The 133,866-nt window shown below is 44.2% G+C and overlaps 3 protein-coding genes across 4 annotated transcripts; 1 reads left to right on the forward strand and 2 right to left on the reverse strand.

Annotated features, from left to right (window-relative positions):
• Positions 1-20,635: 20,635 nt before the first annotated feature.
• rab3gap1 (RAB3 GTPase activating protein subunit 1) lies at positions 20,636-45,484 on the forward strand. Of its 2 annotated transcripts, none has more exons than XM_079260858.1 (24): positions 20,636-20,680; positions 20,771-20,826; positions 22,471-22,543; positions 22,632-22,764; positions 22,947-23,025; positions 23,107-23,226; positions 25,726-25,891; positions 27,226-27,325; positions 27,847-27,928; positions 29,703-29,771; positions 29,868-29,941; positions 31,930-32,022; positions 32,095-32,267; positions 32,439-32,528; positions 33,779-33,951; positions 34,021-34,075; positions 34,144-34,434; positions 37,308-37,445; positions 39,255-39,482; positions 39,547-39,643; positions 39,722-39,825; positions 41,325-41,440; positions 42,931-43,033; positions 45,053-45,484. In XM_079260858.1, the coding sequence occupies exons 1-24, from the start codon at positions 20,663-20,665 to the stop codon at positions 45,284-45,286; spliced, it is 2,865 nt and encodes a 954-aa protein (XP_079116984.1). In that variant the 5' UTR covers positions 20,636-20,662; the 3' UTR covers positions 45,287-45,484. The 2 variants fall into 2 exon arrangements, with proteins under 2 accessions (XP_079116984.1, XP_079116985.1); XM_079260859.1 differs by having other exon boundaries at positions 33,779-33,945.
• Positions 45,485-48,858: 3,374 nt separating this feature from the next.
• fasn (fatty acid synthase) lies at positions 48,859-85,173 on the reverse strand. Its single transcript, XM_079261305.1, has 42 exons — positions 85,052-85,173; positions 81,125-81,260; positions 74,121-74,273; positions 73,859-74,032; positions 72,111-72,311; positions 70,363-70,485; positions 69,996-70,111; positions 69,777-69,911; positions 68,471-68,930; positions 66,538-66,725; positions 66,272-66,461; positions 66,103-66,197; positions 65,831-65,965; positions 64,396-64,599; positions 63,205-63,320; positions 62,944-63,119; positions 62,674-62,865; positions 62,505-62,585; positions 61,739-61,921; positions 61,314-61,493; positions 60,940-61,143; positions 60,480-60,796; positions 59,996-60,397; positions 59,684-59,848; positions 58,937-59,052; positions 58,687-58,841; positions 58,148-58,351; positions 57,667-57,817; positions 57,384-57,562; positions 57,186-57,305; positions 56,989-57,111; positions 55,872-56,095; positions 55,590-55,791; positions 55,293-55,444; positions 55,114-55,205; positions 54,644-55,038; positions 53,803-53,994; positions 53,457-53,684; positions 53,150-53,361; positions 51,177-51,275; positions 50,722-50,973; positions 48,859-49,057 (listed from the first exon to the last, which is right to left on the reverse strand). The coding sequence occupies exons 2-42, from the start codon at positions 81,249-81,251 to the stop codon at positions 48,920-48,922; spliced, it is 7,551 nt and encodes a 2,516-aa protein (XP_079117431.1). The 5' UTR covers positions 81,252-81,260; positions 85,052-85,173; the 3' UTR covers positions 48,859-48,919.
• A 1,881-nt stretch (positions 85,174-87,054) lies between these two features.
• csnk1db (casein kinase 1, delta b) lies at positions 87,055-99,103 on the reverse strand. The gene is made up of 10 exons (XM_079260379.1): positions 98,693-99,103; positions 95,470-95,580; positions 94,880-95,028; positions 94,550-94,778; positions 93,435-93,605; positions 93,198-93,346; positions 92,925-93,093; positions 91,295-91,434; positions 91,136-91,206; positions 87,055-88,307 (listed from the first exon to the last, which is right to left on the reverse strand). Exons 1-9 carry the CDS (start codon positions 98,766-98,768, stop codon positions 91,174-91,176), a joined length of 1,227 nt encoding a protein of 408 aa, XP_079116505.1. The 5' UTR covers positions 98,769-99,103; the 3' UTR covers positions 87,055-88,307; positions 91,136-91,173.
• Positions 99,104-133,866: the final 34,763 nt, after the last annotated feature.

Genomic DNA, 133,866 nt, shown 5'->3' on the forward strand with positions numbered 1-133,866 from the left:
GGTGTAACTCGTGTACAGACTATTCTGGTGTAACTGGTGTAACTGGTGTACAGACTATTCTGGTGTAACTGGTGTAACTGGTGTACAGACTATTCTGGTGTAACTGGTGTGCAGACTGTTCTGGTGTAACTGGTGTAACTGGTGTACAGACTGTTCTGATGTAACTGGTGTAACTGGTGTACAGACTGTTCTGGTGTTACTGGTGTAACTGGTGTGCAGACTGTTCTGGTGTAACTGGTGTAACTGGTGTGCAGACTGTTCTGGTGTTACTGGTGTAACTGGTGTGCAGACTGTTCTGGTGTAACTGGTGTAACTGGTGTACAGACTGTTCTGGTGTTACTGGTGTAACTGGTGTGCAGACTGTTCTGGTGTAACTGGTGTAACTGGTGTGCAGACTGTTCTGGTGTTACTGGTGTAACTCGTGTACAGACTGTTCTGGTGTAACTCGTGTAACTGGTGTGCAGACTGTTCTGGTGTAACTGGTGTAACTGGTGTACAGACTGTTCTGGTGTTACTGGTGTAACTGGTGTGCAGACTGTTCTGGTGTAACTGGTGTAACTGGTGTACAGATTGTTCTGGTGTTACTGGTGTAACTGGTGTACAGACTATTCTGGTGTAACTGGTGTACAGACTATTCTGGTGTAACTGGTGTAACTGGTGTACAGACTATTCTGGTGTAACTGGTGTGCAGACTATTCTGGTGTAACTGGTGTAACTGGTGTACAGACTATTCTGGTGTTACTGGTGTAACTGGTGTGCAGACTGTTCTGGTGTTACTGGTGTAACTGGTGTAACTGGTGTACAGACTATTCTGGTGTAACTGGTGTGCAGACTGTTCTGGTGTAACTGGTGTACAGACTGTTCTGGTGTAACTGGTGTAACTGGTGTACAGACTATTCTGGTGTAACTGGTGTACAGACTGTTCTGGTGTAACTGGTGTACAGACTGTTCTGGTGTAACTGGTGTACAGACTATTCTGGTGTAACTGGTGTGCAGACTGTTCTGGTGTAACTGGTGTACAGACTGTTCTGGTGTAACTGGTGTAACTGGTGTACAGACTATTCTGGTGTAACTGGTGTACAGACTGTTCTGGTGTAACTGGTGTACAGACTGTTCTGGTGTAACTGGTGTGCAGACTGTTCTGGTGTAACTGGTGTAACTGGTGTACAGACTATTCTGGTGTAACTGGTGTACAGACTATTCTGGTGTAACTGGTGTACAGACTATTCTGGTGTAACTGGTGTACAGACTGTTCTGGTGTAACTGGTGTGCAGACTGTTCTGGTGTAACTGGTGTAACTGGTGTACAGACTATTCTGGTGTAACTGGTGTGCAGACTGTTCTGGTGTAACTGGTGTAACTCGTGTAACTGGTGTACAGACTGTTCTGGTGTAACTGGTGTACAGACTGTTCTGGTGTAACTCGTGTACAGACTGTTCTGGTGTAACTGGTGTGCAGACTGTTCTGGTGTAACTGGTGTACAGACTGTTCTGGTGTAACTGGTGTAACTGGTGTACAGACTATTCTGGTGTAATTGGTGTACAGACTGTCTGGTGTAACTGGTGTGCAGACTGTTCTGGTGTAACTGGTGTGCAGACTGTTCTGGTGTAACTGGTGTACAGACTGTTCTGGTGTAACTGGTGTACAGACTGTTCTGGTGTAACTGGTGTGCAGACTGTTCTGGTGTAACTGGTGTAACTGGTGTACAGACTATTCTGGTGTAACTGGTGTACAGACAGTCTGGTGTAACTGGTGTGCAGACTGTTCTGGTGTAACTGGTGTAACTGGTGTACAGACTGTTCTGGTGTAACTGGTGTAACCGGTGTACAGACTGTTCTGGTGTAACTGGTGTAACCGGTGTACAGACTATTCTGGTGTAACTGGTGTGCAGACTGTTCTGGTGTAACTGGTGTAACTGGTGTACAGACTGTTCTGGTGTAACTGGTGTAACCGGTGTACAGACTATTCTGGTGTAACTGGTGTGCAGACTGTCTGGTGTAACTGGTGTACAGACTGTTATGGTGTAACTGGTGTAACTGGTGTGCAGACTGTTCTGGTGTAACTGGTGTAACTGGTGTGCAGACTGTTCTGGTGTAACTGGTGTGCAGACTGTTCCGGTGTTACTGGTGTAACTGGTGTACAGACTGTTCTGGTGTAACTGGTGTGCAGACTGTTCTGGTGTAACTGGTGTGCAGACTGTTCCGGTGTTACTGGTGTAACTGGTGTACAGACTGTTCTGGTGTAACTGGTGTGCAGACTGTTCTGGTGTAACTGGTGTTCAGACTGTTCTGGTGTTACTGGTGTGCAGACTGTTCTGGTGTAACTGGTGTAACTGGTGTGCAGACTGTTCTGGTGTAACTGGTGTTCAGACTGTTCTGGTGTTACTGGTGTGCAGACTGTTCTGGTGTAACTGGTTTGTGTCTGCTAAGCTGGGCCACCTCCCAGGACTTCCTGGCATCAGACTTTAACATCTGATTGTACATGATGATGAAGTTCCTGCTGCTTGTGTGACGGTCATGAGATAATACACACACACAACTTATCATTTGCCATCAGAATAATAGAATAATAATAATAATAGAATAATAGAAGCAGGTTTAAAAGCTCTTCATGTTCCAATCAGTGTGACAGATTCTGATTCATGAGCTTTTGATGCAGGAAACAGAAGCTCACAGACTGATGCTCACATATAACGATGATCCAATAAACACTCATATTCAAACTCCACATCGGGGCAGGAAATGAATATAAACAGGCAGATTATTAACACACACACACACACACACACACACACATGCTTCAATGAGGGCTCATCAAGTTTCATCAAATCAATAAGGAGACAGTTTGAGTGTTCTTTATAAAGAGCTAATTACTCTTGTGTCACCAAGTGCTCCAAACGGAGTAAAAGCTGGAAAAGCTGATTTATTTCCCTGAGTTACAGACGTGTTCCTTCTCCTGACGCAGCTGCTGGCATGTTCGTTGCGTGTCCGTAACTTCTCACAACCTAACTGGCTGCATTTCTCCTCCTCATCTCTGCTAGTTAGAAGCTGGAGGATGAAACAGGAGACTGCTGTGTTTTCTGCTAAATCATTCAACGGTGTGCACCAGCACGTATAAAACTTTAAAATGTTCCAGTCTGCGAGTTGAGCCAGACTTCAGTAAGGTTATCACTGTATGCTGCTCGCTGTTGGCAGGTAAACATCACTGCACAAAATCATGAGGTTAAAAAATATTTACAGAAAAGATCATATCTGTAGGTTGTTTTCACTTTTTACACAGATGTGATTATTTGACTTCTGATAAAACTGGAGACCCTTTAAACTCTGATAGAAAGTTTTCTAACAGCATGAATAACAGGCCATGGCAGTAATAGAAGAAGAGGAGTAAAAGCAGAATAATGTGATGAATCAACAACAGCTTCTCCCTGAGCAGACTAACATGTTGCACAGAGGCGAAGTGGTTTCCACCCAGCTTCATCAGCATGGAGCCGCAGCGTCACCTGGTGGTGAAGAGTCAAACCTGAACTGGATCTAATCTGCCCAGTTAGATAAGGAACGATGGAGACCAGTTTGTTCTCTTGTCACTTGTTCACTTATACGTCCATATAAGCAAAGATGATGAATAGACATGATGTAAATATGGTGGCACTCAGGACAGACACTGTCTAAATATTAGATCTAAATATTAGATTCAAGTGAATATAGAACATATCAGAATACTTGAACAATAGATTATTTTTGGTAAACAACGCCTGCTTTTCTAACATTTAATACCATTTCCTCTATTAATGATATTTATTTATCATTATTTATTCAGTTCCTGTTATAATACAACCACAATTCCAAAACAAAGTCAGGACTCTGTGTGAAATAAAACTAAAATCAGATTTTATTTCCAGTAGAAGAAACACATCATGTCAGATAATGAAATGAGGCATTTTATATTCTGATGGAAAATAAAAACATGGCTGTACACAGATGAAACAGGAGCAACAAAAGACTGGAAAAGTAACAACTGGAATTAACTGGTTTAACTGGGAACAGGTCAGTAACATGACTGGTTTAACTGGGAACAGGTCAGTAGCATGACTGGTTTAACTGGGAACAGGTTGGTAGCATGACTGGTTTAACTGGGAACAGGTCAGTAACATGACTGGTTTAACTGGGAACAGGTCAGTAACATGACTGGTTTAACTGGGAACAGGTCAGTAACATGACCGGTTTAACTGGGAACAGGTCAGTAACATGACTGGTTTAACTGGGAACAGGTCAGTAACATGACTGGGTATAAAAGGAGCATTTCAGAGAGGTAGAGTCTCTCAGATGGAACGATGGACAGAGCTTCACCAGTCTGAGACAAACTGGGTCTAAAAGTTGTGGGATAATTTCAGGAAAATGTTCCTCAAACTTTTAAGATCCTCCGTCTACAGTGTAGAACATCATCAGAAGATTCAGAGAATCTGAAGGAATCTCTGTATTCTGGGACAAAGCTATATGCTGGTGATCTTCTGCAGTAAAAGCAGACATGATTCTCTACTGGAAACCAGTGCATGGACTCAGGAAGATTCCAGAAATCCCACAGTTCATCCTGAAACCCACACATGCAGGTTAAAGCTCCATCATATGTGAAGAGGATCCAGAAACACGCAGTCTTCTCTGGACCAAAGCTCATTTAAAATGTTCTGAGTGGAAACCTGGATGAAGATGTGGAATAGTTTGTGGACAGCATGGACGGCGTGTCCTGCAGACTAAAGAGGAGAGGGAGCATCCAGCTTGTTATCAGCCTGCATCTCTGATGGGATGGGGTTGCATTAGTGCCGATGGCGTGGGCAGCTTCCACATCTGGGAAGCTCCATCAATGCTGGAACATCTGCTCCCATCCAGACAACGTCTCTTTCAGGGAAGACCTTGCAGGTTCCACCATGCTGAACCACATCCTGCATCATCACAGCAGCTTGGTGGAACAGGAGACTGGTCAGACTTCTTTTCTCTAAACATAATCGTGGAGAATATGGACTGGAGACCCCTAAGTCCCAGTGGGAAACACCTCCCAAGGTGGTGGAGAATGAAAGGGCTAAGATCCTCTGGGACTTCCAGATCCAGACCGATAAAATGGTGGTGGCCAACCAAGCAGGCATAGTGATCATGGATAAGCAGCAGAGGAAAGCCGTAGTGATCAATGTATCCAACCCCAATGATGGAACTATCAGGAAAAAGGAGAAACAGGAGAAGTACCAAGGCCTCAAGGAAGACCTGGAGAAGGCCTGGAGGGTGAAAGCAACAGTAGTACCCATAGTGATCAGAGCACTGGGGGCCGTGTCCCCCACACTGGAGAAGTGGCTCCAACAGATACCTGGTGAAACATCAGACATCTCTGTCAGTCTTAGGAACAGCTAAGATACTGCGCTGGACCCTCAAGCTCCCAGGAGTCTGGTAGAGGACCCGAGCTGGAGTCAAAGTTTATTTAACTTACTTTGATATAATCAGTCAGGCGTCGCTGGAAAGCTGGACTGAACCTCCGTTCTACATAAGACCGGGATAAAGACGCTACATTCCAGTTTCTTCAGTCAAAATGAAACCTGGAGAAGCTTATAAACCAACCCACAGGAGCCTCCAGGTCCAGCAATGATGATGTGATGTTTGTTTCAGGGAGATGAAACTCAGCACACGCTGAGTCCGTCATTAGTTTGCCGTCTCCTTCCTTCACATGCACCACCAGACAGTGATTTCTCACAGAAGCATCTTTCTGCTGATGTTTCAGTTTCACAGTGACTTGGACTGCTTGTGCCATCAGATGTCACTATCCTAGTTATTTATTGTTGCACTAGGTCAGTAAATTTACAATGTTTTTGACAAAAAGTTGGGGAATATTGTCACATGAGCCGCTTGCAGAGGGTGCTGTTCAGATCCAGGCCTTCGTTTCTGCTGCAGGACCTGCAGCTTGGGTCTGGCAGCGAGGCGACTGAGCCCACGTCGGCTGCTGCTTCGCAGACCTGACACGGATCAACTGTGACACAACTGAGGTGAGGAGAGGATATAGGGAGGAGAGATGAAGCGGTACCTGCACTTAGGGGACAGCAAGCTGCCACAGGACCCAGCCATGCAGAACTGACATCTCCTCCTCCTCTTCCTCCTCTCACCTCCACTCTGTAACCTCCAGCATGTCAGCTTCCTTCGCATGGCAACCCAGGCTGACCTCGTCCATCAACAACAAGCGATACTGAACAGAAACATATTAACCCCAAATTTCCACTTCATGAGATATGGACTGAATGCTCTACTTATCAAACTCCGTCTGCAAAGCTGCTTCGTTTCGATAAAACAGCATCAAAAGGAAATCAAATCTCCATTAAACATCCTTTACAGCAATATCATGAAAAATAAAATGCTCAAGCGCATGTGTAGCCTACGCCAGTGGCTGACAAGCTGGGCTCCAGGACCCTCCCAAGCAGTCCCCAAAGCTTTGACCATATAAGTTTTTTATTTTAGTCATCTGGACACTTTGGGAGTCTGAAAACACAAAGGTTTCAAACCGAATACCAAACAGGGGTCATTAAAATCTTCTTTGTCACCACAAGGGTGAGTTCAGTGAGCAGGTGGCATTACTGTAGTGAGCATTTCGTGTCTAACCTGGCAAACTTGAGCATTTGGTTGGAGGGACCATCAAGGAAAGGATGTTAATCCAAATGAAGCCAATCACAACTGTGAGTTTGGAAACAGATGGATTTCAGCTCAGTTGGTGAATCCATACAAATCAGCTTTCCATTTATGTACTGCAGAACCAGGAGAAAGAACTTCATTGGATCAATAGGACTGTGTTGGACCCCCATTTTCCTCCAGAACGTCTTTATTTCTTGGTGTTAAAGATTCAACAAGGTGGAAAAATTCCTCAGAAGTTTGCATCAGTTGCTGCACATCACCATGAGAATCCCCCGTTCCACCTCATCACCATGAGAATCTCCCGTTCCACCTCATCATGATGAGAATCTCCCGTTCCACCTCATCTTGATGAGAATCTCCCGTTCCACCTCATCATGATGAGAATCTCCCGTTCCACCTCATCTTGATGAGAATCTCCCGTTCCACCTCATCATGATGAGAATCTCCCGTTCCACCTCATCATGACGAAAATCTCCTGTTCCACCTCATCTTGATGAGAACCTTCCGTTCCACCTCATCATGATGAGAATCTCCCGTTCCAGCTCATCATGATGAGAATCTCCCGTTCCACCTCATCATGACGAAAATCTCCCGTTCCACCTCATCTTGATGAGAACCTTCCGTTCCACCTCATCATGATGAGAATCTCCCGTTCCAGCTCATCACTATGAGAATCTCCCGTTCCACCTCATCACCATGAGAATCTCCCATTCCACCTCATCATGACGAAAATCTCCCGTTCCACCTCATCATGATGAGAATCTCCCGTTCCACCTCATCATGACGAAAATCTCCCATTCCACCTCATCTTGATGAGAACCTTCCGTTCCACCTCATCATGATGAGAATCTCCCGTTCCACCTCATCACCATGAGAATCTCCCGTTCCACCTCATCATGATGAGAATCTCCCGTTCCACCTCATCACCATGAGAATCTCCCATTTCACCTCATCACCATGAGAATCTCCCGTTCCACCTCATCACCATGAGAATCTCCCGTTCCACCTCATCATGATGAGAATCTCCCGTTCCACCTCATCACCATGAGAATCTCCCGTTCCACCTCATCGCCATGAGAATCTCCCGTTCCACCTCATCATGATGAAAATTTCCCGTTCCACCTCATCATGATGAAAATCTCCCGTTCCACCTCATCATGATGAGAATCTCCCGTTCCACCTCATCATGACGAAAATCTCCTGTTCCACCTCATCTTGATGAGAACCTTCCGTTCCACCTCATCATGATGAGAATCTCCCGTTCCAGCTCATCACTATGAGAGTCTCCCGTTCCACCTCATCCCCATGAGAATCTCCCGTTCCACCTCATCATGATGAGAATCTCCCGTTCCACCTCATCTTGATGAGAACCTTCCGTTCCACCTCATCATGATGAGAATCTCCCGTTCCACCTCATCATGACGAAAATCTCCCATTCCACCTCATCTTGATGAGAACCTTCCGTTCCACCTCATCATGATGAGAATCTCCCGTTCCAGCTCATCACTATGAGAATCTCCCGTTCCACCTCATCACCATGAGAATCTCCCGTTCCACCTCATCATGATGAGAATCTCTCGTTCCACCTCATCATGACGAAAATCTCCCGTTCCACCACATCATGATGAGAATCTCCCGTTCCACCACATCATGATGAGAATCTCCCGTTCCACCTCATCATGATGAGAATCTCCCGTTCCACCTCATCACCATGAGAATCTCCCGTTCCACCTCTTCACCATGAGAATCTCCCATTCCACCTCATCATGATTAGAATCTCCCGTTCCACCTCATCATGATGAGAATCTCCCGTTCCACCTCATCCTGATGAGAATCTCCCGTTCCACCTCATCCTGATGAGAATCTCCCGTTCCAGCTCATCACTATGAGAATCTCCCGTTCCACCTCATCTTGATGAGAACCTTCCGTTCCACCTCATCATGATGAGAATCTCCCGTTCCAGCTCATCACTATGAGAATCTCCCGTTCCACCTCATCACCATGAGAATCTCCCGTTCCACCTCTTCACCATGAGAATCTCCCGTTCCACCTCATCACCATGAGAATCTCCCGTTCCACCTCATCACCATGAGAATCTCCCGTTCCACCTCATCACAATGAGAATCTCCCGTTCCACCTCATCACCATGAGAATCTCCCGTTCCACCTCATAATGATGAGATTCTCCCGTTCCACCTCATCACCATGAGAATCTCCCGTTCCACCTCTTCACCATGAGAATCTCCCGTTCCACCTCATCATGATTAGAATCTCCCGTTCCACCTCATCATGATGAGAATCTCCCGTTCCACCTCATCCTGATGAGAATCTCCCGTTCCACCTCATCCTGATGAGAATCTCCCGTTCCAGCTCATCACTATGAGAATCTCCCGTTCCACCTCATCACCATGAGAATCTCCCGTTCCACCTCTTCACCATGAGAATCTCCCGTTCCACCACATCATGATGAGAATCTCCCGTTCCACCACATCATGATGAGAATCTCCCGTTCCACCTCATCATGACGAAAATCTCCCGTTCCACCTCATCTTGATGAGAACCTTCCGTTCCACCTCATCATGATGAGAATCTCCCGTTCCACCTCATCACCATGAGAATCTCCCGTTCCACCTCATCACCATGAGAATCTCCCGTTCCACCTCTTCACCATGAGAATCTCCCGTTCCACCACATCATGATGAGAATCTCCCGTTCCACCTCATCATGATGAGAATCTCCCTTTCCACCTCATCATAATGAGAATCTCCCGTTCCACCTCATCACCATGAGAATCTCCCGTTCCACCTCACTATGATGAGAATCTCCCGTTCCACCTCATCTTGATGAGAACCTTCCGTTCCACCTCATCATGATGAGAATCTCCCGTTCCAGCTCATCATGATGAGGATCTCCCGTTCCACCTCATAATGATGAGAATCTCCCGTTCCACCACATCACCATGAGAATCTCCCGTTCCACCTCATCATGATGAGAATCTCCCGTTCCACCTCATCATGATGAGAATCTCCCGTTCCACCTCATCATGATGAGAATCTCCCGTTCCACCTTATCCTGATGAGAATCTCCCGTTCCACCTCATCCTGATGAGAATCTCCCGTTCCACCTCATCACCATGAGAATCTCCCGTTCCACCTCACTATGAGAATCTCCCGTTCCACCTCATCTTGATGAGAACCTTCCGTTCCACCTCATCATGATGAGAATCTCCCGTTCCAGCTCATCACTATGAGAATCTCCCGATCCACCTCATCACCATAAGAATCTCCCGTTCCACCTCATCACGATGAGAATCTCCCGTTCCACCTCATCACGATGAGAATCTCCCGTTCCACCACATCATGATTAGAATCTCCCGTTCCACCACATCATGATGAGAATCTCCCGTTCCACCTCATCATGATGAGAATCTCCCTTTCCACCTCATCACCATGAGAATCTCCCGTTCCACCTCATCACCATGAGAATCTCCCATTCCACCTCATCACCATGAGAATCTCCCGTTCCACCTCATCACAATGAGAATCTCCCGTTCCACCTCATCACCATGAGAATCTCCCGTTCCACCTCATCATGATGAGGATCTCCCGTTCCACCTCATAATGATGAGGATCTCCCGTTCCACCTCATCACCATGAGAATCTCCCGTTCCACCTCATCATGATGAGAATCTCCCGTTCCACCTCATCCTGATGAGAATCTCCCGTTCCACCTCTTCACCATGAGAATCTCCCGTTCCACCTCTTCACCATGAGAATCTCCCGTTCCACCTCATCATGATGAGAATCTCCCGTTCCACCTCATCATGATGAGAATCTCCCGTTCCACCTCATCACCATGAGAATCTCCCGTTCCAGCTCATCACCATGAGAATCTCCCATTCCACCTCATCATAATGAGAATCTCCCGTTACACCTCATCACCATGAGAATCTCCCGTTCCACCTCATCACCATGAGAATCTCCCGTTCCACCTCATCACCATGAGAATCTCCCCTTCCACCTCATCATGATGAGAATCTCCCGTTCCACCTCATCACCATGAGAATCTCCCGTTCCACCTCATCACCATGAGAATCTCCCCTTCCACCTCATCACCATCAGAATGTCCCGTTTCATCTCATCATGATGATAATCTTCCGTTCCAACTCATCACCATGAGAATCTCCCGTTCCACCTCATCACCATGACGAAAATCTCCCGTTCCACCTCATCTTGATGAGAACCTTCCGTTCCACCTCACCATGATGAGAATCTCCCGTTCCAGCTCATCACTATGAGAATCTCCCGTTCCACCTCATCACCATGAGAATCTCCCGTTCCACCTCTTGACCATGAGAATCTCTCGTTCCACCACATCATGATGAGAATCTCCCGTTCCACCACATCATGATGAGAATCTCCCGTTCCACCTCATCATAATGAGAATCTCCCGTTCCACCTCATCACCATGAGAATCTCCCGTTCCACCTCACCATGATGAGAATCTCCCGTTCCACCTCATCTTGATGAGAACCTTCCGTTCCACCTCATCATGATGAGAATCTCCCGTTCCAGCTCATCACTATGAGAATCTCCCGTTCCACCTCATCACCATGAGAATCTCCCGTTCCACCTCTTCACCATGAGAATCTCCCGTTCCACCTCATCACCATGAGAATCTCCCGTTCCACCTCATCACCATGAGAATCTCCCGTTCCACCTCATCACAATGAGAATCTCCCGTTCCACCTCATCACCATGAGAATCTCCCGTTCCACCTCATAATGATGAGATTCTCCCGTTCCACCTCATCACCATGAGAATCTCCCGTTCCACCTCTTCACCATGAGAATCTCCCGTTCCACCTCATCATGATTAGAATCTCCCGTTCCACCTCATCATGATGAGAATCTCCCGTTCCACCTCATCCTGATGAGAATCTCCCGTTCCACCTCATCCTGATGAGAATCTCCCGTTCCAGCTCATCACTATGAGAATCTCCCGTTCCACCTCATCTTGATGAGAACCTTCCGTTCCACCTCATCATGATGAGAATCTCCCGTTCCAGCTCATCACTATGAGAATCTCCCGTTCCACCTCATCACCATGAGAATCTCCCGTTCCACCTCTTCACCATGAGAATCTCCCGTTCCACCTCATCACCATGAGAATCTCCCGTTCCACCTCATCACCATGAGAATCTCCCGTTCCACCTCATCACAATGAGAATCTCCCGTTCCACCTCATCACCATGAGAATCTCCCGTTCCACCTCATAATGATGAGATTCTCCCGTTCCACCTCATCACCATGAGAATCTCCCGTTCCACCTCTTCACCATGAGAATCTCCCGTTCCACCTCATCATGATTAGAATCTCCCGTTCCACCTCATCATGATGAGAATCTCCCGTTCCACCTCATCCTGATGAGAATCTCCCGTTCCACCTCATCCTGATGAGAATCTCCCGTTCCAGCTCATCACTATGAGAATCTCCCGTTCCACCTCATCACCATGAGAATCTCCCGTTCCACCTCTTCACCATGAGAATCTCCCGTTCCACCACATCATGATGAGAATCTCCCGTTCCACCACATCATGATGAGAATCTCCCGTTCCACCTCATCATGACGAAAATCTCCCGTTCCACCTCATCTTGATGAGAACCTTCCGTTCCACCTCATCATGATGAGAATCTCCCGTTCCACCTCATCACCATGAGAATCTCCCGTTCCACCTCATCACCATGAGAATCTCCCGTTCCACCTCTTCACCATGAGAATCTCCCGTTCCACCACATCATGATGAGAATCTCCCGTTCCACCTCATCATGATGAGAATCTCCCTTTCCACCTCATCATAATGAGAATCTCCCGTTCCACCTCATCACCATGAGAATCTCCCGTTCCACCTCACTATGATGAGAATCTCCCGTTCCACCTCATCTTGATGAGAACCTTCCGTTCCACCTCATCATGATGAGAATCTCCCGTTCCAGCTCATCACTATGAGAATCTCCCGTTCCACCTCATCACCATAAGAATCTCCCGTTCCACCTCATCACGATGAGAATCTCCCGTTCCACCTCATCACGATGAGAATCTCCCGTTCCACCTCATCACGATGAGAATCTCCTGTTCCACCACATCACGATGAGAATCTCCCGTTCCACCACATCATGATGAGAATCTCCCGTTCCACCTCATCATGATGAGAATCTCCCTTTCCACCTCATCACCATGAGAATCTCCCGTTCCACCTCATCACCATGAGAATCTCCCGTTCCACCTCATCACCATGAGAATCTCCCGTTCCACCTCATCATGATGAGAATCTCCCGTTCCACCACATCACCATGAGAATCTCCCGTTCCACCTCATCATGATGAGAATCTCCCGTTCCACCTCATCCTGATGAGAATCTCCCGTTCCACCTCATCACCATGAGAATCTCCCGTTCCACCTCATCATGATGAGAATCTCCCGTTCTACCTCATCATGATGAGAATCTCCCGTTCCACCTCATCACCATGAGAATCTCCCGTTCCAGCTCATCACCATGAGAATCTCCCATTCCACCTCATCATAATGAGAATCTCCCGTTCCACCTCATCACCATGAGAATCTCCCGTTCCACCTCATAATGATGAGAATCTCCCGTTCCACCTCATCATGATGAGAATCTCCCGTTCCACCTCATCATGATGAGAATCTCCCGTTCCACCTCATCACCATGAGAATCTCCCGTTCCACCTCATCACCATGAGAATCTCCCGTTCCACCTCATCACCATGAGAATCTCCCGTTCCACCTCATCACCATGAGAATCTCCCGTTCCACCTCATCATGATGAGAATCTTCCGTTCCACCTCATCATAATGAGAATCTCCCGTTCCACCTCATCACCATGAGAATCTCCCGTTCCACCTCATCATGATGAGAATCTCCCGTTCCACCTCATCATGATGAGAATCCCCCGTTCCACCTCATCATGACGAAAATCTCCCGTTCCACCTCATCTTGATGAGAACCTTCCGTTCCACCTCATCATGATGAGAATCTCCCGTTCCAGCTCATCACTATGAGAATCTCCCGTTCCACCTCATCACCATGAGAATCTCCCGTTCCACCTCACTATGATGAGAATCTCCCGTTCCACCTCATCTTGATGAGAACCTTCCGTTCCACCTCATCATGATGAGAATCTCCCGTTCCAGCTCATCACTATGAGAATCTCCCGTTCCACCTCATCACCATAAGAATCTCCCGTTCCACCTCATCACGATGAGAATCTCCCGTTCCACCTCATCACGATGAGAATCTCCCGTTCCACCACATCATGATGAGAATCTCCCGTTCCACCACATCATGATGAGAATCTCCCGTTCCACCTCATCATGATGAGAATCTCCCTTTCCACCTCATCACCATGAGAATCTCCCGTTCCACCTCATCACCATGAGAATCTCCCGTTCCACCTCATCATGATGAGAATCTCCCGTTCCACCACATCACCATGAGAATCTCCCGTTCCACCTCATCATGATGAGAATCTCCCGTTCCACCTCATCATGATGAGAATCTCCCGTTCCACCTCTTCACCATGAGAATCTCCCGTTCCACCTCATCATGATGAGAATCTCCCGTTCCACCTCATCATGATGAGAATCTCCCGTTCCACCTCATCACCATGAGAATCTCCCGTTCCACCTCATCACCATGAGAATCTCCCATTCCACCTCATCATAATGAGAATCTCCCGTTCCACCTCATCACCATGAGAATCTCCCGTTCCACCTCATAATGATGAGAATCTCCCGTTCCACCTCATCATGATGAGAATCTCCCGTTCCACCTCATCATGATGAGAATCTCCCGTTCCACCTCATCACCATGAGAATCTCCCGTTCCACCTCATCACCATGAGAATCTCCCGTTCCACCTCATCACCATGAGAATCTCCCGTTCCACCTCATCATGATGAGAATCTTCCGTTCCACCTCATCATAATGAGAATCTCCCGTTCCACCTCATCACCATGAGAATTTCCCGTTCCACCTCATCATGATGAGAATCTCCCGTTCCACCTCATCATGATGAGAATCCCCCGTTCCACCTCATCATGACGAAAATCTCCCGTTCCACCTCATCTTGATGAGAACCTTCCGTTCCACCTCATCATGATGAGAATCTCCCGTTCCAGCTCATCACTATGAGAATCTCCCGTTCCACCTCATCACCATGAGAATCTCCCGTTCCACCTCTTCACCATGAGAATCTCCCGTTCCACCACATCATGATGAGAATCTCCCGTTCCACATCATCATGATGAGAATCTCCCGTTCCACCTCATCATAATGAGAATCTCCCGTTCCACCTCATCACCATGAGAATCTCCCGTTCCACCTCACCATGATGAGAATCTCCCGTTCCACCTCATCTTGATGAGAATCTCCCGTTCCACCTCATCATGATGAGAATCTCCCGTTCCACCTCATCATGATGAGAATCTCCCGTTCCACCTCATCACCATGAGAATCTCCCGTTCCACCTCATCACCATGAGAATCTCCCGTTCCACCTCATCATGATGAGAATCTCCCGTTCCACCTCATCATGATGAAAATCTCCCGTTCCACCTCATCACCATGAGAATCTCCCGTTCCACCTCATAATGATGAGATTCTCCCGTTCCACCTCATCACCATGAGAATCTCCCGTTCCACCTCTTCACCATGAGAATCTCCCGTTCCACCTCTTCACCATGAGAATCTCCCGTTCCACCTCATCTTGATGAGAACCATCCGTTCCACCTCATCATGATGAGAATCTCCCGTTCCACCTCTTCACCATGAGAATCTCCCGTTCCACCTCATCACCATGAGAATCTCCCGTTCCACCTCATCACCATGAGAATCTCCCGTTCCACCTCATCACCATGAGAATCTCCCGTTCCACCTCATCACCATGAGAATCTCCCGTTCCACCTCATCATGATGAGAATCTCCCGTTCCACCTCATCATGATGAGAATCTCCCGGGGGGGTGAAAGATTGGCTGTCTTTCACATCAGCCAATCTCACTATTGTCGGTGAGACCAAGTTTTCAATGGGTAATCATATAGAAGTGGCCCCATCTTCAGAGCAGTTCTTTAAAACCAGTTCTTTAAAACCAGCCTCCCATCAACAGGCTGGTGCAGATTACAAGGTTCAGTCATCTCTAAAAAACAAGGGAAGCTTCACTGGGATGTTGTACATGTTTGGACATTAAGGTAAATATATCAGAATTAATGGTGATTTTTCACCTGCACTTCCTGAACAAAATAAAAAAAGAGTCATAATAAGCCATAAAATCCCCGACATATAGATGGTGGAAGCCTGTAGAGACGTATGGGGAGATATTTTTATGAAATATTTAATCCTCTCCATCAAAGCCCACAGTTAATAGAAAATTATGCATCTTTTCTGCTTCTCCAGTCAATCCTGCAGAGCCAATTTGATCTGTTTACTGCTTCTTGACGTGAGATGAAGACTGCAATCTGCTGAGGAGGCGATCACAGAGGGCTGTTGTCTGTTTTTAACAGACAAAATGCACAAATAACTAAATTCTTTCCAAATGACTAACATCTTCACTGTCTTAATGATTTTATGATCAGCGATTTTTTTCGCTGATTATTTGGTTATTTAGAGACTTCTTGTTTCCTTTCAAAGCAGATAAAAAGAAATTGCTTGTGTCGATCTGTATTTTTGTCCCCAGATAGAAACTGTCCTTATAATTGGGTTGATGTTTTTCTGTAATATTCCAGTTTCACAACTTTTATTCCATAATCTGAGCCAGAACCAGATCCAGGATATGAAGCAGAATGGCACAACGAACCTCCGCAACCTCTGCCTTCCTGCACAGGGACAACCTGCGATGCTATAGTCAGGGATGTGATTGAAGTCACCAGCAGTGGTGTAGTCCAGGGTATACGCACGTATACGGAGTATACCCACTTCTTCTTCAGTCAGCATTGAGTATACCCACTTCTAAACCCCCCTGTAATGCTGCTTTTACATTCCTACACATGTACCTACGTCGCCCAGCAGCTCAGACAAGGTTACTAGTATGCTACACTGGTGCAGTTTGTCATCAGCTTTGTTAACTTCAGCCTGAACATAGACATAATACATATACATATGTCTATGAGCCTGTCTCTCTCCAGTCTCCAATACCTGTTTAGTTATTCCATAACTCTGCCTCCCTGAAACTGAAGAGCAGAAATGATGTGACGATGAGCAGATAGACTGATGGATTTATGTAGAGTAGTCCTACATGTCACTGTTTCTGAAACTGCATTTTCTGGGTAACTTTTATTCAGTTTTGTTTTGTTTTTTTTTAAATAAAGGGCATATGTGGTATACACACTTCCTGAGGAACCAGTACACGACTGGTCACCAGGAAGCAACAATGCTAACATAGGGGAGAAAGTCAGCTAAAAGACTCTACAACGCATCGGTATCCAAACCAAACACAGTTCAAACAACAGGCAGATATATAAGAAAACCACGTAAACAGCAAAGTTCACTGCTCAGGTTCATTTTTACCTCCTACTGTTCCTCATCAGACATCACTTTAGTCCTTCTGAGGGTTGCTATAGATGAACTGAGCTGCTGGTATTCAGCTTAAGTAATGTGGTTTTCTTTAGAGGGAGATAAACGTCTAGGTGTGTCACTGTGTTCCAGGTGAATTCACTCTAAATACTCTGGAGTAATCTGACACGTCTACGTTTTCTGTGGAGATTATACTCACAGCCTCTGTAGTTGTGAAAAATACCTAATTTATTTTAGGTTTATGATTTTAGACACGAGGCAGACAAACGGGACTTAAAAGAAAGGGGTTCATCGATGCTTAGAGGGAGTGTTGACGTGTCCATAGCTTTTTTACAATTATGTACTGGTTCATACAGAACAGTGGGCTATAAGTAAACAGATCCAGTCGTCAAGAGAAAGAATAAGGTTCAGTTTTAGGCCAAATACTTTTTAATACGTGTATGTTACTTCTTGGGGATGTCATCAAAAGACCCGACATTGATTTTCATTGCTGATGATACACCGCTTTATATTGCCATGTCTCCTGATGGCCTACTTCCAGTCAACATCCTTCTGAAGTACATTTATTCCTCACATTAGAAATGTCACAAAAAGGATTTTATCATCCAAAAAATATCAACAGAGCCATTTCTTTCTCTTCCCTACAGAGTTGCTGAGGCTACTTCTAGTAGATTAGATTATTGTAATTCCCTTCTCTCCGGTCTTCCTAAAAGAGTATTTTTAATCTATGATAACTCCATGAGTTCTGATGAGAACCAGAGGGCAGGAAGTAAAATCGCTGCATTGTGTCCTGAGCATTTCAGGATTGATTTTTATGGCTCTTTTAGTTGTTTCTAAATGTCTTAATGGTCTTGAGCCTTCCTACTTATCAGACAAGGTTTTAAATGATGAGTCCTCGCGGACCCTGATTTCCTCTTAACTGTTAAGATTGTCGTTGACCAAAACTTATAATGAGGCCTTGTTCCACCTCGACTGTGCAACATCCAACCAGAGAACCTCAGCGCCGCAGACTAATGATATTTTTAGAAAGTGGCTCAAGACCTACCTATTTAGCTCTGCACCTGTCATTTATTTTCTTAATTTTTGTTTTAGTTTCTGATTTTACTTTATCTTTATCTTTATATATATATATATATATATATATATATATATAAAATATATATATATATATATATATATATATATATATATATATATATATGTGTGTGTGTGTGTGTGTGTGTGTGTGTGTGTGTGTCTGTGTGTGTGTGCGTGTGTGCGTGTGTATAAAACAAGGTTCTGTCCAGGGCCAAGCTGTTCCTGGTCTTGTTCATGTTCAAGTCCCACCACTGAAAAGACGTATCAGCGCTGGAGGGCAGCATCAGGACCAGCTTTGCAATTGTTGCAAGTTTCTGGAACAGTCTTGCTTCAAATACCTGTGAGAAATTAACAAAGAATACAGTAGAAATAAGCTCTCAAGTGTCACAGTTTTCTGGGTTTTTTTTTTTTTCTCATTTTCATTTTGGAGAGAGAAGTATAAGTTAATGCATAGTTTTTTTTAGTCTATCAAGATAAATTAAAGCATCTCCATGCTTCTTTAAAAATGTATATAGACATTAAAAGCAGCATACAGATGTATGATGATGATGTCTTAATAGACTAAATAAACTTTTAAATCAAATTTTCCACCAGTACCACAAAGGTGTGGTTTGTTAGCAGAGTCCAGCTCCCACAAAATGGATTGCAGTACCACAAAGGTGTGGTACTTTGTGGTTGTTAGCACCACAAAGGTGTGGTACTGCAATCCATTTTGTGGGAGCTGGACTCTGCTAACAACCAGCTTTTTTTGGGAAACATTTGTCATGTATGTATCCCTATATGGCCGGAGTTGAAAAGAGGTCTCACAATAGGTTGAATTACTAACTAACGAACAACTAAAAGCCTGTACCAGAGGGTCCATGCAGGCTCATTATTTAACAGGTCAGATAAAAAATAAGAACCAAGACCATAAAGACATTTACGAACAGAATAACTAAAATATACAACTAAAAAAAAACCTTAAAAATAATCCTGACTGAAGTTTATTTGAGTCCCTAAAAGAATACAGTGTGGCAGGTAACCATGAAGATGTCATTTAAAGTTATATACATCCATTAATCATATAAAATAAATGTGTTAATAAATAGCATAAATCGTCCTTGTCTTGTATTTGTCATATGAGAGGACTGACTCTGCCCTGGCACAGAATATACAGTCTGTTCTGTCCTGAAATGAGCTTCAACTGCAGCTTCTGGTTCTGCAGACTGGGAGAACAAAGTTAAGTTAACATCTGCAGCAATTTACTAATTAAACATTTAATTGTCAAAATAAATTTTACAAAATGTTCTAAATGCATTTAAAATGTTTAAAATGCATTTAAAAAGCAAAAGTTATTGAAATAGGGCACACATACCTGAAAAGTGGGAAACCGCTGACAGAGACGTCTCGTGCTGCTCAGTCTGGGACGCACGTCAGGTCGCGTGCTGCGCGCATCCGCCATGTGTTTGTAGCCTGTACCTCTCTCAGTATCTGCAGGTATTATTTATCGATCATGAGTCTTTTTCAGGCTCAATAGATAGATCAAAGATAACTCAGCTGTCAAATAACTCAATCTGTTGGTTTCCTTATATAGGCTATTATTAATTGGCTTTCTTTAGGTTTTTTTTTTGTTTGTTTTGTTTTTTCCTGTCTGTAAAGCGTCTTGAGATGGCATTGCCGTGATTTGACGCTATATAAATAAAGTAGAATTGAACCGAATTGAATTCAAAACCGTTTTAACATAAGCAAAATGAAAAAAAAAAATCTTGGTGCGTTTTTCAGCGTGATTTTTTTTTTTTTTTTTTTTTTTCCAGCGTGAGATATTGGTGTGTGGCGTGAGAGCGTGTGAAGTCACGCAAATGCGCGAGTATCACGACCAATGCGTGATAGTTGGCGGCTCTGTAACCGTTACGGTATTAGTGCATATTACATCTACCTAGCTTATTTTATATAAATGGTTTATCGGTTTTTATTGCTGCTGTATTTTATTACAACCTTTAAAATTTTTTTTTACTATTTTTAAATGAAGGTTTAAGGATTTTCTTATTTAGTTTTTACATATTTTTAGGCTGCGTTGGACCGGGACTTCCTAACTTTCCCCCCCTAATGGCGCCTCTCTCCGGAATGTCAAATCAAACCTCTTTCCAGTCAAAATGGCCAACAAGTATGCAAAATGAAACATCAGTGACAGATGTTCATTATTATTCTTCATAAAATCATTTTATGTGTTCATATGTGTTTAAATCATACAGTAAAAGTTTTATTGAGTAACACCATATCCAGTTGGCGGCAGTGTCCGCCATTTTGAAACACGGAAAACCGTAGAAGAAGAAACAGCGGAAGAATAACAACGGGACCTCAACATGGCGGCGGATAATGATGTGTGTAACTCAGCTAAACATCACAAGTATGCACATTTACCAATAGATAAATAAAGCTGTGTCACATGTCAGGATGTTTCTCTCTTACAGCTCGAATCAGAAGTTTTTGAGATCACAGATTTCACCACCGCATCGGAATGGGAAAGGTAAGAAAAGCTGCTGAGATGGTTTTATTCACTTCTAATTAATCTTAATCTGTTTTATATCTGCAGAAAGAAAAGCAGAGATGGTTTTAATTCACTTCTAATTCACCCAAAATCTGTTTCATTTCTGCAGAAATGTTCTATCTCTCCGTTTCTTCAGATATACCCTGACTTTCATTTCTGTATGTTTTCCTTTGATATTTATAACAAGATAACTGAAACAACAGTTCAGCTGATAACAAGCTGGATGCTCCAGCTCCTCTTTAGTCTGCAGGACACGCCGTCCATGCTGTCCACAAACTATTCCACATCTTCATCCAGGTTTCCACTCAGAACATTTTAAATGAGCTTTGGTCCAGAGAAGACGGCGCGTGTTTCTGGATCCTCTTCACATATGATGGAGCTTTAACCTGCATGTGTGGATTTCAGGATGAACTGGGTTCACACTGGTTTCTGGAAGCTTCCTGAGTCCATGCACAGGTTTCCAGTAGAGAATCATGACTGCTTTTACTGCAGAAGATCACCAGCAACCAGTCTTGTCCCGCGCATACAGAGATTCCTTCAGATTCTCTGAATCTTGATGATGTTCTACACTGTAGACGGAGGATCTTCAGAGTCTGAGGAACAATTTACTGAAATTATCCCACAACTTTTAGACCCAGTTTGTCTCAGACTGGTGAAGCTCTGTCCATCGTTCCATCTGAGAGACTCTGCCTCTCTGAAATGCTCCTTTTATACCCAGTCATGTTACTGACCTGTTGCCAGTTAAACCAGTCATGTTACTGACCTGTTCCCAGTTAAACCAGTCATGTTACTGACCTGTTCCCAGTTAAACCAGTCATGTTACTGACCTGTTCCCAGTTAAACCAGTCATGTTACTGACCTGTTCCCAGTTAAACCAGTCATGCTACTGACCTGTTCCCAGTTCGGTTGTTATTGCAAAGCTAAGACCGATAGTGTCTCAGAAAGAGCTGGAAATGTGTGTCCTCACGATGAGACGACTGCAGCAGCTTATTTACCTGCCTTAACATGAAAGCAACCCTGGCTCGTCTTCAGACGGGGCAAAACTCAGCAGCGAGACTTCTGACTGGAACCAGCAGAAGAACACACATCACCCCTGTGTTAAAGTCTCTTCACTGGCTTCATGTTGAATATCGTATTGGTTTTAAAATCCTGGTCCTTACTTTCTGAGCCCTACATGGACAAGCCCTACAGTCTGGCTCGAAGTCTAAGGTCGACCGGGAAACACCTGTTGATGGTCCCACAAACCCGTTTTAAAACCCGGGGAGACCGTTCTAATCAAGCTGTCGCTCCCCGTCTCTGGAACGAGCTTCCCCAGGATCTGCGCTCTCTGGATTCAGAAATGCTTTTAAAAAATCTTAGATCTGATCTGATCTTAGTTTTCCAGCCTTTTGTCGTTCCTGTTCCATCTCTGTTGTAACCAAAACCCAAAAAGTAGCATCGGATTGGAAGTTTCAGGGAAATTTCCAGCGATCTGGAGGTGAATGGAGTGCTCAGCCGCTGTGCAGCAGATGGTTGCGTTCCTCTCTGCAGTGTTTGTGCTTCAGGATTCCTGTTTGTGTTGAAGTCAGTGATGACCTGATTATCTGAGGTTTATATGACTGAATGTCTGACGTATGCTGGAAGGTTTGTGTCCAGAGTGGAGGAAGTGCTCAGTGACTGGAAACTGACTGAAAGCTCTGTGGGAAAACCAGAAAAGGTAATCAGCTTTTCTTACTGATCTGGGACCAGTTCGGCTGATTCTGCGTCGTTACTGACGACCGTTCTGTTGCCTTATTGGAACGCAGGGTGAATACACCAGTGGAACATGGGGAGAAGAGTCGAAGGACATCAGCTTTGCAGACTTCAAGTTCTTCATCACGCACTTCTTTCTGAAACAAGAGAGTAAGAAGGACGACGGCAAGGACAAGCCGGAGGAAGGTACGGCTTCCTGTTACACCCCCCCCCTTCAACAGGTTTTGAGCATCTCTATCAGAAAATCTTCCTGTGGAGTGAAATCCGCCTCCTGAACATCAGCCGTGTGAAACAGCTGTAGATGGAGACCCGTCATGTTTCTGCAGCGTTGGACTGAGACGTGTCTGACGCAGCCGTTCTCCTTGCAGATGCTCTTCCTTCGGCGATGCAGGACCTGCTGTGTATGAACAACGACTTCCCTCCCCGAGCCCACTGCCTGGTCAGATGGTGAGGAATGAGTCACTGCTCTGAGCTGCCTGGAGGTCAGAGGAAACACGTTTTCAGGCTCTCTGTCTTCTGCTTGGACAGGTACGGCATTCGGGAATTTGTGGTCATCAGTCCGGGAGCGAACTGCGAGGCCATCATCAGCGAGTCCAAATGTAATCTGCTCCTCAGCTCCGTCTCCATCTCGCTGGCCAACAGTGGCTGGTGAGTCCCTTCCAGCTCTCCACACTGGATCCAAGTCTTTTGCTTTATGTTGATTCATAAACGACTCAGGCGACACGACAGCAGTCCCGGTAAGATAAGGTCATCCCATCCGCGGCGGCAAATACGTTGCTGTGTAAAGGCTCACATGGCAAACATACGACTTGCGACAAGAATCATTTATGCATCCAAATATTAAAGCTGGAGGAGGGAATGTTGCTCAGAGACATGTTACTCTGGGTGAAGTGGTTCCTCGTCCTGATAGTAGGCTATACTTCTGTTATCATGAACAATGAGAAATATAGTTGGAGTCGTTCATTTCTTATATTTCGTAATCTTCTTCTCCCGGCTCCCCTCCTCCCCCTCCAGCAGCGCATACCTGATAGCCACACCCTGCATATAAACAGCGTGTTAGGATGAAAATACAAAGTAGTGAAGAAGAAACTCGGAAGGCAAACATGGCTGAGAAAATGCAGGAAGGATTTCCCGACCCGGCTCGGTTTATTTGCCTCCTCCTGCTAAACAGCCGAGAAAGAGAAAATTGTTGGCGGAAAAAGCTGCAATAAAAAAACCTTGGATCAAGGAGCAGAACCAGAGGAGGACCAAGCAGCAACCTCCGGCGGTTAAAAGTGAAGCCTATGCGGAAGTGCATAAAACTGCAGTTCCCCCTTCATCCACTAGGGGCTGCAAAACAGAGCAAATCCCCCATAGACTCTCATGTTAAAAAGACCAACTTCACAGCAGAAATAAACATGTTTACAGCCTGGTTCAAAAATCCATTTTCGGTTTATAGGTCAGGTTTACCTTCATGACAACTGTGGGGGGAGTGAATTTTTTTCTAACTCGCCCATTTAAAATGTAAATTCCGAAGTTCCGAAAATTTAGGGGCGTGTCCTTTTGATTGACAGGTACCCGATCTCCGGCTTCAAATAAGAAGAACATAGAACAACCGCGGTTTTTAGCCGGTTAACAACGTGACTTAGCTTTAGCCCGCTTACCTCCATTAGCTGGTTAGCTCCTGTTATCTCCAGGTTAGCTCGGTTAGCTTTTAGCTACAGAAAGCCCGGAGTTCGCTCGATGTCAATCATCCACCATGACGCTCACGGCCCCCCTCTCAGCTCCACCTCTTTGCACATATTTGTATTTTCCGGGCGAGACGACGCACATGACGCTGCCAACATGGCGACGTTTGGAACCGCCCACCGGGCTTCAAATCAGCTCTTCAGAAACCTATGGTTGACGTCACTTAGGCTCTGCCCATCTCTTTATATACAGTCTATGTGAAGGAGCCAAGACGGGGGAGGAGCAAAACTATAGGGGGAGGGGCCAATATAGGGGGAGGAACAAAACCAAAAGGGGAGGGGCCAAGACAGGACACTAGCGCCCCAACATTACCTACCGCAGCTTTAATCTGAAGATTTATCATATAAAGTCTTATAAGGAAATCTTATTAAAACTAAAACACGTAAAAGTCTGGTTTGGTTTTGATGGTTTTCTGATCCAAACTGTTTCTAGTTCCTGGATTAAAAATGAATTTTTTAAATCATCATTCATTTGATGAATTATCCAGTCATGTGAACGGCTCCTCCAGGTTTGGTTTCCTTCGCAGAGCTGTAAATCCACCTGCAGTCAGGATGGTTGCTGTGTGATGAAATGACCCGCTGCTGAGGTGCGACCAGGTTAACGTCTCCATTTCAGCTAAAACTACAACATGAAGAAGTTTTTAACTCTTTAGCTGTTTTAGTCTACATCAAGGCTCTAAGTCCGTACGGACCAGCCAGCAGCAGCTTTACCTGATCTGCATCCATAGACGGTGGCCAGAAAAAGCCACTGGATTTTCCACCTTTCCAAAAACGAGTCTGAATATTCGCCAAAGAACCGCAGAGTCACGAAGTTCCCACCCTGTAAGTTACCGGATTCTTCCAAACAGTCAGAAAGCACTGCTCCAGTTTTACCTGCACCTGAACGTGGTATTTGGAGCCTGCCATGGGATTTACTAACCTGTGATAGAAGTGTATAAAGTAGAAGTAGAAAGTAGAAGTCCTGTCCGGCAGCTCTTTCCAACCAGTTTCTTAACTAGGTGCATTTAATCAGCTCATTTCCACAGCAAGGTAGATGAGCCTGTTAGTGAAAACACCTGTTCTGAATGCAGCAGTAGATCCTAAAACATGGCAGGACTTCGACTTCTTTTTTACTTCTACTTCTACTTTATACCTCTGGATCTGGACTGGGATAAAAAGCTTCAGACAGGATTCAGAGCTCCATAGAAAGAAGGAAGTCCTGAAGGAAGGAGAAGCACGTCGGAGCTGTTTTTTACAGTCATTAGTGACGCTCTTTATGCTGCAAAACTCTTTTCCTGTTTGCGTTTATGGAATACGTGTCTGATGGGGAGAGTTTCCTCCACTGGGAACCAGAACTTACTGGGATTCAGTTGGTGTGTCTGGATGGAGCAACTTGCAGCTGCTGTTAAACTGAAGTAACGCCATCTCTCTTGTTTTCCAGTCAGGTCCCCGTGTTTGTCCAGATGCAGCAGAAGTGGAGGCGGATTTATGCCGGAGAGTGCCAAGGACCAGGTGTACGCACGGACTTTGAGATGGTCCACCTCCGCAAGGTGCCGAGCCAGTACAACCACCTGTCTGGCCTTCTGGACATCTTCAAATCGAAGATAGTAAGTTCTGTCACCAAAAGTTCAACATGTAGCGTTTATTCAGAGACTCCAGATGGTAAATGATCCATGATAACACCATTATTTATCACATCACCATCACTACCATGTTGCTAAGAGACCTCTATGTTCACCTGGACATGATGATGAAGACAATTCCTGTCAGACTTTCCACCAATCAGAGAGCTTAAACTGAAAGTAAAGTCCAATCAGAAGCAGCCAAAGATCAACAGGTGATAAGAGAAGGAAAATAATGATCCTCTATGGCTGGAATAAAGCCAGAATAAAAGTATGTTTAGTCACGGTAGGGCACGGTAGAGTTGGAGTTGGTTTGAGGAAAATAGGTAAACAGTGGCACAAAGAACAGTTTTTATTTATATCTATTGATACATTTATTTTACATAATTTTATCCTCGTAATCTGACATCTGAGGATGTAAACATCACATCTGCATGGAAACATCAGCTGAAACTGACGTAATGTCCAATCAGGAGCAGCCAAAGATCAACAAGTGATGAGAAAATAATGGAGCTCTGTGGCTGGAATATGGAAGGGATATGAATAATATTGCGAGCAGACATGATTTATAGGGCTGTGACGAGACGCTTTTGTCCCGATTCAAGTCGACTCCGATTTTTTTTGGGTGCCGATTCGATTTAAATTGCGATTCTCACAATTTTTGGATGATTTTTGTAGATTAAAAACAAAAGAAATGCATGAAACTTTTTTTTTTACTCATCATTGTCCTTCATTTTAGTGAGGAAAAAACAACACAGTAGCCAGATCATCATTCTGCTGCTATAATCCCCAAGAAGTCAAGTTAAAAGATCAATAAAAACAATAAAAATGAATTTTGTTATGGATTATTTTTATTTATTTGGGGGGAAAAAAATCTAAGAATTGTGAAGCAAAAAAAATCCAGATTTTCAATTTTTTTAATTTAATTAAAATTATTTATATTTAATGTAAAGTTGGTTTGGTGTTTTTCTGCCACTAGGGGGCAGTAGTCACAGATGTGTGACGACTTCTGGTTGCTATGGTAAAGACTGCTCCGTGTGGACAAAGATCTGCTTTGGGATCTGCTAAGAGTCTGGGCTCTCACCAGTTCCTGGGGCCTCCCAGTCCTGACTGGGGCCTCCCAGCACCGACTGGGGCCTCCCAGCACTAACCAGTGTCTGCCGGGTTAGAATCTCTGTTCCAACCCTTCCTCTGTCCATCAGAACCGTGTTCAGGTCCTGAGCGGAGACAGGGCTGTCCTGGTTCCAGATGCTGTGACTAAAACAGCTGAATGACAGCAGATGCCAGGAAGCCGGTTAACTTTGTTTTCCTCTGACCAGGGGTGTAACCTGCTCCCTCTGCCTCCGGTCGGCATCGCCATCCGCTTCACGTATATCCTCCAGGATTGGGCGCAGCACTCGTGGCCACAGCAGCCTCCAGGTGGGAAGACGACGTGGCAGATCTCCACTTCACACTGTTTTCTCTGCGCCTGTTGTTGTTGCAGACATTCAGGAGAAGAAACCGACCTGGTGGCCAACAGACTTCTCTGATTTATCTAGTTCTGTTCCAACTACAACACATTTTCCTCTCACTTTCTGTCATTTCTGTCTCATATCTCATGTATTTATAAAAATGGAGAATTGATTGCTCATCTTTAACCCATACATTTCAGCCAGAAAACATATTTTCATGCATTTCCTTTAAATCCGACGTTTTATTCCTGCTGTAGTTCCTGCATGACGTAGTTACCACTTCCTGCCTGCAGGTGGCAGCGTTGCACTTCAGATAAGACAGAAACACTTTGAAAACATTTCTGAAAGCAGACGGCGCTGCTGTGAAATCAGAGAATACAAGTTAAAGCACCACAGAAGAAGAATTGTCTCCTGCAGCTAAACCAGATGAGCGACGCTGAAGCAGGAAAGGTGTGCGATCAGTAAACACACTGCGGTTGTTTCTTTCAGACTTTGACGCCCTCCTCGGGGGGGAGGTGGGAGGGGTGGAGTTCGGAAACCTCCCGTTTGGAGCCTGCGAGGAGCCAATCAGGTGAGAAGATGGAGGTCAGATGACAGCAGGTTGGAATAATCCTTCGCTTCCAGCAGAAGTCCAGGTTTTCCTGTGTGAACAAGCTAAACTGGCGTTATGGCGTCTCCTGGGCCGTCTGTGGAGAATATGATGATGGGGGGGGGGGTGTCTGGACTTTCTGAGACAATTTGGGCTGCTGGTCGTCTCCACAGCAGCTCGCTGAGGTCGTCATGGTGATGGTCCACTGCACTGATCTCTTCCTGTACAGCAGCTGATTCAAGTTCGAACACCGAACCGGGGCCTGTAGCTGCCCGCTCTTCCCCCTGAGCCATTCTGGTCTCAGGGAGCGTCCAGACTGCTGCTGGTTGGTTTAAACCGACCGGTTCGTTTCTGAGGACAGCAAGACTCGTTGGGCGCCGTATGAAGAGTAGCAGACTCTGGTCCACCTGGAAGCCGGCGGTCCGGGTTCGCTTGCAAACGGGTTATCCAGAATCCAGACCAAACAGAAACCATCGTTCGTCATCGGCCAACTGCAGAAAAGCACAAAGAAGAAGGAGGAGGAGGAAGCGATGCAGATGAGTGTTTGTTAGGAGGAAAAACAAAACCAACAACGTGTTCAGAAAACTGGTGTTCACAGTCCTGCATGGGTCCAGATTTACCGACCCGAACCCGCCCAGATGCATTAGAACAGGGGTGCCCAAGTCCGGTCCTGGAGATCTACCATCCTGCTGGTTTTAGGTGCAACCCTTCTCCAACACACCTGAATCAAATCAGTGGTTCGTTAGCAGGCCTCTGCAGAGCTGTGCTGGACAGGGGTTGTATCTAAAGGTTGCAGGATGGTGGATCTCCAGGACTACACTTGGGCACCCCTGCATTAGGATGACCAAACCCGACCCGTTGACGTTTCCTGTTGCAGTTTGGACCCGACTGGCACGTTAACACCTTAAGTAGCTGTAAGTCCACATCGTCCTAACCTAACCCTACAAGACGACATGTATCATGTTAACACTCGGTGGTGGCGAGACCGGCTGCTGTAGCTGGCGTGTGAGGACTCGCCACGCGGCACTTCGGGAGATGGAGCACGTATGACCGCCTGCTGCTGCTCCGTCCGGTCGCAGGTTGTGACCTCACCTGCTGCCTCAACGTCTCCTCCTGAAGGAGGAGCTCCATGTGCACGATGAAACGGATCATGTATGGACTACGGACGCACCGATCCACTTGTTGGGAATTCCGATCCGATACCGATATCTGAAACTTGAATATCTGCCGATACCAGATCTATCTATGTGAACATTATTATGATTATTATTGCTGTTATAACTGTAAGATTTCATTAGGTTGTAATAAATGACCCATCCTTTCTGAAGTTACGTCACCAATACAAATAAAATAACATTACTGATCTAACAAGTTCAACAAGTTTCATTCTGGTTAGTCACATTTTACCTAAATACAACTATAAATGTTTGGTTTTAAACAAAGATCTGGCTTTTAGTGGAACAAAAAATGTCACATTTTAACATTCAAGGCATTTATTTCTTTTAAAACACGTCTGAAGCATCAAACACATCTGTGCTGGCTGGACTAGTGTGGTCTCGGTACATTTTTATTAATACCAAGTCCGAGTACACACGCTTGGTGTTGAGCCGATACTGGTAACGGTATCGGTGCATCCCTAGTATGGACAGATGATGTTGAACCAGTTTGGTTGGATAAAAACCATCAGGAGGATTTTTTACCTGCTTTATTTAACATGTTTATAAATCTACAAACGTTGTCTGCTTTGTGGTTGAAGTGAGCTCCACCTCGCGACCACCTGGCCCCACCTGACGGAGGGCATCGTCGTGGACAACGACGTCTACAGGTGAGGACGCGTTGCTTCCTGCGGTCCGTGTCCCAGTTCCTGCATACTGGGATGGAACTCATGTGAGCTGATTCTCTTCTGTTCTTCATCCAACAGCGACCTCGACCCTCTCCAAGCTCCTCATTGGTCAGTTCGGGTGCGGGCAGCTGAAAACCCACAGTGTTTACTGGGTAAGTTGGGAATCTGTCCTGCTGTGTGGCGGAGCCGCGTCTCAGTGACTGGAACTAATCTGATGAACGATGAGTGGAGATGAAGCATCTCTACCACCTGCTTTGGGTCTTTATGCCAACAGGAAGTCTTAGTTCGGCTAAATCATCAACTTTCATCTCAACCATTTATTAAAAACACTGATTCTTATTATTGTTGTCCCAAGAAGAAGAAAAAGAAATATTTTTGCTCTTTTCTAAACTAAAACTTCACAGAGTTGAAACCGGATTTAAAGGGGTCCTATGATGGTATTTGGAGTTTTCTGAGCTTTCTACAGTGTTACAGTGTTGAATCCTCATCAGACATGTGAACGACACTGTTTTTTATCACCTAAATGCATGTTTGAGTTTGAGTTCCAGCACTCTCTCCGTTCGGTTTCCATGGCGACGAAAAATGCGTGGTTTTAGAGAGTTTTCTACTTTGATATCCTTGTGACGTCCCGGGGGATAAGGTTCGGTGATTGGTTACCTTCTACTGGTTAACAAGGGCATGTACAAATACATCAGGCGGGTGGAAAACGTGGGATAAAGTTATTTCCAACGATGGCTGGAGAGTTTACCAAAGAGAGACATCCTGCTGCATTCGTTGCTGTGGGTTGCTGTTTTCCACTTCGTTTTCAGGCTCTGATTCAGGTTCCAACATGTAGGGCTGGATGCTATGTGTTGACATTGTATTTTGTTTTTTTATTGAGTTCATATGAGCCTAATCCTTCTGTTTATGAGATGTTACAATGACGGCGAAAGCAGGTGTGGTGCGCGCTCCCGATGTAGTGCAGTGGCGGGAGGCGGGGCTTAATGCGGAAGAGTCTCAATCCACTCGTTTTGTCCACAGGCTGATCTGACAGCCTACGGAGAGGGTCGGTCTGAAGTAAATAAAGCCATTTGTGACAATAACTCAATCAATCCCAGCCCTTCTGGGCTCAGAAATAAAAATAAATGAGCCTGAAATGTACATAATAGTTCCACTTTAAGCTCATCCCCAAACAGCTGTTTGCATCTGTCAGCGTGGTGACAGAACCGGGACAAGCAGATAAAACAGGTCTGAACTGGGAGACAACAATGGGTGGACTGGGACTCATGGTGTTGGAACATCCCATGTGTGGTTTCTGGGCTGATGAGAGCAGATCTTCCTCCGCTGCACCTGGAGCACCTCCCTGCAGGGACACTGAACTCATCCCGATGAGTCTCGTTCTCATCAGTCCAGACAACGTCGTCCCAGGAGTTCGGAGGCTCGTCTCCGTCCCGTTTGGCACATTGGAAGCAGCCTGCTTTGTGGCGTTGCCGTAGTAACAGTATTCCTGTCCCTCTTCATCCCTGGCGTCACCTGAAGCTGTATTTTGGGCTTTTCTTTGCATCCTGGAGGATTTCCTGGCTGAAATGTCTCTCTGGTCCTCCACGCTGCTTTGTGTCAACACCGTCCCTCACGCTCCACTTCCTAATCAGTCTGATCACTGCGGACTGGTTTTTCCCAAATCCCTCCACCTATTTTTATCTCCTTCTCATTTTATTCCTGCTTTGCTTTTATTGGTCGGGATCCAGAAACATAAGTGCAGCAGGTGTCTGTAAGGAGAGCAGAAACTCAGCGACTTTTATCAGACTAGTTACAGAAGACAGGTGAGGACGTTCACCTTCAGCAGATACATGAACGGACGTGGATCGGCTGGTTTGGATTTTATCCGACCAGAACTTCCAGCGTATGTAAAGTTCTGATGGTTGGGTCGTTCCTGTTGTCATCGGGGTTTAAAAAGCAAAGTGGACTGATGGTAAACAGCTTCAGACGACCGCGAACCAGGAATAAAAATCTCTAAAAATCATTGAAGTTCCAGTAAATCTCTGCAGCTTTTCCCGAGAAAGGAATAAAATGTGGATCCGGAATAAAAAAGAATCTTTTCCTGCTTGTTTCTCATCTGTCTGGAGAAGTTTCAGCGTTTGGACTCATGTTTTCCATGTAGGCGACTTCCTGATGGAGTTCTTCAAGCTTTGCTGTCGGAAGGAGTCCATGGAGGACGTTTTAGGACGCGGACTGACGGAAGAAGACGGAAAAGGTGAGTTTACGTGATCCGGAAACGTTCCCGGTTCGGACCGGAACCTGCTTCATGTTCAACTCCGCCCTGCAGAATCCAACGACTTGAGCTCTGCTCTGTCCAAGCTAACGGAACCGGCGGCGCCCGTTCCCATCGCCAAGCTGTCCGTCTCCAGCATGGTGCACAGCGCCCGCAAGCGCATCCGCCGCCGCCGCCACATCGATGAGTCGCCGCTGAACAACGACGTGCTGAATTCCATCCTTCTGGTAAACACCGTCGCTGGAAACGGGTTTTATTCTGCACTTCGCACATCTGGACGGCGTTAAAACTCTCATCCAGATGATGGAAGCCAGTAAATCTGATCTGACTTGAGCCAGAAGAGTTTTCCTACTTCCGCGTGGCGACCTGTGACCATGTTCTCCTGTTTCCTGCCTCAGTATCTGTTCCCAGACGCCGCCGTGGAGAAGGACAAAACGGCTCCATCCAGTTCCAGCAGGACGGTGGAGAAGGACAAAAGCTCTGATGACGTAGGTCTACTTCTTCTGTTTCACCTGTCAGGCTACGTACTGAGCAGAGGATGAACAGATTCCGTGCTGCAAGGCCTGGTCTGTCCAGGAATCACCACGTGTGTTACGGTGCCAGAGTAAAGTCATGTTGGAGCCAGTAAAGTGCTACCTAACGAGTAAACGTGTCGTAAGACACTAAATACTGCATGTAAAGCTTGTACCATCCTCCATCAGAAGCAACAACTGAGTTCTTGTTCTCCAGGCTGCAAGAACAAGAAAAAACTTATTTTCCGTCAGGTCCATCCATGGGGGGGGGTCTGCTTTATGTGCCATGAACCCGGTTGTTACCTCCACCAGGTCATGTTTTTCCCGCCGTCTTTGTGTTCAGGATAACTCAAAAGGTTATAAAAATATCCAGAGTTGTTGGAAATGTGAAAATGAAGAACTGATTAAATTCTGGTGGTGATCCGGATCACCGTTTGGATCCAGGAATGTTTTAAAAGGGTTCTTTAACATTGTGAACATTTCCGCTCTCCGAGTGCTTTTTTTTTTTTTTTTTTTTTTTTTTTCCATCTTGTCCAGCGTTTAAGCAGCAGAATGATGGTCTGGATGCTGTTCTGCTGATCAAATTTACTTTGCCAAGGGGAGAATTACTGGTATGATGATCATCTTGATTTTCTGGATTTTTATTTTATTTTTTAAATTTATTTTGTATGATTTTAATGCAGAGTTTCTACTGCTGGACCGGAGAGGATAGAAGAGAGACAGAAAGACAAAGAGAAAGAAAACACCTCTGAGTGCTTTTTTAGTCTCATATTTAATGAGCAACTTCGTCTGCGGCGGGGCGGGTCGTGCACGCGGCGGGGCGGGTCGTGCGCGCGGCGGGGCGGGTCGTGCACGCGGCTGGGTCCGAGTGTTTTCATGTAAAAATGTTGGTACTTTCTCACCACCTCGATCAGCTGTTTTATCAAAACAATCCGTTTTACCTGCAACAGTAAAAACGCGTAGCAGCGACTCCGCTTCATGATTTCTCCGTTTTAACCACGCTCACCTCACATGTCCGACCAATCACACGATACTTCTCGGACTCCGCCAGCCCGATGTGTCGAGAACTGTCTTCAATCACGCCCGCGAGAACAAAATGACGTCATTTTCTTCTCGGAACCTCGAGAACAAGAAGAAAGTTCTGGCTTCTGGTGGAGGATGGAACAAGCTTCAGGAAGGTCTGTTGTGTGGTCACGTCTCCTGAGCCCTAACCCCTCCCCCACCAGAACCTGTTCCTCCAGCTGAAGTCGGCTCCGGCTGATAGTCTGACCCATCGGCTGGCCTTGTGTCTGTGTCTGGTTAACTACAACCACGGTGGCCTGCCAGCTGTGGCCCACCTCTGGCAGGAGTTCGTCCTGGAGCTGCGGTACCGATGGGAGAACAACTACCTCGTGTACGGGTCGGTGCAACTCTCCGAATGAGTCCCTGTACGATAGACACTGTATTCATCCCGTCTGCTCTGCACCAGGTTGGACGGTGGACCTCCCGACCTCCGCTGCTGCCTCCTGCATCAGAAGTTCCAGGTGAGTCATGTCTGCTGAAACTGCAGCGTCCAGGTGGCGGCGACTAGAAAGCAGATTTCTCTGAACAGATGCTGAACTGCTGCATCGAGAGGAAGAGGGCCAGAGACGAAGCTCGCAAAGAGAAGGACCACAAACATCCAGAGTCCTCCTCAGCCAGAGAGGTTTCTCCTGGAAAGTCCTGGGAATCCTGGAGCGACAGCGATGAGGAGTTCTTCGAGTGTCTGAGCGATCAGGGGGAGACGGAGCCTCCTGAAGGGGGGAAGGAGGGCGGGAGAGTTAAAGCAGAAGGCCGACTGCATCCCTACAACAACATGACTCTGCTCAACTCTGCAGAACTGCTCTATGTTCCCGTCACACAGGTACCAGCCTCCACTTCCTGTTCAGCTCCCTGTAAACAGGAAGTAGAACTCCAACCTGCATGCAGAACTGCTCTATGGCTGTTCCTCAATTCAGGTTCTACACACTTCCAAGTACGGATTTGTCGGCTGCATGCGTCATCATGGCGCCAAGTGCCGTCTCAATTCAAAGCCTCCTTCAAATCCGCCCTTCGTTTGGCTCCAGACTAGCTGGAGAGACAAGAGATGTATCCTAACCACCATCTCCTATCCCAGAATCCATTGCTCTCCTGTTAAAAAAGAATGAGCAGCAGAGCGCTGGTGTAGGTACCACACCAGCCAGACCGTTTATTTATTTTTATGTATAAACACACATATTTGTGTCCAAGAACCACAAATGAATTTCATTCCAGTCGTCCTCAGATGTCTCCGCCCCCTTTCATTAAAGAAAAGGTTGAATTTATTACAGTCACTTAACTGGAGACTGAAATAATGAACAATAATTAAAATATGTTAAATTATAATTCAGTAATATAAGACACTGTTTTGTCATTTAATTGATTTAAAGAAAAAAAACACGAATTGGTCCTGGACAAATTAGAGCACTTTTCTGTTGAACAGTGGGACAAAATACCTGTCAACAGGTGCAGAAGTCTGACTGAGGAACAGAAAACACCTGACTGGAGTGGAAAAATCAAAGGATTTTTAAATATATATATATATATATATATATATATATATATATATATATTAGTTTGAGTGAAGTAACATGTATAATTTTAGCATATTGGTTTGCTTTTTAAAAAATATTTCTATTGAACCAGAATTAGAAAATAATTTAATGATTTTCATGAAACTTTTATTTATCATAACTTTAGTAAATTTCAGCTTATTTCCCAGGCAGCTGTTTTCTCCTTCTTTAATGGGAGGGTATGAATACATATGAGGACGACTGTATATGTGTCTAACAAGGATTATTTTCCACTGAAGTTAACGTCAGATTGACAGGATGAGCTGTCAGCCAGAGCAGAGCTCGTCTAAACCGCCTCATGTTGCTCATTTACACACACGTTGTTCAGCTTTTGGTTCAGGCATCATGTTTTATGGAAAACTGTGATATTGAGGGAATATTTTATCCTTCCGACTCGATCAGGAAAAGATTTAAACCACTGCTTTTGATTGGATTGAAAAATCTTCCCAATCAGGCCGATCGACTCTGCTGAGATGTTTGCATGATTCTGATTGAACGTGTGATGCCATCTAAATGCAGCTGATATTTCTGTGAGAACTGGGAGTGATGGGACCTTACTGGTTTTCTGCCTGAAGCTTTTATACTTGTTTTGGTGGTCTTTCGTGCTGATTCTGGTTCTGCAGTACGTTATACGAGCATAGACTGTATATAAAAGATGGGCGGAGCCTCCGTGACGTCACCTGTAGGTTTCTGAAGAGCTGAATTGAAGCTCGGTGGGCGGTTCCTACCATCACCATCTTGTCAGGGGCATGCGTATCGTCTCACCCGATTTATACAAATATGGGCAAAAAAGTGGAGCTGAGAGGGGGGTTTTGAGTGTCATGGTGGTGATTGACATGGAGTGAACTCCAAGCTTTCTTCAGCTAAGAGCTAACTGAGCTAACCCGGAGCTAACAGGAGCTAATCAGCTAACGGAGGTAAGTTGTTAACCGGCTAAAAACCGCGGTTTTTCTATGTTCTTCTTACTTGAAGCGGGAGATTGGGTACCTGTCAATCAAAAGGACATGTCCCTAAATATGCAGAACTTCAAGATTAAATTACTTTAAAACGGGCGAGTTAGAAAAAAATTCACTCCCCCCACAGTTGTCATGAAGGTAAACCTGACTTATTAAACCTAAAATGGATTTTTGTACCAGGCTGTAAACATGTTTATTTTTGCTGTAACCATGTTTATTTCTGCTGTAAACATGTTTATTTCTGCTGTAAACATGCTTATTCCAGCTGTGAAGTTGGTCTTTTTAACATGGGAGTCTATGAGGATTTGCTCTGTTTTGCAGCCCCTAGTGGATGAAGGGGGAACTGCAGTTTTATGCACTTCCGCATAGGCTTCACTTTTAACCACCGGAGGCTCCGTCCATCTTTCATATGCAGTCTATGTATACGAGACACCATGACTGCACCAGTCCACAGGTTTGTCTGATGCAGCTTCAGTTGGAAACTATAAACTCAGGAAGTCTGGTGTGTTGAGGGAGGTGTGCACATGCAGCGCAACCCAAAGAGCAAATTCTGGTCCATCTCGAAACACAGGTGTCGTTTCCAGTCAGCCATATGCAGGAAGCGGACTGGGGATGAGCAGGTTTGCTGCAGGAAACTAAACAAAAGGTTTTACTGAGAGCAGAGAACCAGATCGCTGAACGTGTTTGGCCCACGTGTTTTGATTGGTCCAAATGTCGGGGCGTGTCCTCTTACGTACCTCATGATTTGGTTCTATTAGAATTCAGGCGCTACGATTCAGTTATTAAACGATGCTCCAGTTACACAAGTTTATACTCAGAAAATCCATTTCTACTGTCTTTTCTTTACATGGAACCATAAATAATCCAACACGCGTATTTTTCCATGTTGTCTCAGAATGTTTCCCTGAATCTTCAGGAAAACTGTGTCAGCAGTTGTCAGGACCAGCAGCTCCTCTAACTGGGCTGGACAGGAAGTCTCGTCTGTTCTCACCTCCATTAAAAACCAGAACACTCCCAGAATAAACTGGGACCAGACTAAACTGGGACCTGCAGAGACTTTGGACTGAACCAGAACCTGGGGATGGTCTCGTGAGGGGTCTGTGGCGTCAAGGACACCTGACCAGAACCATCTAACCTCTAACAACCATTTTACAATGATGTGTGTGTGTGTGTGTGTGTGTGTCTATCAGGAACCGGCTCCCATGACGGAGGACCAGTTGGAGGAACAATCAGAAGTTCTGGCCAAACTGGGAACATCGGCTGAAGGAACTCACCTCCGGGCTCGGATGCAGAGCGCCTGTCTGCTCTCTGACATGGAGTCCTTCAAGGTGACACAAACACACACACACACACACACACACACACACACACACACTGTTTGCTGTAAATGGAGGTTACCAGGTTGCCTCTGATTGGTCCGACAACAGATGTGATCCTCTTCAGACAAATGAAAACGGACCAAATCCCTGGAATTTAGTTTAATCTGATCCATTTTACCTCACTGGGTACGGTTACATGGTGTTTTTTTAATTCAGAATTAAATAATTGTGAATTAACGTATTCTCTTACAAGTTTACATGAAAATAATAATTCTGAATGAATGTTTACATGAAACACGTCCTGACTTGATTCCTCTTCAGAGCGGCGGGTTGGGAAGGGTTCTGATTGGACAGAGGGTGCACGTGACGTATGACGTATACCGGAAATAAAAGTTAGCTCCCTGCGTCTCATCTTTTCAGTCGTAACTTGTGAAAACTACATAATAAGTTCCAGTTTCGCCACTGTTTATTCTAAATGTGAATTAGCAGCTCAACACGAGCATACTACTTCACTTTCTGCAGCAACTGAAAATTAAGTTTTATTCCAAATAAAAATTTGCGTTAGGAATGAATTGTTTACATGGTCATCAGGTTAAAGGGTTAAAGCAGAATTAAAACTCCCATGTAAAAGTAGCAACTGAAGTATCGTCGTCATCATCATCATCATCATCATCATCATCATCCCTATCATTATTATCATTATCACCATCACTAAAATCATCATTATCATCATCATCGCTATCATCATTAAAATCATCATTATCATCACTATTATCATTATTATTATCATTTTAATCATCATCATCATCAGGTGATTCGTGTTCAGTGTTAAGGTCGGATGTCGGTTGGTTAGTTCATCTCAGATCTCTGAAAAGAGAAAAAGTTGAGTTTCATACAAGATGTCTCTAAAACTGTAAGCAGAAGAGAAGACGCCTCCAGCAGGGAGGACCCTCACACCCGCCTGCTGATGCACGTATGATTAGATATTATTGATCCTGTAGACCAGGAGATGCCACTGTTCAGCTGTGATGTAGAAAAATACGAAGAAATAAGAATGGAAAACGGTACATTGCAATAAGAATAAAACATTTAAACAAACGACGTACAAAAACATCTCATTTGGATATCTGCTGTAAAGCCCATAATTTTGCTGTGTTCAGGTCCAAGTTATTTCTGTGATGCCCAGATGCTGAAATCTAGCTACACGTTGACGTGTATAAACTTATATAAAGGTATATTATTGTAGGTTAACATGTGTAAACATATATAGATGTATGTAAACGTGCAGTTCAGGAGAAGCAGAGTTGGCTGGTTGAATCTAAAGTGATGAAAATAAAACAAAATGACCCTCTAGAACAACCGTTTCCTTCTGAGATGCTTCTATCCAGCGACTTACATCTGAGAGTGAGAACAACACAAACAAGAAACCAAACAATCTGGGACGCCGTGCTGGTCAGACTTCAGAGAGTCCAGTTCCAGGTTCCTTCCCTCCCTGCTATCGTCCCTTTGTTAAAATACGGCTGCAGTTTATTCTGGACAATCTCTCCAACTCAATCTGGTGAATGGAAGAGTTGTTCAAAGTGCGAAGATGCTGCTTGAAGAGCGGAGTCGGAGTTTGGGCAGACTCCATGTTGCTGCTGCAGGAACTAGAGCATCACACTATGATCCTAACCAGATAAATGATGTTGCTGAAGGTGATGATGATGATGATGGGGGACCCTACTTTCAGATGGCATTTCTGTCCTCTTCATCATTCGTATTGATCTGATTATTGGCTGCAGAGCCGGTCTGGAGTTCAGTTCTCTTCCCGTCTTTCAGGCAGCCAACCCCGGCTGTGTCCTGGAGGACTTCGTCCGCTGGTACTCACCCCGGGATTATGTGGAGGAGATGGCGGTGGATGAGACGGGGAACACGGTTCTGAGAGGAGAGCTGAGCGCCAGGATGAAGATCCCAGGAAACATGTGGGTGGAGGCGTGGGAGACCTCCAGGGTTACTCCTGCTCGACGCCAGAGGAGACTTTTTGACGACACTAAGGAGGCGGAGAAGGTACGCCTGGTGGTTTGTGGATGAAACGGGAAGTTCTGGGCAGTAACCCGGTCTTTGTCCTCAGGTCCTGCACTACCTGGCGCTGCAGAAACCTGCAGACCTGGCCCGGCTCCTCCTCCCCTGCCTGCTCCACGCTGCGCTCCAGAAGCTGAAACAGGAAGGTGAGTTTCTCATGACGTCAGTGATGGAGGAGCTACGTCAGCTCGGATGAAGACGAATCTCCTTTGTTTTTCCAACAGAGTCCATAGAAAACATGCCATCAGTGAGAAGAAGCATCCAGCAGGCTGCGACTCAGGCCAGCAAGCTGCTGCATCCACCCAGCTACGACTACAACAAGCTGGAGGTCAGTCAGCTCCATGGAGAGAAAGTTCATGCAGATGACTCTAAGTCCCAACAGTCAGGTCTCTCTGGGAGATAAACGTAAAACCAGATAAAACCAGAACCTCATCGGCTCTTTACTCCCAGTAGAGTAAAAATAACATGTCAGATGTTAAACAGAGACATTTTTACCATTTCAGTTGCTTCTTCTCTGCATGATGGAGCTTTAACCTGCATGTGTGGATTTCAGGATGAACTGTGTTTCTGGAATCTTCCTGACTCCATGCACTGGTTTCCAGTAGAGAATCATGTCTGCTTTTGATACAGAATTTCACCAGTATCCAGCCTTGTCCTGTACATACAGAGATTCCTTCTGATTCTCTGAATCTTTATATGATATTATATATCAGGTGGATTCCCTTCAGTCCTAAGAGGTCTGCAATCCAGCAGGTTTTCAATGTACTCCTGCTTCAACACGCCTGAATCAAATGATTCCAACAGCCTGTCAGGTTCTGCATAAAGACTTGTTCATTTCTCTGTTGGAGCAGGGAAACGTGGAAAATCTGCTGGATTCTGAACCTCATAGGAACATATTGAGTATCCCTGTAGACGGTGTGATCATCAAAGTCCCACAGTTCATTGATCCTTGAATAAGTTCATTGATTCATTGAATAAAACCTGACATGATGTTTATCTTCTACTGGGAATAAAACCTGACATGATGTTTATCTTCTACTGGGAATAAAACCTGACATGATGTTTATCTTCTACTGGGAATAAAACCTGACATGATGTTTATCTTCTACTGGGAATAAAACCTGACATGATGTTTATCTTCTACTGGGAATAAAACCTGACATGATGTTTATCTTCTACTGGGAATAAAACCTGGCATGATGTTTATCTTCTACTGGGAATAAAATCTGGCATGATGTTTATCTTCTACTGGGAATAAAATCTGACATGATGTTTATCTTCTACTGGGAATAAAACCTGACATGATGTTTATCTTCTACTGGGAATAAAACCTGGCATGATGTTTATCTTCTACTGGGAATAAAACCTGGCATGATGTTTATCTTCTACTGGGAATAAAATCTGACATGATGTTTATCTTCTACTGGGAATAAAATCTGACATGACGTTTATCTTCTACTGGGAATAAAATCTGACATGACTTTTATCTTCTACTGGGAATAAAATCTGACATGACTTTTATCTTCTACTGGGAATAAAATCTGACATGACGTTTATCTTCTACTGGGAATAAAATCTGACATGACGTTTATCTTCTACTGGGAATAAAATCTGACATGACGTTTATCTTCTCCTGGGAATAAAATCTGACTTTATGGGATTCTGGTTTTATTTACGTTTTGCTCGGCGTCCCAGCTCTCTGGGAACTGGGTTTGCAGATTGTTGTGTCTTTTCAGGTTCTGACCAGGCCTGTTCCGCCTTCACGCTTCAGAAACATTTTACTAGAGTTGATCTGAAAGATTTAAACACGTTTCTTTCTTTATGCAGGATTTCATTAATCAATTGGTTGCCATGGAGACCGTCATCACCCAAGCTCGGTCCCTCAAAACCAAGTTTACCGTCATTGAGGAAGATGAGAAAGATTCCACGACTGAGCTGGAGAGGTGAGGTTTACATTAGGACTTGCTGGTTGTTAAGGTTGCCATGACGACAGAGCCATTTTTTTTCCTTATGCACTCCGAGTCGCCACGAAGTCTGAGGTTTCTGTTGCTTTGAGGCTGACTAGAGGAGAAAATGTTGGAATAAGCCAAACGTGAGGCAGCGTAGCCAGCAGGGGGCGCTGTGTGCTCCGAGGCTTTTTGAGAAAAAACTCCCGTGACGATAAAGGACAAGAAAAATGTATCAGCTGTGTATGGTAGTGATGTCTCATGCTTTGTAGTGAATCAGAAGATATTTCTGTCCTTTTACATTCAATCCAGCTTTACTTGTAAAGCACCGCTTGACAACGATGTCGTCTCAGGAGACTTTACAGACACATCGATTCAAACATCTCTGTCATCAGGAGACTTTACAGACACATCGATTCAAACATCTCTGTCATCAGGAGACTTTACAGACACATCGATTCAAACATCTCTGTCATCAGGAGACTTTACAGACACATCGATTCAAACATCTCTGTCATCAGGAGACTTTACAGACACATCGATTCAAACATCTCTGTCATCAGGAGACTTTACAGACACATCGATTCAAACATCTCTGTCATCAGGAGACTTTACAGACACATCGATTCAAACATCTCTGTCATCAGGAGACTTTACAGACACATCGATTCAAACATCTCTGTCATCAGGAGACTTTACAGACACATCGATTCAAACATCTCTGTCATCAGGAGACTTTACAGACACATCGATTCAAACATCTCTGTCATCAGGAGACTTTACAGACACATCGATTCAAACATCTCTGTCATCAGGAGACTTTACAGACACATCGATTCAAACATCTCTGTCCTTTGTAACAAAGCAAAGTGTAAAAAACAGGTAAAAATGTGTGAAGTTATTGTTGTGGTTGGACCTACGCCTTATAAATAAATGATAATAAATAAATACATTTGAGGCGCATGGAGACCCATCCAAGATGGCGGCGCGATGAGACGTCAGCTCTAGGCAGCGTGATACGATGCGGGTCTATGTAGATATATGTCTATGGAGATATGTCTATGGAGACAGCGTGAGGAGAATGTGTGAAGGCATCATGTGGTCTTATATAGTTATGAGTGACTAATGTTTAAGTATGGGGCCGCAGTTTTAAATATTAATGAGTTGGGGGTTTTTTGGGGTTTATTTTTTTGCTGTTTTTTTGTTAATTTGTGCGATAAAAGACTTTAATTGAAATATACAATAACATTTTTTTTAAAAAGTAAGTGCACAAATGGAGGCAAATATTCTTCTGATAAAAACGCTGAACACAAAAAGTTTTAAAACACAAACCATTCATTTTAGAGAAGTAAGGGGAATATATGTGACTATCCAAAGTCAAGCGCCATTTGGGAGGCGAACTTGCCACCGCTGGGTAGGAAGCAGGAGAAACGGGGCGTGAAAGAAGATTGTTTGGTGAATTAAAACGTGCAAGTTGTGTTTTTCAGGTTTGTCAGCTCCCTGCTGGAAGAACCAGAGGTGGTGGTCGTCGGAGGAGGACAGGGGGCAGCCGGAAGAATCATCCACAGACTTTTCATCAACGCTCAGCGGGTAAAAACGCTTCATTTAACTTTTCATGCATGAATTAATAAAAAATAATTCAACATTTTTATTTAATACAGTATTTTACCTCTGCAGACATATGCAATTATACTTTTTATTTATTAGTAATTTTTAGAATTTATCATGATTTATGATTTATTTTAATGTATTCTATAAAATTTGTATAAAGTAATATATATTCATAATTATATTATGTAAATCTTGTATAAAATATAGCTGTATCATTTTCTTTTCCTATTAATCACAAAGGCAAACCTGCGTAATTACATTATGTTCAATTATATCATATTTATTTACCCTCCAGTGAGTGGAAACGTATTGGATGACTCACTAACATCCACTGAAGTGGTTTATTTACATAAATACCATCCTCATTCATGAATATGCAAGAAAAAACTTGTAATGACTGTGCAGTATGGAACAAACAGCAAATTTCAGAGTTTTAGAAAAGAAAACGGGAAAGAAAAGCCGTAGCAAATTGTCTGCAGCGACTAGAAATCCCCAAAATAACGCTACGTGGCTAGCTTGAAGAAGCTGCAGTTCTTGTAAAATCCCATCAGATGGGTGGGATTGAGGCTTTAGCACTAAACATTATTCAATAGGAACACCTGCAAATTTCAGCTGTTGTCAAAACTTAGAAATATCATTTTTATTTAAAAAAAAAAAGTCATGGAAACACAAAAATATCAGGTCATCTTGAATCTAACGGCAGAAACATGTTAAGAAGGGGTTATAAAAAACTGGATTAGTCGTTTCATTTGTTCATCCATCCATCCATCCATCAATCTGTTCATCCATCCATCAATCTGTTCATCCATCCATCCATCCATCTGTTCCTCCATTTGTTCATCCATCCGTCCATCAATCTGTTCATACATCTGTTCATCCATCCCTTCCATCCATCAATCTGTTCCACCATCCATCCATCTGTTCATCCATTCATCCATCCGTCCATTTGTTCTTCCATCCATCCGTCCATCTGTTCATCCTTCCATCCATCCATCCGTTGATCCATCCATCTGTTCCTCCATCTGTTCATCCATTCCATTCCTTCCATCCATCCATCTGTTCATCCATCATCCATCTCTTCATCTTTCCATCCATCCATCTGTTCATCCTTCCATCTGTTTGTTCTTCCATCTATCCATCCATCTGTTGATCCATCCATCTGTTCCTCCATCTGTTCATCCACTCCATTCCTTCCATCCATCCATCTGTTCATCCATCCATCCATCATCCATCTCTTCATCTTTCCATCCATCCATCTGTTCATCCTTCCATCTGTTTGTTCTTCCATCTATCCATCCATCCGTTGATCCATCCATCTGTTCCTCCATCTGTTCATCCATTCCATTCCTTCCATCCATCCATCCATCCGTCCATCCATCATCATCCATCTGTTCATCATTCCATCCATCCATCCATCCATCCATGTTCTTCTGCCCATCTTTTTATCCATTCATCAATTTTACAAACTTTAACCAAAATCTTCGTATCTTCTTCTACGAAGACGAAGGAGAAATCTGAACGAACATCTGGGCATCGACCCGTTGGATCAGCGTTTCCTGCTGTTCTGCTCATTGAAATGCAACAAAATGTTGGATGTTGTTGCTTTTTTAAAAAAATAAAATACAAATAATTTTATTAATCATGATAAATAAATAAATAAACTTGTTTTCAGCCATTTATCGTCTTAAAGCCAGCAGCGTTCCATCCGCTGAACCAGACCAGCTTCCACACCAGTCTGGTTTAGATTTAAATCCTTCATTTAGACCAGAACCGATACTAACGTCTCCATCTTCACCGAGCTGCTTGTGGTGGAAACATCTCCTCAGGTCTGGTTCATTGATCACATGTGATCATTAGGATTGATGAGTCCTCCATGTGGGAGGTTGTGTTGAAGCAGCGCTGATAAAACAAACTGAAGAAAACATCAGACACTTTGAACATTAAAGCTAAAACATACAGAGATTTCTTCCTTTTCCCTGACGTTCTGCTCCTCTTCAGGCCGCCCTCCTGCCGCCTGTGGACGACGACTTTGGGGGCGAAGGGAAGCAGTCGTTGGGGAGCAGGAAAGTCCCAGACTTCCCTCCTCCGGCGGGCCGCGAGGTCCTGCTGAGAAGCTGCGTCCCTCGTCCAGCTCCGTACTCCAAAGCTCTGCCTCAGCGGCTCTTCTGCGTGATGATGAAGGACGAGTTCAGACTGGCCGGAGCGTTTTCTTCTGACACGGCATTCTTCTGAAAAACTCAATGAGCTCGTCCTCCAGCCTTCCAGGACACGGCGGGGAGGATCCACAACTTCATTCTGCTTGTTCAGTGTTTGTGAATTATTTTTATTATTTGTGTTTGTTTCATGTCTTTAAAAAAAAATCGTAACTTTATTGTTTGTTAAACTGAACGGCTGCTGACTCATCATCAGAAATGTAAAGAAATAAAAACAAACGCTGCACTTTGAACGTGTCAAAGTTTCATTCTTTCAACTGAAAGATTAAAACTGAAGTTCTGAAAGTAAAATTCTGCCGTCAAGTTTCATCAAAACATGAATTAATTTCCCTCTCAAAGCAAAGTTTTCTGAAGTTTACATTACCTGAAGTATTTTTATTTCTCATCACATTTTGCTCCCAGTACAGGATGTACAACGGAGAGACTTATTAGCTCATCAGCTGCTGGACAGTTCTCCTGTTCCACCATCAGGATGTGGTCCAGCATGGTGGAACCTGCAAGGTCTTCCCTGAAAGAGACGTTGTCTGGATGGGAGCAGATGTTTCAGCATTGATGGAGCTTCCCAGATGTGGACTATTCTTATTTTATTGGACTTGACAGCAGCATTTGACACTGTAGATAACAACACTTTAGTGGCTCGGTTATGCTGCCTACTGTGTATCTGTGGTACTGCATCGGAGTGGTTCAAGTCCTATCTGTCGGACAGAAGCATGAGTGTGAGTTTAGGAAATGCTGAATCCAGCTCTGCTCCACTTCCTTATGGGATTCCACAGGGGTCGATTTTAGGGCCTTTGCTTTTCTCTTTGTATTTACTGCCCCTGGGATCAGTCTTGAGAAGGCATGGCATCTCATTTCACTTTTATGCCGATGATAGTGAGATATTTATGCCTCTTTAAAAGAAAAACACCTTCTCCATTGGTCCTTTTTCAGCATGTCTGGAAGACGTCAAATCCTGGTTGGGTCTAAACTCCCTACATCTTAATGAAGAAAAAAACTGAAGTAATGTTTGGTCCCCGTGGAGCTTGTGAACCCCTGCCTGCTGATTTTGGGCCTTTGGCAGCTTTTTTTTTTTTTTTAAAGTCAACAGTTTCAAACTTGGGTTTTAAGATGGACTGTGATTTTAAACTTGATCAGTAAATCACCTCTGTAGTGAAGTCGAGCTTTTTCCACATCAGACAGCTGGCGAAAGTAAAACCTTTTCTCGCACAACAGTAATCCATGCCTTCATTTCATCTCGGCTGGATTACTGTCACGCCCTTTATTTTGGGGCGAGTCAGTCCTCCCTCGCACGCCTCCTAACTGGAGTACATAAGACGGAGCACATAACACCCATCCTGGCCTCCCTCCACTGGCTGCCAGTAAACTACAGGATTCATTTTAAGATTGTTTTTTATTTGTTTTTAAATCTTTACATGGTCTGGGTCCCCCTCACCTCTCTGAGCTCCTCCACCCCCACACTCCTACCCGGTGCCTCAGGTCAGCTGACCTGCTGCTCCTGGACGTACCGAGCTCCAAACAGAAGCTCAGAGGGGACAGAGATTTTACTGTTGCCGGTCCAAAACTGTGGAATGAGTTTCCCCTCCACATTAGACAAGCCTCCTCCCTGTCCATTTTTTAAAACCCATTTTTATTCCTTGGCCTTCAACCCAACGTAAGACAGTTTCCGGTCATTGTGCTGCAGTTCAGTTTTATTATCAGTTTTTACTTACTATTTATTCAGTTTGTTTTTTTGTTTTATTTCCATATTTCTTGTATGACCTGTTGTTTTATTGTGTTATTTATTTGCCATTTAACAGTTTTATTCTGTTTTTATTTTGGCTGATTGTGTCCACCACTTTGTTTCTACTCTGGTTGTTTTAAAGGCCTTTAGAAATAAAGTTGAGTTGATGACGTCCTGTTTTTATTTACTTTCTGGAAACTGGGTTCATTTATGACGTTTGTTCAGCTTTCTGTCTTCTACAGGGAATAAAACACGAGTTGATCAGATGTGGATTTACTTCAGCATGGAAGAAACAGTCAGAGATTAGTGAGAGATCTTTATTAGTCACAGTGTTACAAGGAGAAAGGAACAAACGTGGACACACCTTCATGTGGTCACCTGACCCTTCACTGACCAGCTGGCAGGTCTCAGAGGACAGGTCGGTGTGAAAAGACAGTGAGGACGACGCAATGTCTCCTCTCTGGTTAAACAACAAACTTAAAGTGATAAAGATTAAAAAACTTCTTCCATCCAGGAAATCTTTCAGGAGTGAACTATAAACTACAGAACAAAGACAAAAATGTTCCCTTCGGGATCAGGTCCTCTGAGCCGGTCCTGATCCAGTCCAGCCTCATGATCCGTTCCTGCTGCAGCTACAAACTTTGGTTCAATCGAAGTGATCAGCTGCTGTCTGACATCAGCTTCACACCAGCAGGAATTTAGAATCCCAGTTATAATTTCATGTTTTAGTTGGATCTTTCCAAATGTGATTCCTTCTTTTCCTGACCAGACGGATCAATCGGGAGGTTTCCTCTTACGACACAAAGACGCGCCATCTGGGATCGTTTCCACAGAGACGTGAACAGGTGAGGACGTGTCAGACACAATCCTTCAGTAAAACAGAGTTTCTGTCGGATCAGAGGCATTGATCTGCTCCCACATCCACAGCAGACGGATTAAAGGTGGAAAACTGGTTAAACCAGGAAAACTAGAGCTAACACACATCTCTGAACAGACTAACCGGTGGGAAAAGTCATCGCCGTCTGTTCCGGATGGGAGGAACATCTAAACATCCTGAACTCAGCCAAGGAACGAAAACTTTCTGTGGAATGTGGTGGAAGGGGAGAGTCGGGAAGGGGGGCGTCGGGAAGGGGGGTGTTGAGAAGGGGAGTGTCGGGAAAGAGGACGCTGGGAAGGGGAGTGTCGGGAAAGGGGAGCGTCGGGAAGGGGAGTGTTGGGAAGGGGAGCGTTGGGAAGGGGAGCGTCGGGAAGGGGGGCGTTGGGAAGGGGAGTGTCGGGAAGGGGGGCGTTGGGAAGGGGAGTGTCGGGAAAGGGGGCGTTGGGATGGGGAGTATCGGGAAGGGGCAGTGTTGGGAAGGGGAGTATCGGGAAGGGGGTGTTGGGAAGGGGCGGCGTTGGGAAGGGGAGCGTTGGGAAGGGGGTGTTGGGATGGGGAGTATTGGGAAGGGGCGGCGTTGGGAAGGGGAGCGTTGGGAAGGGCAGCGTCGGGAAGGGGAGTGTCGGGAAAGAGGACGCTGGGAAGGGGAGTGTCGGGAAAGGGGGCGTTGGGATGGGGAGTGTCGGGAAAGGGGGCGTTGGGATGGGGAGTATCGGGAAGGGGCGGCGTTGGGAAGGGGAGTATCGGGAAGGGGGTGTTGGGATGGGGAGTATCGGGAAGGGGAGCGTTGGGAAGGGGAGTGTCGGGAAGGGGGGCGTCGGGAAGGGGAGCGTTGGGAAGGGGAGTGTCGGGAAAGAGGACGCTGGGAAGGGGAGTGTCGGGAAAGGGGGTGTTGGGATGGGGAGTATCGGGAAGGGGCGGCGTTGGGAAGGGGAGTGTCGGGAAGGGGGGCGTTGGGATGGGGAGTATCGGGAAGGGGACGTAAAGAAGGGGAGTTTTCGGCAATGGGAGTTTTTGGGAAGGGGGGTGTCAGGAAGAGGAGCGTCGGGGAGCGCTCAGCCCTCCCTCGGTGTGACCCGGGGCTCAGCCAGTGAGGTCTGGATGATGCTGATGATGGACTCTGCTCCTTCTCCCTCCAGGAGGCTGCGATGGTCTCCCTCGATGACGTGAACAGAGACCTTACCGTCGCAGACCTAAAACAGACATTTCACACACAGATTAGAACCAGAACCATCAGAACCAGAACCAGTAACAGCTAAAACCCAGTAGAGCATCTGTTCCTCATCAGGCTGTAAAATGAAGTAAAACTTCATCATCCAGCAGATCAGAGAAGCTCCTGCAGAACCACTAAGTCCAAGTTAGGATCCAGGTGACCCGATCAGTCTCTCTCGTGGTTCTGGAGGAACTTTGGTCCACTCTGTGGTTTCGGAAGTTCTCTGAAGGTCCCACCACAGTCTCCCAGTCAGGATCAGGTCTGGACTTTAACTGGGCCACACTGAGACCTCCTCCTCCAGCCTGTCTGGTTCCTGCAGTCAGGACCAGGTCTGGACTCGGACTGGATCGTGTCGGCACCATGTCTCTGTGTTTGGGATCTTCGTCCTGCTTCATGAGACGTTTCAGAAAAGCTGTGAGACAGACGGACTCACATCCGACTCGGAGGACTTCATGGTCCATCAGGGACCAGATCATCATCCCTCCACCACCGTGCTGACGGCTGCTATGAGGCGTTTAAGGACCAAACATGTCCACGCTGGTCTGGTCTGTCCAGAGGACATTGTTCCAGAAGTCTGCTGGTTTGTTCAAATGCAGCTCTGCAGACTAAACCATCCTGCCATGTTTCCCAACAAGCCGTACTGGTTCAGTCTTCTCTAACTGGTCTGTCATGAACTTTAACATCTAACCAGCTGACTGAGACCTGCAGAGTCTGACAAATGGAAAATTATTTGGTACAAAAGACAAATAAAAATATAAAACAATACCTAACTGAATAACTGAAACTAAAAATATGTCATAAAAAATGCTGAAATGAACCTCGACGCCTCTCCAGACACCTCTACGATCGTTGCTGATGTCTTTCAGCTTGGCGTCGTGTTGACACACCTGAACCTTTAAAGCTTCAGAAGATAATCTTGTTCAGAAACATTTTATTTTTACTCTGGGTGAAGCGGTTCCTCGTCCTGATAGTAGTCTATACATTCTGTAATCATGAACAATGAGAAATATAGTCAGACCCTCAGTTTACTGTAAATCTGTAACTCTGACCAATCCAAACGTTCCGACCCAAATGGAGTTGTTCATTTCTTATATTTCGTAGCTTCTTCTCCCGGCTCCCCTCCTCCCCCTCCAGCAGCACATACCTGATAGCCACACCCTGCATATAAACAGCGTGTTAGGATGAAAATACAAAGTAGTGAAGAAGAAGCTCAGAAGGCAAACATGGCTGAGAAAATGCAGGAAGGATTTCCCGACCCGGCTCGGTTTATTTGCCTCCTCCTGCTAAACAGCCGAGAAAGAGAAAATCGTTGCTGCGAATAAAAAAGCCTCGGATCACGCAAGGAGACGAACCAGAGGGGGAGGAGCCAGGGCAGGGGGAGGAGACGAACCAGAGGGGGAGGAGCCAGGGCAGGGGGAGGAGCAGAACCAGAGGGGGAGGAGCCAAGACAGGGCGCCACATTCACATCTTGCTCCCGAACATGACCTATCCCGGCTTTAACAGGTGAGTTCACACTGACGATAAATTAATCAGAACCCTAAAGGAGCAACATCACACATGGTGGAGGAACAGATGTTTACACCTGATGAGGAACAGCGGAGCTTCATTTAGATGTGTGTGTGTGTGTGTGTGTGTGTGTGTTACCTCGCCCAGTTTATAGTCAGCTCCCAGGTTCTGCTCGTACTCGCTGCTGGTTTTGGCGCGCAGCAGCATCACGTTGCCGTGGTATTTGGTGGCAGGAACGTATCCGTCGGCGGCCTTCAGCTTGTGGTAGAAGGTGGAGGCGGCGAAGTGCAGCGACTCGCGGCTGATGTTCTGGTGGCTGGAGGTGATCATGTCCACGGCCACGTCCACACGGGCCTCCAGGTCCGACAGCGGCAGCAGAGTCTCCAACAGCTGCAGAGGGACACGGGGAAAGGGAGCGTTGTCATAGAAACCAGAGTATCTTCACAATGAAGCTTCCTGAATGGTTCTGATGCTGAACGTGTCCCAGACTATCTCTGTCACATGTTCACTGTTTATCGTCAGTCCGGTCCGTTGGTCCGGGCCCGGTGACCCAGTCACATGTCCTGATGAAGAGGAGTGATGAGGAGGAGTACCTTGTTGTATTCGATGCCGGTGAACTGCTGGATGAAGGCACACAGAGCCTCAGTCTCGGCTTCAGACTCGTTTCCTGGAGTCAGTTTGGATCTGTAGCTCTGAAAAGCAAAGAATTCACCAAACGGATTAGAACCAAGAAGTCTCTGATGCCCGTTGACCCTTAAAACTCCTCTTGGACACCATCGTCTCCTAGCAACATCGCTTCCATCATCACCAGAGTCTCAGAGCAGCACTGTGTTACTCTGGGGGTGAACTGTGATGGACAGCTTATCCTTCAGATCCGGGATCCTCCATCCAGGTTCTGGAGGGGCTCTGCGGGTTTTACGTGATTAAAGACCTTGCTTCAGGTGGTCTACGGAAGTTTTCCAGGCATTTTATGTCCCGTTCAGGAGCTTTACAATCCCGACACAACGTGTGTCTGTTCAGATCCATAACACCATTTTTCATCACATTTTCATCTCTACATGTTGCTAAGAGACCTCTATTTTCACCTGGACATGATGATGAAGACACTTCCTGTCAGACTTTCCACCAATCAGAGAGCTTAAACTGACAGTAGTGTCCAATCAGGAGCAGCAAAAGATCAATAAGTGATGAGAAAAGAATAGAATTAATGATCCTCTGGCTGATCTGAACTCAATATTTTCATTTGTACAGTTGTGCTCATATTTATTCATTAAAGAAGGAAAAAAAACAGCTGCCTGTAAAATAAGCTGAAATTGACTAAAGTAATAATAAAATGTTATGAAAATCATTACATTATTTTCTAATTCTGGTTCAATAGAAATATTTTTTCTTAAAAAGCAAACAAATAAGATAATTTATTACATATTCCATCAGTCATAAAATAATATTTAGTTGAAGAATCCTTTAATGTTTCCGCTCCAGTCAGGTGTTTTCTGTTCCTCTCAGTCAGACTTCTGCACCTGTTGACAGGTATTTTGTCCCACTGTTCAACAGAAAAGTCTCTCATTTGTCCAGGACACATTTGTTTGGTTTTTTTTTTTCTTTCTTCAACTTAATTAAATGAAAAAACAGTGTCTTATATGACTAAATTATATTTTTGCAAATTATTAGTTATTGTTCCTTTTTTAAGTCTCCAGTTATTTGAGTGACTTTGTAAATTCAGCTTTTCTTTAATGAAAGGGGATGAAGACATGTGAGCACAACTGTATGTAATGCTAGGCGGACACTGCGATTTTGAGGCGATTTCACCAGGATTTTGCTGTCGCAGACGTCACGCTGCGTCATCGTGGAAACATGGTAGCGTCGGGATGTCCGGTCGGGAGGTTGGGAGGCGTACAGTGTGAGAACACTCAGGATTAATTGCTGCTACGTTCTAACGATGATGCTGCGACCTCCCGATCAAACTTCTGGCATGTCAGAAATGTTCGCCGTAGCCCGTACAGTGTGAGTGCCGTTACGTCACGATTCTACGTTCGCACCTGCGCAGAAGACGCCGGCGGAGCTTTAAACAATGGTGGGCAACCCCAACTTCAGACGTGTGCGGTGGACACAGCTGCTAGAAGAGAGATTAGGAGAGCTATGGAGAGAACACGAGGTTTTCTTTTTTTATTTTGTTTCAGCGCACACAACTGCAACAACTTGCTGCCTGCTCGCCATCTTGTTGTCAGGCACGCTGTGGTTGTCATGGGAACTAGGAACCTTTGTTTTTCGTTGTTCACACTCGAGCACGTCGTGCCGTCACACGCCGACTGATGCCGACAAGTAGTCGTGGTTGTCAATAATGGTGGCTGACAGCAGTCGTACAGTGTGAGTACACATGTCGTCGGGTCAGATAGAGTAGGAGGGACAAACCCGGTCGTGCAGCGGGAGCATTTCCCCAACAGTCAGATTTCTACAATCGCACAGTGTCCGCCCGGCATTAGAAAAAACTTCTCGGAGTTTTAAGTTTCAACGTCTTGTCAGAGAAAACTCTGTGTGTGTGTGTGTGTGTGTGTTTTTCCCCAACCTGTGTGTACGCTGCTACGTAGGAGTGTGAACCGTCAAACAGGAACAAATGATCCACGGGTTGGTTCTGGTTCTGCAGCTGAGAGCACATCTCAAATGCCACACAGGCTCCAAAGGAATACCCGGCGATCCGGTAAGGCCCGTCTGCCTGGAGCTGTCGGATGCAGCTGACGTAAAAAGCTGCCAGAGACTGGATGCTGTCCAGCGGGGCAGCTGGGAACAGACAAAAACCAGTCAGCACCACCTGGGTTTGGGTCATCTCCGGCTCAGAGTTCTGGTCCAGAGTCAGCATCCGGAACTTTCCGTACCTTTGGTGCACTGTAATCCGTAACACGGCACACGGAGTTTGGAGACCAGCGTCTTGAAGGCGGCGACGGAGCCCTCGATGGGATGCACCAGGAACAGGGGCCTCTCCGGACTTTGGACCTGGTTGAGTGGCGTCACGGTGGGACCGTGGGGGTTGACCAGCAGCTGGGTCACATCTGGTTCCAGTACGGCGCGAACGGCTTTCCGTTTGGCGGCAGCGCGGTCAGACTCTGGACGGTTTGGGAGAAACAAACACTGGTACGTAAAGTCAGATCCTACTGGTTTCAGACCAGTCTAACCATCAACCCGATCCACTAGCTGCTCTCTGGCAGAAGGAATGATCTTTACCACCGGGTCCTTCAGGCTTCTTCGTGGACAGCTCCCGCAGCTTGTTAATGGTGAGCTGGCGGATCTCCCTCATCGCCATGGCGATGTCGTAGTCCCGCTCCAAAGTCTGGCGAACCTCCACGCCCATCAAAGAGTCCAGACCCAAATCGGCCAATGAGGCGTCAGCATTCAGACTGCTGACATCCCGAACGCCTGCGGCGGAGGAAGGAACCGGATTAAACCGGATTCATCTCGTCCTGGTCAGAGAGGATGTCAACACTGGCTGGGATTACAGACCAGTAAGCTCAACTCAGGCGTTACTGGTTACACGCCGAGTTACTGGTTATACGACGAGTCACTGGTTTAAGATCTAGACTCCTTGGTTACATACAGAGTTACTGGTTTAAGATCAAGAGTCGAGTTACTGGTTCCAGGTCAAGTTGTTGGTTATAAACAGTCAGTGATTACTGATCAAGTTACTGGTTATAATCCAAACCAGTTAGAACAGCCTGAGTTACTGGTTCCATAACGAGTCGGTCGTTACAGACCGAGTCACTGATGAGTCAGTAAGTCAGCTCTAACTGCGGAAATGTTTAACCTACTCGTTGAGCCTCGTGTCAGGTTCAGCTTTAAAATGTAAATTTACTAAGAAACAAAGTAAAACTATAGAAAATCCTTCACTATCAAGTGGAGATTTATTCCCACAAAGTTTTATTTCCTTTATTTCCAAACACTCAGACCACAGCAGGCCTGAGCAGGTCCGGCTGTCCACACGACAAAGCCATCGTCATTCTGTTGCCATGGCGCTGAACGGGACCAGAGAGAAGAAACAAACAAAACCTCCACAAATCTGATGTCCTACCCAGAATGTGGGCGACGGCGTCCACCAGGTCTCTCTTGTTTCCCACCTCGCTCTTCACCGCCGTCCTCTCTGCCAGAACGAAGCTGGACATCACCGCCTGCTGCTGACACAGGAAGAAGTCCAGCACCTCCAGGCAGGAAGTGATGCGTTGGGGCAGCGTTCCACCGATCACAGCATCATTTCCACCCATCGTCTCCAGCACCACGCCCACGTCCCCGATGGCCCCCCACTGAACCGCCAAACCAGGCAGGCCATCATGGCGCCGCTTCTCACATACACGCTCCATCGTTGAGTTGGCGTAACCGTAGTTACTCTGGCCGGCGTTTCCACGGCCACAGCTGACTGAGGAGAAGGCCACGAAGTACCTGAGGTCTGGACAGGACCTTCTGGTCACTCTGAGGAGGGAAGGGACACCACAGCGTCAGCGTCCAGTCAGCAGCGGTGAAGTTCCAGCAGGAAACGCGTCTTACTTGTCCAGATTTATGGTTCCGTCACATTTCGGTTTGCAAACGTCAACAAAGAGCTCCGGGGTCAAATTCTCCAACATCCCGTCTTTCAGCACCTGATGACACATCGAACACACAAACGTCCAAATCTGGATGATCCAAACCTAATCTGATGGGCTTTAGACGGCGGCGGCGTGCGTTACCATGGCGAGATGGAAGACTCCTCCCACTGGACCGAGCTGGGAGGCCTCGGAGATCAGCTGTTCTGCTCCTCCCGGTGTGCTGACGTCCTTCGTGGACACCAGCACCGACACACCCTGGTCCCGAAGCTCCCGCACACGTTTGGCCTGATAACCTGCAGACAAACAAGCGGCGTTGGACACGTTCGTCCTGACAGGTCGATAAAAACACGACGAGTCGTAAATCCCACCGGGTCACGTTTCATTCCCAGCAGAAGAAAAACTTTTCAGATGCTGAAACTGGTACCGAGGAGAAGCTACCTGTCCTGATGCCAGATCGGGACGTCAGCACCAGTCTGCGGGCTCCTCTCTCCATCAGCCACTGCGCCAGCTCCAGACCGAAGCCCCCCAGGCCGCCGGTGATGACGTAGGAGTGGGACGGAGGGCAGAAGGTCCGACGGATGGCTGGAAGAGACAACGGGGAGGCGGGCTGAGCAGCCGGACCCGGTTCTTCACTGCGGATCTGGGGAAAAGACCAGAAACATTTGCAGGATGACGTGATGAGCCGTCAGAGGACCTGGAGAGTTCAGAGAGGACGCTGACCTTCAGGACCACTTTCCCGATGTGTCTGCCCTGAGCCATGAACCTGAACGCGTCCTCAACCTGGTCTCTCTGGAACACCGTCGTCCGTAGAGGCTGGACGACGCCTCCCACGATGCCCTCCTTCAGCAGCTGGGACACCTCCTCCCACTCCCTGTTGCCGTCCTCAAACAGAGCATCCAGCAGGATCCCATGAAAGGCCACGTTCTTCAGGAACAGAGCCATCCCTGAGGAGGAGGACAGCGCCGTAAGTCTGCTGCTGGAAAACCCCAACACAGAGCGAGTCTGGAGAGCCTCCCATCAGTCCATACGTCCAACCACGGCTTCACCTCGGGGGCGGCTCCAGCACTCTTCTCCATCTGGTTTAATCAGGATCCAGAAGTTTTATTTACATCTGGATCAAAACTGCAGGTTTTGTTCCAGATGTTAGAAAAGAAATCGTTTCGCTCTTTAAATAAACTTTACCGAAGAACAACCAGACTTCCTCCCAAGCTATCAGAAACCTGGAGACCATCTGCAGCTTCCTGCTCTGGTTCTGCAGCTGCTGGCGGGACCAGCCAGGATCATGTGCAGTCCACGTGTCAGAGGTCCAAAAGATCTTCCAACACGAGCTGGTCTCTGTGGAACCTCTTGGATCAGAGCTGGAAGCTTCTGATGGTACCAGACACTAAGTTCTGAAGGAACTGGGAGGTCTGAGTTCTGAAGGAGTCTGGGACTGACCTTCCCACCCGACTGGACCGGGCCTGGTCCTCGGAGCTGGACGGCAGTGTCAGAGGTCCAATCAGGTCAGTCAGCATCAGAACCGTTTGAACATCATCGCAGCTAACAGTTATTCTTCCGGTTCTGTCAAACCCGACCCATCAGAACCAGCCGACTACAACCCATCAGAACCAGCCGACCATAACCCGTCAGAACCAGCAGACTACAAACCATCAGAACCAGCAGACTACAACCCATCAGAACCAGCCGACCATAACCCGTCAGAACCAGCAGACTACAAACCATCAGAACCAGCAGACTACAACCCATCAGAACCAGCAGGAGGTTCTGTTAGATCCGTCCTCCTCGCTGAGGAGGAGGTGAGTGTTGGTGACAGGAAGATCGGCGGGGGAGGAGTTACCGAGCGGAGTGTTGTTGGAGAGGTCGTACTTCCCGATCTCCAGGAACCGTCCGTGTCTGGCGAGGCATCGAACGCTGGCCTGCAGCTTCTCCTCCGCCAGCGAGTTCAGCACCACGTCCACACCTGGAACACATCGCAGACGGTTTGTCTGTGAGCAGAAGCTGCTGCAGTCGTGTCCCGTCTCCGCGGCATCTGACCTTTTCCCTGCGTGCGCAGCAGGACGTGCTGCTCGAACGAGGAGTCTCTGGAGTTGGCGAAACTCTCCGCTGAGAGCTGCGGGAACTTCTCCTGGAGGTAGCGCCGCTTCTCGGCCGAACCTGCACAGTCCAAAACAGCAACCGTCCAATCAGCTCGGAGATGCAGCGGAGAGACAAACGCAGAAGAAGAAAACCCACCGACGGTGGTGAAAACTCTGCACTTCCTGCTGAGCGCCACGGCGATGGCGGCCTGACCCACGCCACCCGACCCGGAATGGACGAGGACCGTCTCACCAGGCCGCAGTCGGCCACGCACCACCAGGGAGTAGTAGGCGGTAGCATAGACCACTGGGACCGATGCCGCTTGTTCCAGAGTCCTGCACACACACACACACACACACACACACAGCTGTAGCAGATCACATGGCCTATAGACACACACACACACACACACAGGAAGTGATGTAAGTTGCTCACTGACCAGTGAGCTGGAACGTCCCACAGGAAGCGGCGGTCGGCGTCCACCACCGTGGCGAGACCTTTAGCTGGAAGAAGACCCATCACACGAAGTCCTGCAGGGTCACGGCCTGAAAACTCCATTCCCAGCATGCACTGCTGCAGCGCCAGGTCGCCTGAAGACGCAAACATCACAGCGCAAACACAGAAGAAGAAATAAGGCGGTAAGAAGAGAGGAGGAAGACGAGGAACGAGAAGAGAAAAAAAAACACAAAAGTAAAATAAAAATTTTAGAAAGGTGGAAAAAAATCTGCTGATGATGTGAATGAGCCGCACTCTTTCCTCCTCACCAGTAGGACTGGGTCAGACCAGCAGACTGGTTGGACTGGGAGGAGGACGAGGACAGCCGACCCGACCCGTTCCAGTCCCAGATTAACAGGAGGAAACTGGTTTCCACGGTGCCTCTGAATCTGAGCAGGATCTGAAGAGTCTGACCGGGTGCGTACCTGGGATGGCGTCCGGCGGCAGCTTCCCGGTTGCCAGCATGACGTCCCGGAAGTTGAGCGAGCTGTAGTAGACCTGGCAGAGCTGGACGGACGGGTCGGCGCTGACGAAGTGCCGGAGCGGCGAGGAGATCCAGCGCAGAGACGCCAGGTCACCTCGAGTCAACACGTTGACGTACGCAGCGTCTGTCGGCTCTTCCTTCAGATCTGAAGGAGATGCGCGCACACACACACACACACACACACACACACACAGAGTTTATAGAGATGCTGAACCTTCAGGAAGCGTAACGAGGACGGCGAAGACGGCGACTGATGAAACGTCTGCAGGTCATTAATAAACCTGCAGAAAGTTCTGAGTGAGCAGAAATGATGAAGATCTGATCCATCCGGGTCTCCAGAACTCTGGATCTGGATCTGGATCCCCAAATGGGGGTAGAGATCTGGATCGCTAAAGTTTTACAGCCAAAACCAGACAGTTCTGCTGCAGAGACCGGAAAGTTTGACCCAGATTTATCAGAACCAGAACCACATGACGATACCATGAGAGATGAGCTGATGTCTGAAGGTTCCCCACCGCCCGTCTCTGAACACGTTCATCGCCAGATCGCCGTCCAGGACCGTCTGAATGGACCGATGACCCGGCTGGAGAACCGGCGCCGCTGCAGACCCGTTCAGGTTGGACACGAAGATGCAGCTGAGGATGAAGAGCGAGGAAACTGACATCAATACACCAGATCCACATTCTATCATCGTGTTCTGACCCGTTTCCACGGTAACCGGAGGTCTTACCGTATCCGGCTGCCGCCCGGTTCCTGCCGAAGACAGTTGACCATTCCCACAATTCCAGAGTAAGGCTGAGACGCCGTCAACCACACGGGACGGTCCGAGTCCGACATCATCACCTGCTGCACACGCACACACAGGACCGAGTCAGGACCGAGTCAGGACCGAGTCAGAACTGAGTCAGGACCGAGTCAGGACCGAGTCAGAACCGAGTCAGGACCGAGTCAGAATTGAGTCAGAACCGAGTCAGGACCGAGTCAGGACCGAGTCAGGACTGAGTCAGGACAGAGTCAGGACCGAGTCAGAACCGAGTCAGGACCGAGTCAGAACTGAGTCAGAACCGAGTCAGGACCGAGTCAGGACCGAGTCAGGACCGAGTCAGGACCGAGTCAGAACGCTCCCTTCTGCTGACTCAGCACTTCCTGGTGGCTTCGCGCCATTTTTAAACAGGACGACGTCATCGTCATTCTGATCTCCTGCCGTCCCGTCAAACAGAACCAGAACATTTCTACGGGTTCTCCGGGACACACAGAACAGCTGTCAGTGACGTCACATCTGGAATATTTCTGCAGGATTGTCTCTGCATTTTCTGGAGTCTCTCCAGAGAGCTGCCAGATGATTTCCAGAGGACTTCCTGAGACCTTTAGCATTTTCATTTAGAATCTGCCAGCTCGGTTGTTTTCTGTTTCAGAGACGTTTACTTTCTTTTCATTCTTAGATGAAAAACATGTTCAGCTGAAGTTTCGGACCCACCTGAAGAGTTTCCACCCACTTGTAGTCGGCGCCCTCCACTGGGACGTAAACAGGCTGTTTACTCGGGGACTTCCGGCGACACAGGAAAAGGGCGGAGCCATAAAAGGACTTCCTGAAAGCCACCAGGTTCAGCGAAGCCTCGGAGAAAACCTTCTCCCACTCAGCCTGAGGAGAAAAACAGAAATCAGCGCGACATGAAGGATGTTGCTGATCACTTTATTGATCATTTCTGTCTTCTACTGGATTATTAACGACATGTGAGCGGTCTGAATGACCGACTGGACGGTGGTGGACCTCAGAAACCAGTCTGACCTGCGTGAGAAGTCCACCCTGGCTGCTGATCTGAGCCGAGCTGCTGAGGAAGGCCACCGTCTCCCCCACCGCCTCCCCCTTCAGCAGGGTGTGCAGCAGAACGAAGCCTTCCTCTCTGGCTCCAGAGGACAAGTTCGCCACCAGCGTCCCGGGTTCTGTCCTGAGCGGGCCCCACGCATGGTTACACAGAACCAGGTCCGCCGCCGACGCCAGACCTCCAGGAGCTGGGCTGACCAGAGGGTCCCACTGCGCCGAGGAGACAGACAGATCCTGCAGGGTGGCCTCCAGGGGGGCCAGGAGATCCAGGCTGGACGTTGTGGTGGTGTAGTCCACATGCATCATCGGCTGGATGTTGAGGAGGGGGACCACGCGAGGAAACAGCTGGCCATCGTCTGAGAGCGCCTGGAAGCATCGGCAGAGGCAACAGGTTTAGACTCAGAGTCTGGAGCATCGCGCCGAGTCAGGATCCGGGTTTAACCTTTACCTCCAGGACTCTGATCCGGCCAGGCGTAGAGTTTTCCACAGCGATGTCCAGGAAGTGTCTGAAGGCCGGATCGTCCAACAGACCCTGCAGCAGAGAGTCCTGCAGCAGACAGGCCCGCTCCTTCTCCACCACCTGCTCCAGTTCCGACTGCAGGTTCCCGTTCAGCTCCAGACCACAGAGGAGCGTCAGCAGGCGCAGCAGGTCGGGCTTCGATCCCTCAGGGACGGGAAGTCTGGCATCCGGCTCCGCCTGCAGACCCGGGATGGACAGCTGGACGCCGTGAGGAGCCAACTTCAGCTGCAGCTTACGGATCAGATCTGGACGGAAAAGACGGAAGAAAACATTCAGAAGACGACAAGAAGAGCATCTAAAAGTCCTGGGACAGTAGACCTTCGTTAGACCAGCCCTGCAGCCGACGGCGGTCTAACGGAGGTCTCTGACACTCAGGAACCCGGTTTACCTTTGCAGAGTCTCAGCTGTTCTGCTAGTTTCTGATTGGTTCTGAGGCACTCCGTCTCCACGTAGGGAACGAACACAAACTCCTCCAGAGTGGGCGGGGTCTGCTGCTGCTGCCTCCGGGGGGCCACGGTGGCGTGCAGACCGCTGATCTGGACTCCCCCAGCAACAATGTTGTCAAGGCAACGGTTGACGTTGACGTGGACAGCTGAGAGATGAGATGAGATGAGATTAACGGGGTTTATTGTGGGACTCTAAATGCAGCACAGCGAGCTCTGAGGCTTTCAGGAACTGAAGGTCTGCAGGAAGTCTGCCGGACCAGGATGGACCGGGAGCGCCACTTCATGTCCTCCATGTTCGGTTCATCTTCAAACTCACCTTTTTTTCCATCAATGTACTCGAAAACTTTTTCCACATGGAGAGCTGGATCGACGCAGACCGAGCGGATTCTGGTGGGTAACCGCAGACTACGACCCGGCAGCCCGACCACGATCATCTGCAGCATGGTGTCCAGAAACGTCACCCAGTTTCCCGTCCACTGCAGCTTCCCGCTGTCTCCTGGGAGCGGAAAGGAAAAGCAATGAAACTCAACACGAGCTGATAAAATCTTAGCATGACGTCTGTTCAGTCCGCTGAAAGACACGGGACACGTTCTGTCCCAGCTGGACTGCAGAGGAAGAAGATGTAGAAACGTGAGCTTTATCGTAGAAACGTGAGCGTTACCGTAGAAACGGGAGCGTTACTGTAGAAACATGAGTGTTACCATAGCAACGTGAGCGTTACTGTAGAAACATGAGCGCTACCTGCGTTGTTGGACTCCAGGATTCCCTGGAAGGTCTTCCCGTAGTCGTATCCTCGCAGCCGCAGCTCCTTGTACACGTCACCTGACTTCAGGAGAGTGTTGGAGTCGGAGTCGCTGGAAGATTCCTGGTTAATAAGATTCCGGAAAGAATCGAGGGCGGAATCCTCGAGAAGGCGGACCTTCCCTGAAAGGACAAGAAGAAAATCAGATTCACACTCGAACTGGTCTGCAGGACCAGGTCTCCAGGATCCTTTCCAAAGATCTTCCTGTTGGAGCCGTTCTCTGATCCCACAATTCTCCAACAAGTCCGGGATCTGGAGCGGATCCGTTCCTCCATCAGATCCGGTGAGGTCCGGGAAAAAGAAAATCAGCTGAAGTGTCAGGCTCAGAAAACTGGACCAGATCCTGGACAGCAACCTGGACAAGATTCTGGACAGGATCCTGGAGAAGATCCTGAACAAGATCTTGGTCAAGATCCTGGACAAGATCCTGGAGAAGATCCTGAACAAGATCCTGGACAAGATCCTGGACAGCAACCTGGACCAGATCCTGGACAAGATCCTGGAGAAGATCCTGAACAAGATCCTGGACAAGATCCTGGACAGCAACCTGGACCAGAACCTGGACAAGATTCTGGACCAGATCCTGTCTTGTCCAGGAAATAAAATGCTTGAACTGAATTAAAACCTGATCCCAGAGTGGAGCAATAAACCAGTCCATCAGCTGGTCTGGACCTCGGACTCTGCTGGGCTTGTGAAGCTACTTACCGCTGACGGCCAGGTTCCCGTTCTCTGAAACCTCGAAGGTGCTGGTGGCCGGCATCAGATGGACCTCCAGCTGAACAGAACCTGCAAGACCCAGAACAGACAGGAGGGTGAAGATGGAGAACAAGCAGCTCGTCGGGTCTCCAGACCGCCTCCCCGATGCCGTCCTCACCGGTCTTCGGCAGGATGGTGGCTCTGTGGATGGTCACGTCCTCGAAGGTGACGGGGGTCGTTTCCATGACAACCCCACAACTTTTCACCAAAGTCCGCCAGGCCAGAATCAGGTAGCCCGTCGCCGGGTAGAGGACACGTCCATCGATGCAGTGTCCAGTCAGATAGTGGTCTGCTGAGTCTGGGTTTGTCTCTGATGGAGGACGGAGAAGACGGACACTCAGATGGAAGTTATTTTATTAATTTTTCATTTATTTTCCATTATTCACACCGATGTTGTAGACGGCGGCGGAACTGGATCCTCCTGAGCTGTAGAAAAAGTCCTCTGGTTTGGGGACGTCCCAGGTCTGAGAATGGTCCCACTGCAGCAGGGGGGAGATGAGAGGCGTCCCAGCCGGAACCGGGTACCTGACCGCTGGACCGAGACCGTTACAGTCCACGTCGATCCTAAAACGGGACAAAGACACATCTTTCACCTGGAAACGATGCTGGGAGGTGGTCTCTGCAAACCAGCAGGACTAAATTCACTGACCCGCTGGTGTAGAGTCGGCCGACGTTGGAGAGGAAGAAGTCCAGGTTGTTGGCGTGGCCTCTCTTCATCAGAGGGAGGATGGAACAGGTGTGCTTCAGGCTGCGTTTGAGGATGGCCTGGCCAGCAGAGAGTCGGGTCAGTAACGGCAAGAAAAGCCTGGAAAACGTCTCCGCTACACACACACACACACACACACACACACACTGCTGCACTGCAAAAACTGAAATCTAAGATTAAAAATCTTAAATTAGTACACATATCCTTATTAGGGTCCGAGCCATACGAAGGGGCCCGATCGTCTACTTTGACCTAATGCTCCGAAATTCGGCACACGTGTATCAACCCTAGACAAGCAAAAAACTCAATTAACAAACTGTTACCATGGCAAGGAAGTGTCCGCCATCTTGGAAAAAAACCTTCTCGCCATGAAACACGGTTTGCTTATATCTTTGCACAAATTCATGCGATGTGCACCAAAACTGTAACTATTCATGTTTGGTAGGTCCTTAACACAGTATAGAATGTATTGTGGGGGGGGGCAGTTTTTTGGGGGGGTCTCGAGGGTCCCGAATGTCTACGTTATCGTAGGGTAACGAAATTCGGTACACACGTCTACCACGCCAAGACGAGCAAAAAACTCAATTAAGCAGCTGTTACCATGGCTACGGGGTGTCCGCCATCTTGGCGTTTACACCCATTTAGCACTTTATGTGCAATGTTCTTAAACAAACTAGTGTGGGATTCAAACCATTGACTTCACATCCACCCGGAAGCTTTGTGGCGAGTTCGGGTGGAGGGTTCGGCATGAGGCGAGGACCCGATGGATGCCGCTTGCGGCTTTAATTATTTTTATGTTTTTATGCCAGAGAATTCCTCTTGTTTTAAGAGTATTTTTACTTGTTTTGGGAAGTCTTGACAAGCCAAATGTTCTTGTTCTGTTGGCTGATAATTTATCTTATTTTAAGCAACATTTACCTGATCTTTGTATATTTTTTCTTGTTTTTTACAGTTTTTGCAGCGTGTTCCTGTAGGAACTGATGATGCCAGAAGACATGGACGTCGGGGATCTGGTGGAGTTTAAGGCCTAATGCTTCTCGCAGCAGGTGTGGTTGCTTATTTATCGGATAACGGTTTCCTCTGTCGGGTAAAAACCCAGTTAAACCCCAGAGTTGGACCACGGTGCTTCAGTACCTGCAGCAGAGCGTGAGGAGCGATCTCCACCACCACAGCGTCTTCGGGGACCAGCCGCAGCGCCTCCTGGAACAGCACCGGACTCAGCAGGTTGTTGACGTGGTACTCGGCCGAGCTGCACAGAGCCAGAGGAGACCCCCACTCGGTCTGAGGGATGCTGGTGCTGACCCAGCGGGCCGAACGCCTCCGCGGCTCCCTGATCACCTGCACGCCACATGTTACCGTCACACTACAGGCTAACACACCTGTAGACATCTCCGTTACCATGGAGACAGTTTCAGACAGAGGAGACTGCACGTACAACCGCAACGCCAACAAGGCTGAGACAAATCTGAAAATGTCACAAATAACTGGTTTAACTTGGAACAGGTGAGTAACATGACTGGTTTAACTGGGAACAGGTCAGTAACATAACTGGTTTAACTGGGAACAGGTCAGTAACATGACTGGTTTAACTGGGAACAGGTCGGTAACATGACTGGTTTAACTGGGAACAGGTCAGTAACATGACTGGTTTAACTGGGAACAGGTCAGTAACATGACTGGTTTAACTGGGAACAGGTCAGTAACATGACTGGTTTAACTGGGAACAGGTCAGTAACATGACTGGTTTAACTTGGAACAGGTCAGTAACATGACTGGTTTAACTGGGAACAGGTCAGTAACATAACTGGTTTAACTGGGAACAGGTCAGTAGCATGACTGGTTTAACTGGGAACAGGTCAGTAACATGACTGGTTTAACTGGGAACAGGTTAGTAACATAACTGGTTTAACTGGGAACAGGTCAGTAGCATGACTGGTTTAACTGGGAACAGGTCAGTAACATGACTGGTTTAACTGGGAACAGGTCAGTAACTTGACTGGTTTAACTGGGAACAGGTCAGTAGCATGACTGGTTTAACTGGGAACAGGTCAGTAACATAACTGGTTTAACTGGGAACAGGTCAGTAGCATGACTGGTTTAACTGGGAACAGGTCAGTAGCATGACTGGTTTAACTGGGAACAGGTCAGTAACATGACTGGTTTAACTGGGAACGGGTCAGTAACTTGACTGGTTTAACTGGGAACAGGTCAGTAACATGACTGGTTTAACTGGGAACAGGTCAGTAACTTGACTGGTTTAACTGGGAACAGGTCAGTAACATGACTGGGTATGAAAGGAGCTTTTCAGAGAGGCAGAGTCTCTCAGATGGAAAGATGGACAGATCTTCACCAGTCTGAGACAAACTGGGTGTAAAGCTTGTGGAACAATTTCATAAAAATGTTTTTTAAACTTTAAAGATTCTCCATCTACGTTTTAGAATATCATCAGAAGATTCACAGAAAAAAATCTCTGTATGAAGGTTGATCAGATTCTGTTTTCATTTTACAGTCACAACTTTTCTGGAACTGAAGTTTTAAAACACCAAACAGAAGAAAAATGTTCCTGAACCTTCTTCAGAGCAGCGAGCAGCGTCGGGCCGATGGACGACATGTAGTGGGAGTGGAACGCCACGCCGGCGCTGCGGACTTCCTTCGCAAACACTCCCTGCTGCTTCAGCTCCGACACAAACCGACTGACTGCTTCCTGCAGGAACACACACTTATCGTTTCTGCTTCGCGGATTTTCTGTTGTAGTTCTACAGATGATAGTTAACATTTCATCAGTGTGTAAACACACACACAGCTCAGCAGGCTGAGTGTGTTCAGGCGAACATGGATCACCTGAGGACCAGAGACGGTCACCGTGTCCTCGGCGTTGTGGCAGGCTGGAACAACACCCTGAGGACACTGAGCCATGCACTCCTCCCAGGTCAGCCCTGCAGACACCAGGTCAGAGGTCAGAGGTCAGAGCAGACACAGATGCACACACCACAGCGTTTCATTTCCATACCGACGGCAGCCATTCCTCCTGGAGGGAGGTCGGCCTCCTTGATGCAGTGTCCTCTCCAGTAGGCAGCCAGGATGGCCTCGGTGTGGCTCAGAGACCCGTCAGCGTACCCACAGGCCAGTTCTCCCACCGAGTGACCCACGATCCCGTCAGGCTGCAGACCCATCTGGGTCAGCAGGTCGATCAGGGCGATCTGTAAACACAAGCAGCTGTAAACAAACAAACAAACATAGACATGAAGTCAGAGGAACGAGGCATCGGGACTCTACCTGAATGGCGGCGAGACCAACAAAGGCATGAACGGTGTCCTCAAAAGTGGCCTCAACGGCCTCCAGGAGCAGCCGAGAGACCACCAGACCAGTTTCCTTCAGGGCGGCGTCGGATCTCAGGACAGACTCTCGGAATGCCGGAAGCTGCATGAGGCTGCGACCCATTCCTGCCCACTGAGTTCCCATACCTGGACAAGCAGAGAGGACGGGTCAGATGGATCAGACTGGTCAGATCCCTAGAGGATCCACCGGGTCATCAGAATCCTAGTGGATCCACCAGGTCATCAGATCCCTAGAGGATCCACCGGCACATCAGATCCCTCGAGGATCCACCGGGTCATCAGATCCCTAGAGGATCCACCGGCACATCAGATCCCTCGAGGATCCACCGGGACATCAGATCCCTCGAGGATCCACCGGGACATCAGATCCCTCGAGGATCCACCGGGACATCAGATCCCTAGCGGATCCACTGGGACATCAGATCTCTAGAGGATCCACCAGGACATTAGAATCCTAGAGGATCCACCTGGACATCAGATCCCTAGAGGATCCACCGGGACATCAGATCCCTAGAGGATCCACCGGCACATCAGATCCCTCGAGGATCCACCGGGACATCAGATCTCTAGAGGATCCACTGGGACATCAGATCCCGCGCGGATCCACCAGGACATTAGAATCCCTAGAGGATCCACCTGGACATCAGATCCCTAGAGGATCCACCTGGACATCAGAATCCTAGAGGATCCACCTGGACATCAGATCCCTAGAGGATCCACCGGGACATCAGATCCCGAGAGGATCCACCGGGACATCAGATCCCTAGAGGATCCACCAGGACATTAGATCCCTAGAGGATCCACCAGGACATTAGAATCCTAGAGGATCCACCTGGACATCAGATCCCTAGAGGATCCACCGGGACATTAGATCCCTAGAGGATCCCCTGGGACATTAGATCCCTAGAGGATCCCCTGGGACATCAGAACCCTAAAGGATCCACCTGGACATCAGATCCCTAGAGGATCCCCTGGGACATCAGAACCCTAGAGGATCCACCGGGACATCAGATCCCTAGAGGATCCACCGGGACATCAGATCCCGCGAGGATCCACCGGCACATCAGATCCCTCGAGGATCCACCGGGACATCAGATCTCTCGAGGATCCACCGGGACATCAGATCCCTAGCGGATCCACTGGGACATCAGATCTCTAGAGGATCCACCAGGACATTAGATCCCTAGAGGATCCACCAGGACATTAGAATCCTAGAGGATCCACTGGGACATCAGATCCCTCGAGGATCCACTGGGACATCAGATCTCTAGAGGATCCACCGGGACATCAGATCCCTAGAGGATCCACTGGGACATCAGATCCCTCGAGGATCCCCCGGGACATCAGATCCCGCGAGGATCTCCTGGGACATCAGATCCCGCGAGGATCCACCGGGACATCAGATCCCTAGAGGATCCACCGGGAGATCAGATCCCTAGAGGATCCACCGGGACATCAGATCCCTAGAGGATCCCCCGGGACATCAGATCCCTAGAAGATCCACCTGGACATCAGATCCCTCGAGGATCCCCCGGGACATCAGATCCCGCGAGGATCTCCTGGGACATCAGATCCCTAGAGGATCCACCGGGACATCAGATCCCTAGAGGATCCACCGGGACATCAGATCCCTAGAGGATCCACCGGGACATCAGATCCCTAGAGGATCCACCGGGAGATCAGATCCTTAGAGGATCCACCGGGATATCTGATCCCTAGAGGATCCACTGGGAAATCAGATCCCTAAAGGATAAACCGGGACATCAGATCTCACAAAGACAGCAGGTTCTGAGTGGGTCTATTAGATCTTGATGGATCCACCTGATCAGAACTAATCAGTATGATTAAACACAGAGTTATTGATGACTCACCTGAGCAGACGTACCACAGCGGTCTGACAGCAGCTGGAACCTGCTGCACTTCCTCCACGTCGCTCTGGCATCCAATCAGAGCGTAGCCTCTGTACGGCATGCTGCTGGGAGGGATTCCCGACACGCCGTTCAGCAGAGACAGGAAGCCGTGGTCAGCGCTGTGCTCCTTCCCCTTCTGCAGGATGGCCGCCACTGCAGCCTCCGAGCGGCCGCAGGCCTGAAGGACTCTGGGAAACATCCCGGGTGAATCTGAGCGTGCCGGTTCATCCGCTGGACGCAGGATGACGTGTACGTTTGAGCCTCCAAATCCAAAGGAGTTGATCCCCACGATGCCTCGTCGGACCGGGATCGGCCTGTCGACGACCTGAACCCGGCCATCTGTCAGGGCGGGGATGTCGGGGTTGGGAGTGTTGAAGTGAAGGTTGGGGGCCCAGATTCCTCGTTCCAAAGACAGTAACACCTGGACGAGCAACAGCACATACGTATCGTTCAGGAGCTCAAACGGGTTACTATAGCAACAGTAATGACATCACGGCAAAGTTTTTTATTTCCATCAAACGGAGACAGAAATCTTATTAATGATATTATTTAATCTGGAACAACCAGGTGATGTCGGGACGGCTGGGCGTTCCAGTGCAACTCCGCCGGATTCAACGTTTTCTTTTCTTTTGTTTTTAATCCTTGTAATTATCTGGTTGTATAGAATGTATTTTTTCTGGATCTTTCTGGACTGTGATGCCGTCTGGACCGTAAAGATGGACGTTTGTGGAACGAAGAAAATACCGAGAAGGCTCACACTTAACGATAATCCCGTCTGTGACAGACATGTTGAGTTCAGTCTCTTATAACACCAGAAACAGACTAAATTAAAGTCAGCAGCTCTGTTTCCACCTTCGCTGGAAGCACCGATCGCAGCAGCAACAGGAAACAGAACCAAAGGGAAGCTTGCCGATATTTTACTCAGCTGGACAACAACGTTTGACCCCATCATGCAGGATGAAGATAGTTTACACCGCAGTGCAACCAGCATGACGAAGAGTCACTGAAAAAAATGTCTGTCTTCAGGATCGGGATGGACGTGTCAAAACTCTGGAGTCAATACGTCGATATCTGCAGGTCAAAATATCGCTTTTAGGACTTTTAAATATCCAGATACCAGCGTGTTAACTCAACACACGCCCTTCTGTTTTTTTTTTAACTTTAATTCCACTTTTTATTCCACTTGTTCCTGCTGGAAGAGGAATGTTATGTAATGTTACTTCAACGGTTCTGCTGTAATGGAGGCATTTCCATCTGGTACGCTCACCTTTACCAGAGCAGCCAGACCAGAGGCTGGCTCTGGATGACCCATGTTGGACTTGGTGGAACCAATCAGCAAAGGTTCTCGCTTAGATTGGCAGAAGACGCCGACGATACCGTTTACTTCCTGTGGGTCTCCAACCTGTTAGAGAGGAAAACAACTGGTGAGATTCGTCCATCCTCTGCAACGGATCAGCCGTGAATGAAACCAGATGTGTAAACGAACCTTGGTTCCGGTGCCGTGCGCCTCGACGTACTCCACCTGGTCAGGTGTTACATTCACCTCCTGGTAGAGAGAACGAACCAGCCTCTGCTGAATCTCACCTGAAGGGAACGTTACACCTGGAACCAGCAGGAGGAGAAAAGGAAATGTGGAAATACTGATCAGTCTGATAGTTGCAGGAATAAGCCACGCCCACCACCACAAACAGATGTTCATGCTAAATCCAGATGTTTCCTGCACTGACATCCGTCCATCGCCTCCATCTTACACCTAACACCTGGCTTCCAACCTGACAGAAGGTTTTTCTCCAACACTGTGAGGCCAGACCTTTACAGGAAGTGACATCATGAGTCTGCAGCGGTGTGCTCACCTTGCTCTTTGTATCCATCTGTGTTGTTTCCTGCGTTGATCACAGTGCCGTAGAGCCGTTTAGCCGCCGATCGCTTGGTCAGCAGAACTGCGACCGCTGCTTCAGAACGACAGTATCCATTTCCTGACAGGGACGAGAAATATTAATAAACATCAACAAATAAATATAAATAAAGTATCTGTACTGGTGAGAGAGAGAGATTCTGGAAATGTTTATGATAAATCTGCCTTTTTCTGATGTGTGTGGAATAAAATCCACCGCAGTCTAAAAGAACAGACAGATTTCCCACACAATCAGGGGGATTCAGGGATTGCTAGCTTTGGTAAAATAGACCAATAATTAAAGCTTCTGTTTGTCCTGATGAAGCTGTAAACTATCTGCCCTTCATGCCTTCCTTCATAAAATACAGTTTAAAAGAACTTTAACTGGCACAAGCTCTTCAGCAGACACAGCGATGTAAAGCTGTGTATCATCAGCATAGCTGGGTAAATCTGCTTCCCAATGACGTCCCCAAGAGGCTACATGTCCAGATTATAAAGTATTGGGGCCTCACATTGATCTTTGGGGAACCCCACACTGGATTTAGGGATGTTCCCATACACAACGTACATGGGAACTGGATGTAAAAAGCAGGTTGTTGGGTTTAAGTAGGAGGAAACTCGACTAAGCATCTTTGCATTAACCAGAACAAAACTCTCCAGTTTTTCTTCAGGTAAAAACGACAGTTCAGAACTGTAAGAATCCCCGTTTGGACACACCAGTGGAAAGGCTGTAGGTTATAACCAGATGCTAGGTGTGTCACATGCTGCTTAAACTCCAAACTGTTTAAAAGGTTTAAAAACTTTCTGGCATGGGGATCCCTACTGTTAGCATCACCAAGTGTTGATGGTCTATAAACTGCAACAGGCTGTTAAAAATGAATAAATGATGCTCAGATGTAGAATAAATATTTACTGAAGCTGTTGCACCGCCAGTTTTTGCCTCCCTGATCAAGAATAAAAACGTAGAATTGGTGGGGAAGCCTTAGTGAGCACAACGGTGCATCTCTTTGATTAAAGCGTCTCCTAGATCACTGTTTCTCAAATGGGGGTACGTCAAGGCATTCCAGGGTGTATGTGAAATGTTTGGAAAACTTACCATTTTATGTTTTCTCTAAAACATCCTTCAATAAAAAATATAATATTGTATAAATATTTAATATATTTCAATAAATGTAGATTTTGTAGATTTGCAAAATAATTGCCGTTGTTTTGCACAGTTTAATAAAAGTTTAATAAACCAAACACAAATGACAAAGTGTTGCATTTCATGTTTTTTCTTAACCAAAAATACTTTGCAGTGGTTAGGAGGTACTTGGCTGAAAAAATATTTTACAAGGGGTACTGTGTTGCAGAAAGGTTGAGAACCGCTGATCTAGATGACTATAGAATAACATCGAATAAAATCAGATACGTTTAGCAGGCAGGAGAGATGCTGGTGTGAAACTGGAAACAGATTTGTACAGCAGCTGCGCCGAAGATAAAACATGATTGTTTCAGCGACATAGTTTGGAGGAGACCCTGAGGAAGACACCGGACACCCTGGACCGATTATATCTCTTGACCGGTCTGGGAACGCCTTCAGATCCACCCAACGAGCTGACAAATACAGCTGGGGGGGGGGGCGATGTCTGAGCTTTCCTGCTTAGGCTGTTTCCCCCGCAACCCGACCCTGAAAATAGATGAACGAACTGATGGATGTTTTTTTACCTGATGAGTCAAAGGACTTGCAAGTCCCATCAGGACTGAGCATCCCCAGTTTCATGAACTGGACAGACGTGTTTGGCTTGAGCAGTAAGTTGACTCCGCCCACCAGCGCAGCGTCACAGTGGCCCTGCTGAATGGCGTGGAAGGCGTTTTCTAAAGCCAGCAGGCTGGAGGAGCAGGCTGTGTCTATGGCGGTGCTGGGGCCTGGAAGATGAAGGGAAAACATTGTTATTCCTTAGTTTCAGGAGGAAAATTCTAATTAAAAGGAAGAAACATTTGAAAGTGTGTGTGCAGTTTATTTGGTAGATAAACAAGCTTTAGGGGGTAACAAAAATCTCATTTTACTGATTCTTTAAGAACCCAGTTGGACACTTTATACTCTTCAGAGACTGTCTGCAGTACATTAGGAAGGACCCATCTCGTCCTTGATCAAAGCCTGGTTTTGTCCTGGAACATCAGGAAAACAACTGACCCTAAAACCTGAAACCTAAAACCTGAGAAAGCTGCTGAACACAGAAAAGAAAGTCTTCAGGGATGGAGACAGGTAGTCACTGAAGACAACACTGAAACCAGTCAAAACAAAGATGAACCGCTGAAAGGAGGACAAGAAGTTAGAAAGCAGCTCCTGTAGAGGAATCTGAAGCTTGGACACCAGATTCAAGTTAACCCTTAAAACTCCAGGCCATTTGTTTTGCTTTAATTAAGTATATGTAGAACTGAACCATATAACTCCCAGTCAGCATGCAGACGTGACGTTTCCATGCAGACGTGATGTCTCCATGCAGACGTGATGTCTCCATGCAGACGTGACGTTTCCATGCAGACGTGACGTCTCCATGCAGACGTGACGTCTCCATGCAGACGTGATGTCTCCATGCAGACGTGATGTTTCCATGGAGACGTGACGTTTCCATGCAGACGTGACGTTTCCATGCAGACGTGACGTCTCCATGCAGACGTGATGTCTCCATGCAGACGTGATGTTTCCATGGAGACGTGACGTCTCCATGCAGACGTGATGTCTCCATGCAGACGTGATGTTTCCATGGAGACGTGATGTCTCCATGCAGACGTGATGTCTCCATGCAGACGTGACGTCTCCATGCAGACGTGACGTCTCCATGGAGACGTGATGTCTCCATGCAGATGTGACGTTTTCAGCCTCAGCTGTCAGATTCTGAGGCTAAACTTATGTAAAATAAATGTCTCGATAGATATAGCAACATGAAGAGCAACCAAAGCAATAAAACTGCTATTTGTGCCACTATTTACCTATTTTCCTCAAACCAACTCCAACTCAGATACTTTTTGACCCTACCATGAATAAAACACACTTTTATTCCCGCTTTATTCCACTCATAGAGGATCATTATTTTCCTGCTTTTCTCATCACTTGTTGATCTTTGGCTGCTCCTGATTGGACATTACCGTCAGTTTAAGCTCTCTGATTGGTGACAGGAAGTGTCATCATCATCATGTCCAGGTGAACACAGAGGTCTCTTAGCAACATGGTAGTGATGGTGATGAAGATGTGATAAATAATGGTGGATTTACCATCTAGAGTCTCTGAATAAACACTACATGTTGTGTCTGGATTGTAAACCTCCTGGACAGATAGAAATGATGGAAAACCTCCGTAGATCAGCTGAAGGGTCACATGACCATCACAGTTTACCTCACAGAGTTTCTGTTTGGGGATCTAGTGAAGTTTTAAGGGTTAATAACTCCTGCAGTTATCTGTGTAATCGTACCTCTGAAGTCAAAGAAATAGGAGAGTCTGTTTGCCAGCATGGCTCGTTGGCATCCCGTCATGCTGTATCCCAGCAGCTCCTCTGGATCTCTGCTGAAGGCCTCTCCAGCCTCAGAGCCACTCACCCCGATGTAGACGCCCGTCTTACTGCCGCGCAGCGTGCTCGGGTTCAGTCCTGCACCACAACCGTACAGTTTACAGACAGAACAAACAGCAATGGGGAAAAGTAAAGATTAACCCCACACGTCTTCATGATGCTTCACCTCCATCTACAATGGCCTCGTAGGAAACCTCCAGCATCAGGCGGAGCTGGGGGTCCATGGTGTTGGCCTGCTTGGGATGGACTCCAAAGAAAGAAGCATCAAAGTGGCTGATGTCCTTCAGTTTCCCGTTCCTCTTCGGAAGACCGAACAGACCTGCAGGGAAACAGGAAGGTTCCAGAGCAGAAGGTTTAGCACCAGTTTGAGTGATTCTGAGCAGCAAAAAGCTTCTTTTACTTCAGAACCGGGTCGAAACATCTGCATCCAGAACCAAAACGCACTCTGGATGAAGCGTACAAATGTGAAGATGAACATTCATGTGGCTGCAGGAGATCATTCCTTCAGCTGAAAACCTCCAGATTCATCCAGGTCCACTACAAACCATGATTTCACCCTGATGTTTGCAGTCAGTGCAGCTGCAGACATTATCGTGGCCTGATTGATTAACTCAACAAAGCCTCAGATTTCTGGATAAACACTATAAATACTAGGGGTGGGAGAAAATTTATTTACATAAAAATCGTGGTTTTTTTGGTTTTGTTTTTGCATTAAAGTTTTTTAATCGATTTTTTTAGTCAAAAATTTAATTCTATTAATTTATTTTTTATTTTAAATGTTTTATTTTTAGATGCCAGATGGAGAAGCAGTTACTGTTTTTCTCCAGCAGGGGGCGAAATGTTTCTCTTCGACTGTTCAGTAACATGACGTTTTATCCGTTTGGAAAACACGGAAACAGAAGACGGAAATGTGCAGAAATAAACTTAACATTTTAATCCAAAAGTCTGGACACATTTTGGATTTTAAGCTTTGAAGGAAAAAGCAGAGCTGGACATGTGGAAAGCTGTTTGTAAACTGTGTAAAGCACATGTGGCGTACTGCGGTAACACGGCTAACGTTACCGCCCACCTAGCAAGATGCCATCCTGAGGTAACTGCAGAGCTAACAGCCAAACGTAGCGCAGCAGGAAGACAACAGACACTCAAACCAGAACTTTTATATGCAGTTCCAGCTTCTGAAACAAGAGTAGAAGTTCAAACAGCTGCTTCAGAGATATCGCTGCTGAATAAATCTTAAAAACTGACACAGTTGTTTCGTACCCACTCACCTCAATCATAATAAAGACACAGAGACTGGCCCAACAAAAAACATGCAACTTTTCCCAGATGGTCTGCTGTTTAAAAAGCAAATTAAAAATCGGCAATTAAAATCGAACCGGGACCCCAAAAGAATTCGTTAAAAATCTAAGCGACTCCTGCCCTCATATATACTGCATGTATACCTCTGTTTTCAGTTCTGGGTGGCGTTAAACTTATTTTTCCCCTCAACTACTGATCTCTATTTACATACGTTACTCTGTATGGGATGGTTTGTGTTTCTCTTGAATAATCACTTTTAATTTTTCTTAAAGATCAATAAGACAAATGTACTATCCTATCAGGCCATGAGAGGACATACAAGTCCTGTCACTCACTTTAAAGGGTTAAAATCTTTGAAATACTTTCATATGTGGTGTTTTTGTTAAGACAGAAAGAAAGAAATATGAAAAGATATCAATCTATAGATTTGCTTTCGCTGCTTTTGCAAGCAGATTTTTAGTCTGAAATTAAAATGTAACGAAAATTAATTTTTTACTTTCTTTAAAACTGACCTTTAAATAAAATCCACAACCAACCAAAGTCTGAAAAATATATACTATTATTTTCATCAAACTGTGAGACAGTGTGTTTAAGGGGTAAAATAATTTTAATAATAATTTAATAATTTAATAAGGTGAATGCCTCCCCGAATGCCCACTTAGTTTCCTAATGTTTGGGACGCGCTGACGTTGCGGTAACGTATTGTGTCATTTCCTGTTTCCCTAGCGTGTGTCACTGCGGATTGCTACGAGCCGTTGGCTCCTCTAACTTCTTTCTAACTTCTATCTATTGTTAACCAACCACTCACTTTAGCGCACAATATCTTCCCAAATCACTGTTCTATATATTGCATTTATTTTTGGGATCTTTGGCTTTCTGTTTACTGACTTAAACAGCTCAAACACTCGGTTTTAGCATGGCTGCTAGCTCTCTTCCCACACCCCGGTCCCCTGCCTTTTCTTGCTCGGTGTGTCTGATGTTTAGCTACTCCTCCGCCTCCTTTAGTGATAACGGTAGGTGTATTAAGTGTAGCAGCTTGGCAGCCTTGGAGGCGAGGCTCTGTGAGTTAGAAGCCCAGCTCCGCACTCAGTTAGGGAAGCAGTTAGTCAGCAAGCCCCCATTAGCTAGTACGGAGCTACCAGCCAGGGCAGCCGTCCCTCAGCAGTTCCCGCGCAGCCGGGAGCCGAGGCGGGCTGGACGACGGTCAGGCGGAAGCGTAGCCCCAAACCAAAACCCACTGGCCACCACCGACCTGTTCACGTTTCTAACAGATTTTCCCCGCTCGGCGACACACCCGCTGAGGCAGAAGCCCTGATTATAGGTAGTTCCATAGTCAGAAACGTGGCTCTAGAGACACCGGGGACCATAGTCAAATGCATTCCTGGGGCCAGAGCGGGCGACGTCGAATCGTATTTGAAACTGCTGGCTAAGGCTAAACGTAAATACCGTAAGATTGTAATTCACGTCGGCGGTAACGACACCCGGTTACGCCAATCGGAGGTCACTAAAATTAATGTTGCTTCGGTGTGTAACTTTGCCAAGAGCATGTCGGACTCCGTAGTTTTCTCTGGTCCCTTGCCAAATTTAATCAGCGATGACATGTTTAGCCGCATGTCATCCTTCAACCGCTGGTTGTCTAGGTGGTGTCCCGATAACAACGTGGGTTTTATAGATAATTGGAGCGCTTTTTGGGGAAAGCCTGGTCTTATTAGGAGAGATGGCATCCATCCCACGTTGGATGGAGCCGCTCTCTTATCTAGCAATATGGACTCTTTTATTAGTCAGCTAAATTGACAACTCAGGGTTGGGACCAGGAGGCAGAATTGTAGTCCTACACACTTTTCTGCAGCTTCCCACCTGCCGCCGCCCACCCAAAACCCCATTCCGACCTTATACAACTTCCCAGCAGTAAGAATTAAACAACACAAAAACACTTCTGGGGTTAATCGTGAAAACCTCATAAAAATAAAAACAATGGATCTAATAAAATCTGAAAATAAGACAAAGTGTGGCCTACTGAATATTAGATCCCTCCCAAATAAGTCTTTATTAGTCAATGACTTGATAGGTGATCACCACATTGATTTATTCTGTCTTACGGAAACCTGGTTACAGCAAGAGGATTATGTTAGTATTAATGAAGCTACGCCAGCTAACTATTTAAACTTTCACATTCCTAGAACTACAGGCAGAGGAGGAGGTGTTGCAGCTATTTTTAAGTCAGAATTTTTAATTAATCCTAAGCACAAAACTAACTATAAATCCTTTGGATTCCTGACATTAAATTTATCTCATCCAAAATGGAATTCAGAGAAACCGCTCCTTTTAGCATTAGTGTATCGCCCACCTGGACCTTACTCCGAGTTTCTGACCGAATTCTCTGATCTCTTGTCTGAGTTAGTGCTGACTACTGATAAGGTCATTGTACTAGGTGATTTTAATATTCATGTTGACGATGAAAATGATAGTTTAAACATTTCCTTTAGCTCTATTCTAAACTCAATTGGGTTTTCACAAAATGTCAATGGAGCCACTCACTCTCATGGTCACACTCTTGATCTTGTTCTAACATATGGTATTGAGACTGATAAGCTCAAAGTATTTCCTCAAAACCCTGTCTTGTCCGATCACTTCTTATTAACCTTTGAATTCACTTTATTTGATTACTCACTGACCAAAAATAAATTCTACTATAGTAGATGTTTATCAGACAATAATATTACAAAATTTAAACAATCAATTGAATCAATTTTTTCACATCTACCATGTGTTAGCATGACTGAGAGTCCCCCTTTAAGCCTTACTCCTGCTCAGATTGATCAACATGCTGATACTATAACAGCTTCAATGCGTACAATCTTGGATAATGTTGCTCCCCTAAAGAAGAAGAAATTAGGTAAAATTATGAAGGCTCCCTGGTTTAATTCCCAGCTTCGAGCTCTAAAACAGGCATCAAGGCGTTTGGAAAACAGATGGCGTTCATCAGGACTAGAGGAGTCTCACTTAACCTGGAAAGAAAGTTTAATTGTATACAAAAAAGCCTTACGTACGGCAAGAACAGCTTATTATTCATCATTGATAGAGGAAAACAAAAACAACCCTCGGTTTCTTTTCAGCACTGTAGCTAGGCTTACTAGGAGCCGGAGCGCTGTTGAGCCATGTATTCCTTTCTCACTTAGCTGTGATGATTTCATGTATTTTTTCAGGAATAAAATTGACACTATTAGAGATCAAATTCACAATACTCTTCCTTCTACCTATAATGTTGAGCCTGTTGTGGTCTCCGAAGCATCCTTAGAACCAGGATCTGACTTGTGTCTAAATAGTTTCTGTCCTGTCCAACCCTCTGAATTAACTAAAATAATAGCTTCATCTAAACCATCCACCTGTATCTTAGACCCTCTCCCAACGAGCCTCTTTAAGGACATTTTCCCTTTAATTGATACATCACTACTAAATCTTATCAATATGTCTTTAGTGACAGGATATGTACCACAATCATTTAAAACTGCTGTAATCAAGCCTTTACTTAAAAAGCAATCTCTGGATCCAGAGTTGATAGCAAATTATAGACCTATATCTAACCTCCCGTTTATGTCCAAAATTCTGGAGAAAATAGTTTCAGCTCAGCTACATGCCCACCTGAGCAGAAATAATTTATGCGAGGAGTTTCAGTCAAGATTTAGAGCTCATCATAGCACTGAGACAGCATTGGTGAAAGTTACTAATGACCTTCTTATGGCCTCAGACAAAGGACTTGTGTCCGTACTTATCTTGCTTGATCTTAGTGCTGCATTTGATACAGTCGATCATAACATTCTGTTACAAAGACTAGAACAGGTGATTGGAATTACAGGTACAGCGTTAAGCTGGTTTAAATCATATTTATCTGATAGACTTCAGTTCGTTCATGTAAATGACAAGTCCTCCTCCCAAACTACAGTAAGTCATGGAGTTCCTCAAGGTTCTGTACTTGGACCAATACTCTTCACGCTATATATGCTCCCTTTAGGCAAAATTATTAGACAGCATGGAATAAACTTTCATTGTTATGCAGATGATACTCAACTATACTTATCCTTTAAACCAGATGAAACAAATCAGCCCAATAGGCTACAAAATTGTCTCATAGACATAAAGACTTGGATGTCTAGAAATTTTCTCCTCTTAAACTCAGATAAGACTGAAGTAATTCTCGTTGGATCTGAAAAACTCAGAGCTAAATTTTCCGGTTTTGTAATGAACCTGGATGGCATTACTTTAGCTTCCAGTGCTACAGTGAGAAACCTTGGAGTAATATTTGACCCTGACCTGTCCTTTGGCCCACATATTAAGCAGGTTACTAAAACAGCCTTCTTTCATTTACGTAATATAGCCAAAATTAGGGACATTCTGTCTCAGAGTGATGCAGAAAAACTGGTTCACGCTTTTGTTACTTCGAGACTAGATTACTGTAACTCTCTATTACTGGGCTGTCCTAAATATGCCCTGAAAACCCTACAGCTGATCCAGAATTCTGCAGCCAGAGTCCTGACCAGAACCAGCATGAGAGATCATATTTCTCCAGTTTTAGCCTCTCTTCATTGGCTGCCTGTTGAATCTAGAATAGAATTTAAAATCCTTCTCCTTACATATAAAGCCCTCCACAACCAGGCACCACTATATATCAAAGACCTCATTGTTCCTTATATACCAAGCAGAGTACTTCATTCGCAGACTGCAGGCTTACTTGTGGTTCCTAGAGTCTCAAAGAGCTGAGCAGGAGGCAGAGCCTTTGGTTATCAGGCCCCTCTCTTATGGAATAAGCTCCCAGTTAGTGTTAGGGTAGCAGACACCCTCCCCACCTTTAAGACTAGGCTGAAGACTTATCTTTTTGATAAGTCCTATAGCTAGGGATGGTTAGCATCCCTTAGTTATGCTGCTATAGGTTTAGACTGCTGAGGGACATTTCCTGATACACTGAGCTTCTTTCTTTTTCTCTTTATCTCTTTCTTTTACCCCCCCCCATAACAGTGTTGCATCATTAACATGTATGTCTCCTGTCTCAGCAGGTCTCCCTGGCCGGGAGTAGCAGTTCCTGTTGTCTGTTGTCTTTCTGTCCTCTTCCCCCCACACAGCAGAGGCAGATGGCTGCCTGTCCTGAGCCGGGTTCTGCCGGAGGTTTCCTTCCTGTTAAAAGGGAATTTTTTCCTTCCCACTGTTGCCAGTGTGCTTGCTCAGGATGGGAGATTGAGTTGGACTCAACTCAATCTGTTGGTTTCCTTATATAGGCTGTTATGAATTGGCCTTCATTATGTTTTCCCCTCTGTCTGTAAAGCGTCTTGAGATGGCATTGCCGTGATTTGACGCTATATAAATAAAGTTGAATTGAATTGAATTGAATCATTACATATTTTGTATTTTATTACAGCTGAAGTTGTCTGAACAATTCGAGTAAAAACAGTGGAACAAAATACTAATCTGTGATTTTTTTTATTGCAGTTTTTTGGAGAGGCCTTCGTGTCCTAATGAGCCCAGAGGAGGAAATTAAAACTACGCACCGGGGCTGACCTGAGAAAACATCATTCTAAATGCATTTAAACCAGTAAAACCAGAAAAAACCTGCGCTCCGTTATGTTAAAAACCATCCAGTAATCTGGATGATGACAGTTTTAACTGAGAAGTTCTTCGTCCAGGTATCAAACCGTTGGCCCACCAAACGCAGACATCACCTCACCGTGGAGAACGGAAACACTGATGTGTGAGTTAGTGGGGAAAAGCGGCTGAAAGCGACTGAACAGAACTTGTAGAAGTTCATTAAAAGTTAAATCAGTTAAGGTTTCAGTGTGAACCAATGTTCTCTTCAATCCAGAACAGCTGTGGATCTCTGACCTGGCTTCCACCGTCTGTCGTCCTCCGTCACCATGTCCACACCGTTGATGAGGTTTTCCCAGAACTCCTCCAGGTTGTTGGACTCTGGCAGGCGGCCTGATATTCCAGCGATGACGATCTCATCCATGCTGACGTCCTGCGAAAGAGACAGGGAGGCTGGGATCAACATAGGAAAAGAACTGTGGACAACTTCACTGTGGGACATGTTCTCCACATCTGGAACCACATCTGAACCGTTAGTCATGTTAATTTGATAGATTCCAGGTTGTTATGTTCCCTATGGAAAGGATAAGTCGTGGAGTTCCTCAGGGTTCTATACTTTTCACATTCTCTGTCCTTCCTTCAGGTGACATCAGACAGCGTGATATAATTATTCATTTCTATGTAGATGATACTTACATATATTTCTCCGTCAAGTCTGATTAAACCAGTTTGTCACATTACAAACATGTCTTAATCTCTAATTGATGAGGTCTGTTTTTTATCATCCTGCCTTAAATTACTTAAATAAATAAATAAATACATCTTCACAACTACATGGACTGTATGTAGAATATGGTCTGAGAAGAACGCTGAGACAGCAACGCAGTTCATCTGGGAATGAGTAAAGAGCACATAGGAGTGAAGACACTCCTTAGGAGTAATTCTAGGAATGAATAAAGTAACCCTAAGAACGAGTAAAGTAATATCTGATGGGGAACTGTTCTACAGTGGAAGGTAAAAAACTAAATCTGAGCAGTTTTCCAGGAGTTTAATAGAGGTGTTATGCAGGTAAATATGTGAGGAAGCCACATATTTCTTTATCTAAAATTGACTCAGATCAAAACTTTATATCAAGGGAGGACGGTACACCTGGAAAGGTCACCAGTCGATTATGATGATGATGATGATGATGTTCAGAGTCGGGAGAATCCAGGGACAGACCCCACATTCACCTTAGAAACACCATGATGGTCCAGAAAGACGTGAAGACCAACATAGTTTATTATAAGAGGAGTGAATACTTCACTTTAAACCTCCCTTTATCTCCGTGGAAATAAGCAGGACCTTCGTCTCCATGGAAACTAGAAGGATCTTCATCTCCATGGAAACTAGAAGGACCTTCATCTCCATGGAAACTAGAACCTCCATCTCCATGGAAACTAGAAGGACCTTCATCTCCATGGAAACTAGGCCCTTTAACTCCATGGAAACTAGGCCCTTTAACTCCATGGAAACTAAAATGACCTTCATCTCCATGGAAACTAGAAGGACCTTCATCTCCATGGAAACTAGCAGGACCTTCATCTCCATGGAAACTAGAAGGACCTTCATCTCCATGGAAACTAGCAGGACCTTCATCTCCATGGAAACTAGAAGGATCTTTATCTCCATGGAAACTAGAAGGACCTTCATAATTCTTTTCAATCAAAGGCAGTCACAGCAGACACATTAGCAGAGTTTTTGGAGCTGGAATAAAAACAGACATGATGTTCTGGTTCTGGATGCCAGTTTCTGTCCCACAGAGACGAGACAGAAGTCTCTGTAACCAGCAGAGTCTCTGCTTTCATATTGTGTGGAGACATGATGGGAATGGACAGTGATGTTCTCATGGGGTCTTGAAGCCGGCTGCTGGTCACGCTGCAGTCGGACAGGTTGTTCTGACTCGTGGCTGAAAGGATTTGGTATCCTGGATACAGCAGGCCAGGATTAGACCTGATGTCACCACACCTGACCTGGTTTACACACCAATACACACACACACACACACAAACACTCTGCCCCGCCTCCTGCTTCACATCCAGATCTGCACATCATGTCTGAACAGGACCAAACCTGGCATCCACACCATCCACGAAGAAGAAACGACAACTATGTGTTTACTCCTCAGGCAGCCCAACACTCCCACTAACCAGTCCTCATAAAACCAGTTCACTCTGGATGAGTTTCAACAAACCTTCACATCAGATCAGCTTCGCACGACGCAGCCGCTACGTCTCCTTTTAGTCACTCCTCTGAGTTTCCCGTTAAAGCTTCCCTTCCCAAACTTCACTCAGGACGTTTACACAAATCAGTGACGACATCATCACTCTCTAAGTCATTACATCATCACTTTTTATGTGCCGACTAGTTTCCTTGAAACACTGAGAACAAAAGCCCAGCAAATTCAGGACGAGCCCGCTTCACAAACAGGTTCTTCCAACTGGCTGCAGCTGTAATCTGCCTCTTCCTGTAATCTGTAATCCCACTGACTCCAGTATGGTGAGATCACTGCTGCAGAGTTGACCACACACCTGCCTGATCAAAAACATGACAACAAACACTTCACATCAGTCATCACAAGTCCCTTTTAAAGTCCAGTTTAAACCAGTTCATTGTAGAGTGGTTTATCCTCTATCCATCTCCTACACCACCAACTCCAGTCTGGGGTTCCAGGGAAACTGGAGTCCAGGCCAGTGGTACACCTGGACTGGTAACCAGTCTATCACTGGAAATCAGCGTGACCAGTTAACTTAACATACATGTTTATGTGTGATAATGTTCATATAAACCAGAGGTGTCCAGCTCCGGTCCTCGAGGGCCAGAATCCTGCAGGTTTTCTATGTATCCCTGCTCAGACACACCTGATTCAAATTAATTAGTAGTAGAGCTTAATCAGTTGTGCACGTCACTGGCTGTTTGATCCATTTAGTGGAAGCTAGATGTGTTGGAACAGGAATACATGGGAAACCTGCAGGACAGCGGCCCTCGAGGACCGACTTTGGACACCCCTGATATAAACCAATTAATAAAACAATGACCAGCAGACTGGATCAGAACTTCTCCAACTGTCCATCCAGAACTGAACCAGTAGACAGTGGAGAGGAAAACCTCCATCCAGACCAGAACCAGGAAGGAGAACCTCCATCCAGACCAGAATCAGGAAGGAGAACCTCCATCAGAACCAGAACCAGAAAGGAAAACCTCCATCCAGACCAGAATCAGGAAGGAGAACCTCCATCAGAACCAGGAAGGAGAACCTCCATTAGAACCAGAACCAGGAAGGAGAACCTCCATTAGAACCAAAGCCAGGAAGGAGAACCTCCATTAGAACCAAAGCCAGGAAGGAGAACCTCCATTAGAACCAAAACCAGGAAGGAAAACTTCATTTAGAATCAAAACCAAGAAAGAAAACTTCCATCAGATCCAGAACCAGAAAGGAAAACCTCCATCCAGACCAGAATCAGGAAGGAGAACCTCCATCAGAACCAGAACCAGGAAGGAGAACCTCCATCAGAACCAAAGCCAGGAAGGAGAACCTCCATTAGAACCAAAACCAGGAAGGAAAACTTCATTTAGAATCAAAACCAAGAAAGAAAACTTCCATCAGATCCAGAACCAGGAATGAAAACTTCAATCAGGACCAGAACCAAGAAAGAAAACTTCCATCAGAACCAGAACTGGGAAGTAAAACCTATCCGAACCAAAACCAGCCTAATGCTGGATGTAAAGAAAAGTCTGCACATGCTCAGAGGACAGACGAGCTGAGTCATCCTCATCAGAAATTTTTTCTTTTCTAAAATCGACTCGGATCAGAACTTTTTTTTTACCAGACCAGTTTAACCAGTTTGAAATTATTTATCCAACAACTTAAACCACCGGACATAATGTGCTGTGGGGTTCCAGAACCAGAAGCAGACCCAAATCATCTGTCAGTATCACAGGAGTCCTGCTGCAGAAACCTGGGTCAGAACCCAGTGCTGAGTCAGGAAACCGGCCTGGAAAGAACCAGTCTGATCAGAACCATCCTGGACGGAACCAGCAGTCAATACCCAGCGGACTAAGTTCTGCCTGTAAGTTTCTTTAACCAGTTAGTTTAGTTGAGTTTAATTTAATATGAATTAATCAGAAATGTCTGCGACAGTAAGCCCACCTCCATCAAAACCCGGCTCACCTTTCTGAACTCACCTGTACTGTGAACTCCTGCGTGGGAAAAAGCGCGTTTCTTGGTCCACGGTCCCGTCTGAGTGATTTCGGATGCTGGTTCCTCTCTGTTTTGTTTTTTTCTGATTAATTTAAATGTCTCTTTCAGTGCCAGGCCACGCCACATGGGCTGACAGCCGCTTCACAGCGCGGTCCAATGAGGAGAGGCAGCGCTGCGGCATCCAGCCAGTGATGGAGTCCGACCCCCAGCCGCCCCTGGAGACCGATACCGGAACAAAAAGATGCTGGGACGGGGTTATTGCAGTTCACACTGACTCTCTGTCCTGCAGGAGAAACCGAACACGGTCAGAACCTGGACCGGAACCAAGTGTGACGAAGCGACTTCTGTTTATTTCAGCGCTGCAGACTGGTCACGTGACCGGGCTGTCTGCGAACATCGCGTTCCAGGAAAGTTTTCCAGCATGGATGGAGACAAGACATCCTGCAATATTCACATCTCACAACTCTGTGTCAACACACACACACTCATGGCTGCGCGCACACACACCCGGCATGAACACACTCCGCCGCTGCCAGCCGTTGGAGCGCAGACTGACAGTTTCAACATGACAGCTAGATTAACCAATGAGGAAACGTCGGCCAATCACACCGGAGGGGCGGGTCCTGCTGAGCGATAGGGTGATTAGAGGGCTGGGCCCGCCGGTGACGTAACTGGCAGTGCTCGCGTGACCTCTCGCGGGTTACTGGAGTTCATCATTTTAGTTTTATTTGTTTTACCTGCTGACCTACTGACTACACCAATTTAGCCAATTTAACCAGTCTGCTTTTAATCAGTTTAATCAGAACCTGAAGCTTTATTTTAGTTTCAAATGAAAACGTGTTGCAACATTTTCATAGTTTAATACAAAATTGTATGCTTATGAATCAGTATCTTCAGCTTCAAAATGAACTTAACAAATATTCTGTAAATTATATTATTTGTTTTTATTTTTATTTATTTATACTTTAGAAAACTAGACCAAGCAGAGGTCTCTAAAAATTTAATTACACAAGGTTACACTGAATAATATTAATAAGTATATAATTATATTAATAATTATTACTATACCAAAAGTATATTTATAATAATAAAAGTATACAATAATAATAAAAATAAAAATGTGAAAGTATATATAAGCCTGAAGGACGTTGGAGGGAGGGGATAGCTGTGATAATTACCTGGTTTCCCAGGTCAGGGTGGGGAGAGTGGAGCCCAGGACACAGCAAACACCCACACCTCTATGGAGAAACATCAGCTCATGCAGGCAACCCCATCATGCCACATCTGTCCTACTTTATTTGGAGGTGAATGCACTTTTCATTTCTTCTTTATCAGTATTGGTTCATGGGGTGCATTACTTTGACTTTTTTATAGCAAAAAAAATGGACAAATGTAAAAATGCAAATCAGAAGTATTTTATCAGTCCGAGTACAAAGTCAGCATTTTCTTTGCTACTAATAGACAGATGTATAGAAAGATAGCGAGTTTGCCTTTTTCCTTTCTTTACTTCTAATCAGAATTGCTGCCAAGACATAGTCCAGGGAGTTTAAAGTAAAATGATTTTTTTTGCACAAATCCTCTCCCAGTATGGTTTCAGGCAATCCCAGATGTGTGTGGGGTCTGGTTTTACTTTTAATCATTTTTTCTACCTGGAATGGAGGTCTGAAACACCTCATTTTTACCTCCAGCAGGCTACAAGTTATTCTGTCCATCTTCACACACATTCATCTTCTTTAACATTCACCTCCAGCTCCAAAGAGTTCGCAGACATCTGAGAATGCAATCATTCTGATTTTTGAAAATCCATTTTCTGTCATTTTCATTCAGAACTGATCGATAGATCGTCTATGCAGCTTCCTCTTTTACGCAACTTCTCACAAGTAAAATCTGATTATTTTCAAACTTCTCGTCTCCCTCAAACAACTGATCAATACAGAATCTTTAAAATATTTCTCATTTATTTCAATTTATGTATTTATACATTTATTGCAATAATATTGATTTTTTTTTTATGAAACATATCAGGTTTAATCCCGCATACAGTCCTCAGGCCGCCTGGGTAAGATGTTTCAGCTAATTATGAACATTTTCAAACAAATCATAATAAAAAATTTTTTAAAAAAGGTAGAAGCCATTAATTTATTTACAGTTTAAGTGGGCAAATACAGCAGTAGTTATAAATTCAAGAAAATCCTGATATGATTGCTTATATAATAAAATAAAGAGAATAAACTGCAGCAACTTTGTCATCAGGCCGCATTAATCCATTAATTAGTGTCAGAACATTTACATGGAAGATGTCTAATAATCTAAAATAATAAACATGATGCTCATCTTTCCTCACACGTCACAGTGCAGTCTTAGTGTGCCGTCAGGATGTGCAGGTGTTCTGAGGTTTTTATGCAGGTTTCCTGCACGTTTTCTGCAGGTTTTCTAGTTTTTTTGCAGGTTTTTCCACAGGCTGAATCTGGTCCAAAGCTGCAGATCTGGCTTACTGAAACCTGTCCAGTGTCTGAATGACGCTGCTAAGTTCAGAGAAGCTTAAAGTTTCTGAGCAGAGCTGAGAAATCAAGTCAAACAAACAAAACGTTTATATTCATACACAAGAGCTGCGCAGCTTCAATAAAAATAAAACCTAAACCAGAAAAAGGAGGTGCAGAGTGAAGGATTTCTGGGTAAAAAAAAACCCAAAAATACCTGAACACGACACAGCAGAAGCTGAAAGTCTAACGGGTGACCAGGGGATGGATGAGTAAATAAACAGCTTCTCTCCAAGAATCAAATGTTGAAAAACATTCACAACTTAACAAAAACAAGAGGATTCAGACTCGGTTAAACATCAGAGAGGAGACGGCAGCTGTTAGAGGAGGAGGAGGATGGTGTGAGGTCATCCTGATGAAGAAAGAGAAAGCTGCAGTGTCAGCATCATATAGACAAGCTATGCAAACATAAACTGTAAAGAGAAGCAAAGTCCAACATTCTTCAGAGCTCGGACCAAAACAAACTATGGTCAGTGATTCTGTAGGAGGCGGCAGCACCGTCGGCGGGTGGAGTCAGATGCCGGGTGGGTGGAGTCAGACGCCAGGTGGGTGGAGCCAGACGCCGGGTGGGTGGAGCCAGACGCCAGGTGGGTGGAGTCAGACGTTGGCTGACAAACAAAAGCCTTCATCACGTCAGATGGTTTCAGAGTTACCATAACTTCATCTGAGAGGAGATAAAGGCCAGACTCCTAAAGAGCATCTGCAGGAAACAGTAGAGGAGATGTGTCAGCATTTTCACACCGTCTTTAAGTTTTCATCTGCTTTGTTGAATGAAACAAACCTCCTGAGGTTATCGTTACACAAATACCTGCAAAAATCTGAAAACAACTCCACTTCCTAAATGCTAACATGATGATAACAGAATTTAATCATCTCCAGATGTCATCAGGTCACATTTTATTCCAAGTAGAAGAAAAACATCATGTCAGATGATGAAACAGACATTTTATCATCTGACATGTTGAATCTGATGCAGCAAAACGTCTCTAAACAGCTGCAACAGGAGCAACTAAAGCCGGGAAAAGTTACTAGTACAAAGTAACAACTGGAGATTCTGACAACTGACTGGTTTAACTGGCAACAGGTCATTAACACGACTGGTTTAACTGGCAACAGGTCAATAACATGACTGGTTTAACTGGCAACAGGTCAGTAACATGACTGGTTTAACTGGCAACAGGTCATTAACATGACTGGTTTAACTGGCAACAGGTCATTAACATGACTGGTTTAACTGGCAACAGGTCATTAACATGACTGGTTTAACTGGGAACGGGGCAGTAACATGACTGGGTAAAAAAAGGAGCATTTCAGAGAGGCAGAGTCTCTCAGCTGGAAAGATGGACAGATCTTCACCAGTCTGAGACAAACTGAAAAATGTTCCCACCAAGTATCATTGTCAGATGGGAATCAGAAGGAATCTCTGTACGCACAGGATAAGACTGGCAGCAGAACGTCACCCTGGATGTCTCAGTTTCATCATTTAACTTGTTGTTGTGATTCTACTTTGACTTATCTTTTACGCAGAGATAGCTTTCTTTTAAACGGGTGTAGATTAGTAAATCTAACAACTCCAATGGGAGCCTGTGAATCTTTGTAAAGTTACCTACTATCCTCTCAGATCAGTTCTGGTTCTGCTGGACCTGATCTGACAAGATGGATCAGAACTTTCTGCAATAGAGGCTTGAACACTTTGCTGAGAGAAACCAGACCAGGCTGCTTTACGTCGTATTTTCTGAGAGATGACAGTAGGTTTACGTAGACGGTGAGTCTTCCTCACACCTCAGTAAGACTTGGGAGTTCCTCAGGGTTCTGGACTTGGAGCCATAGTTTTCATGCTGACTAGAGGTCTAGTCAAGTCCAGTAGGTGAACTGGTTCCAGTCAGGTCCAGGATGTTAACTGGTTCTAGTCAGGTCCAGTAGGTTAACTGATTCCAGTCAGGTCCAGTAGGTTAACTGATTCCAGTCAGGTCCAGTAGGTGAACTGGTTCCAGTCAGGTCCAGTAGGTGAACTGGTTCCAGTCAGGTCCAGTATGTGAACTGATTCCAGTCAGGTCCAGTAGGTCAACTGGTTCTAGTCTGTTCCAGTAGGTTAACTGGTTCCAGTCAGGTCCAGTAGGTGAACTGATTCCAGTCAGGTCCAGTGGGTTAACTGGTTCCAGTCAGGTCCAGTAGGTTAACTGGTTCCTGTCAGGTCCCAGTCTAGACAGGTCCAGTAGGTTAACTGGTTTCGGTCTTGTCCAGTAGGTGAACTGGTTCCAGTTAGTTGACTGGTTCCAGTCAGGTACAAGTAGGTGAACTGATTCCAGTCAGGTCCAGTAGGTGAACTGGTTCCAGTCAGGTCCAGTAGGTGAACTGATTCCAGTCAGGTCCAGTGGGTTAACTGGTTCCAGTCAGGTCCAGTGGGTTAACTGGTTCCAGTCAGGTCCAGTAGGTTAACTGGTTGGAGTCAGGTCCCAGTCTAGACAGGTCCAGTAGGTTGACTGGTTCCTGTCAGGTCCAGTAGGTGAACTGGTTCCAGTCAGGTCCAGTAGGTGAACTGGTTCCAGTCAGATCCAGTAGGTTAACTGGTTCCAGTCAGATCCAGTAGGTTAACTGGTTCCAGTCAGATCCAGTAGGTGAACTGGTTCCAGTCACTTAACTGGTTCCAGTCTGTTCCAGTAGGTGAACTGGTTCCAGTCAGGTCCAGTAGGTGAACTGGTTCCAGTCTGTTCCAGTAGGTTAACTAGTTCCAGTCAGGTCCAGTAGGTTAACTGGTTCCAGTCAGGTCCAGTAGGTTAACTGGTTCCAGTCAGGTCCCAGTCTAGACAGGTCCAGTAGGTTAACTGGTTCCTGTCAGGTCCCAGTCTAGACAGGTCCAGTAGGTGAACTGGTTCCAGTCAGTTAACTGGTTCCAGTCTGTTCCAGTAGGTGAACTGGTTCCAGTCAGGTCCAGTAGGTGAACTGGTTCCAGTCAGGTCCCAGTCTAGACAGGTCCAGTAGGTTAACTAGTTCCAGTCAGGTCCAGTAGGTTAACTGGTTCCTGTCAGGTCCCAGTCTAGACAGGTCCAGTAGGTGAACTGGTTCCAGTCAGGTCCCAGTCTAGACAGGTCCAGTAGGTGAACTGGTTCCAGTCAGGTCCTGTAGGTTAACTGGTTCCTGTCAGGTCCCAGTCTAGACAAGTCCAGTAGGTGAACTGGTTCCAGTCAGGTCCAGTAGGTGCACTGGTTCCAGTCAGGTCCAGTAGGTTAACTGGACCCGTTTCATCAGGAATAATGGATTTACTGCTCCATTAATCCTGATGAAACCAGTCAGATGGTCGGATTACAGGGAAGTTCTGAACATCTCGTTTTTGGACCTGAGAACATCAGTAAGACCATGGAATAACTCTGGGTGGTGTCACCTTGGCTCCCAGTACAGACCAGTATCAGTCCTTTAACTCGCATATTAAACAGGTTTCCTCCTAGTGTCTACATAATATTCCTGAAATGAGGAGCATTCTGTCTCAGAGTAACATAATTCCTGATTATGGTTCTGTCCCAGACTCACCCAGCGATGCCGCCATCAGTCCAGACCACGGGGAGCTTCTACTTGGCGTGATGCTCATATGGGATGCTGTTCTGAAGGTGAGGAGATGGAGACGAGGTTCAATACAACGTCACATCTTCACACTCATCAGTGAGGAGTGTGTGTGAGAGTATGTTTTACCTGCGAGGTGGACATACGGGAGGCGTCCTGACGCCCCGTTAAATCAGATGACGACACGTTCACTGGAGCGCCTCGATGAAGACGCATGCTGACCTTCCTCTCACGCTCCAAACCAGACGCCTGCCGAGGAGACGTGTTCGCTGCAGGTAGAGGAAAACACCATCATCATCGTCATTCGGAGCGCATTCTCTAACAAACAAGCCAATACAAATGATTAATAACTTATTTCCAAAGAATAATGAACTGTTCACCTGATCAGAAAACATCAGAAACAAAAGACACTTGGATTAAATCAGATTAAATAAGAAAATAATGATTATTTAGTCAATCCCACTTTGCTGCTGATTCAATAATTTTCTTCCAAAGGACCAATAACATTTATTTTAATGAAACCTGAACTTTAAATAAGAGTAAGGACCACAGGACAGAGGAGAACATCGTTTTATTTTGCACACTAGAACTAAAATATTCCACAAAATGACCAGTGTTGCTAAAATGTTAGCTAATTAACGTCCTGCAGTCACTTGCTATAGTTAATGAAGTGAAATATTGATGAAATATTGATTATCCTCCAGATGTGATCGTAGGTCATATAAAACTATATCACAGACATTCAACAGGAGATCTTCTTAGTGGTTTGGTTTCTGTCTCCGCAGACATGAAACTTCCTGTCATTTTCTCCTCTTCATTTAGTTTTGTCCCTCTTCTTTCCCAGCAGGATTCCTGGATCTGGTCTCTAGTTCCCTGGTCCAGGAAGATGGACCTCCTTCCCAGTTCTGGTCCGGATGGAGGTTTTCCTTCCCGGTTCTGGTCCGGATGGAGGTTTTCCTTCCCGGTTCTGGTCCGGATGGAGGTTTTCCTTCCCGGTTCTGGTCCGGATGGAGGTTTTCCTTCCCGGTTCTGGTCCGGATGGAGGTTTTCCTTCCCGGTTCTGGTCCGGATGGAGGTTTTCCTTCCCGGTTCTGGTCCGGATGGAGGTTTTCCTTCCCGGTTCTGGTCCGGATGGAGGTTTTCCTTCCCGGTTCTGGTCCGAATGGAGGTTTTCCTTCCCGGTTCTGGTCTGGATGGAGGTTTTCCTTCCTGGTTCTGGGCCTGATGGAGGTTTTCCTTCCCGGTTCTGGTCCTGATGGAGGTTTTCCTTCCCTGTTCTGGTCCTGATGGAGGTTTTCCTTCCCGGTTCTGGTCTGGATGGAGGTTTTCCTTCCTGGTTCTGGTCTGGATGGAGGTTTTCCTTCCCGGTTCTGGTCTGGATGGAGGTTTTCCTTCCCGGTTCTGGTCTGGATGGAGGTTTTCCTTCCCGGTTTTGGTCCTGATGGAGGTTTTCCTTCCCGGTTCTGGTCTGGATGGAGGTTTTCCTTCCTGGTTCTGGTCTGGATGGAGGTTTTCCTTCCTGGTTTTGGTTCTGATGGAGGTTTTCCATCCTGGTCCATATGGAGGTTGCCCCTCCTGGTTCTGGTCCTGGTTGGACCAGGCCTCCTGTCCCGATGGCCCGTCCGGATCTGCTGTGTGACGTTTGTGTTGGATGTTCTGGATGTTACCAGAGAACCTGAACTGGGTTTCTCCACCAGTCCAGTAATATTCCCCGTCTTGTGAAGCGCCTCTATCAGGAGTCTCAGGTGGGTGAACTCACCTGTGTGTGAGGTGGGTGTTAGTGGAGTGGGCGGAGCTCCATCTTGGCCCCCCCGTGCGCGACCTGATGCCGCCAGTCCTCCTCTGGCTCCCGGGTTCCTGCCTTGCCTCAGCCGATCCTCGCGGTCCCGGCGGTCCTTCTCTGGATCCTCTGCTGCTCGGTTAGCTCCCTGAGGACCACAGTCGCCTTCGTCAGACCAAACATGACCTCCTTCAGAGAAGAAGAGCTCTGCTGCTCTCTGATCACCATGATCAGGTTCTGATCAATACTCACAAACTTCAGCATGTTCCAGTCAAACACGTAGTCGTAGGAGAAGCCCTGGCGGTGGAACAGGTTCCTGAAGAGCTGCCGCAGGTACGAATAGTCCGGTTTGTCGTCAAACCGCAGTGAGCGGCAGAAGTTTAGGTACGTGGCGAACTCCGCTGTGACAGAGGAGGAGGCGGAGTCACTCAGCTGGCGCCACATTTCTGACAGATACGTTCATGCTGCTCTTACAGCAGGTAGACTTACAGGGGTAGCCTTTACACAGCACCTCGATGGGGGTGGACATCTTCTTCTCACTGATACGTTCGTACTTCTGCCTCTTGGTCGCCGCCTTCAGCCCCTGCCACGGCAACGAGCCCAGATTAAAGTACATGAGGACGTATCCTAAAGACTCCAGGTCATCACGCCTCGACTGCTCTGCAGGGTCAGAACGACAAGACTCAGAAGACAAAGTCCAGCAGTAGACAGACAAAAACATCGGAAGTAGAAGATCTGGACCAGAACGTCTTGATCAGAAGATCTGGACCAGAACATCCGGACCAGAACGTCTATCTGAAGATCTGGACCAGAACATCCGGACCAGAAGATCTGGACCAGAACATCCGGACCAGAAGATCTGGACCAGAACATGTGGACCAGAAGGTCTGGACCAGAACATCTGGACCAGAACGTCTTGATCAGAAGATCTGGACCAGAATGACCAGACCAGAACGTCCAGACCAGAACGTCTTTATCTGAAGACCTGGACCAGAACATCCGGACCAGAACGTCTGGACCAGAACGTCTGGACCAGACCAGAACATCCGGACCAGAACGTCTTTATCTGAAGATCTGGACCAGAACATGTGGACCAGAACGTCTGAACCAGAACGTCTGGACCAGAAGATCTGGACCAGAACATGTGGACCAGAACGTCTGAACCAGAACGTCTGGACCAGAAGGTCTGGACCAGAACGTCTTGATGAGAAGATCTGGACCAGAACGTCTTTATCTGAAGATCTGGACCAGAACATCTGGACCAGAACGTCTTGATCAGAAGATCTGGACCAGAATGACCAGACCAGAACGTCCAGACCAGAACGTCTTTATCTGAAGACCTGGACCAGAACATCCGGACCAGAACGTCTGGACCAGCACGCCTGGACCAGAACATCTGGACCAGAACGTCTGGACCAGAACGCCTGGACCAGAACGTCTGGACCAGACCAGAACATCCGGACCAGAACGTCTTTATCTGAAGATCTGGACCAGAACATGTGGACCAGAACGTCTGGACCAGAAGATCTGGATCAAAACATCTGGACCAGACCAGAACATCTGGACCAGACCCTCCTAACAACACAACCAGTGTGTTCCTGTACCGATTCCAAGGTGTGTATTGATGGAGGCGTAGCGGGCGGTGCCGGTCAGGTTCTTGTTTTCGCGGTACGGGATGTGCTGGTGTGTCCGAGCATCGCGGTACTTCTTCGCCAGACCGAAGTCGATGATGTAGACCAGGTTGCCTTTCTTCCCCAGTCCCATCAGGAAGTTGTCGGGCTTCACGTCTCTGTGGATGAAGTTCTTGGAGTGGATGTACTCGATGCGACTGATCTGTAGAGGAGAAGATGATGATGGAGAACATGAGGATGATGGCGTGTGTGTGTGTGTGTGTGTGTGTGTGTGTGTGTGTGTGTGTGTCCGAGCAGCCTCACCATCTGGTCCGCCAGCAGCAGGACCGTCTTCAGGCTGAATTTGCGGGAACAAAAGTTGAAGAGGTCTTCTAAGCTTGGTCCAAGGAGCTCCATCACCATCACGTTGTAGTCTCCTTCTGCTCCACACCACTTTATAGTCGGAATGCCCACTACACACACAAACACACACACACACACGTTGAGTCCAACGAGGATCGGACCAGAACCACGGAGCTCTGACAACATGTTGGACCTGCTCACACCAGACCTGTTTAATCAGTTTCATTTTTTAAGCTAAAAATAATATTTTAATCCCAACTATTACATTATCACTGTTTTATCACTACTATATAATGATATAATTCAGTAATATTTTGGCCATTTTTAGAGACCTGATCCAGAATAATCCAGTTCTTTCTAACTGTGTTCATATAAAACCAGTTGAGGAAACAAAGATCAGAACAGTTTATCTCTGCAGGCTGAAATGTTTCCTGTTTCTGTCCAGAAAACAGGAAACGGCTCAGCAGAAGAACTTCCTGTGTGTTCTGAATGATGATGATGATGATTGCCTCACATTGAGGAAGATGTAGCGAGAGAGAATGTGGCGTTACCTCCTCCTTGCATCATCTTGTAGATCTTGCTCTCGATGTGGAGCTGTGGATGTTTGGTCTTCACACATTCCAGCTTTATTGCTACTTCTTCTCCCACTGAAATATCTGTTCCTGGAAAAGGGAAAAAAAAAAAAACTCATCAGCTTTTCCTCATTTTCTAAAAGCTTCTGTCAGCAACTTAAACAAGTACGTCACCACTAAGTTCCTGAATCTGATCGATTCTTTTGCTCATATTTACAAAACAACTAGGCGAGGGTCTTAGCGTTAGCTGCTAATGTGGGAGCCATAGACAGTATATAAAGAGATGGGCGGAGCCTCCGTGACGTCACCCATAGGTTTCTGAAGAGCTGAATTGAAGCTCGGTGGGCGATTCCTACCATCGCCATCTTGGCAGGCATGTCGTCTCTCCCGGAAAATACAAACATGGGCAAAGAGGTGGAGCTGAGAGGGGGGCTGTGAGCATCATGGTGGATGATTGACATCGAGCGAACTCCGAGCTTTCTGTAGCTAAGAGCTAACCCGGAGATAACAGGAGCTAACCAGCTAACGGAAGTAAGCAGGCTAAAGCTAAGTCACGCTGTTAACCGGCTAAAAACCGCGGTTGTTCTACGTTCTTCTGACTTGAAGCGGGAGATCGGGTACCTTTCAATCAAAAGGACACGCGCCTAAATATGCAGACCTTCGAGATTAAATTACTTTTAAACGGGCGAGTTAGAAAAAAATTCACTCCCCCCACAGTTGTCATGAAGGTAAACCTGACCTATTAAACCTAACTTGGATTTTTTTAACCAGGCTGTAAACATGTTTATTTCTGCTGTAAACATGTTTATTTCTGCTGTAAACATATTTATCTCTGCTTTGAAGTTGGTCTTTTTAACATGGGAGTCTATGGGGATTTGCTCTGTTTTGCAGCCCCTAGTGGATGAAGGGGGAACTGCAGTTTTATGCACTTCTTGCATAGGCTTCACTTTTAACCACTGGAGGCTCCGTCCATCTTTCATATACAGTCTATGGTGGGAGTCCACCCTCTTAGCGTTAGCGGCTAATGTTCGAGGTAATAAATCATCTACAGGTGAAAATAATCCACTGGTGAATGAAAACATCAGAACTTGGTTCTTATCTTGTAGACAGAAGCTGACTGGATGAAAATGACAGGAAACCTTTCAGTGGTGTTCATATGTTAAGATCTTGCATCAATAAGTCATGCACTATTATTGTTACTGGAAAAGGAAAAACAAAAAAAAACTAACTCCAAGTTTTGTTCATAGATATTGGTTTAAAACATTTGACTATTTAAAATCAATTGGTTTTTTTAAATAACCATGAACAGTTTTGACCTTGAGCTTTTTCCCATGCACACAGGGATTCCTCCTGATTCTCTGAATCTTCTGATGGACAAGCGATAGTGCGATGTTCAAAGTCTGAGGAACATTTTTTCTAAACTTTTAAGTTGCAGTACGTCTCAGACTGGTGACAAACTGGATCTGTTACTGACCTGTTGCAATTAACCTAATTAACTGTAAAAAAAAAAAAAAAAAAAAAAAAAAAATTATATATATATATATATATATATATATATATATATATATATATATATTAAATATGTGATGATGAGATCTGCGCCAAATTTAATGAGGAAAATAAATTAAAATTACATAAAATCTGACTAGTTTGTGAACCTCTTGGATATACTGATAAGAGAAATTTCCCACATCTCAGTTCTGATAGACGCAGACGTCAGTCAGTTGACGGAAGCAAATTGAATCCTGTGAGGACAAACTTTACCTCAGGGAAACAACTTTTCCAGGATGGATGACACACTGTTGGCAGAAGGAGAACTATATATGTGGGATGAGCAGAAGAGGTGAGGATGTGGGCTGTGCATATGAAAAGCTGACCAGATCTTCTGATTCTATTATTGATTCTGATCGTTTTGACCCTCTGAGAAGATCTGGACAACCCACATCTTCACTTCTGCTCATCCCACACACATAATCCTCATGATGAAAGCTTGATTTAAAATGGAAATATAAACAAACCTACTGTAGAAAATTGTGTTTAAGAATCATTATGACGACAAAAATAATCTTCCACTCATTTATTGACTTAAGTGCTCATTGCAGAGCAAACATGATGTATGTCAGTTAACTTTCAGCTGATTAAAATGTTTTTGTGACACTAAATTAGCTTTTTTTCGTAAATTAAATATTTAAAAACTTTCAAACATTCTGTAATGTTTTTTCTCCATTTGTCATAAAAAAAACCCCCACACATTTATCCCGGATTATTTCAGATATTCTGCAGTAATCGCTGTGGTCTGACCCACAGGCGCCATATGGGGGGAAAAGTTAGAAAGATTCTAAGGGCCCCACGACTTGATAGGGGCCCAAAAAGATTTACAAACTATATAAGAAAATCATTAAACCTTTATTAAAAATAATAAATACATTTTTCAAAGGTTGTAATAAAACATAGCAGTAATGTGAACTGATAAATCATTTATATAAAAAATAACCTAGTTAGATGTATGCACAGTGATTTAACCCTTTATAGGGCACTCAATGAAATACCTTCAAATTAGAAATTTTAATCTAAAATTGTTCTTCTGGTATGAAACAAGACCTCCATTCTGTTGTTACATTAACAAAAAAAAAAGTTTCATGCTGAATATGAAAGGAAACAAAGTGATAAAAAAAAAAAGTCACCTGCCCCATAAAGGGTTAAACACAGCCCTAGATCTTTATTATTGCCATGAAATGTTAAAAAAATCAGCTTGAAGCAAAAACAAAAATGTAAAATTTGCAATCAAGTGGTGGGGTCTATGCAATTGTCTGTCATAGGGCCTCAAAATTCCTGGTAGCGCCCCTGTTTACAGTAGGTTTGTTGATCAGAAATAAATAATCTTCCACTCATTTAATGACTTTTGTGCTCATTGCAGAGCAAACATGACTTATGTCAGTCAACTTTCAGCTGATTAAAATGTTTTTGTTACACCAAATTTGCTTTATTTCTCCAAGAAAACTGGATTTGTTAGTTTTAATTCTGCTGTAAATACAATATTTAAAAACTTTCAAACATTCTGTAATGTTTTCTCTCCATTTGTCATCAGAAAAACACACATTTATCCCAGATTATTTCAGATATTCTGCAGTAATCGTGGTCTGACACCGGACAGGACACCTGACGAGGTGAGGATGAGGAGTCGCTTCATCACTTCACTCACCGAGATAAATGTCTCCAAAAGATCCACTTCCGATCTTTCTGCCCAGCCTGTACCGGTTCCCAACCCTCAGCTCCATTTCCCCGCTGACTGCTGTTCCTCCAGGCGGCGTTAGTCCTGAGTTTTCCCGCAGAGTGACAGGAGATGATCCGGGTTCTGGAAGTGGGTCCGGCCGCTGATTTCACACCGCCTCCTCCTCCTCAGTCCCGATTCCCAGCAGTCTGAATGTCACCATCACTTTTCTGCCTCCCTGAACGCCGAACATCTGAAATATCAGAACCAAGTGGTGGAGTAAAATGTATAGATCATGTTCTGTCCCTCTGAGGTGTCGGTACCGTCCAGATAATGAAGATGGGAGCGGATTTTCTCCGCTTCTCCTCCGCTGTTAGTTGTATTCGCTGCTATGGGAGCTGTCAATCATGTTACGTCACTTCCGTGTTGACAAACCCGGAAAGTTATGTAAACACTCATGTAAACTCATATCAAACTGGTTTTTATAATTTTGTACTGTAATCAGTTTTAATACATCTTAAATTAACTGAATGAAGTGGAAAAACTTTATCTGTCACACAAAATCTGATCAGAAGAAAAGTTATTAAATAAAAAAAAAACGATCCATTTATTAATCACTCTTCTTCAGTTTGTCAGACACTAAATCATATCAAAACGCTTGACAGGAGATAATATTTTCCTTAAATATGTACTAATGTCCCAAATGTAGTACATGGAGAGTATATCTCGTTTAATCCATATTAAAATTATGGGATCTTAATGTTTTGTTATTCAGTATAGACGGAGTAAACCTTTCTGACTACGCCCAATTTTCTGGCTTAATGTTTTCTGATTGGCTGCCTGAGTGCGATTCCTACTACCTCCTTCTGATTGGTTGGCTGTGGGCCAGTCACAGTAGCGCTGAAACAAGTCACGTGGCAGCACTGCTGCTCTTCAGATTGTGTAATGAACTCACGTGTTTACACGGCTGCATGCTGCATTCAGGTTCTGCAGGACAAAACAGCTTTAGATCTGTATTTCTTCTTTTAGATGTGAATAAATACCAAGATTGTTTTGACTGTGTCATACGACACATTTTTGGTTATAATTGTCACAATCCCACCCAACACATCACTGACAGTTTCAGGTCTGAAGCCTGGTTAAAAGAAAACAGTTTCATCATTTATCCCAAAAGCTGCTCTGAATTTTATCATAAAGATAAAATGTATGTTTTTAAAGAAGTACAAAAAGTAAGTACAGTATGTAAGCACAAAAAAATCTATTTATCAAACACGAACAAGGCAGCTGTTTAGTAAAAATTGACATCTGAAAAATCCCACTTGTTTCAAAGCACCACGCTCCTGTCAATCATGGTCAGAAACGCCCTCGTTCACCATATATGGTAACAGGAGAGTTCCTCCTCCAGGAATGATGAGGAGTGTTGGAAGTGTGTTCAAGTAAACATTTATTTCTGTGTTGTTCTCATAGACCGTATAAGAATATACATATATATATATACAGTCTATGGTTGTTCTTCATAGTGAGGGAACACTATCTTTTACACAGAATGACACACAAAACAACTGAACCATTTTTAATAGTTTATTAATAAATAATAAATTGATAATTGCTTTTAATACTAAATACGTAAATAAATTAGCATTTTATTTGTCAATCTCACTTGCAAAAGGAGTAATTTATTTTAAAAATACAACTAATATTTTACTAGTTTATTTTATTTTACTTTTATTATTGTCATTGGTAGTAGTAGTAGTAAACAAATACACATGGACCAATTAACTTCCCAATTTTGTACATGATTGATTGATCATTTTTTATGTTAGACCTTTACAAAACAAATTAGATGCATGGAATTAGAATCCTGCCATAATGTGAAACTGAAAAAAAAATGTGTTGACACCTTGAAAAGTATTATCAAAGTCTGGAAAAGGGTTTTAATTTCTGCAAGCATAACAGTTGTTGAATTTTTATTTTCCACAAGTGCAACAGGCATACTGCGGAGTTTTAGCCTCACATTTACAGAGAACCCGACCTCTTGTTGCAGCCTTGCTGTTTTCAGGTCAACAGTTTTAGAGTTTCAGATTTTTTCCTGTCCCACCACATTAGTTTGCAAAAAGCTTCTGAAATATTGTGAGATGTGAAAACTGCTGTCGACATGTTTGCAAAAAAAGTTTTGAAACCTTGAAACTTGAGCTTGTTATGTAAAAATCAAACATCAATTTGTATGTGAGCTCTGGATGCAAAACTGCTTTTTGCTTTTGCAGAGTTTTAAATCTCCAATTAGCAACAACCCGTGCTGTTTTCAGCCTCACGTTTTCAGGGTTTCAAACGTTTTACGGTTCTCTCTCTAAAACTCTGTTGGAAAAGTTTCAGGTTTTCAGTTTTCTAAAACTAACTAAGGTTTGGAAATGCTTTCTTTCGGCTTCAGCTTATGGCAGGATTCTAACCTCATAGACATTTAGTCAGCGGAAAGATGTGACAAAATATCTGACAAATATTTACACAAATTCTGTGAAGACATACACACACAAATATCTTCAGATAAATTCTGACAGGGAGTAGAAAGAGGTAAGTATCAGTGTGTATGTAAATTAAATCAAATCACATTAAAATCCTTTGTTAATCCCAAGAGGGAAATTCATTTTATAGTTGGTTTTTATTGCATTTTTCTTTTAAAATGAAAATGATAAGAAATAGGAAGTAGTGCCCGGTTGCAGAGGGTAATGCTGCCTCCGATATCTTTCTGTCTTCCACTGGACTTGAATATCTGGGCCTGTGCTGGAGACAACTTCGGTTCTGGTTCTGGTTCTGTCATGGTGTTCAGGTGTTTGACCCACATGCAAGTAGCTCAAGGAGAGTTAAGAGAACAGAATGCAAGTTAATGCTGTTGAGGAAATTCCTGAGTACGACACTGCCACTGCGAAGAGGGATGTAAATGTGAGATGGGGTGGAACTGCAAGATCTTGCTAAGTACTGTATTTCCAACTTGTTTTCTAAGATGTAGGTGGCCTGAGTGATGATGAGGGATGCAGGAGGGATGCCTTGGGACATGCTGCAAGTCTGGACCAGTGGTGGGGAGATGATGGAGGGTGGACAAGCTGCACAGAGATGATTTGGTGATAGGCCTGGATGGCTGCCAGGGTTGGTTAAATGACCAGAGGAGAATGTTGCTGCAAAGAGGATTTATTGGGATGGACGCGAAGAATCTGATTTTACTGAAGCCAGACACACTCCTGGAAAACATAGTTGATTTCCTGCAGGTGTGTATGAATACACAGCCAAATCACCCTCCAGATACCAGTCCATCAGCTCCCTCTGGTGGGAAAAACGATGAACCCACAGAAGACAAGCTAGATCCCTAACATGCTGGGGATAACCCTGGTTCTGGTTCTGTGCTGGGGATAACCCTGGTTCTGGTTCTGTGCTGGGGATAACCCTGGTTCTGCTTCTGTGCTGGGGATAACCCTGGTTCTGCTTCTGTGCTGGGGATAACCCTGGTTTTGGTTCTGTGCTGGGGATAACCCTGGTTCTGGTTCTGTGCTGGGGATAACCCTGGTTCTGGTTCTGGTTCTGTGCTGGGGATAACCCTGGTTCTGGTTCTGTGCTGGGGATAACCATGGTTCTGGTTCTGGTTCTGTGTTGGGGATAACCCTGGTTCTGCTTCTGTGCTGGGGATAACCCTGGTTCTGGTTCTGGTTCTGTGCTGGGGATAACCCTGGTTCTGGTTCTGGTTCTGTGCTGGGGATAACCCTGGTTCTGGTTCTGGTTCTGTGCTGGGGATAACCCTGGTTCTGGGAGATTCCACATATACACTATTCACAAAAAGTTAGGGATATTCAGCTTTTGGGTGAAATTTCCCAACAAGCCTAAAATGCATTCAAACCTGTACAGGTGAACTTAATGTGATCTTCTCTAAGCTTTTAAATGCACATGTCCAACTGTTAAATGTTTCAATAAATTTTGCCCAAGTTGCTGTTCTCTAACAAGGAGCTTAACGGCAAAAATCACGGCAGGTGTGTGATCCTTGAATTGACCAATAAATGTCCTGGTTCAATTAGAGCTGGTGTTTAAACAGTTGTCCTCATCATGCTGTTCACATTTTGACATCATGAGACCAAGATGACACCTAACAATGGAACAACAGTCCCTTGCCATTGCGATGCTTCAAACAGGACGTTCTCAGACAGAAGTGGCCACTGAGCTTGGAGTGTCACAGAGTGTCATCAGCAGGTTGCAACAGAGATATGGAGAGACTGGAAGAGTCACAGAAAGGCCTAGAAGTGGACGTCCTTTGGCCACATCCCGTGCTGATGACCGCTACATTGTGAACACTGCCCTGAGAAACCGGATGATGAATGCCACTCAACTCCAGGCACGTTTAAGAGAGGTGAGAGGCACCCAAGTGTCACGTCAGACCATTGGAAACCGTTTCCATCAGCGTGGTCTGCGTGCTAGACGACCTGCACGGGTACCTGACCACACCACCAGGCACAGGCATCATCGTCTTGCATGGGCCAGGGAGCATTTACGCTGGACGAGGAACCAGTGGGCCTCAGTGCTGTTCTCTGATGAAAGTCGATTCACACTGAGCAGAAATGATGGCCGGCAACGATGTTGGAGACGTCAGGGAGAGCGCTATGCATCAGCCACTGTTGTCACCAGGCGAGCTTTTGGTGGTGGCGGTGTTACAGTGTGGGCAGGGGAGTCCACTTGGTACAGAACTGCCCTACACTTTGTGAATGGTACAGTGACAAGCCCATACTACCTGAATAACATCATTAATCCAGTGATTGTGCCCCTACATGAACAGCACAGGCCTAATTTCATCTTCATGGACGACAATGCTCCTGCTCATCGAGGCCGCATCATCAGGGAACGGCTGTTGGAGACTGGTGTACCTCAAATGGAACGGCCTGCACTCTCTCCAGACCTGAAGCCCATTGAAAACCTGTGGGATCAGCTGAGCCGTCGTGTAGAGGCTCGAAACCCTGCACCCCAGAACCTCAATGACCTGAGGGTTGACCTTCAAGAAGAGTGGGATGCCATGCCTCAGCAGGCAATAAGTTGCCTTGTGAACAGCATGAGACGTCGTTGTCAAGCTGTAATTGATGCTCAAGGGCACATGTCGAGATATTGAGACGTTCAAATTTTTTGTTGTGGTGTAACTACCATTGTTGTTACCTTTTGTGTTGAATACATTTTTTGAGATGAGGAAATCAGTAGTGCATCCTTCTACTTAAATGTCTTACTTTTATGATATTATATCACTGTAGCATGAACATATTGCATTTTCCATAAATTTCACCTGAAAACCAAATATCCCTAACTTTTTGTGAGTAGTGTATTTTACACAACAAGGTGATGAAACTGTGTTCAGTGTGGTTCCAAGTTTGTTCAGGATTTTCAATGTCACACAACTGGTTCACTTCTCTTTATTATATCACCATGGCAACAGAAACAAGAAATCTCACCTGTTCTCCAGAACATGGACTGTAGATGAAGCCAGGTGAAGGCTCCGCCTCCTGACCAATCAGATCTCTTATGGTGGCGGCTGAAAGAGTCTCTGTCCAACTTTCACTCATCTTCATTGCTCTAAGAGGCGAGTCACCGTAAAGACTCCTCTAAAAGCTGTTCCTGTAGAAAGATCTAAAACCGTCCTGGAACTCTGTCTAGTTTGTAAAGCCATCTCTGAGGAGATATCCACCGATGTGACATGAAAATGAGACACCGTCAGGATAGACTATACCTAAAACACATGGCTGGACTTGCCATGCGTGACTTCTGGGCTCTTTCTTCTAACTAATGATATTAATCATATAGTTAGCAGTGCTTTAAATGGAACAAAATGAGTGGTGGTACTCCCTTAATGACTTGCTGTCAGTTTGTTGTGCAAATATTGGACAAAAACATGGATACTTACATGTAGATCTATAAATTGATCTGTAGATTAATAGTTTTATAGCACAGAAATGACAAAAAATAAACACAGCAAGTTCTAAATCAAATCCACATTTGTGAAATTCAAAGTGCCACGGAGACACTTTATGAACTTCAAGCATCATTGCTGGACATTAAAAATAACACTGAAAAGTAAATACATCAACTTAAAGTTTATTAACCCTTTCATGCATAAATTAATAATAATAATGCAACATTTTTCACATGTTTGTAAAAAAAATCTGACCTTCATTGTCTGGTGTAGTAAATGACTGTTAAGTAGTACTACTGTAGTAAATGACTGTTAAGTAGTACTACTGTAGTAAATGACTGTTAAGTAGTACTACTGTAGTAAATGACTGTTAAGTAGTACTACTGTAGTAAATGACTGTTAAGTAGTACTACTGTAGTAAATGACTGTTAGTAGTACTACTGTAGTAAATGACTGTTAAGTAGTACTACTGTAGTAAATGACTGTTAGTAGTACTACTGTAGTAAATGACTGTTAAGTAATACTACTGTAGTAAATGACTGTTAAGTAGTACTACTGTAGTAAATGACTGTTAAGTAGTACTACTGTAGTAAATGACTGTTAAGTAGTACTACTGTAGTAAATGACTGTTAAGTAGTACTACTGTAGTAAATGACTGTTAAGTAGTACTACTGTAGTAAATGACTGTTAAGTAGTACTACTGTAGTAAATGACTGTTAAGTAGTACTACTGTAGTAAATGACTGTTAAGTAGTACTACTGTAGTAAATGACTGTTAGTAGTACTACTGTAGTAAATGACTGTTAAGTAGTACTACTGTAGTAAATGACTGTTAGTAGTACTACTGTAGTAAATGACTGTTAAGTAGTACTACTGTAGTAAATGACTGTTAAGTAGTACTACTGTAGTAAATGACTGTTAAGTAGTACTACTGTAGTAAATGACTGTTAGTAGTACTACTGTAGTAAATGACTGTTAAGTAATACTACTGTAGTAAATGACTGTTAGTAGTACTACCGTAGTAAATGACTGTTAGTAGTACTACCGTAGTAAATGACTGTTAGTAGTACTACTGTAGTAAATGACTGTTAGTAGTACTACTGTAGTAAATGACTGTTAAGTAGTACTACTGTAGTAAATGACTGTTAAGTAGTACTACTGTAGTAAATGACTGTTAAGTAGTACTACTGTGGTAAATGACTGTTAAGTAGTACTACTGTAGTAAATGACTGTTAGTAGTACTACTGTAGTAAATGACTGTTAGTAGTACTACTGTAGTAAATGACTGTTAGTTAGTACTACTGTAGTAAATGACTGTTAGTAGTACTACTGTAGTAAATGACTGTTAGTAGTACTACTGTGGTAAATGACTGTTAGTAGTACTACTGTAGTAAATGACTGTTAAGTAGTACTACTGTGGTAAATGACTGTTAGTAGTACTACTGTAGTAAATGACTGTTAGTAGTACTACTGTAGTAAATGACTGTTAGTAGTACTACTGTAGTAAATGACTGTTAGTAGTACTACTGTAGTAAATGACTGTTAAGTAGTACTACTGTAGTAAATGACTGTTAGTAGTACTACTGTAGTAAATGACTGTTAAGTAGTACTACTGTCATCACTCAACTCTGCTCCAGTTTGTAACATTACAGCCGCGACAGTTTCTTTTCTCCACCTTTCCTCTCATTCAAAGCACGTCCACTTCAATGTAAACACAGAAGCGACGTGAACGTGACGTGAAGCGTGACGTTGTGGGCTAGAGAAAGCGTTGTGCGTCTAAACCTAAACCGGTCTTAACAATATATTTCTTTTGAGGCGACTTCTTTTTTTTTTTCTTTTTTTTTTAAAATAAAAAACTAACAAATATAAGTTGTAATATGTGGTGAAGTCGTAGGAGGGTATACTGATTGCTGAAGAAAGACGGTAAAAGTCCCGTTATGCACTACACTGCACTACAATTAAAAAGTGCCGGTACGCAGCGCTTAAAGCACTGGTTATTAGCTATTATGGCTATTGGTACATTGATCGTGTAGTGATTAGTGATTGATCCTGGCCTGGACCAATTACAGCCAAAGACTAATGCCCCTCCCTCCTGAGCCACGGTTGTCATGACAACCAGTCATTCAGAGTCAAGGTGGAGGAATTGAAAAGGAAAAATAGGCGCCAAAAAGAAAAAAATCGAGACAAAAAGAGACAAGCCCTTCAGGAGAAAAACCAAAATGTGTGTAAATAACACAATATTTACTGGTGGTTGATGTGAAGTCTTCTCTCCTCCTGCAGGTGACGGAAGTGGCCGGTAGGTGGAGAAGGGAAAGGGGAGGCAGGGGGAGAGAAACGCGGTGGCCGCTCATGCAAATGGTGGGAAACTGGACTTCTGGTAAGAAGTAATTAAGTAACTGTAGTATACTGGGTCTCATATATATATATATATATATATATATATATATATATATATATATATATATATATATATATATATATATATATATATATATATATATATATATATATATATATATATATATATATATATATATATATATATAGATAGATAGATAGATCGATAGATCCAGTTTGTGTGCAGTTTATTTTGGTTTTGCATGCCTTATTGATCCTGGAAATTGCCTTTAGCAGTAAATATGAACATCTTATTATATTATTCTACAAATAACTTAAGTAAAGTAGCCTGTAGTGCTGCTATGGTAGACTTTATGCAGCAGTGTTGCTGCTGTGGAGGTCTGAGGACATTTTATTAATGTAGAAAGTGCTCATTTTAGTTTTTTAATTACATTTTTTAAGTAAGAGGAAAGGAGGAGGAGAAGCTGGCTTATTTAAATATTGGTTTCATTATAAAGGTATTTTTTATTTGGTGGTTTAATTTCTTTTGAATACCTGTCAGACCGTATACTGTAAATATTACCATTACTGTCTATTATTCTGTGTGTATTCTTTCTGATACCACCTACATGTTACTGCACCTGTACTTTTATCACAATGGACTATTAAAGGGGTCCTATGATGCTATTTCGAGTTTTCTGAGCTTTCTACAGTGATATTGCGTTGAATCCTCGTCAGACATGTGAACGGCACCGTTTTTTTGTCACCGCACGTTTGAGTTTTCCAGCACTTCCTCCATTCGGTTTCCATGGCGATGAAAACAAGTCATTTTCGAGAGTTTTTTCTACTTCGAGATTCTAGTGACGTCCACCTTCACTGCTCAGTATAAGAGGGAAGAAGCTAAAGCTATGGTGGACATTCTCAATGCTAACATGTCGCACAAGAAATGCTTCTTCAGCTGTGAGGAAAAAATACATTTTCTCTCATCTTCTAAATGAAACAACAGCTAAACAGCGACGGATGGAGTTTGTTTTTGGAAGCAGCCACAGCTTTGGAATATTTGTGATCGGCACTTCACTGCAGACTGCTGGATAAACAAAGTACGGCATGACGGGGATTTGCTACAGACTTCTGCTGAAAGGACACTCTCTTCCTACAATCACGTTTCCCGTCCAGAGACACAAGCTGTAAGTAAAACCAAATTACTTAAAAAACGTTGTGTTGTTTAGATTAGTATATGGGCTGAAGCTAACTGCTGCTAACATAACCATGCTAAAAACATCCTGGTGATAATCTATGTAAACAATAGATCTATAAAGAGGGATGCTATAAATGTGATGAGTCATCGCTGATGACCATGGGAAATTGGGTATAAAATTGGGGGGAAAGAAGCGATCATCATCGTAGGTCTAATGGCTGCCTTGTCTCGTCTAATATGACAACACAAAGCTAGGTCTTCTTTCAATCAGATGTGGTCTTCAGAATGATTCATCACTTCTTTAGTTCAAATTTATCACTTCTGGACCGGGAATTTGTTGCCCATGCTGTCTAAATGCTCAACTTTCCATCAATTTTAAATGTTTTTCTCATAAGTACTTGTGGGACACACGGCCAGCCAAGACACAAAAACATTCCCAAACAGGGCATGACACACTGAACTTCAACATACTGTGTGTGTTGTATCACAGCTTTCTGTGGCAAAGAAGTCTGTTGGCAGTGACGGGTCAAACCTGATATTATTCACATCTGTAGCAACACAGTTTTCTCTTAGAACATCCATACTCCATGTACACAGTAAAGGTGTGATTATTGATGTTACAGAACTTTCTGGTACTGTTCACAGATGGTTCACCTCTTTCCTCACAGATAGAAGATTTATGGTGGGTCTGGATACTTGCTGCTCCAAGGTCCATAAAAATCACATGTGGTGTGCCCCAGGGATCCATTTTGGGCCCAGTGCTTTTTAACTTGTACATGCTCCCTCTTGGCGGGGTCATCAGGAGACATGGAGTCAACTTCCACAGTTATGCTGATGATACACAGCTGTACATCTCCTTGTCTCCTGATGACACCAGGCCAATGGACACACTTTTTTACTGTATTTTAGACATCAGATCCTGGATGACAGAGAACTTTCTTTAGCTTAACCAGGCCAAAACTGAGGTTTTAGTTATTGGTCCTGATGCCCAGAGAGAGAAACTTTTACCTAAGCTACTATCTTTGTCTCTCAACCCTTCCCTACAAGTTAAAAATCTGGGCATGATTTTTGACTCTGAGCTTGACTTTTATCCCACATATTAAGAACATCACAAAAATAGGGTTTTATCATTTAATAAACATAGCCAGAGTCCGCCCCATTCTCTCTCAGGCTAACACAGAGATGCTAATGCATGCTTTTATTACAAGCCGTATTGACTATTGTAATGTCCTGCTTTCTGGTCTTTCCAAAAAGAGTATCTCAGGTTTACAACTCTTACAAAACTCAGCAGCTCGTGTCCTGACAAAGACCAGGAGGCGGGCCCATATTACGCCAATCTTAAAATCACTGCATTGGCTCCCTGTGTGTTTCAGGATCGATTTTAATGTTCTAACAGTTTTTAAAAGTCTTAATGGCCTTGGGCCCTCTTATCTCTCAGAACTGCTTTTACCTTACAAGCCCTCGCAATCCCTGCGCTCCTCTGGCAGCAGGCTTTTATTGATTTCCAAAGTCAGGACACATATCCACTGAGAGGCATCATTCCAGTGGTACGGCCCCCTCCTGTGGAACAGTCTGCCGGAGGACCTCAGGGGTGCAGAGAATGTTCATGTTTTTAAGAGCAGGCTCAAGACCCACCTTTTTAGTTTGGCCTTTATTTGATTTCTTATTAAGTTTTAATTGGTTAACTTATTCCATTTTGATTTTCTTTTAATTGATTATTTTTATTTCATTTTTATTTTTATGTGTGTGTATATCTGTATGTATATATATATATATATATATATATATATATATATTTTTTTATATATATATATATCTATATCTATATATAGATATAGATATATCAGCGCTAAGACCAGCAAAAAGGCCACAAATCTTATAAAACTTTTACTTTTATAAGTTATGTTGTTGTGGAAAAGAATAAGTAAACGAAGTGCACTCAGCATTACAAACTTTTATTTTTTTTATGTTTTTTTTAGGATATGTCAGTGAGCTGATGAGGCTTCTCTTTCTCCTGCATCTGTAGAGGAACTGAAGAAGTTCCAGTTCCAGAAGACCTCGGTGGTCAGTATATGAGAGGCCACCAAAGGAAGAAGTCGTCACGAGGCGCTTGTCACGTTTCAATAGAGTGCCAGCTGGAACCCAGTGTAGCTCCACCCTGATGAGGAAACTCCTGACGTATCTGGTTTACAACACATATCAGGATGACCATCCTGATGTGTCGTCCCAAGTATTACCAGCACCAGTAACAAAGCTGCAGTCTGCAAGACACCTGCGGCCTCTGTAGGGGAAGAACATTATACCAGGTGTTGGCAAGCTATCCTGGACAGTGGTGCACATTGTAAATATTTTATTTATCTTGCTAATTTTGTTCACTTGGCAAAGAATGAATGAAAGGAAAAATACTTTATTAATCCCCAAAGGGAAATTCAATATTTTACTTAAAACTGTTATACTGTTTTACTGTGAAACTGCAGTAAAAATGTTGACAAAAGTGACTGGTTTAACTGGTATGGTACAGGAAAGGAAAACTTTATGTTTCACTGAACTCACTCTGCTTCAGTTCTCCTGAGCTGTCCATAGTCAGCTGTGTGTGTATTGTTGATGTTTCATCCAGGTGTTACCAGTCCTGAGTTGTCTGAACTTGTTTGGGTCCAGTCTGCTGAAACATTACAGGTTACTGTGACCAAATTTAGCATTTATTCTGTTACCCTGATTGTTTTATATTCATGTTATTTATGCAGGTCATTATACCTGGATGATGTGCAGCTAATTATTCTTATTTGAACAACCTGTGTACAGATCTTCACAAACATCAATTTTACTTTAAGATTTAACCATGAACTTATTTTCAGTCTGGTTTTGTCTGACTTGTAGTTTTATAAACAGAAATATTGAATATCTTCATATGAAATGGACCATTTCTTTTTACACTCTTAGATGTTTGACTTTAGATCAAAGCAGGTTGATACTTTGGTTAGATTCTGGTTAGCTGAAGGTAATGAAAGTTAAAAAGACAACATGGTGGGGACTGGAATGATTCAACATTTCTAAAAATCTATTACATACCATCATGTTGGCCTTAGTAACATGTCACTCACATTTACATACTTTTATCAGGAAAAACTGGAGTTTGAATATTTAAATGTAGTGTTCCTGCATGAACAGGGTCCTTTCAGGGAGAATTTGCAGGCTGTTTTATTTATGAGGGGGAAAAATCCAGTCTGATTTGAGCTTGATATATTTTTATGTTTCATCACCTCAGTTAATGGCCAGATGAAGAGTTTTCCACTGGCAACGTTGGATATATTTCTTTTACTTGTAGATCTTGGTACTTCACAAAACAACAATACAGACACAAACATGTTGAAGGAAGTCACACCATGTTGGATTTCACTAAGATTATTTTATTTACTTTATCCTGAGTAAATGAAAGATGCATCAGCAGAAGGTACAAATGAAGAAAACTAGTAAAATATTCCTGATCGTCAGCTATAAGTCAGCATGTATGTACACTCTGTGCTTTAAAAATCCATTCAGAGGATTAAACACACTCATCTAGACAAGTCTGAAGTTACACACAAATAATTTCCATTCCCCAACCAACACCACAACAAAGACACTGTTAAATGTTACAATAGAGACCAGAAGTTATACATGATTTTAAAAACTTGACAAACTTTTGAAATATAGTTAAACACATTCATTTAACACATCTACATTAAATTCTCAAATGAATTCTTACAACAATAATATATCTCATTAAGTACAAACTCCAGAAATCATTAACCCTTGGCTGCAGCCTGGAGAATTAAGCAGGGCTGGATTTTGGGCGGAGATGGATGTTAAATGGGCGTGGTTAGACACGCAATGGGTGTTTGGGGTCAGGGTTAGCAATGGCCACCAACCAAATGTCGAGGGGGTGGGGTTGGACATCCAGCCCAGCCTTGTTTTCCAGTCTGTAGCCAAGACCCTCTCCCAGAAATTTCTGTCTGTGAACGCAGTTCTGTCATGTTTTTTTTTTTTTTTTTTTTTTTTTTAAGGAGTCACGCTGCAGAATGTATAATAATCCAAGGGTTTTACTAACAAAAATGATCAGGAGGAATAAGGAACTGAGTCTGACGACGGACTGGTGACTGCTGTGGAGGAGTGAGCTGGCTTTAATGGGATGGTGATGATTGTGGGCAGGTGTTTTTTTTCATCTCTGGTGCAGCTGTGGTTGGAGAAGGAGGACAAGCTGAGTAACTGAAGGTGGAGTCAGGAAGGCAGGGCATGACAAGTTCACCCTGAAATCCACAGATGCAGCTTAAAGCTCGATCATGCAAAGAAGAAGCCATATGTGAACAGGATCCAGAACCACTGCCGTCTACTCTGGACCAAAGTTTGTTTAAAATGGAATCTAATTTCAGCCGCTTATATTTGTGATCTTGTTTTATTGGTCACTACCTGCAGTTTGTGATCATGGGTGACAATAAAATCATAGCTCAACGGTGAATCCAGAGTTTTTGCCTTTCCGCTGATCTCCTTCTTCGCTGCGACAGACTCTGCAGTGTCTGCAGAGTCCTGCTGGAAAAACTTCTCTTGGAACTCCTCTTGGAACAGGACCTCATTCTTGACCTGGAAGAGAACACACTTTTCTGGCTCAGGACCATGGTCTTGAATAAAAACCACACTGATCCTTCTCAATCCAGATTTCAACTATCCAATGGATCCCTAATCTTACCAGGGATGCTGAGGAATGGGATTCCCCTTTACCCTGCTACCGATTGCTTTTTAACCACTGCAATGACTTCAATCATGGAAATACAATAGTCTATCGCTGTGTCCCCCAGCTCTGCTTCCTCATTCGAAGAGTTACTGTTGGGATAAAGGCACAAACAGTCAGGCCTCATTGCTCATTGTCTAGCCCTTCTTGGGAACACTGGCTCTAGAGTCCAAACTGTGCAACCGTGCGCACTACCTCAGGCCATTTCTTCGCCAGAGTTGATGTTCCACCTCCTTAGAGATGGCTAGTATCTGCAGGCAAGGATTGGACCACCAGGGTTCCCCACCTTTGGCGACAGCCCAGTTCACACTACACCCCTATGAGCCCACAGGAGGGATCCATGCTAGCCTTGCAGACTGAGCCTGACCAGGCCCCATGGACAAAGGCTCCGGAGGAGAAGTCCTGGTGACCCACGAGGGAAACCTGGATTCATTGTTTTCATTCACTGGAATTTTCTGGAAATTTGGAAATGTAAATGTATAAATAATAATGAGGAAAGATAAATAATCTAAAGTTAAAATTAATTTCTCCATGGCCTTATCTAGAGCTTTAATTTATCTGAAGTTGTAGTTGATGGAGCTGAGCTCAGTCTGCAGGTGCTTCTTCAGTAGGGATTTCTGTTTATCTTTGTTTCTTCTTTCATTGTTCGGATCTTTTAATAGAAGGCAGTCTTTCAAATTTAATGAACTAATTATTAATTAATGAACAGATTATTTGTCTTCTCACTCATAAACTGTGGTTACTCTAGACAGCAGTATCCATCTTATCCTGGTTGTTTCCTCTGATTTTCTTCCAGATTGTGTTGAAAACGTAGCTCAGCCCACGACGAAAAACATCATCTTGTTGATGGGACATCTCCTCCAGTTTCCTGACCTTCTCAGTGTCTCCGATTTCCTTCATTTTCTCAATCAGAAAGTCCAAGTGGACATGAGTGGACAGTGAATGAACATTCAGGGCTTTTTCATTTAGACTCTTGATATGCTGGTAGGCTTTATTCAGCCACTTTACTTTGTCTGCTTCAAGGTTTTTTTTCTCCTTTTGAAGACTTTTCAGAAGGCTGGTTTTTTCTTCACAAGCTGCTTTATTGGTTTCATATTTCTCTTTAATATTTTCAATTCTCGTCTCAATTTTCCTTGTCTTGTTCACATATCTCCAGTTTTCCTTCACATGAGCTGAAACGAGACACTTCCCAGTACAAACAGTGCAGCGGCCTTTCTTCATGACCTCACAGTGTTCTGGTTTCCAGGCCATCGTACATCCAGGAAAGTGACAGTTCTCCTCACAGTGTGGACAAGAGACTGCTCCTTGATAAAAAACCAACATCCACATCCTACTATCAATAGGTTCTTTTACTTTGTAGGCCTCATCAACTTCCACAGTGAAGTTCTGGTTCATCTTCATCTCTTGTTCATGTTTCTTCAGAGCTTCTAGAGTCTGTTTGATTTCTTGCTCTTTCAGCTCAGCCATCTCGATCCTGTCCTGCAGGTTCTGGATGCAGGCTGTCAGTCTGATACGATCATTCAGAACTTCCACGGTTTGTTCTACTTTTTTAGGTGCAGTTTTTTCCAGAAAGGAAGTGAACTCGCTCATAACTGTGTCTGATATGTTATATGCATGTTTGAGTAAAACCTCATTTTTTTTCTGTTCTATTATTTTGCTGACGATTGTTAAACAGGAAGTGAACAGGCTCACCATTTTTATTCCTGGCACATTTGATTTTTGCATTTCCTAAAGCCAGGAGAGCATTTTCTGGTGTGATTCCATCAGAGTGTGTGATGAGAGCCACAATGTTTTCCTCCATGTCACTTCCAAACAAAGACATGACTGAGTTGAATATGTACACGAGGCGGTCGCTCAGTCGGTTATCACTCGCCTTAATCACCACTCCAACTGCATCAACTTCATGAACTCCATCGTTGGATCTAAACAAGTCAAATAACTTTTGACTCACGATGGCATCTTTTTCAACATTTTCAGTGTCTCCGTATCCAGGAGTATCAATGATGGTCAGAGAGTAAGGCAGCGTTTTACCTTCAAAGCCAAAGATCTTGTAGACGGTCACATCTGTCGTCTGACTCTCTGTCTGATCTTTCTTCTTCTCCTCTATGATCTGAAACCAGACTTTGTCTTCCCACTTCACTCCCATGGTAAAGTTGACCAGAGCGTTGATCAGAGCTGATTTTCCTGTTCCTGTTTCACCCACAAGTAAGATGGTTTTATTTGTTTTCTTCTCATCTTTCTTCCCAAAAGTCACCGTTTTTAGAGTCCCAATGGTCTCTGTGTTGGTGATGAGTTTGTAGAAAGTGGGAGATCCCTCTTTGATTATTTCACTTCTTGAGATGATTTTCTGGAACTTTGATGTTGTAGGATTTCTGTGGTGAAGAACATAAAATGGATCTTAATAGTGATTAAAACTGTCACTTGTCTGCATGATGTTTATTGTAATTTTAGTTCAAATATTCAAACTAAAAGCATTTAAATTATCCTTATTAAAGACAAGTAACCCCAGTCTTTACAGTGGCTCTCATTATATTTGAGTATATAGACTACGGGATCAGAATTATTTGAGAGTACATGATTCAGCAGCACTGCTTTTAAAGTTCCTGAGATTTCCCAGCTTTCCTGCAACCCTAAATTGGATGAAGCGATGTGACAGAAAATAAATGAACACCTGTAATATATTATAATGTTTTCTGCACTCCTGATGAAAAACTGAAGGATTTTACTTTTTTTTTTTCAAATAAATACAGAATTTTCATTTTTATTTTAATTGTATTGTTTAATTTAGTGTCTCTGTTTATTGTATTAGCATCTGAAATGCATTAAAGTTTAATATTTATGGTTTATTTTTATTATTATTTTCATGATTTATGGTCTGACAGCAGACTTTTAGAAGGAAATAATTTTATCTTTCTGTTATCAGCCCTAGACAACAAATCTATTCTATGCGTGACCAAGTTATATCTAAGCTAAAAAAAAAAAAAAAAGACTCAATAAATTGAAGCAAGAGAGCACTATACTCAAAATATCAATTCATCTTCAAAGGAATAAAATACTTTAAAGACGCATTTTTTACCTTAAAACTCTGTGTTCCGGACTTATTTAATGACACTGTGACATCTATCGTGCATTTCTAGAGACAGAAACTGACACTATGCAACTTTTACATCCGGGACGCGATGTTTCACTTCACAGTAAAATAAGGAACTGACTGTTTTAAACATGCAACATCACTGATTCAGCAAAGAAACACAAGAAGATTAAAAGAGAAAAAGAAACAAAACAAGAGTCATGGTAAGATCGTCTTCTGCTGACTGGAGAGAGCTAACAGGTCAGGTAGGATGCAGGATGGATGCCACGTTTGCGGTCAATAGGGGGCGCTGATGGGAAAATGGCAAAAGTTCTGTGGTGTGTCCTTAAAGAAGGAAAAAGGACCTGACACTAAAATAAGTTGAAATTGACTAAAATAAAATCATCTCGAAATTTGGCATATTTAGAGGCTTTTCCCTTTGATACCCAATATCCCACTGCAAGAAGTCAGAATGCAGCTCAACAGATGATTTAAGTCGGTTAACAACAGAGCTGCCAACTGTCACGCATTGACTGTGAGACTCACGCATTTGCATGACTTCACACGCTCTCACGCCACACCAATATCTCATGCTGGAAAACGCACTAAGAGTTTGTTTTTTTCATTTTGCTAATGTTAAAACGGTTTTTAATATATGTGACATCTGAGTTTTCTTTGATCTGTCTGTTGAGCCTGAAAAACAAAAGACTCGTGATTGATAAATTATGCAATAAAATGAAGATAGGATTTTAGCAAAAAAACTACTCTGGAGATTTAGTCCTGCAGGTGGTTCTTTCTAAACAGAAAGAGCATTTTTTCTGAAAAGGAAGATATAATAGTATTGAGAAAAAAATACTCTTGAGATTCAGCCCTGCCAAGAAACAGAATTCTTTTAAAAGAGGGATTGTCTTTCTTGAATAGGAAGTGTAGAATTTCATAGAAATAAAGAAACGCTTTTGGAATTCAGCCCTGCCAAAAAGAAAAATAATTTGTTTTTGTAGAAGACAGATTATAAATATATAAATATATTTATGAATATATCCCCTTTTTGGGAATTTTAATCCTTGGTGAAGAAAAATAGATTTTTCTGAAAAGAGAAAACAGTTTTTCCTTAAAAGGAAGAAAAGACTTTAACAAAAAAAAAAAAAATCATCTGAGACATATTCTACACTGGGTTTGTAAGTCTATGGAGACTATTCTGAAAAAAGAAATATAACATTTTAGAGTCTTTCTCTGAATGAGGAAGATATTTCCTTACAGGTAAATCGAACAAAATTTAGTATGGGTTAAACCCTAAGGGGAATTTTCATTATTATTCTTTGTTTGTATTAATCTCATTGTAATAACCTGAAAAACTTCAATAAAAGGGGTAAGAGTTAAGTTATAACCTTAACCTCCCAACAAAAAGTTTGCCTTTTCATTCTTCCAGTTTAAGGACAAGAAAGCGAGAAGGAGTCTTCAAACTCTTCAGGTAAGCCCCTTTACCCAGACGCCTGCAGAGGCATCAGGTCTTGAACTATTATGCTGTTCTTATAACCTTCCGACCCCTGGCAGCAAAAAACTAGACTAAGCTCGGAGGGTACAAAGAACCGTTTAGTTAGACTAATAGTTGGGACCTTTTTGTAGGGGATCAGTGTGAGAGACTATCCCCGGGGGGTCAGCGTGAGAGTCTGCCCCCCTACCCCCTAACGAGTAAGAGATAGGCTTTGGCAATATTCTCTGAAGGGGTTTTATGAAAATAACTCTAGTAAGAAATTAGCTTCAATAACTGTTTCTTATTAGGGTCTAGGATGATTAAAAATAACTCTAGTAAAAAAATTAGCTTCAGTGTCAGTTTCTCTCTAGCGTCAAATAATATTATATAAAATAACTGGTGGGAAACTAACGTCAACAGTTTCTTATTGATAGATATTAAAAATAATTCAAAGAAATATACGGTACATGAAGCAGAGATATTACGAGGTGGGGCCTAAAGCATCTAAACTCCTAGCATGGAAGCTCAGAAAACAACGAGCTGAAAATTCAATTCATAAAATAAAAGACCCTGAAAGCCATAAGATTGTAACTGACCCAGATAGTATTCAAAAATCATTTGAAACATATAAAACTTTATATAGTCAACCTGTTTTGGCTGACAAAAATATAATAAAAACCTTTTTGGATTCTTTGGACCTCCCCTCACTCGGCAGAGATGCAAATAATAAATTAATGTCATTAATAACACGTCAAGAAATTGATAAAGCCATTTCAAGTCTCAAGTTGAGTAAATCTCCTGGTACGGACGGGTTCCCACCTGAATGGTACAAGAAAATGAGAGAGGGCCTAATACCCCAACTCGAGACCAGTTTTAATTATATTTTGAAAGGTGGCTCTGTACCCCCATCTTGGAAAGAGGCCTTCATATCTGTGATTCCAAAAGAGGGAAAAGATAAAACTGACTGTAAATCATATCGACCAATAAGTGTTCTAAACACTGATTACAAATTGTACACAACTATTCTGGTGAGACGAATGGACACAGTGATGCCCTCACTGATTGATGAAGACCAAACAGGTTTTCTAAAAAACAGACAAACCCAGGACAACATAAGGAGAACTCTCCACATTATTGAACAGATTCAAAACAGAAAATTAAATGCTATGGTTCTTAGTCTTGACGCTGAAAAAGCTTTTGATTCGGTCCGGTGGGACTTTCTATATTTAGCAATGGAAAGATTTGGATTCTGCTGTGATTTTATAAAATGTATTCAGGTGCTTTACACCTCCCCCAGTGCTATCAAAATCAAAATAAACGGAAGCCTATGCAATCCCATACAGCTACAGCGCGGGTGTAGACAAGGGTGCCCTGGAAGCCCAAATATTTTTAATTTATTTATAGAACCTTTAGCACAAGCGATACGCCAGGAGACCCTATTAAAAGGTATTCAAATAGGTGGGAAGGAATACAAAGTCTGTTTATACGCAGACGATGTACTGATTACCATTACAGATTCCAGCTCTGGTTTACCAGTCCTAATGAAAATGTTACAATTATATGGTTCATATTCTGGGTATTCCCTTAACATTCATAAAACGCAGATCATGACATTTAATTTTCATCCTGAACAGGAGTTAGCGTCGAAGTATAATTTTAACTGGTACTCTGATTATATAAAATATTTGGGTGTGTGTTTACCTAAAGATTTGTCACAACTGTATGATAAGAATTATAACCCTGCTACTAAAAAAGTGATCAGTGACCTCGACAGCTGGAGCCTGCTTCCACTTGACATTGGCAACAGAATACAGGCAGTCAAGATGAACATACTTCCTAAACTATTATATCTTTTTTTTGTCTTTGCCAATACCCATTTCTGATAAACAGTTTAGGGAATGGAATAAACACATTTCAAGGTTTGTTTGGCTTAAAAAGAAACCAAGAGTCAAATTTTGCACATTGCAGTTGCCGAGGGAAAGAGGGGGGCAGGCCCTACCCTCTTTACGAGACTATTATGTATCATCACAGCTGAGGCCACTGGTCTGTTGGTGTAACCCATCTTATGATGCGAAATGGAAGGTAATTGAGTCGTCTCTATCTAATGTGCCAATTCAGTCAAGATTAGGCCATATTACTGCTGAAAGTGGAAACTATTTGACAACCAGCCAATGGATTAATTTGACACTTAAAATTTGGAAGTCAGAGGTAAAAAAATTGAAACTCCAGGAGGAGGTTAAAATTCTTAGATGGCCAGCATACGATCCTGACTTCTTACCTGCTTTACAAGATACCAGATTTAAACATTGGACATTATATGGCCTAACTGCTGTTTGCACAGTATACAAAAATCTGATGTCTTTTGATGCTTTATGTGAGTTGTACAGTTTGGAAAAACACGATTTTTTTAGATACTTACAGCTTCGCAATTATATTACTAAAAGAATACAGAATACCACTGTTGAAGAGTTTTCATTATTTGTTAACATCTTTATCAGTGCATATAAATCAGCAAGTCTCAAAAGTCTTATTAGTAAGCTATACCGTAGTTTGATCATACTTAAAACAGATTCAACAACTTACATAAAGCAAAAATGGGAAAAAGAAATGCATACTGTAATTACAGAGGACATGTGGACGGGGGCTTGGGAGATTCAGTTTTCATCCACCAACTCCAACACTTGGAGGGTTTTTTGTTGGAAAACACTTATTTGCTTTTTTATTACACCTAAACAAAAATCTAAGTTAGTATGGGCTCTGCACACTGTTTGAGGGAATGTGGCGAAACAGCAGCGGACCACGGGCATATATTTTGGTTATGTCCAGTTATTCAACCCTTCTGGGCAGAGGTGACAAATGTAATCTCCAAAGTGCTAGGTTATAACGTCAGCTGCTCTTTCACACTACTATACCTTGGATGTAGTCCAGATGAGCTGACTACAGATGATATGTATCTCCTCAAAATCCTGTCCACATCAGCAAAGAAGGCTATCACAAAATGCTGGCTAAAGAAACAGCCTCCCACAATGAGACTCTTTATTTCCATCGTTGAAAACATTAAAGTTATGGAACTCATGACTTATACTTTGCGCCTTCAACAAGACCTAGGAACAAGACGCTGGAGAAAATGGCTGAACTATGACAGTACCTAAAACAAAAAAAAAAAGGTTAATCTTATGTAAACATTTTCTTTGTATGTGCCAATTATTGTATTAGATACCCCCTGACCTCTTCTGTGTTTTGTTTTTCATAAATGAAAATGTTTACAAATATAAAGTTACAAAAAAAAAAAAAATTCAAAGAACTAGTCCTAGGGATAGTTCTCGAGAGTTCAAACCTCATAACCAGACTCTCACTGGTTAAAAAAAGAATGAAATGAGAATCGCATAAACAGAATCTCACTGGTTATAAAAAATATTAAAGGACAACCCCCTCGACCAGAGTCTCACCAGTCGAAGAAAAGATCAAAGAGAGAAACTCAAGAGGGAATTGTTTTGTAATTACATTTCCTTTGAGGGTTCAACACCAGTAAAAGCAATATATAATTCCACTGAATTATAGTTTAGTTAATATTCTATTTTTTATTAGACTGCTTTCAGTTCTTAGTAACTTGAGTGATTATTGTGAAGTTTGCATTTTCTCCTCACAGGTGTGGCCTCCGTGTGCATGTATGACCTCCCTACAATGCCTCGGCATGCTCCTGATGAGGCGGCAGATGTTCTCCTGAGGGATCTCCTCCCAGACCTGTGTCGTGGAAATTTTATGTTCTGACTTAGATTTTCATATATTTCATAGTCCTTACGTATATTAATTTCTGATTATGGCTTTGTGGGCTTTCTGAAAGGGTCATGATGAACTTAAGAACTTAAGCTTAGTTACACAGTGTCTGCTTATTCCCGTTTACAGACATTATGTGTAGAGATCTGACATGTCTGTATTCAGACATCTGGGATCTGATTAGTTAGAACACTCTCTTCCTTGAAAAGGGTTACAGCTAACAGCAGACATTTCTTCTTTAGAATAACATAGATTAAGGGCAGACAATTGACGCCCTTTTGCGAAGGTAAAAGGATGGTTCAGCCCGGAACTCAGATAGAGCATTCCAGACCTCTGCCCTGTTGGACCTCTGCACTGCCTCTCCAAATTGCAATTTGTGTTGTTCTGTACTTCATTTTCTGTTCAATAAACTTTGTAATCTTTTTCACTTCAGAACCAAACTCTTCATCATTGACAGACTTTTTCCCACAACACCTGAACTAAAGCATCCACCAACTCCTGGACAGTCTGTGGTGCAACTTGGCGTTGGTGGATGGAGCGAGACATGATGTCCCAGATGTGCTCAGCTGGATTCAGGTCTGGGGAACGGGCGGGCCGGTCCATAACATCAATGCCTTCGTGTTGCAGGAACTGCTGACACACTCCAGCCACATGAGGTCTAGCATTGTCTTGCATTAGGAGGAACCCAGGGCCAACCACACCAGCATATGGTCTCACAAGGGGTCTGAGGATCTCATCTCGGTACCTAATGGCAGTCAGGCTACCTCTGGCGAGCACATGGAGGGCTGTGCGGCCCTCCAAAGAAATGCCCCCCCACACCATTACTGCTCCACTGCCAAACTGGTCATGCTGGAGGATGTTGCAGGCAGCAGAACGTTCTCCACGGCATCTCCAGACTGTCACGCCTGTCACATGTGCTCAGTGTGAACCTGCTTCCATCTGTGAAGAGCTCAGGGCGCCAGTGGAGAATTTGCCAATCTTGGTGTTCTCTGGCAAATGCCAAACGTCCTGCACGGTGTTGGGCTGTAAACACAACCCCCACCTGTGGACGTCGGGCCCTCATACCACCCTCATGGAGTCTGTTTCTGACTGTTGGAGCAGACACATGCACATTTGTGGCCTGCTGGAGCTCATTTTGCAGGGCTCTGGCAGTGCTCCTCCTGTTCCTCCTTGCACAAAGAAGGAGGTAGCGGTCCTGCTGCTGGGTTGTTGCCCTCCCACGGCCTCCTCCACATCTCCTGATGTACTGGCCTGTCTCCTGGTAGCGCCTCCATGCTCTGGACACTACACTGACAGACACAGCAAACCTTTGTTGGAGAAAATTGTTATGAGTTTGGTTTTTATTAAGTATTAGACATATATGCATTGATTTGCTGTGATCCTGCTGTGTTTTGTATCTATGCACAAAGCTTTCTTTAAGTCATATGATCCTTGTCTGGAATGTGCAGACAAAGTCTGAGACAGGAAGAGTTTCCTGCAGGACATCTGTTTTTGTCAGCTGCTTGGTTGACACAGTTGACTCTTAGATGTATTACAACTTCTCAAGACCAGAGTATTTTCCACCACACCTTCTTGCCACAGCTGGCATTGATGTGCCATCCTGGATGAGCTGCACTACCTGAGCCACTTGTGTGGGTTGTAGACTCCGTCTCATGCTACCACTAGAGTGAAAGCACCGCCAGCATTCAGACCAAAACATCAGACAGAAAGCTGAGAAGTGGTCTGTGGTCACCACCTGCAGAACCACTCCTTTATTGGGTGTGTCTTGCCAATTGCCTATAATTTCCACCTGTTGTCTATTCGATTTGCACAACAGCATGTGGAACTGATTGTCAACAAGTGTTGCTTCCTAAGTGGACACTTGCATTTCACAGAAGTGTGGTTGACTAGGAGTTACATTGTGTTGTTTAAGTGTTCCCTTTATTTTTTTTTTTGAGCAGTGTACATATTAAGGGTGGAAAAAATCGAATCGAAAAATCGAAAATCTGGATTTTTTTTTGCTTCACAATTTCAAAATCGATTTTTTTGTTCAAATCAAATCAAATTAAACTTTATTTGTATAGCACTTTTTATGCTTAAATACAATACAAAGTGCTTCACATAATAAAACAATTTACATCAAAACAGACAAAACACACACAACTCCATAGTCCCCTTTCACCCACCCACAACCACCCTCACCCATGCCCTATTAGCCCCTATAACAGTTAAAAGAAGATGAATGGCCAGGCATATTTGTACCAAATGTGCACCAGATAAGGAAACGATATCCTCAGGGTGCATCTACACAAAGGGCTACCCCCACCCACGACCACCCAGGCCGTCACCATGGGGTCCACCCAGGTCCAGGCACAAAGAACCCATGCTACAACTGTAAGGCTGCAGCGCTGGATCCCGACCCACCAGACAGGGACAGCCCCCACAGCAACACCCATGCAGTCAGAACAGGGACAACCCCCGGTGAAGAGGACCCCAATGAGGAGAGAACTGGAGTGATAACTACACAAAAGTAAAATCCATCCAAAAATAATAACATTTATACTAATATGTAAAGAAATATATGAAATATATAAACAAATCAAATTAACTAAAAAGAAGAACAAATATAGGCTAATATAAGAATGTTAAAACTTAGTTAAAAGCTAAACTAAAAAGGTAGGTCTTGAGCGTTTTTTTAAAAACATCAACAGGTTCTGCAGCCCTGAGGCCCTCAGGCAGGCTGTTCCATAGGCGAGGCCCGTAATACTGAAATGTGGCCTCGCCATATGTTTCGGTACGAACTTTAGGAAGAACTAAAAGGCCAGTACCTGAGGACCTTAGGGTCTGCGAGGGCTCATACCTTAAAAACAGGTCAGATAAATAAGAAGGCCCAAGACCATTAAGACATTTATAAACCACTAAAAGAACATTAAAATCAGTCCTGAAATGCACGGGGAGCCAATGCAGCGACTTTAAAACAGGTGTAATGTGTTCCCGACCCCCTGGTCCTCGTCTGAACTTGTGCTGCCGAGTTCTGCAGTAGTTGTAAACTAGAAATACTCTTTTCGGGAAGACCAGAGAGCAGGGCAATACAGTAGTCTAGTCTACCAGAAATAAAAGTTTGCATTAGTACCTCCGTGCTGACAAGAGAGAGAAATGGGCGGACTCTGGCGGTGTTTTTAAGATGATAAAATCCTGTCTTTGTAACATTTCTGATATGTGGAATAAAATTCAGCTCAGAGTCAAAAAATGACACCCAGATTTCGTTCACACTGGGAGGATTTAATACTCTGCACTTTGCATGAAATGATCTCTCTCTTGTCTTCAGGACCGATGCTTAAAACTTCAGTCTTGTCCTGGTTGAGCTGTAAGAAGTTCTCTGCCATCCATGACTTTATATCTAAAATACAGTTTATATCTAAAGTACAGTTGTGTATCATCAACATAGCTGTGAAAATCAATCAAATCAATCAATAAAAATTAAAATAAAATTAAATTAAAAAAATAAGTAAAAGGAAAAAAAAAAAGAAAATCAATGTCGTGTCCCCTGATGACTTCCTCAAATGGCAACATGTACAGGTGAAAAAGTGTTGGGCCTAAAATTGACCCTTGGGGAACCCCACATTTTATTTTATGGGTCTTTGAGGAGCATGTATCCATACTTAAAAAACTATCCATAAAAAACTGTCGATCTGTGAGATAGGAGTAAAACCCTTTTAAAACAGTACCTGAGAAGCCCACCAGACATCTGAGTCTGTTTAATGAAATCTGGTGGTCTACTGAGATCCAGCAGCACCAGGACAAAAGGTTTGTGTGTATCAAGATTGCATCTTAAATCATTCACATTCTTTAAAAGAGGCCGTCAGTGCTGTGGTTTGTCCTAAAACCAGACTGACACTTTTCTAAGATATTGTTTCTGTTTAAAAACTCATTTAGCTGAATAAAAACAACGTATTCTATCATTTTACTAAGAAACGGCAAGTTGAATACAGGTCTGTAGCGATCAAGAATGTTGGGATCCAGATAACTCTTCTTCAGAAAGGGCTTCATGTTGTTAAAAAAAATCTTTTTCCCTCAGATAAATAAAAATGATCTGTTTACATTTTTTTTTCATTTTTATTGTTTTTATTGATCTTTTTTCTTGTCTTCTTGGGCATTATAGCAGCAGAATGATGGTCTGGCTACTGTGTTGTTTTTTCCTAATTGAAAAAAAAATTAAAATGACAAATAAAAACAAAAGCTTTGTAAGCTGTAACTCTCTTACTGGGCTGTCCTAAATATGCCCTGAAAACCCTTCAGCTGATCCAGAATTCTGCAGCCGCAGTTCCTGTTGTCTGTTGTCTTTCTGTCCTCTTCCCCCCACACAGCAGAGGCAGATGGCTGCCTGTCCTTGAGTCGGGTTCTGCCAGAGGTTTCCTTCCTGTTAAAAGGGAGTTTTTTCCTTCCCACTGTCGCCAGTGTACTTGCTCAAGATGGGAGATTGAGTTGGACCTCCAACTCAATCTGTTGGTTTCCTTATATAGGCTATTATGAATTGGCTTTCATTTTTTTTTTTTTTTTTCCTGTCTGTAAAGCGTCTTGGATGGCATTGCCGTGATTTGACGCAATTTAAATAAAGTTAAATTGAATTGAATTGTCAAATAAGCTCATCAGTGTGTCACTAATCGAAGAGGAGTTCATATTTGTTAAAGATGTTTTATACAGTTTTTCTGAATTTCTGAAACGTCCAAAATCTTCTTTGTGGTGTGAGTTTTATGGGACGTGCTGCTGTGAACAAACAACAGCATTTAACTTGCTGCTATTTCAGAAGAACCCGTTTGTCTGGATTCTTGATGAACCCGTAATCTCACTGACCTGCATCACATTTCCTTCTGTAGAACAATCCTGTTTCTATGACAAACATTAGTGATTTTGGATCTACATTTTATTTTTACATTTTTAGGGTGTGGAGTCTGAAAACAGTTGTGAAAAAACTGCTGCAGTGACTGATTTTAACATCCAGTCTTAGACTTTGTCAGGTTATCAGAACAACTATCTCAGAAGGTTGAGGGGGGTTTGAACAGGTTTTGTCTCTGAATTCATTAATTATTACTCTGATGTTACTCACTCTGCCATGGCTCGGAGTTTTACCCTGATGGAGCTGCTGCTTCAGGTCTGTGGACTGAAAGAAAACATCAAAACCTCTTGTTAAAATGTTATTTTGAATAATGTTGTATGTATTTGATAGTACTAGAAACTAGTTCTGTTAATTTTCATTTCAATTTTTTACATTTTAAACAACATTAAAGTTTTTTGATGTTTGGGACTGAAATCCATCTTACCTGAGCTGCTGGTGGATCTTTGTGAGTATTAACAGTCAGTATTCTGTCCTCACAATGAACAAATCTTCAGCAAGCCTGAGCTCTGAATAGGGATGTGGCTTTACTGATGGTCGGTTCTGTAAAACTGAAACAAAATGGAACTGATGACCAAGTAGTTTTACAATTTACCACAAAGGATCAGTGATGTTTCTCATTGCACTGTTGCATGTTTTTGGTTCTAGAGGGAGAACAAGAAGAAATAACATCAGAGGAGGAAGTCGTATGGGGGCTGTACTAAGATGAGGAATAAAGTTGGTTGCTGAGGTAAAACTTTATTAGAATTGTGTTATAAAGTACATAAACTAAAGAGGAACAAAAAATATTAATCCACATTTTGTACATGACCACATAACAACTGTAACTAAAGATAACAGATCAGAAATTTCCATCAAGCCAACTTAAATCATGAAATCAAACTCCAGATATGTGTCTGACTTTTGCTTTCATTCAGAGGAATTTACCACAAGCTGATCATTGTAAATAAAGATCTATATGTAGATTAATCTTTAAGGTTGCTAATAGCAAAAGAAAAATAAAACATACCAACTTCAAAATGTAGACAAATGAATGTGTAGCATTAATAACAGTTAAAGCTGAAAAACATGTTACTTTCTCACGAAATTAATCAGTCGTTTCAATCATATTTCTGTACTCACAAATAGATTTAATCTATGCCTTGAGTGACAGGAGAAAAACACGAAGTCGTCATCGCTGCAGACAGATCTGTACTCAACTGAAACTAAAACAAAAATGACACTTATGGAGCACTTCTCAAAATGTTCACAAAAGGCAGTGATAAGAAACCATACCAGGGAGTTTTAACATTCATTCAGCCATCAGGTCACATGGCTTCTTAGTAACTTTCTTTCCCATCTTTTTCTTGGAGAACAAATCCTTTTTTACCTTTTTGTTTTTAATATGAGACCTAATATAGAATAGAAATATGAATAAATTATCTAAAATGAAAACACACACATACACACATGTAGGGGAGAATGAGGTTGGTTGTCACACTTTTTTCTGTAATTTCAATTCTCTAAAACCGATAGTCTCAGCTGGATCCATTTTAATATGTAATGCAAGCCTGAAGTTTCAGAATGAAGTGACTTTTCACCTCTACGGAGCGCCAAATAGGACATAAATAAAGTCATCTTAAAAAAAATTGTATATTTTAGTTAAATCTTTTAATTTAAAACATTTGATTTAATATTTTACTTGAAACTGTTTTAGGCAACAACCTGTCATATAACACGGACAGACACTGAAGCTGCTATCAGTGGCAGAGTTTAGGTTATTTAATCATTTCTGTTATTTCAATCGTAATTGAGCCGCTTTTTGAGCCATTTAATATTTAAGGTGAAACCAAAGTTTCGGTAAAGTTGAATTCTGGACCTTTTCTTTGAGAAGCTATTTAAGCAGCAACAGGAGGCTGCATGAGATCCCGTTAAAGAGTTAAAAGAATGTTAAAATAGAAATAACCAGTTTGGACTCATGCACCAGGAAGATTTTATTTAACCATCTTTTCATTTAATGCGGCCAATCAGGTATGTCAGCTTGTGTTTATTTTTCTTTATTTGTTCATGTAGATGCTAATGTGTTAGCCGAATACATGTCACACTCGACCTGTTGTGTTTATGAATGAATTTGTTTGTCTGTCATGTAATATATTTATGCAATATATTTTTGTGTCTTTTATACAATTCCCACGGTATGGTTGACGTGTGTGCAAAAACATGCCTGTAACTCAAGAACGCTTTGTGTCCATACTTAATTCCGAGTGGTGTTACAGACACAACTGCCTGAAAAGAAAAATTTGTATAAAAACAGTACAACAGAAAGATGAAGGCCTACTAAAATCTTTTTTTTTTTCTTTCTAAAACTACCATGAAATGGCTAAATATTTTTTCTACTTTTTCTACCCCTCATGGCCTACACAGGACTACACTAAATATCCCTGCCCGCTATAAAATAAACTCAAAAATAATCCTGGTCAGACGCAAATAATTAAATTAATTTGTGGTCGTTGGACACAACGCCACTGTCGTCCCAGCGTGTCTGCTGGGAGATATATGTGTGTAAATACTAAGAACCGTGACAAATACGCTTGTAACATTCCTTTCAAGCCAATCTGGAGCCAAATGAAGTGTGGATTTGAAGAAGCCTTTGAATTGGGACAGCACTTGGCGCTCCTTATTGACATATTCAGCTGATGAATCTGCACTTCGAAGTGTGCAGTTCCTGAATTTGGACACAGCCAAGTGGAAACCTCCGGCGATTAAAAGTTAAGCCTATGCGGAAGTGTCTTCATCTTCATCTTCATGCCGCTTATCCGGGGTCGGGTCGCGGGGGCAGCAGCCTAAGCAGGGAAGCCCAGACTTCCCTCTCTCCAGCCACATTTGCCAACTCTGTGGGGGGGGGGGTTCCGAGGCGTTCCCAGGCCAGCTGAGAGATATAATCCCTACCTAGAGAGCTTTGCCTTCTGGCTCAGCTCCTTCTTCACCACGACAGACCGGCGCAGAGTCCGCATTACTGCAGACGCCGCAGCGATCCTTCTGTCAATCTCGTGCTCCATCCTTCCCTCACTCGTGAACAAGACCCCGAGATATTTAAACTCCTCCACTTGAGGCAGGACCTCACTCCCGACCCGGAGAGGGCAATCCATCCGATTCCAGCTGTGGACCATGGTCTCAGATTTGGAGGTGCTGATTCTCTTCCCAGCCGCTTCACACTCGACCGCGAATTGCTCAAGTGAGAGCATAAATTCAATTTATGCACTTTTTTGTGCACCTCCTGTCAATTCATGGCGGCGCCGTCTGATGGCAGCAAATTGAAGTAGCTCTGACTTGCTATCTTGATTTTTTTTTTTTAAAGTAAAAACTCTTCCCACATAGATATTAGCTCAAATTAGGTCTTTTTTCTGAGGATTTCACGCCGGTTTGGAAGGTGTGCTGCAAGGGAGATTTTTCTGCATATTTTTGGTCCTCAAGACTTGTTATGATGAGTCTCCATGGCAACAGAAAGACTTGTTTACAATCGGGATCAACTGATTAAACTTGCCCAAATCAGGATTATCAGCAAAACAACACATCAAATCCCAATGGAGTTGAAAAGAAAGAGAAGAAGATGCAGAGCGGGAGTGAGGCAGAGTAGAAAGCGATGAAGAAAAAACATTTCTTCCAACTGTTGCGATGGGCAACGTGAGATTGCTAGCTAACAAAACGGACAAGCTCGAGATGCTAACAAGGTCTCAGAAAGAAAACAGAGAGTGCAGTATTATGTGCTTCACCGAGACATGGCTGCATGAACACATCCCTGACTGTAATGTGTCTGTACCGGGCTTTAAAACGGTCCATGCAGACCGCAGTAGACAACACAGCGGAAAGCTAAAGGGTGGTGGAATTGCAGTGCTAGTTAACCAGCGTTGGTGTCATCCTGGACATTTTACTGTCAAGGAGAAGATATGCACAAGGGACATGGAACTGTTAGCTGTGAGCTTCCGTCCATATTATTTACCCAGAGAGTTTACCTGTGTTATTCTGGTTGCGGTTTATATTATACCTGGTACCGCACCAGACACAGCCTGTGATGTCATCAGCTCCGTCGTTGCTCGGCTACAAACACAGCATCCAAACTCATTCATGGCGATCTCCGGAGACTTCAACAACGTCTCCCTCTCTGCAACTCTACCAACATTCCAGCAGTTTGTCAGCTGCTCCACCAGAGAAAATAAGATGTTGGACTTATTTTATGCAAATCTGAATAATGGATCCAGTTGTTCTGCCCTGCCTCCTTTAGGAAGATCTGACCATAATCTGGTTCTTCTCACCTCCACCTACAAGCCCATCGTTCAGCAGCAACCAGTCATCACAAAGACTATCCAAATCTGGTCTGCTGAAGCTGAAGATGCTCTTAGAGGAGGCTTTGAGGCTACAGACTGGAACGTCCTCTGTGAACCTCATGGAGACGACATCAACGCCATGACTGAGTGTGTGACAGATTACATAAACTTCTGTGTGGACAGCATCGTCCCAACAAGAACAGTGAGGTGCTTCCCCAGTAACAAACCCTGGATCACCAGAGACCTGAAAAAGTTGCTGAACATCAAAAAGAAAGCCTTCAGGGATGGAGACAGGGAGTTATTGAGGGCAACACAAAAACAACTTAAAACACAAACTAAGAAGTGCAAGGAGGACTACAGGAAGAAGTTAGAAAGTCAGCTCCAGCAGAATAACCTGAGGGATGTGTGGTCTGGAATGAAGAAGATCACCGGCTTCAAGTTAAAGGGGGACCAGCCTGATGGAGGTCTGGACAGAGCTAATGAGCTGAACATATTCTTCAACAGGTTCAGTTCACCCCCTACCTCCAGCCCAACAGACCACACACCCTCCATAAGCCCACTGCTTTCCTGTCACGCCTCCAATCTGTCACCCTGCAGCTCAGTCATGGACCAGAACACAGCTTCATCTCCCTCCACATCAGGACATCCTGAGACCTCCACCTTGTTTGTCTCCTGCAATCAGGTCATGAAGCAACTTGAGAAACTGAACCAGAACAAGGCTGCAGATCCAGATGGTGTCAGTCCCAGAGTTCTCAAGTCCTGCTCAGAACAACTATGTCCGATTCTGCAGCACCTTTTCAACACCAGTCTGAGACAAAATAGAGTCCCAGTGCTGTGGAAAACCTCCTGCCTTGTTCCAGTGCCTAAAAAAACACAACCAGCTGAACCAAGTGACTACAGACCAGTGTGAGAAGCTCCATAAATTCCAGGTGGATACCTCCACAACCACCTGGATCTATGACTACCTCACAAACAGACCCCAGTTTGTGAGACTGAAAGGTTATGTGTCTGAGATGGAGGTCAGCAGCACTGGTGCACCACAAGGAACTGTACTCTGGCCATTCCTCTTCACTCTGTACACCTCAGACTTCCAGTACAACTCTGAGTCCTGTCATCTGCAGAAATACTCTGATGACTCTGCAGTTGTGGGGTGTATCAGGGATGGACAAGAAGCAGAGTACATAGAACTGCTCAGTCAGTTTGTTAAATGGTGCGGTGACAATCATCTCATATTAAATAGCAGCAAAACAAAAGAGATGATTGTTGACTTCAGGAGGAAGAAGAATAAACAAAACACTGTTTCCATCCTGGGAGAGGAGGTGGAGGTGGTGGAGGAATACAAGTATCTTGGAGTTCAGCTGGACAACAAACTGGACTGGAAATGCAACACTGACTACATCTACAAGAAAGGTCAGAGCAGACTGTACTTCTTAAGGAAGCTGAGATGGTTTAACGTCTGCACCAAGATGTTGCGTGTCATTAAACAATCATATCAGTCAAACAACAATCATATCTGGATTCAGCTTCCCAGTGGCCTTGGACCAGTGCACTTGAACTTCGAATTTCCCGTCGGGAAAGAATAAAGTATCTTTGATTTGATTTGATATAAAGTCAAGCCTGATTACAATTTTCCAAATTAACCTGATGAAAGAACATTTCATACAAGTTTTTAAAATGATGAAAAGACTAAATTTGTAGTTCAGTCATTTTTTTAGGAGTCATTGCAAAGATCTTTATATTCTAGTGGTTTCAGTTTTAATCATTTTTATTAATTTATTAATTTGTCATTGTTAATTGAAGGTTGACTTCATGTTAAGATTTTCATTAAGATCTTGCATATGAAACATAGGTTAATCGGAAGTCTCTCTTCACAGAATATACAAGTTTTAATTGCAAGAAACGGACAACAAAAATTGACGTGTCAATTAATCAAACTGGTTCTGGGTTCCTGCTTTTAATGGGGGCACAAAGCATTTTTGCTAAGGGCCCCCAAATGACTAGCAGCAGCCCTGCATGGAGAAAAATAAGCCTTAAGGTTCATGACTGAGCTACAGGTAGAAGTTTGACCGGAAAGGGTTTTTTTTTTAATTTTTTTTTTTTATTCATCACCTCACCTGTATAAGTAGAAGTGAGTGCTTTTTCCAGTTCTGAAGTTGTTACACTGGCTACCTGTCCACCAGAGGATAGACTTTAAAGTTCTGCTGCTGGTCTATAAAGCTCTAAATGATTTAGGACCAAAGTCCATTAGAGACCTCCTATCCCATTATGGTCCTACCAGACCCCTCAGGCCATCTGCATCTGGTTTATCAGTTCTTAAGAGTCAGAACGATACATTGGGAAGCTTCATTCTGCTTCTATGCTCCTCATGTGTGGAACAAACCCTCAGAAAGCCTCAGATCAGCTAAAACAGTTTATTTCAACTGAGGATAAAGACCCTCCTGTGCTCAGCTGCATTTCAGTCGTTTCTATTTAATTATTTTAAGTTTATTTCAATTCCAAATCTGTGTGTTTCTTTACATCATTTCTCTTCCCTTGCTTTCTTTTTTTAAATTTTAAATATGCTTTTATTTTGTTTTATCTCTGTAAAGCACTTTGAACCACACCGTTGTTGATGTGCTATAGAAATAAACTTGCTTTGCCTTGCCTAAAAGAATTTGCTCATTTACATAAATCTGAAACAGTTTAGTGCAACACTGAAACATCAGAACTCAGTAAACAGTAATAATTAGTGATAACGAGCCAGATCAACTGGTTTGTCTCATATTTATCTTGTTTAGTTACTGCTCCCCTCAACCCCCCCCCAAAATACCCCTAAAAAAATTCTCCTCTTCAAGTGAACAGACTGTGACTGATGGACAATTTACAGAAATATAATAGAAAAAATGAATACAATCATGGTTTAAATCTGATGTCATATAAAATCAAACTGAGGTCAGAAACGTACATTTAAATCCACAAGAAATGGACAAAAACTCAGGAATACATAAACGGCGGCTAGTCGTTAAATAGCGATAAAAAATTCCACATTCCCACCGATCATTTCAAACAATCACGTTTATTAAAAAAATAACAGTGTCAGGGAAAATATTATATTCTATTTGTTTACTGTTTGTTTTGGTTAAGATTAAAAAGAAAATACATTTAGTGAAATTTACAAAAGATCAGGATTTACACACAGGTCAGTATATTTATATTCTGCTATATAACACAGGTCTGCAGGACCGGATCAGTTCCAGTGGTTCTACTGGCCAAAGCAAAAACTCAATAGATTGTTTAAAAAAAAAAAAAAAAAGATATAAAACCAAACTTCCAGAGAAATCAAAACATACCACCCTAATCACAAAGTTTTCTGTCCAGTTGTACCAACAGTCCACACATTCTGACTGTTTCTATCCAGCGGACGGTCAGATGGAGACTCCACTGTTTTTATGTTATTAAC

Source organism: Telmatherina bonti (assembly GCF_933228915.1).
Source record: "Telmatherina bonti genome assembly, chromosome: 21".
Classification (NCBI taxonomy): Eukaryota; Metazoa; Chordata; class Actinopteri; order Atheriniformes; family Telmatherinidae; genus Telmatherina; species Telmatherina bonti.

Bases quoted from the DNA above. Each gene is read 5' to 3' on its own strand.
- rab3gap1 (XM_079260858.1), top strand. The intron at 23,227-25,725 runs GTGAGTCCCTTC...CTTGTTTTCCAG, and splicing joins TCGCTGGCCAACAGTGGCTG to TCAGGTCCCCGTGTTTGTCC. The intron at 39,483-39,546 runs GTACGCCTGGTG...CTTTGTCCTCAG, and splicing joins ACACTAAGGAGGCGGAGAAG to GTCCTGCACTACCTGGCGCT.
- fasn (XM_079261305.1), bottom strand. From the start codon at position 81,251: ATGGATGAGATCGTCATCGCTGGAATATCAGGCCGCCTGCCAGAGTCC. The intron at 68,931-69,776 runs GTGAGCGTACCA...TTGCTCGTCCAG, and splicing joins GTCTGGCTGCTCTGGTAAAG to GTGTTACTGTCTTTGGAACG. The intron at 49,058-50,721 runs GTAACACACACA...TGTCTGTTTTAG, and splicing joins CTGACTATAAACTGGGCGAG to GTCTGCGACGGTAAGGTCTC.
- csnk1db (XM_079260379.1), bottom strand. From the start codon at position 98,768: ATGGAGCTGAGGGTTGGGAACCGGTACAGGCTGGGCAGAAAGATCGGA. The intron at 95,029-95,469 runs GTAACGCCACAT...TTGTGTGTGTAG, and splicing joins CAAGATGATGCAAGGAGGAG to TGGGCATTCCGACTATAAAG. The intron at 91,435-92,924 runs GTGAGTTCACCC...CTCTACCTGCAG, and splicing joins AACACCCACCTCACACACAG to CGAACACGTCTCCTCGGCAG.